A 104,498-nucleotide genomic window follows, 5' to 3' on the forward strand; every position below is an offset into this window, starting at 1 on the left:
AGTTTGGGGGTCGCTATGCTAATCGAGAAGCTTCTCTGGCTGGGATTGTTATAATTACAGTTGCTAGTGGCAACCCTCACATGTTATGTTTAGCAATTTACTTGCAGCACTTGATTTGCCTGCTGCTGTGTTGTGAGTTTTAAAAAGTTATCAAAATAACTTGCTAGCCCAAACTGCAGCTACACTTAGTTCCAAAGCAACAACCCTCCTGATCTTATACTCACTCATACGTGCAACGCTTTGTTGCACCCTTTATTTGATGCCAGCATCATTCCATCCCTTGTGTTCTCTTCTCTTCTGACTGTTTGCCCTGAGGCTAATGAGCGCCGCACATTAGTTTTAACAACATTTATTATTTATGGGTTTTCTTTTTATTTTTTTGCAGCTTGTTGTAGTGACAAGATTCGCTTTTCTCGCTGGTTTTGCTTTTGCAATTAAAATTTTCAATTAATTTAAGCGCTAAATTTTTGAATTTTGCGCCCCATTTTGAAAAAATGTGAATCAAGTTTCAACTTACAGCAATGCATTTAAAAAATGTAGCTTATTTTTTATATTTTCACGAATCTTTTTATGCAACGCTTACTCAAATTTCAACTGAAAAATATTTTTAAAAAATTTGTTGCTTTTTAAATTAATTTTCTATTTAAGCGCTAAACTTTTGTTCTTCAATTTCATGCGTCTTAATCAAGTTTCTATCTGAAAATATTAAAAATAAATGTATTATATTTCATAATATATTTTTTTTCAACCTCCATTTTCTCATTTGTTTACCAAAACGTGGCCCTCCACCCACTCTGAAATTAAGTGCATAAAAAGTATCTAAATGCATGTATAGAATTTTCCACTAGTTTGAACTTATTTGCACACATGTTCACATTCTGCACTCTATAGCCTTAATATATACTATATATATAGCATATTTACCTTAATAGCAATAACATATGCATATTGTTTGAGCTCTGAAAATATTTCGCCTACATTTGTTTGCCATATAAATAAAAACTACATTTATTTAGTTAATATTTATTCAGCACTTGTTTAGCATATTTATTATACAAATAAACGATAAGATAAATTTATTGCCTAAAAAACTATACAAATTATTTGAAATATATATATTTATATTGTAGGCATTACTTCGTGACTTTGATGATGACACACAACAAATGACTTGAGCTAATGTTTAAATACTTATAAGGTAAGTGCTTTGACTTTATACAGTTAGTTTTTATATAAAAACTTAAATTTAGTGTTTATAAAACTAATACATAGATCACGTGCATATATATAGTATGCTTATGCTTAATGCTACACTCAGAAAAAAAGGGGAAAACAAAGCTGGAACTTTTACAATTTATCAAAATATTTTGATTGCTACTTTTATATAAATAATAAAAAATTATTTGTTGGCAGGCAAGTTATGCAAATATACTGAAACTATTTTCTGAGTTTACGACTGTCGCTACTGCAAAGCCCCGCAATGCATCTGTACAGGTGAATCTCGTTTTAAGCACCAGCAGATGCAGCGAGGGCTTAAGTCTTTAACTTAATAATTTACTAGTTAGTATTGCAAGCAGCGCGGCTGTCTGGCTGTGCAGATTATCAGTTGCCGCTACAATGGTCCATAGATGGGCTCCGAGTAAAGCACAGCGGGCATCGAATAGCTATAGGAAGTGGGCGTATGCTCAGTGGGCGTGCGCAGACTAGCCTGCAAGCTGCGTTTGCTTTGGCGCTTGAATCTAAAAATTAATAGAAAATAAAATTGATTAAAAATTGCAAGCGCTTGATTTAAAAAGTAATAGCTGTTAAATAAATATTAGTAAAATTGATTGTGATAACAAATAATTAAACTATTTGTTTTGCAATTATTTGGATATTTTTTGCACATTTTTTAAAACAAATATTTTCAAAACAACAATAAGACTTCAATGGGATCATGAGACTATGAAAGTTTGAAAAATAATTAACAGCAATGATAAGAAATTATGCAAAAATTATGGAACTATTTTAAATTTCTTTTTCGGCCTGTGGTTATTCATATTTTAAATACCTTTAACTATTTAATGATTATTGAAATCACTTAGTCAAAGTGGATTTATAATCATTTCTATTATAATGCAAAAATTTATGGGCCTAGTTTTTTTATATTTTAAATACTTTAAACTATTTAATGATTATTTAAAATCATAATCACTTAGTCAAAGTGCATTTGTAATCATTTCTATTATTGTACTATATTTAATAATATAGTTGACTAGTTGACTGAACTATACTTAGAACTTACTTTTTCTTAAGGCAACAGGCAGTGCAGAGCGAGATCAACGCTGCCACGCCTATGAGGGCGGCTAGTATAACCAGCCAAGCGCCTGCAGACATCAGCAGATTGCCAAAGAGCGCCGCTGTGTGTGTGCGGCGCACTGAGCAGGACTCCAAATCGCTCACTCCATACATGGCATAGATATCGAGCAGCTCTTGTCGCAGCTGCTGCGAGTTCATTAATCTTTGCATTTCGCTCAGCGACAGCGCATTGCCGTTTCTAAACATTTGAAAGCAGCTGCTTGTGGCAGTGAAGTCCAAGCTCATGTCGGCGCGTGTAAACACCTGAGTGTCCAGCACATGCAGCTCCAGGCCCAGCGGCTTCAGCTTGGCCTGCAGCTGCTGCTGGAAAGGCAAAATATTATGCTGAATTTCATTGGGTGGACGTGCGAAAATAAATTTCAGCAGCGACTTGTCGCGTATGACAAAGATTTTGATGTGCGTATAGCTTTGACGCTTGAGCTGTTGGGAGTTGTTGGCGCACACGCGCATCAAGAAGTAGCCATCGACATAGTCAGCAAAGGAGCCGCCTGTGCGTAGCTCGCCAGTGCGATTGTTGAGCGTAAACAGACGCTGCAAGTTGCCTGTGGCAAGTGCTTTGCTGCGCTTATAAAACTGTGGCACGAATGTAACATTCTCAACAGTGAGTGCAATGGGCGCTGCCTCTGCATCCAAATCTGTGGCATGCAGCGTAGTAATGACTGTGTCTATGGGTACATTAATGCGTATGCCCACTGTAGCGTCGGGCTGCGCAAACTGCGGCAAATTGTCATCAATGTCGAGTATGCTAATGCTAATGCGCAGCTGTGAAGCATCCTGACGCTCATAGCTGTCGCCTACAAATTTGTAAGCAGGCTCGCCCAGCTTCAAACACTTGACAGTGAGCGTAAAGGACTCCACCAGCTCGCGATCAATGGGCGCTGTAGTCTTAAGTATAGCAACGCTATTGTTATCACGTTCGATGCTAAACAGCTGCTCATTGTTGCCTTCGATGATAACATAATCGATGGCAGCATTTTCGCCTGCGTCCTCATCCACAGCGCTAAAGTTGCCCACTATAGTGCCAGCGGGTTTGGCTTCCCAAACTGTAAGCGACAACGGTCCAGCGTCCTAAGTAAAAGAATTTGAGTTATATAAACTTGATTGGATTGTAAGCTGCTTACAATTTCGCGCACAAAGCGCGGCACATGATCATCCACATCCAGCACTTCAATCTTTAGTACTCTAGTCAACGTTTGCTTGGGTTGTCCATTGTCGCTGATTTCCAGCAAGACTTTGTACATGCTTTTGGTTTCACGATCCAGTTGCTGGCGTGTGGTAATGAGTCCTGTGTGCGCATCTATAGCAAAGGCCTCTGCATCTGCTGTATCCGGCAATATGCGATAGGTTAACGTGCCCGAGGGCGTATTTTCATCATCTGGATCGCTGGCTATAACTTGGAACACAGGCGCGCCTATGGCAGCGTTCTGAAAAGCAAATCTTTAGAGCAAGCTGTGGGTGCTGTTTATGACACTTACCTCTGTAACATTCGCGCGCTGACCCACGCGTGGCGCCACAAAGTAGGGCACACCATCATTAGCGCTCACATCGCCTATGAATATGCGCAGCTCCACATCTGTAGATAAGCTTGATTGCTTGGCCAGCTGTCCGCCATTATCCTGCGCACGCACTATTAACACATAAGGCTCAGCACGTCCTTTGCCTGTGAGATTGCGACGTGTGCTTAGCAGTCCGGACTCGGCATTTATTTGAAACAAGCCGTTGGCATCGCCTTCGTTAACAATATCGTAGCGTAGTTCACCGCCAGGACCCTCATCCGCATCGCTCGCTTCTAGCTGCAGCACTTGCTCCAAGGCACGCGCATTTTCGGGTATAACAGCGCTGTAGCTTTTCTGACTAAACACAGGCGCATTGTCGTTCACATCCAGCACATCGATGTGCAGCTCAGCTAAGCTTTGCTTAGCTTCTGTGGGTGCGCCTGGCGAATCCTCCGCTTTGATTTGCAGTTGTATGTGCGCTGTGCGCTCACGATCGATGCTTTGATTGCGTGCCACAACAATTTCACCTGTTGTATTGTTGATTTCGAATAGCAGCGCATGCTCGCCCTGCAGCGAGTAAATGATCTTATGATAACCCAAGCGCTCATCACGCGCATTCAGCGCGGCATCTTTGTCATGCGCACGCACCTGCAACACGCGCTCCGGATAACCTTTGTTCTCTATTATAGTTGCCTTGTATACACGCTGCTCAAAGCTTGGACTGTTGTCATTCACATTCTCCACAGTTATGTTAACTCTGCTTATGCTGCTGCGAGTGCGATCCGCGCTATTGGCGCGCACTTGCAGCTCAAACTCAGCGCTGCCTGCTGCTGCTAGCTGCTCATAGTCCAAACGTTTCTTTAGCAACAGCTCACCTGTGCCTGCAGCTAAATAAAAGTACTCCGACTGCTTAGGTTCTATAAGCTCAAAGCTGCTTATAGCTTGCTCCGTAACCGGATCCACTGCTTGCAGTATAAACAACGCGCTGTCTATGGGCATTTCCTCTTTGACTCTAATATGCAACACTGGATGTGAACTGCTCCAGCCTGCGTTTTTAAACACTGGATCTTTATCCTTAAACGACTGCACATAGATTGTCACTTCAGTGGTATCGATTTGCTGCTCTGGCTGCACTTCAGCATTCAAATCTTTAACCATTACCGTAAATATTATAATAGCTGCCACATCATGACGCAAGCTGCTGTTGACAAATATTTCACCGCTTTGGCTGTCAATGCGGAACGCTTGCTGCACTGGATAATTGCTGCGATTGGCAATGCTCACGCCTGCTTTAGTCGTTGCCTGCACCTCGCCCTGCATGCTGTACTCCAGTTTGGAGTTCAAATCCTTGTCTATGGCGCGCACACGCAGCACGCTCTCGCCTATGGCAGTGCGTTCGGACACATAAGCTGCATAGCTATGCTGCTCGAATTTGGGTTTCTCATCGTTTATGTCCTTCACATTCACATACACTGTGGTGGTGGCGGTTTCGGGTATGGGCGTGCCCGCATCCACAGCATTTACTATAATTTCAAAGCTGTTCATGTTCAGATCGCGATCAATGTGCGCTTGTGGTGAAACGGTAATCAAGCCGGAGCTGCAATAAAAAGCATTAGCTTGAACTTTAGAATATAAAATAGCAATACTTACAGCTCATTGATAAGGAAATTATCATTAGCGCCCACAATGCGATATCTAAGCAAACTATCGAGGCCATCAGGATCATGTGCAGAGACTGTGGTAACATTGTAGCCTGGCGCAGCATTCTCTGGTATTGAAACACGATAACTGGGTGGACCTACAACAGGCAGATTTTCAACGTTTGTAAAGTGTCCTTTGAAAATGGGACGCTGATTGCCGGAAATGCCAACGCGCACCAAAACGCGTGTGCTGTTGGACAAAGCAGGAGTGCCTGAGTAGTGAGGAGCAGATTAATTTAATATAGCATAACATAGTGTAGTTAAACCTACCAAAATCTGTAGCTGAAACGCTTAGTTCATATTCACCACGTTCTGTATCCATAGAGCGCGCAGCCTTTTGCAGCGTCAACTCACCCGTATGCGGCTCAATGCGGAAAACATTGCCCGCTATGCTGTTCTCCGATTCAATGGCATACTTAACTTTGCCATTGCCCTGAGTTGGACCATCTGCATCATGTGCGCGCACAAAGAATTGTGGCTCAAATATGGCTGCACCTTCGCGTATAGTGCGACTATATTCGGCGTGCTCAAAGTTAGGCGCATTATCGTTCACATCTATAACATCTATATACAGATTGGCAGTAGTTTCGCGCCCACCACCATCCACAGCTAACATAGTTAAGCTGTAAGCGCTTTGCTTTTCATAGTCCAGCGACTGTTGTAGGTAAATGCCGCCAGTTTGCGCATTTACCAAGAAGCTATGCGCACCAAAGCCCTTGAGTTTATACTGCACACGACCAAAGTCGCCAGAGTCTGCATCTGTAGCATTTACATAGCCTATTAAACTGTTGAGCGTTAAATTCTCTGGCACGCTAAAGCGATAAGTTTGCTGCGTAAACTGCGGCGCATTGTCATTGGCATCCAGTAAATGCACCAAAACACGCGCCTTGGCCTGCTGCACGCCTTGCGTGGAAGCTATTAAATCAAACTCAAAGCTACGCTGCGTGGGTGCATCATAGTCCAGTCTGGAGCTATTCAGCACTTTGATCACAACGGGCGTGCGTCCTTGCGCCTGCTGTGGTGCAACAGCAAACACGCCAGCGGCATTGCGCACATCTCTAAGCTGCAGCTCATAGCGACTATGCTCGCCCATATCCAAATCGTCCACGAATATAGCCAGTCCAGGCAGCGGCATGCCATTAGCTAAATTCTCTGCTATGCTCACATTAAATTCTGGCGCATTAAATGTGGGCTTATGATCATCCACATCGGTAACAACTATAGTTACTCTGGTTATGGCATGTTCAGCAGGCATAGCGCCATCTATGAGCTCAGTAGCGCGTATGCTAAACACATAGACGCCGCCATTTTGTAATATATCCGGATGCTCACGATCCAGCGGCACATTTGTAGTTTGCAGCGTTGCTTGACCCTCCAGCGCATTGCCAAACGGCACCAACTCAAAGTGCCCGAAAGGTTCATCCTCGAGCGACAAAAAGATTTCACGTGGTATGCCCACATCACCATCAATAGCTTTGACACTCAAAATGCTAACACCAGGTGGCGTATTCTCCGGCACTGTAGCCGAATAAGGCGCATTGGTAAACACTGGCAGCTGATCCTGCACATCGACGACATTAATAGAAATCGTAGCAAACGAGCTTAGACGATTTTCCAATGCGCTATCTGAAGCAACTATGGTCATTATATAGGACGGACGACTTTCAAAGTCCAACGGCTGTTTGAGCGCCACGCGTGCAGTGTAATTTCCATCGGCTAATTTAACAGCGCGTATGCCAAAGATGTCGCAAATATCATTTTCCTGCAATTAAATTAGTTTGAGCTAAGGCATTTTGCGCAGTGTATTCATAACTTACCGGCACACACTTGAGCTGCAGCTCCGCATTTATGCCCTCATCACGATCTGTAACAATTATGGCTGGAGCTATGGCCAGCTCTGCGCCCACAGGCAAACTCTCGCTAACGCTTGCGGTATAGGGACGTCCATGGAACGTGGGCTGATTATCATTATAATCCCGCACGGGTATTTCACGTCTTTGCGAGACTGTATTCGGTTCGCTGCCAAATACACCCTCGTCGGTTATGCTTATAATCACTTCGATGCTGTCTTGCGTTTCTCTGTCCAGCTCTTGACGCAGTCGCACTACGCCCGTCTCGCGATCCACTGAAAACACTGGCCCACTTATGCTGTACTTAAGTCGGCCACCCTCTGGATCGCTGCCTGTAGGAGAGACAAATTAGTTAGTTGACTTAGTTATTGTGGCGCTGTCTGCTAGTAAAAGCGGTTTGTTGTCGGCTCCACTTGTTTTGCTCGACACGCTCAACTGACTTAATTACGTATTTTAATACTACGTAAAGTTAGTAGACGTCATAGACTGACACTTTTGTTGAACTGTTGCCAGACAGACAATCGTTGGGTCGTTTCAGTTATGCTGAGGCGTGTGAAAAATGCTAATTAAGTTCCCACAACCTGCTTCAGTTTTCTAGTCTAATGCTTTGGCTGCTTAACTTGGGCGTGGAAATGATGCTAACTATGTAACTTTTGCTTGCTCGGTAGTTGGGTCAAAGCGTCTAAGTTGAAGCTGTGTGAGCTACACTTGCAGAAAATGGGAATGGAATGGGAGTAACTGGGATGAGCTCGGACTTAGCATAAACGAAATTCTATTTTCTATTTAAAAGTTTTTCAAGCAAGCAGCCCATTGACTTGGATGTTCACATTCACCATTTTTTAATATAATAAATATAATATTTAATTTAAGCTGCACTTGCAGAAAATGGGGGATGGAATGGGAGTAATTTAGCTGAGCATTAAGTTGCCCAAGGGTATTTTGCTTTTTAGTTCGTCCTAGCATAAACGAAATTCTATTTTCTAATTAAAAGTTTTTCAAGCAAGCAGCTCATTCATCTTTTTTTCATATAATAAATATAATATAGCTGCAACTTGAACGCCAAACTATTCAAATTAGCTAAAAATTGTATTTGTTAGCTCTTCTTAACATCTTTGCTAATTTCTTCAAGTGTAAGCCGAAACGGTTTCTCTTTCCCTTAAGCTACTAAGCATAAAAGCAGGAAACCTATTAGAGCCATGCTTCAAATTTTTTGTGTGTTGCAGCTCAGCTGGCGGGCATAACCCACAAACAAAAAAAAAACAAGCATTAGAAATTCTTTGAAACTAAGAAAAACAAATGCTCCCAGCAGCGGCGGCTTACAATAATAATCACAACAACAAAAACGCAGCTCAGTCTACTTTTGGCACAGACTTGTAACCAGACAGAGATGCCGAAACCAAAATTTCAAGTTTGCCTTAAACATTTGAGCAACGACAATTGCAGCTCGCGCTTGTTGCTGCCACAAAGCGGGAAGCAAACAACAACACGTTCTCCAAGACGCAGACGACGACGACGACGGTACACACACCCAGGTTAGTTTACTTGAATGCGGTCGCCAACCCAATTGCTTTTCCCACTTCCACTTTTCCCCTCCCTGCTCAACTGACATTGGCGCGTGAGTTGCTGTTTCCACTTTTTTATTTTTCTTTTAATGTACATAATCATTTTTTGTACTTTTTCTTTTTTTTTGTCTATTTTTTGGGGCTTACATGGCTCAAGCTCCATTGGAGCTGGCCAGTTGATTTACTTTTGGTCGACAATTGCTGTGGCTGCCACATACGGAGTTAGGTGTAAAAACAGTGGGAAAACTAGTTGAGCTTGTTAGCGGTTAAGCTCTTGAATTCTTTGGCTTAAACTCGTGTGTATCTGGCTCAATTGAAAATGTTAAGTGCAGTGCTCTCTATGGCTTTTTACATATTTCAAAGAGTTCACAAACAATGAGCAAGTTTTGTAAATATTTTACAAATAGAAACTGCTAAACAATTTATAAAATATTTTCTAAAGTTTTCAAAGATATTGCAAACAATTGCCTACGAATTAATAATAAATTGATTAATCAACACGCAATTTAAACTTATATATTGATATATTTATTAGTAAAATAGAAAAATGTTGTATATTTTATGTGTATTTTACTTCTAAAACGCTTCACATAAACTTAACAAATGTTTGTTAATTAACTTTCAGCTTTAATTGAAAACTGCTAAGCGAAAATATTTCTTTTCAATTTTTGTTTGTTTTTGTTGCCGTCGCCTAAAGTTATTAAAATTTATGCAGCTATTTATGCGCTATTGTTTTAAGCTAAAACTAGCAACAATTTTTTTTGCGAACGTTTCTACTTTTACTTTCTATTTAGCATCACGAGGGTGTAATTTGTGATTTCATGCTCTGCGAAGCGTATTTGTTAATATTTTGCTATTTATTACACATACGTGCAGTTGGAGAAGAAGAAGAAGAGAAATAGGCAAACACCCGCATTGTGTAAATGATTTTGTAAATGCGTGTAATTATAGCAGCCAGTGTAATTTACACACAGCAAACAATTAAGATTTTGATTTTTATGTAAAATGAAAATATTTAGTTATACAAAATAATATTTTTGCTACTCAAGCTGAGCTTTGGCGTATGTTGTAACTGTTTGATTGGCGAGCCAAGCAAATTGGCATAACAATTACTTCCTGGCTTACAGTTTAGTCAAAGCAATTTCAGCATTTTGCTGGCTTGGCTATTTTACAATTTGGCCAAAACGCAGTCATAAACTTGTTTTCTATCTCACGGATGCAGCTTGCAAAACCAGCCAAGCCAATTCAGCCCCAAAAAACATAAAATAAATAAACAAGAAGACAAACCACATGTGTGTGTGTGTGGCTAGTGATGAGTGGTGTCGCCTCTTGGAGTTATGAAGCTGCAGCACGCGCTCTTTGACTAACTGTAGTTGAATTTGCTTATGCTCTAGCCCAGGCATATCAATTGCATAACGCCTTAATAAAGTTATGAAGCAAGTTTGAAAGTTGTCAGTCTTCATCAGCAGCGCTCAAATTACAGTGCAGAGTCTATAAACTGGGGCGCTGTGTTAGGGTGTCAATGTTGCAACAATTGTGGGCGCAGCAGCAGCAGGTGCAACAACCAAAAGTAAAGCCGCCGCGTCTCGTGCTGCATTTTTTATTATATACTCATTATAGCTTGGCTGCATAATCAAGTGATTGTTGTTGCCCAGCAGCAACAATTGCTGCCTGATTGCAACATACAAGGTGTAAAGTTTTCATTTTTATCATTTAATTGACTGCATTAAAATCTATTAAAGTAAAAGTTGTGCATATAGAATGCATAAAAAAGTGAACGCTGTGGCAAGTCGCCAGTTGGCTGCTCAGCATAATTTGATTATCAATATCGATGTGCTACGCCTAGACGTGCGCAAATGCATTTCCGCATATTAACTGCAGACAGATAGACAGACTGCTAAACTAAAAGATACACATGTATCTTGCAGATATAAACATTGTATTGTTTGCAGGCAAATTGATTAGCAAACCTCGTTGCATTCTGCCAACATGCGACGCGCCACAAACACGCGACTGTGTAGATTGTAGAAAGAAATTACAAAAAAAAATTAAATTATCTATGCATACGAAAGCGAAATTTTAGATATGCTTTGGCTTATGTGACTTTAAGCGGTTTAGTTATCTAAACAGAGAAGTTTAAGGCAGTTTATAAAGAAAAAATATAGTAGAATTATTTCTTAATTTTGTAAGCCTAAAAATTATTTTGATAAAGAAAATTTTGTATATTTTGTATACTAATTTTACAATTTGCATAAATTTATTTGCTGCTGCATTAAAACAAAAGCAAGCGAAAATTTATTTAAATTTAATAATGAATTATTTTGAGCTACTGCATGACAGCTCAGCATGTGGTACTTACAACATAAATTAAGTAAGACATAAATTCAACAACTTTATGTAGATCAACATTGCTGAGCGCTAAACAAAAAACGTGCAGATACATTTATATATATATATAAATTCAATACGCGACCACAAGGTTAAACCAAAAGTAGGTGGCGAACCCAAAAGCGCTTGAAATTTCTGTTGTCTGTTGTTGGACTTAAAATTGCAATTAAATATATTTGTATGTGAGCAAAGTCACAAGCACAAAATGAAAGTCAGCATTGGCAATTTGAGACAAGCTTAAAGCCAAAAAAAAATTCCAGCTAGTCTAAGATTGAACCCAAAAGCAAAGCAACAAAATAATTTAGCTAAGAGCTGTGTGCTATATAATTAGACGACTTTTAAGCGCGGCTTGGAGGGGGGCGACAGCAATTTGAAAGCTTTTGTGGCTGCGACTTACCTTTAAGTTGATAAACTGGACTGCCAACTGGCGTATGCTCGCTTAGGCTAAAGCGTGACATATCTCCCGAGCCAGGCACAAATTGCGGCGGATGATTCAGCAGTTGCGCAGAGCTCCGCAGCGGCAGCAGCAGCAGCAACAGCAGCGACGGCAGCAACATGTTGCCGTTGCTAATTTTCGTAGTTTGCCGTTATATATCTGTAACTGCAGCCTGTAGGCTGTTTAACGGTTAATATTTGGGCTTATTATTTATACAACTATTTAACACAATTAACACTTGACCAGCGACACACTTTAATGCACTAAAATTAAAACAAAAAACATTTCTTTAGCTTAAGTTCAGTAGCAGCAGCTGCTTTCAATGTCTTAGACTGACGACCTTGTGGGTGGCGTTGGGGGCTGCTCGCTTGCAATTGCAAACTCAGCTAAAAATTGTGTTTAAACTGCAGCTCAAATGTTTCTAGCACCTTGAGGCTGTAGCTGAACTTGAAGCTAAAGAAATCTTTTATTTATTTGCTGTAGTAGTAGCTGTTGTTGTTGTTGTTGTTTGTATTTGTTGTTGGCAATTTCACTTTATGCGCATGTGAAAAGTAGCACATAATGATGAGGCGGCTGCTGCTGCTGCTGTGTTCCAATCATTGGGCGCATCTCTTGAGCACTAACGATTGGCAAATATACGATGTTGGCTTTCTTCAGCTGCCTTCAGCTTCTTCAGCTGACGGGCGCGAATGAGAAATGTGGCAAAGAAAGCCAAGACTGAAACCGAAAATGTGCAAAAAAGGCAACGCGCAAGTCAAGAACTGGTTGTTAGCACAGCGCCAAGATACAAAAGTATCTGCCAGCTACATTTAATGTGCGCAAAAAACAGCACAGCAGAGCATTTAATGTACTTAATGCAGCCGCCGCCGCCAAGTTCTATGTTTTATGTTTAGTTTAGATTTTATATTTAAACTCTAGCTTAGAGTTTTGTGCTGTCAACAGGCAAAAATTTCAGCGCCAAACTATGACGCCAGCCATTAAAAAACTTGATTCACATACCGAATTTTTTTTATGTGCTGTATTTGTTTTTGTTGTTTATCTTTTCTTCTTTTATTTGCTCACTACACAAAACACACACGAGAGAGAGACGCTTGAATTTTCGTTTAAGCCGCGGCAACGTCTTGACTACGCGACGCTCGTTCACCTTCTGTCTGTTGCCCGTTTTACCTGTTGCCGTTCTTAGCTCTAACCCAAAGACCACAGCGCACCAAACGAACCGCTGAGCGTTGCGTTTTTTTGCTCTCAGGTAAATACTGGTTTTTGCTTGTTGCCGGCTTTTTGTTTTGATAAACATTTCGCGCATGCGCAAAACGAGTGGTAATGAAATAAAAGCAAAAGACAAACAGTGTGTACACACCTAAATGGGCGAAATATGAAGCACGCTGGCCAAAAGTATGCAACGTTTAAGTTTAAGTTTGCTTTAAGACTTAATTTGCAATGCAAATTGTTTAATTTCAACAAATTTAAATTTTAAATCAGCTTCACATATAAAATAAATATGCAACAATTTATTTTACATTTTTTGGAATTTATTCATATATTAAAAATTTCATTCCACAAAATCAAACAACAAGCAAATTTGCTATTAACAAAGCTGAGCTTATTTATTTAAGTATTTTATATAGTATTTCTTTTGCTATGCATTGTAAAAATTCAAAATACTAAAGCTATACATAATATTTGGTTTAACGACTATAGCGCCAAGCAATTGCAAAGCTTAGAGCGCATCATCCACCTGAAATTGTATTAGATCTTCAACGGGAAAACGAAACAGCGAAGCTGTCTGCGCCTCAGCCGCCAGCTGATCAATATGCTTGGGATAGCGATAATGCTGCACTTCTGGTTGATAGTTGTAGCCAGTTAGTGCCGCAGGCTGTGGCAGCTGTGGCAGCTCCGCGGCTACAATGGGATGCTCAAAGTCAATAAGCGATAAATTATCGCTGCGTGAAATCGAACGTTGTGCAGCAGCAGCAGCAACAGTTTGATTTTGAACGGAAGCGGAGTTGCTAACTGTGTTGTTGTTGTTTGGCGGCGCCTGACGTGGTTCAATGGCTGCGGGGCTGGGCGGCTTGGGCAGCGTGGAGTCACTCTGACGTTGCTGATTGTTGTAGTTGTGATTGTAGAAGGGATTGGTGGTTGCACGCATTGCTGGTGTGGGCTTTTGTTTGGGGAAAACATTTAGATGCAACATAATTTGATTGGAGTGTTGATCTACAGCTAATTGATTGTTGTTGTTGTGATTGATGTTGCTGCTGCTTTGAGCAATTGCTTTAGGTTTGCTGCCATAGATGCAGTCCTCGGGATTGAAATGAGTTTGCATGGGAGGCGGCGGCGGCGGCTGCTGCTGCTGCTGCTGCTGCTGCTGTGAATGGGATTGATATATAGCTTGCTGTTGGCTATAGCGCGTAGCCTGATCGGGAAAGCTTAGGGGCAAATGACTGGGCGCTTGTGTGGGAAATTGAAAGGGAGTTTGGTAAACAGCCTCGGGTTGAAAAGGATTGCGCAGCACTGAAGTGGGACGCGAAGGTGGCAGCACTGGATAAATATCCAAATTGAGCTTGAAGGGTACACGCTTGTGTTGCAGCGCTGGAGCACGCGTAGCATTCAATGCCAGCAGCGCTGGATAGCTTTGCATAAAAGCATCGCTAACCAAATGTTGCTGCGTGCCATGCTCCAGCAACATGTTGTTGTAGTACTGTTGCTGCTGCTGCTGCTGCTGTTGCTGCTGCTTGTGTTTCTTTTTGTTGCTGACTGGCTTGGCTGACTGCTGATAGCCTGTGGCTAGCAAGTTAATGTCCTGCGGCGAGCGCGGCTTATAAGCATAAAGCTGTTCAATAGCCACACGCTGATGTGGTGCAGTGGCGCCATAATGTGGCATAGCCATGGGCAAACTTAGCGCTGGATACATGGGCAGGCTCATGGGCAAATTGAACTGCATTTGCTTCTTGTTACGCTTGCCCCGAAAGAAGTTGGCAATGCCGCTGGACTTGAGATTCTTATAGCTGCCAGCTATGTGCAGTCCAGTGGGCATCATGACCAGCTGCGGCAGCTTGCTGGGCGCAGCATTTAGATGCAGATTTTGTAGTATGTCCTGTATGTTGTTCAAGGCTGCTGCAGGCGGCCGCTCCTTGAACTGCTCGGGCAGCGGCCCATCGTAGGGAAAGTGAAACGGCTTGGGCTTGAAGTCTTCACGCAGCGCCAGTGAGCCTGGCGTTTCGGAATATTGACGACGCAGCAGCGCAGTGCCGGGACGCTGTGTTGTTAGGCGTGGTGGGCGTGGCAGTTGCTCACGCAGAGCTGCGTGCTCGGGTGTCATGGTGACGGTGCGCCTGGGCAGACGCTCGTACAGATGATTATCGTCCAAGTGGCTCGTCGTCGCTGTCGCTGTGGCGTGTTGCAGCTGCAACTGCGACTGGGGTCGTCTCGCTTTCGTGCGCCATGTGCCATAAATGGGCGCCACATCGTCGGCACGCTCCAATAAGTAGGCAGTTTCGCCAGCTACTGCATGCGTGCCCGCCTCTTGTGCATGCGCAGTCTCCACTTGGCGTTGCTGCTCCTCTTCTGCTTCTTCAGCATCCAGCGCATTTGCGTGCAACTGCAGCTGCATTTGCTGCATCAGCTGCTGTCTGCTTTGATATTGCTGCAACTGCTCGTGCTGCAATTGCTGTAATCTGGCACGCATCTTCTCGATGCTTACACGTTCCGCTGCTTGAGCTGCGCTCTCACTTGCGTTGTCACTTTCAGTTCTCACTGCCGTCGTCGTCGTCGTTGTCTCCAGCTCCCTTTGCTCTGCAATGTGATTAAGTAACTGTTCTGCTTGTGGTTGCTGCTGCTGTTGTTGTAGTTGTTGCTGTTGCTGCTGTTGATATAATGCTGTTGTGGCTGCGACCTTGACTACCATAAGAGACATCTGCAAGAAGCGTAGCTTCGGTTAGATCATAGGCTTATATTTGCATAATTCTTTTAAAGAACTTTAGTAAATAGAAAGTAAAGCTATATGAATAGAACAATCTAGCATAACCTGTTCTTAGAACATCTTAATCAACAGAATGGGATGTGAAAGTCATTTAGGCACACCCTAAAATTTATTTACTTTGTCCAGGAGAAAGTGAAAGTCTCTTAATAAACCAATTGTTATACGAAATGCCATTCTGTCTGCTATTCTTTGTTTAACGGTATAGCCTGTTTCATTTAAAGCTAATTGGATGAGACAAAGGTGGGCTTGGCAAGTCTTGTCAATGATTTTGAATAAGGCAGATTTCAATCACAGCTAGTGAAACAAGAATTGAAAGACTGAATTTAATTTGAGCCACAGTCCAAGTAGCCAATTCAGTTTGAGTTACAGCTCAAGCGAACAATGGACTTCAAAATAATAATTTAAATAGAATTATGCCAAAGAAATTAACTCAATGTTAAAACAATTCTTGCTGCAGGCTTTCCAATTTTCTAAACATAAATCTGTAGATTCCTGAATTGCTTATGAGTTTATTATTTCATCATTCTTTTACATCTCTGCCTTACAAATTCTGTCAAATCCTTTTAGTTATTCCTTCAGGCTACGTACTTACAATCGTATACACAAATAGCAAATCCATAATCCGTTGCCAGCGTCGACTTTGCGTCACACGAATGCCGCCAGGATCTATGCGTAGTTTCTGCAGTAACTCTGGCTCTAGTTTCACTCTTGGCTTAATATGCATTTTCTTTTCACTTATTGCTAACTATGTTGGATTGAAGCACCGGACGCGACTTCCTCATCGCGAATCGCAAAGACGACTGCTTGCAGTTTGGGCCTAGCAGCGCCTAAAAAAGTTGCAGCGTAGAGTGTGAGTGCAGCTAATTAGAAAGCTTAACATTTATGTATTGCTTCGAATGCGAAAGCAAAATGGACAAATAAATTAAATGCTTAAATGAATTCGTGATGCTAAAGTGTGCAAAACTGTGTGGAAAACTGTGGAAAACTATGTGCGCCTACAAGAGATATTTTTGATGGAAAACCAAAGACCATGAAAAATAACGCATACGCGCATAAAGGCAAGCAACTAAATTAGCAGTTAGTAAAGAAGACGCAATAGTAGCTGACAGCTACTAGGCTAATTAATTATAATGAGCTTTAAATCGAAACTATTGAAGAAGCATAAATAATTAGCAGCAAAACCTCTCTAATAAATTCTTCATTAGAGTTTATTCAAGTTAATACAAACCTTGCATTTTATTTCCCGTTAGTCGCATTAAGCTACGCATAGCTTAAAGTTTAATTAACTAACTAATAAGCTTAAGAATCTAATCTTCTTTAGACTCAAGAGTCACGTAAGCAAAATCAGCGAATTCCCTATTTGAATTCCGTTGTAGCTCACGCAATTCTCATCCGTTTGAGTTTTATTTCCCCGTTTTGCACTCGTATTTAAAATGCAATTAGACGAACATTTCAATAAACTTAATTTATTTTCATTGTTCGAGGCATAGAAATTTGTTTGTATAAAAGTTATGCATTTTTATTTTCATATTATAAAGAGCTACATATACATATATATAGTTGAAGGAAAGATAGAGACACAAACTGCTGAGGAGACATAATAAAGAGAGGGCACATAGATAAAGAGTGAGAGAGGGGAAAGCACTAAGTATAGCCTTTCAGTTTTACAGGGTTTTGTAGATACAGTTTACAGTGGTTCCCTAATTGTATGAGTATGTGGTTCAATAATTAATATAAACAAAAACAAACAATTTGCATTCTTTGTCCTTATGACGCTTCAATGATCGTATTCTTTCTTTTCTTTTGCTTTGATTGCTTCTTAAGAGCACCCGCTTGAAGCGCTGTAAAAATTATTTTTTAGACTGTATTGACTAGATGTATCTAGCCCTAGAAATATTGTTGGCATTGTATCGCTCGCTAGATAGTGTAAAGCATCAGTTACTGCATCCCCTCGGTAGACAATGACGATTTCAATTAAAAAGTAATTACAATTTACTTAAAAGTCAAAGGGAATGCTGGGCTTGGGGTAAGAGTAGCCCGTTGGCTTAGTGGGCGCTCTGGTGGTAGCTCTTGTCACTGGTGGCACATATTGGGTGGTTCTACGTGTCGTTGGCACCGTCACTGGTGGCACATAGGGAGTGGTTCTGCGAGTTGTGGGTCTCTGGGTGGTGGTGACGGGTGGCAGGTATGTTGGTGGTGGGGTTGGGGGGCGGGTGGTGCGCAGAGTAGCTCTGGTGGTAATCACAGGACGTGGGGTGGTGCGCACTGTGGCACGAGTGGTGCGGATGGTGGTAACTGGGGGCAGATATGTTGGTGGTGGGGGCTAGTGGTGGCCGAGTAGTGGCACAGTGGGTGGTTGTGGTGGTGGTGGTGGATCGACGAGTGGTTTGGCGGGTGGGTAGCACGAATGGTCACTGGAGGCGCTGGGTAGTTGGTGGGTGGCAAGTAGGTAGGTCCCGAGGTGGTTGGGCGACGGGTGGTTGTTGGTGGTGGTGGTGGACGAGTGGGTGGACGAGTGGTGAATGGAGTGGTGCGCAGAGTAGCTCTGGTGGTAATCACAGGACGTGGGGTGGTGCGCACTGTGGCACGAGTGGTGCGGATGGTGGTAACTGGGGGCAGATATGTTGGTGGTGGGGTTGGGGGCCTAGTGGTGGCACGGGTGGTGGCACGAGTGGTGGTTGGTGGTGGTGGTGGAGGACGACGAGTGGTTGGGCGGGTGGTGGTGGCGCGAGTGGTCACTGGAGGTGCTGGGTAGTTGGTGGGTGGCAAGTAGGTAGGACCCGAAGTGGTTGGGCGACGGGTGGTCGTTGGTGGTGGTGGTGGACGGGTGGGTGGACGAGTGGTGAATGGAGTGGTGCGCAGAGTAGCTCTGGTGGTAATCACAGGACGTGGGGTGGTGCGCACTGTAGCACGAGTGGTGCGGACGGTGGTAACTGGGGGCAGATATGTTGGTGGTGGGGTTGGTGGCCTAGTGGTGGCACGAGTAGTGGCACGAGTAGTGGTGGTTGCACGGGTGGTAGCACGAGTGGTAGCACGAGTTGTTGGACGAGTGGTAGCACGGGTGGTGGCACGGGTGGTCACTGGAGGCGCTGGGTAGTTGGTGGGTGGCAAGTAGGTAGGTCCCGAGGTGGTTGGGCGACGGGTGGTTGTTGGTGGTGGTGGTCGGGTGGGTGGACGAGTGGTGAATGGAGTGGTGCGCAGAGTAGCTCTGGTGGTAATCACAGGACGTGGGGTGGTGCGCACTGTAGCACGAGTGGTGCGGACGGTGGTAACAGGAGGCAGATATGTTGGTGGTGGAGTTGGTGGCCTAGTGGCACGAGTAGTGGCACGAGTCGTAGCGCGAGTGGTTGGTGGTGGTGGTGGTGGACGACGAGTGGTGGCACGGGTGGTCACTGGAGGCGCTGGGTAGTTGGTGGGTGGCAAGTAAGTAGGAGCTGGAGTGGTGCGCAGAGTAGCTCTGGTCGTAATAATTGGGCGCTGAGTGGTGCGAATGGTGGCACGAGTGGTGATACGCTGCGTGGTAGGGGGCAGGTATGTTGGTGGTGGGGTCTGAGGTGGACGTCTGGTAGTCACTGGCACGGGTGGCCTGTAGGTGGGTGGCAGAGTCGCGCGTGTGGGCAGCTCAAATGGAACATCTGGCACTGGATAGACGTAGCCGTCGGCGGCGCGTACCTTGCGCTGCAACAAAAACAAATCACAAAAAAACCAAATTGCGTTTTAGCTTGAAAGGGCTTAAGCCTTAGTCCAAATGCTTACCTCATGCGTATCGGCTGATGCGGTGGCCAGGGCCACGACGCAAAGCGTGAAGACAAAAAGTGCGGCTCTCTGTAGGCGAAAGAAAGATTTTTGAATAATTTGTTTAGTTGAGTCGAGCTGAGCTGTTAGTAATTACGCCCGATGTGTTGATTGGGGTTAATGCTAATCGCCCCAGCAAATTCTGAGCTAATGCTAATGCTAAACGGCTTTTTATTGCTTTAGGCCTACAATGCAAGGCGGCAAGGCGACGACGGCCTCAAACTCTCGCTTAAAGTTCAGACAATAAGTCGAGACATTTGCATAGCAGTTGCAATTACGCGCGATTGTTAACTCATGTAAATTTTTTGAAGACATTCAACTTTGACAACAGACTCTAGGTCACGGTGCCCAAATGAAAAATATACTTAATATATGATTTATTTTAATTTGATTGCCAGCATGTTATCCACGAGCTAAAATAAATTACTTTGGCGACAAGATCTCGCTTAGCTCGCTGAGCAGCTTGCGCTTGCGATTAACTTTATATCTGCGCTCGTCTTCCGCTTAACTAATGCAGCTTAACATTTTTTATTATTAACATTTCACGCGAATTGCCGTTTAAATTTTTCGACAAGGTCAGCCGGCTAGCAACAAAAAGCTGTCAACATTAACGAAAGTGGTAAATGGTATATTGTGGTGAATGGTAAATGGCTAATCGCAATTAATTTGCGGACATGCAAATATAAAAATAAGAATTCTTCTCTTTTGATAACTTATGTACGTACAATAAAAATAGCTAATTATGCAACAAGACATACAAAAGAAATAATAATAATAAAAAGAAGGAAAAAACCGGCTGACAAGTTTTTTGAGGCTCTTAGCATATTCTTATGGCCAACAAACCCGAAAGCTTATATAAGATTCGTTTGCTGGACTGGCATCTGTCATTAATAAAGTGAGAAAAACTAAAGTCGTCGCTATGCCAAAATTAGCATACGCACTAATCACTGAGAGCTGCTTTAGTCCCAGCGAATGATTCTAGCCTAAGCTCATGCATATGTATATATATTTAATATTAAATGTGTGTGTATGAATAAAAATTTATAACTTGGCAAATATAACAAATTTTGCATGTTAATAAGTTTAAGAATTTGTGAAGCGCTTAACACAGCAAACAGCGAAAGATCTTTTGAGATTATAAATTTATGGCAATAATTTTATAAATTTAAAAACATTTTTGTTCAGCTATATAATGCTAATTTCCAATAATTCTAACCAGTATGTATAAAATATAAATGATCTTGTGGCTATAGATTATTAATTTAAGGCATAAATATTTTGTATAATTCTTTTGCGTAGCTAACCAAAGCTTTTATGAAAGTAATTTATTTTTAGAATCCTCAAGCCAGTTTCATCACAAAAGATTGATTGATTTAAATTAATGACAGAGATCTATATTTTGACAAATTTATTTGCTTTGTCTAGACAATGCTAATTTTGAATGAATTAAAACCAGTTACTTTATAGAAAATAATTGATATTTTGGTGAAAGATGTTTTAAGATTATAAATTAGCAAGTAGCAAGTGTCAATATTTGTTTAATACTTCTATAATTTGAATATAAATTAAACCAGTTAGTTTATAAATGAGAGATTATAAATTTATAGCATGTGTCTATATTTTTTTAATAATTTCAAATTTATTGATATCATTAAAACGCTAATTTATATTTTGGGGAAAGATGTTTGCGGATTATTAAGTGAAGTCATAAGCATATATTTTTATTCTTTAGGTAGACAATGCTAATTTGGAAATATTTTATATTTAGAATTTTAAAGCGAGTTTCTTTAAGACAGATAAATGGTTTTTAAATGGCAAAGTTCTAGATTTTTAGCTTGACAATGTTAATTTTTATTTTTAGAATTCCCAACTTAAGCACGTTTTTTATGACTATTAATTAATTTAGCTAATTAAGTCCTCGCAGAGTATACAAAGTTCGTTTTGACTATTTTGCGCATTTACGTTTACTAATTAATCTTAAATCTAAAATTTATGTAGCTTCTTCTAACGTGTTTGATATCTAAAAAAAATTAATTCAAGAATTTCAGCGCGCTACAAATTCCAAACCGTTAGCAGCGCTTATTAGCACCTACGACAGCGAAAGTGAAAGGCTACGCTTTATATATAAAAAAATAAACGAAACACATGCGCATTTCTCAAATTTGAGAACCATTTGACAATCGCTTGAAGGTCAAACAAATTGTATGTGGATTAATGCGCTATTGTAGCTTGAAGTTTTCATCATTTTCATTCATAGTAATCTATTATGCTAATTTATGGCTAATTAATTAAAATCAACCTTGTGCATTTGGGTCAAGCTGCAATTTGATGTTTTGAAGCTTGAGTGTTACATTTTCATTCAATGGGTTTTCTAATTAATATGTAAACAAAAGTCTGCTCTGCATTTTCCTCGGGCTGCGCTATAATTATATGTAAATTTAACCTTGAGCAACTGCGAGCTGTACTGCGGACTATTCGCAACTTGACAAGCAAATCAAAAGACTTAGGCAACAAACTCAGCTCATTAGCGACCGCGACTGCGCGTGTTGTGCGCATTGTACATTGGAACAGCTTTTCAAGAACATAACTTGCGGCAACAATTTAATCTTCATTTGCCTAAATATGCCAATTCAAATGTCAATCCATTAAAATGCATGTAAAACTTGTAATAAAGCTACAGAAACAAGTTTAGCTGGCCTGGCCGGGCTAACGAAAAAAGCAGAAGACACTGAGGCGCCACAGACTGGGGCGTATACGCAATAAAGTCAGCGCACTTATTATTTTCTTGCTCTTATTTGTCAGTGCCCGTGTAACTATTTGCTCACTTTTACACTTGCACAATGGCACAATGACAACAAAAAATCGTAAATCGTAAATCGTTAACTAAAGCTCTGTTGCTGTTTAAATGTCACTTGGGTCTGCGGTCTGTGAGGCGCTGTCGCTCTCGTTGAATTTACAGATAATGCAAACAAGCGCTGCTTGCACTTCAATTTGTTTAACTTTGATTTTCAACACTTTTGGCTGCGGGCACTTTTTCAACACCAAAATTGTTTTGGAATTTTCTGATTGAGTTTGTTTTTCGGTTCGTTATTTGGTTTGAATTTGAATTTGAATTGGAAGTTTTTAAGTTTACCATGATTAGCACTTTGTAACTGCAATAAATGGCAGCACGTTTGGGTTTAGAATTAGTTGTGTTGTTGTTGTGTGTGTTGTGTATATAATCCTTTGTGATCCTTGTGCGCCGAATTATGTTTCGATCGTTTTCAAATTCAATATTTAATTGAATTTACGATCAGATCTGTGTCTGCTGCTTACACTTCTGGGTCAACACTGGGCTAGCAACTAAAGCATCAAATCTTGCAGATCTTCTACTTATATATACTTGGGGCGTCTGCCCAAACGCTGCCGCTGCCGCCCCCCCTCTGCCTGCTGCTGAGCTGAGCTTCTGCTTCTGCTTCAAGTTTTGGGCGACAGCTGTTAACACTCGCACCGCTTGAAGATGATGCTGCTGCTGCTGCTGCTGCTCAGGCTGATGCCAAACAAAACTGACCAAACCAAACCGGTGCCAGTGCCAGTGCCAGTCGCACTTAAAGATGAGCGCGTGATAAGCACAAAACACGAGGTAAGCAATTTTATAAATAAAACGACTTGCTCGAAAAATTTAAAGATAGATCTGAGGTGAAGCCAATTTTCTCACAAGTTGCGTATAAAATGATAATTGGGGTATTTTTAAAATTACAACTTGGCTGTTTTTTCAATTTGAATAGCGAAAGTGAAGCCTTTGTAATAAAATATATTACTTTTTTTAAATACAAACTAACTTTAAATTCAATTCATTCGCTGCTTTGATTAATATATTTATTTATATCAACGCACTTGCAATAAATTTCAACTCCTCCTCTTAATGTATGAAAGTATTTTATATTATTTATTTGACGAAATAATTGACATTTTGCCTAAAGTATCTCTTAAATAATTTTAAAAATATTCAAGTGCGCACTCAAGACTTGCAGCTCATCTTTAGTCTCAGTGTTAGTCGCAGTTGTTTAGCAGCTGCTGCGCAGTCGACGCAGCTGTTGAGTCGACTTAAGTGCCATTTGCTGTTGTTGTTGTTGTTGCTGCTTAACAGTCGCATAACATAATAAGTAAACGCATTAAATAAAAACATGTAGATTTTGTTCCGAAAAAAAACCAAGACGACCGCGCGCGTTTTAAAAGTGTTCCAAACAAACGCCAAAAAAATAAAATTGCCGCGTGCTGAGTTAGTTGACCACTGACTTTGCTGCTGTTGCTATTGTTGTTGGCACTACTAGTTAGCTGCTTTTATTTTGAGCAAATACATATATTAGTTGGCAGCTTGAGCTAGTGAGCGACACTTGTACAGCGAAAAAAATGTTGTTTTCATTTGTTTTTCTTTGGGCTTTATTTTTTTTGTTTCACAGCTTTGTGGGGCTGAGTGTTAAACATTTTGTCATGCAGAGTCTAATTTGTGAGATTGAGATTAACATTCAAGAGGCTGCAACGAAATGGAACTTGGAAGTTGAGCTGAACCCAAAGAGATGTTGTAATTTTGGCAATCATTTTCAAGGCTGCAATTCAATTCAAGCACACAGCTAAAATAAACACTTGTCTCCCATCGCTCTCCGGATAAACATGTTAAGAAACAAATTGTCAAGCTTAATCAGTCAAATTCCATATGGAAAGCACCGATTACAGCTGTTAAGTTGCCAAAGATTAGGCCTACACACACACACTCGGGTACATGCAGTTTGGATTGAAGACGAACCGGTTGAGCTTGGCGGTGCGTACATGCCGCTGAAGCTGATGCTGAAGCTGTGGCGGGTCAGTCGTGGCATCCAACTTTGGAATTAAGCTCTGAATGTTAAGGTAGGCGCACAGACTCGCAGCGGCGACTGCAGCCCCAATAACCAAATGACCTTTAAACGCAAAATGCGCTGTCAATAAAAAAGATTGAAAAAACAACAGCAAAGCCAACGCGAGCAGCTGTTAATGAATGAGTGAAGAGTAAATACACTAAAAAGGGTAATAATTAGTTTAAATATGCGTCGACATTTAGTTTAATTGCCGAAGTAGCAAGGCTTAGGCTTAGTTTATGCAAATTGTCAGGACATTTCTTTGTAGAATATTTCAAAAATAATAAAGCCAACTATAGATAAATTACGTATTAGTCTAAAGCATTTACTCAAACTTTTATATAAATTATGAGAACACTTCTATGCAGAATATTTTAAAAATATTTTAAATTTTATTACAATTTGTAATGAACTTTAAACCAGCTTTAGATAAATTCCGTATTAGAATAAAGCATTTGCTTCTCAAACTTTTATACAAATTCTGCTGGTATTTATTTAATAATTCTATATCAACTAATGATAGATTCCACTTCAGCTCCACAACGTTTTCTTACTAGCTGCGCAACTATTTTTTAACACTCTAATTACGCTAATAGCAAAATCAAACAAATATTCTGCATACTCTTGCTCTAGAAGCGCAGCAAGAAGCGCAACACACACGTTCAGCTAATCGCCCGTACACATTTTGATTATATTAAAAACAACAAACTAAAAAGCAGACGCTGCACCAAGTGCCAGTTGTAGATGCAGTTGAGATGCGCAGATGTTAAGATACCAAGCGGCTCACATGCCTTGCATTGGCATCATCATCATCAACAAGATTTTTGCGCATTGGTTAAGCCAAAGCAGAGAACAAGTTTTGTAATTTTGTATTTAAGGTACAGTCAATTGCTATATTTTAATTCAATACTGCATTTATTAAATTTGAACAAAACGCAAGTCGCAGTCACGTTCACAGCGGATTTTAATGCCCGCCCACGTAATTGAAACCCACTGATAGCCCCACAATTTACTGCTGGCTACCAATGTCTGTTGGCTGCTGCATTGAAGTGTTAAGAATCAAATACAAGATAATTTTGATGGCTATTCTAGAAGTTATAAAAGCAGAAATTGCCTAATAAAAGTTTTAAATAGCAAACAACTGTTAGCGCTAGACATGACTTTGCCATATTGTAATATATTTCTGCCTTGCTGCAGTTAAAATGCAGAGCTTGATTAACTATTTTACGCATCAGAACATATAAACAAAGTTACATCGTTATAATTGAGTTTGAAAATAAAAACAGAGTAAGGCAGCTTTGGTTTGCTTGCCGTAGCTTTATCAAAAGAATTTTTTCATTGCACAAATGAAACAGCAAATGTTTATTTAGACTCTCATGTGTCAAAATATGCGCAAAACTGCAGAATTGGAATTTTATGTATATGTAGAGAGTCTTAATAAACATTTTGTGTGTTTAAAAATAAAAACAAAAGCTAGTTTAGTAGGCTGCATTGATTTATTAGCGATAACTTTCTTCAAAATCATCAATTTCTTGAACTTGTTGCTGTGTTATGCTCGTATTGAAAATATCGAAAATATGAAATCGGATGCCATATTGCTGAGTTACAGCTTACCTTAGTCTTGTTTGTTTAGTCTTTTGTTCATAACTTTGCCAAATAATTTTTTAATATTTTATTTTTAAATGCAGTTTTGTTCAGATGTATCTCACAAGTCTAACAAAGCATTAAACTCTGAAATAGAATTTCATTTCGCTTAGTTACAGCCTCTCAAAACTTGAAAAATGCAACCTGTTGTTATTGATGTAACTTCCTTTTGTTGCTACAGCGTTTGCTGCTGTCTGCCTATGAGAAAATACTTACCTTACTTACTCTGTCTATCTTCACTACTTAGCTATGTCTATCATCCAGCTTACAGTTTTATTCAAATCAAATTGAACTGCTACAACAACTTGAACTTAGTTCATTTTATAATTCGATCTTAAGTTTATTTATATATTATTTATAGCATAGCTACAGAGTTGCAAAGCTTAAAAATAACAAATTAGTAATGGGGCAGCATAACTTTGTGACTAAAAAAATGTACATTAAGCTAATACAAAGTGTATGCTATGCAGCTTGAAAACGAAACCCACTGATTAGATACTTTGGCTTTAGGAAGTCACCTATCAAGAGACAAATTGCTGAAATGACCGCCACTGACCAACTGGCAGCAACTGGCAATTATCCATCCGCATATTAATTGTTCTTTTTTATGAGAAACCTCCACCCAGGCTGAGCTGAGCTGAGCTCAAGCCGTAGCTTAGCTGCTAATCTTTCGGGTCATAACTTGCTGTGCTCTGGGCTTTGCTCTGCTCTGTGCAGAGGCAATGACATCTCACACTGCTGACAACTGGCATTTTGCAATGCGTCACGTCATTGTGTTGAATTATTAGAAGAAGCGAAGTTTGGTTTTTTTGGGAAGATGAAAATTATTGTCGCAATAGCATGACTGCCTGGCTTGGAGTAGTGAATGATACAACTGTCATGTAAATATGCAAAAGCTAACAAAAGTACGAGCTGGGGGTTTTTTTTTTCTCTTCTTGTATTTGTTTGTTAAGTTTTTGCTTTTGGTTAGCATAAAATTGATTTAAAATTAATTACAAAAACTGGCTTGTCAAATTAACGCACCCGATGTCCATGACATGAGAGCCCAAAGCCAGTGCTTTGAAGATGTTTAACCAGATTCTAGACATCTTTTTACACATGACAACTATTTTTTTGTGATAGATCATAGAAATTAGCAACTAAGCTATGCTCAATGATGGATTTTGCGGAAATAGTTTTGGGAGAGCAACAAACTCATTTAATTACGACTAAATGCTTACATAAATCATTATCAATTTATTATACAATTTACATACATATAGCTTAGCATAGCATTGTAGTCTAAGCTATAGCGGAGGTGTTCGCTTAACAAATCGGGCGCCTATCTGATTCTCGTAATTAAAGATCTGCACGCACAAACTATTAAAATTAAAATTAGTGTCTGTCCATAGGCTTTGTATATATTTAGCTGTCAATATATATATATATATACATTATTATAATTTTGCGGATCTGCTAGTAACCATGTATATAAATTTGTGGCTTTGTTGCGTCAGCAAAGGCACAGAATACAATATGTCTGAACATATTTAATTATGCTTATGATTTATGCAAATTTATCCTTTATATAAACTCAAAGCTGAACGCAGAGCTATCTACATACTAGTCAAGGCAGAACGAAATTTTATTACTTGTCAAGCTTGCTTTAGATTTATATTTATGTAAATAAGCGCACCAGACAAAACTAGTTCGCCAAAAAACGCAAAACAACAACGAAAAAATCCCAAAAATAATCACAGACTTTTGCTTTTTCGATAGGAAGTTTTCGACTTCAAAACAAATTGTGTAAGCGTGAACTAGTTGCTAGCTAAATTCTATAAATATTATGAGTTAAAATATTAGTTAAATATTTAATGCTTTGTTTTGTAATGCGGAAGCAAAGTATACAAAGTTTTGTGCTATAGCCATAACTTACTAAATTCTTATCCACTTTGAAATCTACATACAACGCTTAAGCTACTTTAACCTTCTACGCGAATATTGATAAATTATATAAGCAACTTGTAAAACTAGTCTTGCGGCCAAAAATAAATAAATTTCATCAATTTATAAAATACATTGCAAAATTAGAAATGTTTAATACAGTTGCACGCTCTTACTTTGATCTCGTTCGGTATCAAACACACGCACACACACATACACTGATGTTTTGCGCTTGTTTAAGCTATTAGCAAAATCAATTTCGAGGGGATAATAAACAATTTGGCATAAATTTTGCTCAGCTGTCAAGTGCACAGGCTATTTTCATATTCTAGCCGTTATGCAAGTTTATAGATTGACGTACATATGAAATACGTATTTGTTTTTAATTGCGTCAACTAACGGCACTTTATGAATTATTTAAAATTAAATATATTAAGTAGCTGTGAAATGTCAAACCCAAAAATATGCACAAGCTTGACGTTAACCCAGAAAACGTGTTTGCCCCAAAATCGACCAAAAAACAATAAAAGCAACAAAATACATTTATTAAAGCCTTATCAAGGACACAATGTGCAACCAGTTTTTGGAATGGCAAAATTTATTGGCCCAATTGCAGGCCATTGGCATTGAAATCCTTGTGACTTTTGCGAGGGTCAAATCTTAAACAGTCTCTCAGACTTTGCGGAGCAGACCGCCGAATTCCATGAAAACCTGTTACTCAGAATCAATTTCGGGTGAGGAATTATGTAACAACAGCTTACAATAAAGCGAAAGTTAATGAAGTTTCGCAGCAGCAGCAGCTGGACAGAAGTCTTACATTAATCAAGCGCCGTTTTATTACAGATTTGTCATTGTCATCCAAATCGACAAACTCAAGCTCAAGTGCGTTGCGGGCCATTAAGGCGATTTAGCTAATTTTTAAAACAATAGGCTGTTCAAGAGCAAATTAAAAGTGGAGCTTGCTAAGCTGAGAGGAAGTTGAAATACCCTGCAAGGTAAATAACTAAAATAGCAAGAAGATATTTTACTTAAGTATGTATAAAGTTTAGTGCACAACTTAACTTATAGCGACAATTTTTAAATAATTTGTATATCAAAGTCAAGGCAAATGCTTAGATTTTTAACATGTATTGGTTTTATTTCTATGCTGCATACTCAACAATCTTAATCTTCGACTTTATGCTAACTCTAAGACTAAACTCAACTTTACATTTATTAAATATGCTAGGCTTAGTGTAAAAGCTTGTGCCTATTAACCTCAACTTTGACTCATACAATGGACTTTAAGTTGAACACTGACCAAGAACTTGAACAAGCTTTAATCAAAATATATACAAATACTTTGTGTGGAACAAACAAACGCGCAACGCACTTTATAATTCAAGTACAAGGTTGCAGTCTACACCTTTGTCTACATCCACTTTAAGATCAGGTTAACCTTACTGACTCATTTCAAATGCATCGAGGGTATACAAAAACGGAAGGTGCTTAAACTGTAGCAAACAATAAGAAAAAACAATAACAACAACAACAACAGAAAACAAACGGTTTTTGATTAATGAACTCGTGTGAGAGTTGCTGCTGCAGTTGGGGCGCCAGTCAAACTCCGAGGGCCTCCAAATTAGCTTATGTTATGGTTTTGTTTTAAAGAGTAGCATTAACAGATATTTGCGTGCAAATCAAGCAGCGCTGAAACAAAAATGAAATAAAAATTGGATCAACTGCGTTCACACGCGTCGACATCCACACAAGGCTGTTAAGTGAACTGTGGCCCAAGCGTCAAAACAAAAAACCAAATTAGAAACAGATAAGCTACATGCATATTAAATATACAAAGTTGTCTGCCTGCCTGCCTGTTTGTGTGTGTGTGTGTGTTAACACATACATATGCACAGCATATGGCTAAGTTCAAGTGACTGCTTAAAAATACATTCTACGTGAGCGTCTTGGCCAAATTCAGTGCGTTAAAATATAATTTAAAATATCATCTGTCTGTGTTCACACAGCAACGAACAAGTTATTTAATTTATAAAAAACAGGTTCGTTTGTTTTATATGTAAGAGCTAAGCTTACATTCTACGCCCTAAAATTTACAAGTTGGACATGCAAATAATCAAGTTTCGATTTTAAACCCAAAAAATAAGACGAACAAAAAATGCTAACAAACAAAAAAGTTAATTGAAGCTGGAAGCTCTTGCCACCTGACAACCTTGAGAGCCACCACAAGTGCACCAGATTCCTGGCATAAGTATGCTATATAAAACACGAAATCCTAGCACTATATGCGACGACTCCATTGTGTCTATGTTTTCATTGTCGAAGGTTGCTCACTTGAGCTTGAGTTCATTAAAATAAAATCGAAATGAAATTAAAACAAATAAATTAGGCAAATATAAAATAATTTTTAGGCAAAGGCTGCACCCATACAACAAAAACAAAAACAAAAAAAAAACGAGCGCCTAGCGTATTAGCTTTAATTTGAATTTCGTATAAAGCTGTGAACGAGAAAACTTGTCCAGCCGCTTCTGCTTAAGATGCTTCTACATATTTCAGAGTTAGATAAAAATAAAAACTAAAATCAAGTTCACCTCGACTGTATCAAATTTGTATAAAATTCATCAGTCAGCAAATACGTCAACTCGAAATACACAATAACCAATAAGCAATATTGTATGTATCTCTTGTGTATTATGCAAAGCAGAGGAAACACACACACACGCACACCACTTTGGTTTTATAACGCCAACTTCAAAGTTAGATAGAGACACGTATCATCGTCATCATAATGATCAGCTATGCTCATTGTTTGTGCATCGTTTAGCGTTTTAGTAGCCCCCATGCATTATTATGATCATCAACTATGTTATATTCATAATTCATACACTTGTTTATCAATTGGCTACGGCCCCGGCAATTTAATGTACCCAAAAGCAAAATATATGTTCATTGAATATTCGAGAATAAAATCAAGCATATAATAGCGCATAATAGCTGCAAATATAAGATGCTACGTTAATGAAGCCATGCTAAATGCCTCGAGAATTGCCAATTTGGTCAGTTTATTATTGTTGATCTCATGTTTGTTTCCAGTTTTTGCAGCTACTTGCGTGAGCGTACTCATTGTTTTATTTTTATTATTGATTTACCGTTGTCGTGTGGGTGTTGAGAATATTGTTGTTTGTTAAATACAAATCACCACTTAGTTTATGGCAATGAAACGCACATGCTTATCAGACATTCTAACAAGCATAATGCCTACAGTAAATCGAATTTAAAGTGTTATGTCCCTATTAATATTATGCAAAGATACATAATTTATCTCTTTGCAAAGAGAAATAAAACTTAACAAATTGCACATCAACTAATAACTATTAAAATAAAATACCAAAATCATATTATTTATTGTTATTTTCCGCATATAAATTACTAATACAAATTCTGCATGTCCTTAATTAATAGTTGTGATTTAATATCTTTTGCTTGCAGATAATTGAAGCTTAATCATCATAATCCTTTTAACTAATGAGAACCAAACAGTTGTATACGATGCATCATTAACCAGACTATATTCACACCAAATTACATTCTGATCCTGTAAAGCATGCGCGTGTTATACGTATGTATAGGTTTATTTAAAGTTGCGTGTTTCTCATCTACTGAAAGAATTTTTGTTCTTTCAGCTGTAGATCCTAAAAGATCACAATGAGCACTACCTGCAGCCTAAAGGACATTGGCATCATCTTTGTAGTTTCGGCGACACAAGCACTTTTGTGTGTACATAATTTAAGCTGTATCATGCCAATCCTTTGCTTAATCAGGCCCAAACTTTTATATACGGTGCATCATATTATAGTCTATCCTATGACCAAATCGTATCGTGATCCTGCAAAGGATGCGCGAGATATCGCTAACTATTTGTTTACTTAAACTTGTGTATTTGGTCGCTCCTGTAAGGATTTTGTCTTTAAGTCATAGATTCTTAAAGGTCCCTTGATGGAGCACTCCTTGCATTGCCAACGGAACTCATCCATCCTATAGTTTTCGGAGTGTATTCGCAGAAATGTACTTTTTGCATTGCGTTTTGTTTTTATATTTGATTTGTTATCCTTCGCAGCAAAAAATGACCTGCATATTCTTGCTCCTGGGCATCGACTCTATCGATCTGATTCAAGATTTCCGTATTGGGGCACAAAAAATTTCTGAAATAATCTTGCAGGGGGTCAGTCGCAAATGTCCCAAACACTTGTCCGTTTTTCTGCGGAACTACCAAGGCGATTTCGATGTCTTTCGGCATACAGGTAGTGCTTCATACTATTTCAGATTAATACTACTCAAAGGACGAAAAGTCGCTTGACAGGAGCCGGAGTAAAACAGCTTTTTTCGTATTCACAGAAAATACGCTATATCTCCCGTATCCTTGGCAGGATCAGGACGAAATTAGTGCCAAACGATGCTGTTTCAAGAGGACTATCGACTGACCAAAGGACATCCGGAAAGTCCTTGTGGTTGCGGAGATAACAAGGCTTTTATGTTTTTGGCCAATTTCTTAGCGCTCCTTGGCTGAAAATTTTCCAAGTGTTGGGATAATATAATGACCCCATAATCCTGGAATGCAGATCGATAGAGTTTCGTCCTGTGAGTTTCGCAAACCAAAAATTTTGGAAATGCGGTAGGATATGGCGGAGTTATGGCCAATTTTCTCTCCTGGATTGCCCCTGTGCGGCAGCTCAAAAACCGTTGCATACTTTCAAGATGAACTATGTAAATAAGAATGACTTAGGCAACGAACTTGATTTTGCCCAGCAAGTTCGTTGCCTAAGTCTTTTTGCAAGGCGGTCACCTTCTGCTGATTTCTGTTCGCCTGGTACTTCAAGCTGAATTTGGTACTGGGAAATGCAAATTTGGCCACCGCACTGCTCGCTGCAAAAACCATTGCATACCCGCGGGGTCCAAATGATAAATTCACCGGTTGGTGTCTTGACTAAATTCCACGTACAAACTGGTTGGTGTCTGTGCTAAAAATTGTACCTGCTAAGCGCTGAAAAACATTGCATACCAACAGGAGGTAATTGAAAAGTCAACTTGTTTTCTTTGTTTTTTGCATAATTTATTGATTTGCTTACAAATATATTGCTTACAGCTAGTTCGTTTTTCAAAATCGTTGTGCTTTTCATCTGACAATATTGTTATATGCTAGGCTAACTAACAGTTTACTTAGAACAATATTAAACTAAAATATGATACAGACATATATGGTATATATACGCGTACAGTTTAAACAGGCAGACAGTGACACAGACATTAACACATACATACAGACTTAGCTTAACTACTAATGTAATGACAACAGCGTTTGTTACAATAGGTAGTTTACTGTTAATTAAAAGCTAAAGGACTAATGCTAGACACATGTGTGCTATATATACAGTTGACAAGCTAGAAGTTACACTTTGCATATAATTATGGGCGTGGATAGTTCGTGAATCGCAGTTTACAGATACATGTGTTGTAGTCTCCGCCGATTCATACATTTATTTTGGATGCAACAAGTCTTATTGAATGTGAAGCCCTTGCTAGTTCACAACTCCGTCGAGTACTCCTCCGGATTAACGTTGAACTTGCGCCAACAGATGTGCTCGCCCGCATGCGTTGTTGAGGCTGGTGGCAGCTTTTGTGAGTTGACGCTCACCACAGAGCTGGCGGAGCGCTTGATGTGACTGCTGGGCGTATGCAGCGCCGGCGCTGGCGCCAAGCAGCCCGTGGAGCGACCCAACGGATTGCGGCTCATGGCCGTATTGGATTTGCCCAGCGGTTTGCCATTGCCATAGGTAATGGACTCGTTGGCGGGTGAAATCTCAATGCGTGTGGCATGTGTGCCGCTGCCGCCGTCCGAGAGGCGTCTGATGTAGACAACCTCGCGATCGCGATGCTGCTGCTGCTGCTCCACTGATCCCTGGTGGCGGCGGTGGTGGCATGCGTGTCTGTGGCTGTGCTGTCTGGTCGGATGCGCTGCGAGTAACGCAGAGGTTTGCCATCGCTGGCCTGGAATGGCACATACTGCTGGCTAATGCCTGGAAACTTGTCCACGCTGATGTCCTCCTCTATGGCCGAGTCACCGAACATGGAGCCGCTGTAGTTGGGCGAGCTGTTGCCAGGCGTGGAGCTCTTCCAGTGTGTTTGATGTGTATGCGTCTGTGACTGATTCACCTGCCCGTTGCTGGCGTACTTCTGAGCGCTGGAGTACTGGCCCTTCTTTATAGAATGCGTATAGTCCCGAGTGCCGCGTCGTCGCAGCGTAAAGTCGCGTCTGCCTGTATCCTGGCAAACCGAGCGCCACTGCTTCCAGGAGTGTCTGGCCAGCGGATCAGCTGGACCCCATTCCTTGGCGGGCTTCGAAGCCTCGCAGATCATGCCAAAGAAATTGTACTCCACCTGGCGGAATATCTGCACACAGGCTATAATCAGTATAATCGCCAGAGCAAACAGTATGGGCGCCCAACGTGGCAGATAACCCGCCAGCAGATCAAACTGATCATCATCGGCACACCACCAGACCAATATGCCTGTTAAAATGGCAGGACAGCTGCACCAGAGCCACATCCAGCCGCGAAAAATGGGACGACCAATGGAGAACTCCAGATCCGTATAGATATTCTTGGCGCCATAGATCCAAGTGATAGCTATAAGCTCAAAGACCAAAGCTGTGACCACCAGCGTGCCCACCAGTCGTGAGTCCAGCACGCGTGCAATGAGGAACTTGGGCGAGGCAAAGGACATGACAGCCACCACCAGCGCTATGAGGCAGATGACATAGTTAGGACGCCTAGGCACTAATCGTGTGGATGTATACACTGCTACTGTAATGGATACGAAGGCGGAGAGTATCACCAGCACAAAGATGAGCGAGGGTATGAGATGTCGTAGCAGCTCGCTGTCCATTTGCACGCCGTACTGCGCGCGATCGTAGATGGCAGTCAATGGCTTCAGTTCCTCCATTAGCTGATAGCCATTCGATGAGTAGTCGAACTGCACCATGAACAAGGTAACAGCAATGGCATTGATCAACAGATTGAAGCATAGATAGACCACAGAAGTGCGCACAGCGTCGCCTTTGTAAAGGAACTTGCCCGTTAGCATGGGCAGAGCGCCAAAGCCGCTGTTGACGCTGAACAAGACCTGCATCAACGCATTGAACCAGATGTTGCTCTCGCTCAGCAGCGTGCCATCAAAGAGCCACAGCTCTGGAAAGTAATGACGCGAAAAGGAATTGCGCACTTCCCAGCCGGTTAAAGCGCAGAGCAGCGTCAATCCTGCAAGGCCATAAACAAATAGACTGCGCCGCAATATTTTGCCATTGTGTGTGCTAGAAAACAAAAGAGCAGAAGTTAGAGCATGTCTTTTTATATAGCGCACGACTTACCACAACATAACCACTATCCAAATGCCTATAAGTCCCGCTGCCAGCAAACCAAAGTAAAGCGGATTACGCCAAAAGGGCGTTAGAAACGTTTGCTGCAAACACTCCTGTCCACTGTGGCCAGTTACCGTATAACCATTCTAAAATAAAAGCGTATTAAAGCGCGTTTTGGTGCACTCAGTTGTAGCTTACCATGCTCAGCTTGAGGTTACCCACACACTCGCTAAAGGGTATTGTATTGGAGGCAAACATGCCTATGTAGCCCAGGGCTAAAACAGCTTGCAGCGATACCCAAATGGCTGAAATCCAAGAGGCAAAGCGACTGATGATGCAGGCCCCTATGAAAAAGAAAGCAAGAATTTAATTAGTTAGTGCTATAAATTGAATTGAGTAAATAAATACATAACATAACTACTTCAATCAATTTATTGCAAGACTGTTTAAGTTTCAAGCTCATTTGCTGGTGGGTTTGACTTTGTTTTAAAAATATTTAGATGTTAAAATTCGAGGTGATTTGGTTTACAGAAAGAGAAAAGAGGAAATGACAACAGCCAACTCATAATGCTAACTTTGGCTTATGGCCAGCATACAAAAATCTTATAATAAATGTTATAAAGCTTTAAATGTTTTTCTTTTGCGGCTTACTCAATTTGTAGGGTGCGGACGGTTTCATTTTGTCACAGCTGCAATTAGAGCGCAGTCGCTATATTTGCCATGTCTTGCAAATTAGGCAAACCTTCGTAATTGAAACCTTTGTAACTAAATGCAACGCATAGAGCGTATTGCAATTGGAAATGAGTAAAGTGTGTAGCAAAAAGGGGCGATACAAACTGAGGCATTCCTAGGCAGCACCCAGCATTTTATGTGGTATTATACTGAGGTCTTTTTTCGAAGGTGTTGTGTCGTAATTTGCAGTGTTTTTTTTTCATTTTTTTGCGAAGTATTTTTGCCATTATTAGTATGTTGCTCATATTGCTTATTTAGTTTCTTTGAATTCGTTGTTGGAACTTGCGAGAGTTTCAATTGCTTTTGGTTACTTTTTAGTTTTAGTTTTGTTTCCTTTTTAGAATTTGCCGTAAACGTCTCTATGGGTTTTCTTTTTGAGGACGCCACCATGATGGGCCACAGGCGATTCCTGGCCACAACCACGCCGAGCGAGATGGAGAGCCGTTTGGTCAAACTGCAATGCGCAGCAGAGAGAATTTTATGAACCCGAGCCCGAAAGGTTTCTCTTTGTTGCGCGGAGAGAATTGTCCGGCCACAGTCTTGCGAGTTTGTAGCCGCTCACACACACATGCGACTTCTCGGGCGGCGTCAGCGATTTTCACGAACGGGACACACACACCAATGCATTTTGCTGATTTTTTAATTTTTTTTTTTAGGTTTTTTCTTGTTTTGTTTTTGTTTTGTCTCCTGATAACACGATGATGATATCTTTAAACTACTAAGTGTTTTTCACATTTAATTTAAACATTTAAGTGTTAGTTTCATTTTTTATGGTATTTTTATGTGTTTTATAAGTTTTTTTGTTTTGCATTGATATAACGTTTGGTCTGATAGATGGAAATTTTGTTCGACAGTTGGTTTTTCTCATCTTTTTGCGTTTCGTGAATTTTTCCTCTGGAGTTTTGTTGTTGTTGTTTTAGACTTTTGGGTTGCTCTTGCATATTTATATTTCATATATATTTTAGTTGTTTTTTTGTCGTTGTTGTTGCTCGTGCCGTTTAAGCATTTGCATCTCTTGAGAAGTTGGTTGTTTTTGCTTTTGCTTTTGCTTTCAGAAATGACCAAAGTGTTTTCGCAGCATTTTATTGCGCAAATCAATCAATCAATCATAATCGTAATCATATAACTCATATATATGCTTTTGATTTAGCGTCCAGAACACGGGATACACTCTTTTAACTAAATCAAAAGTGACACAATTTCAGAGTTTGGGGTTCGGACGGGGTGTGTCCAACCGCCGCTAACTGCTGAATGCACGACCGCCCCAACAGCATGCAACTGATTTCGGCTATTTATGTTGCACATTGCGGAATCGCAACTTGGGAATTCTAAGCCCCCAAAAAATTGCAGCAAACTGCAGTCGCAGTGCGCAGCTGTAGAGAGTAGAGAGTCCTGGCAAGCAAATAGTTGCCGCCTGATTCCAATTTTGGGGGCTGCTGCACTATTGCTGCAGACAGTTGCACCCTTAAGCAAAGGGGTTGTTTTTGGCCTAGAGATGCGCACAGGTCGCGTGCTCTTAATTGCAGCTACATGACTTCCGGTCAATAGGCGTACAAGTGTCTTTTAAATTCTACAATTTGTGAGGCTCTAAGAAAAGTTGTCTATATTACATATTCAATAGTGAAGACTAGAGATATTATAGGTTTACCATGTTAATATAAATGTTAACATAATGTTGACATAAACATTAAAAAATATATAGAAACTATGCTGCTAAGTTGGACTTACGATAGGCATGTTAATAGTATTTGATTATTCTGTTAACAACAGCTACATAAGCTTACGCTGTTAATTACATAAAAATGTTACTTGCCTACATGTTAAATTCACAGGCAATTGCAACATCTGTAGCTTTTTACAATTAGAAATGTGTACTATAAATTATTTTTAGAAAATAGTCAAGCTTAATTTCTTTGTTTTTAATAAAAATATTTGAATTCAAGCGCTAAGCAATCCTCAAATACTAATTCTTTAATTCTAATAAATATTCTTTGCCATTTCTAATTTTGCCTACTAATTTTTTATAGGCTCGACTTTCTCCTTTCGCCTTTAGACACATCGCTAAGCTGCCAATGCCCGCCCCTTTTGCTTTTTTGAGAGCAACCTGTTGCTATTGATAGTTGCCCTTGATTGCTTATTGCTTACCTTTGAATATAGGCGAGGCGCGCCAGGTGTGCGCCGCCCCTTGGCCAAGAAACTGGCCCACCGATATCTCCAGCAGTATCATGGGCAGTCCGACTAGAAAGAGCAGCACTAGATACGGCACCAGATAGGCCGATCCATAGCGGTCCAGCTCGCGTGGAAAGCGCACAACATTCGCAAAGCTCACATTTAGGCAAATGCAAAGCACAAGGCCGCGAAAGACGGAACATTTTGTCTGCAAATAGATAAAGATAAAGAGAAAGAGAGGAAATGTAAAACAAAATTGTTTAATGCTGAGTTTATATAAAAAGCGACATGTCCGAGTCCGAGTCCGACTGCAACTTCCGCTTGGCGACTTGGAGACAGCTTGTGTAATTATTAGTGCTCATTATTTATTTAAAAGCCATTGCATGTGTTGTTGTTTGCTTGGGTTCTGAATTATATTTGCTTTATGTGCTGCGTAATGAGCAGTCAAAAGAAAGTAATAGCGTCATTATTAAAAGCAAGAGATTTGAACTTGCCGACGAGACGAGACGCTTGGCAAAATGTGCGGCACCTAAGCCCATTAGATGCGGCCAAACAGCAACAGCAACAACAACAACAACAAAATATAATAATAATAAACAGCAAGCATAACTATAACAACAGCTTTGTAGATACTTTCAAAAAAAGCCACGAAATGGCGAAAAAGTTACAACAGCAAAAACAACAACAAAACATGTTGGCAGAAAATAAAATAAATAAAAACTGCGCTTGGCAGTGGAACGCATTTAAGTGAAATTCATTCAGCTAAAGTACAGTGGGGTTAAGTGTGCATTAAACTTCAAATTCGTACACCAAACTTGAAAAGCTGTTAACATTTAGTTGAGCTATTTTAAGAATTTCTAGCAAGCTAACAAATTAAAAGTTGTTCACAGGCCTAACCACTGTGCTCAGCTGTTGAGTGAGAGAGTGAGAGCGAACGTTGTTGTAAACGCAGTTAATAAAGCGAAAACGCGCTCAGTGAAAATGTAAACAAAAACGTCAAACACACGCCCCAAAACCTCAGAGAGGCGGCATTTGAATTTAATACGCGGCTCCCCCCACTGCTTAAAAAATCGACAGCAAGCACATATAGCTGCCATATCTATGGCATGCAGTAAGCCAAGCATAAATTGTTGTTAATACTTTGGTTACACATACACTCAAAAAAATGCTTAATGCCACTTACTTTGCGATAATATCTGAAGGGCACATCCTCATGCACAACATATAGATAATCGGCTAAATACTTAGTCGTTGGTATTTCCATCTTTGGACAGATTTTATAATGTTTATATGTGCAACAGAATTTGTCATTTTCTTGCATTTGTTTGTATCTCAATTTCACATGCAATTGCGCTTAAATATTTAAAACTTTAAACTGTAAACGAAACGTAGAAAAAAAAATGCACATGTGAGCACAAAACGAATTCTTGTTAAAATTAAATAAAACTCTTTTGTTGTTATGCAAATCGCTGCGACTTTTAGCATTTCGATTTAATTTTGTTTATATATATTTTATATTTCTCTGAAGAAGCTACAAAAGTTGAATGTGGAACAAGTTATCGAATTACGTTGAGGCGGGCGCTTTAAAATTTTATTAATTGGCAACACCTTCATTGCTACAGCCCTGAGCTGCTTTAATTTAATGTCTTTTTGGCCAAAACGCAGTCGCAGTCGTCATTGACAAAAGCAAACAGATCGAACTAAGTAGTTCCGTAAACAGAAACACACACACAAACACACACATGAACAGACGCACACGCGGCGTATGCGCTTTTTAGTTTGCACGCGTTACGAATTCGCAGTCGTCGGCACTTGAGCAGCGCCAAATTGCGACTGCGCCAAGGCAGCAGAAGAAAACATTTCGTTTTCGATTTGCTGGCAAATGCAACGAAACAAGTTTTCCCTCTGTGGCTCTGTGGATTTTCTTTATGCTGCACACACCTTCTCACTTTTTGGTATAAATTGAACGACGACGACCACACGTTGCGATTGCGAACCGAACTGCTCTCTCATTAATGCAGAACTGACTCGCACTGGGCGCCGCTTTGGAGTCCAAAGCGTGGCTTTCCATGCGCCGAAGCCGCCGCCGCCGAACACATAAAACGATCTAAAGCTGCCTTTGCTTAAAGAGCGAATGAGAGAGAGAGCGAGAGAGAGAGAGAGAGAGGCAGACAAGTGTGATATGCTATAACTCATGCCCCACTGATTTTTCTCTAACGCGCTGCCCCATTCAATTTTAGAGGTTCTGTTAACGTTTTTTATATTTTTATATACGCGTTGCGTTTTACACATTTTTGATGTTTTTATTGCTTTTATGTCTCTTACTTTTATGCCTGTGGGTGCTATCAGTTTTACTATTTCCATTTCGATGTTAATCAAGTCTAAGCAACTGCTTTTTAATTTTAATTTAAGCTTGCAGCAACTTCTTGTCTCTCTCGCTCTACTCAAACTCCCACTGGCAAAACCCTAAGCCAGTGGGCGTAGCTAACTGGCTCTACACGTAAAAGATTCTTAAGTTTGTTTCTTTTTCTCATATCGTGAGCATAATTAAGTCTTAGATAGCAGGAAGTGGGCAAACGGCAAAGAGAAAATTCAGAAAATCAACATTAGTCGTGGCCGTTGCGTCTGCGTCTTCACACAGTTAAATTAAATTTCATTTTAACACGTTCTAAGCAGCAGACACTAACACACACACACACACACACATACATAGACATGCGCACACTTATAATCTAGTTATAATTATTATGTAAGCATGCGAGCGAAACTGGCGCATCCACTCTAAAGTCTCGATCTCGAACTCCAACTGCAAGTTGAGATCTGTGCGCAGCTCATTGAGCGCTAATTGAAAATCTAAATATTATCACTAAGCGTCCGCTAGTTTTTTATTTAAATTTTAGGCATTACTCATGCGTTGGCATTCAAATCGTTAGTTTATAGCCCCACTTATTGAACGGGCTGGCTCCATAATAATATTAATAATAAACGCCGTCGTCTTTGCAACGGAAACGTCGAGCTCGCGTCTATTGAGCGCGCTCTTGATGGATTGAGCGAGCGACCGCGCAGCGCTTTGGGTCGAGCGTGACTTTGGCAATTCGAAAATACTCAAATATTGAAATATGTACGCGTATTTGATAAGACACTCCCCAAAAAAACAGACAACAAACAATTTACCCTGTAGTTGAATTAATAATGAAGCAGACTAGTTCAAGCTAAACTTATTTTTGTTGGGTTGGGTTAATTAATTTTAAGCTAAACTAATTAACGCAAAGAAAATTGCAATACATTTTTTATATGTAGCTGTGTACAGTTGAATTGCATAAGTATTGAGCATATTTTAGTGCCAAAAAATCTATTTAATAAATAAGTTTCATTACTAAAGTGATAAATTACACTTTGAGCTTTAAAAATATCTGCGATTTATACCAACTGCCATCAAATTTATAATTTGCTAATTTAATTTATTTTTTATGCCATAAATTGCATTTTGAGCTTTAAAAATATTTTCCACTTATAACAACTGCAATCAAATTTATAATTTATTTTTTATGCCACCTTTAGGGTATTTGCTAGTCGCTCAACTTGTGCGCACTTCGACTAAGCTTTAGAATTTTTTATATATTTTTGAATGTACGACCTTATGCTTAGCATTTATAATTGCTTGATTTTCATCAACATTTGGCCAAAGCGTTCGCTGTGCGGAATTTAAAACGCCGCACAAAGTGGCCGTTAAAATTTTGCTTCATATAAGGTAAAAGTCAATTAAGGCCAGAAAGTGGCCTATAAATATAAACTTAAAAAAAAGAACGCTTAGTAGTTCTGAATTGAATTTTTCAATTACAAGCGGGCAGACAATCAAAATTAAGTTATATACAACTTTGTGTGCTGTCTGTCAATTGTTGAAATTGGAGTGTGAAAATGTCTACAATGCTATGAAGTGAGCATCGCGTCGCTTTTGTTGCATGCAGATTGAATCAGTTACATTGTGTACAACAAGTGGACAATCTCTCCTCAGACAAAGAGCTGACAATATAAAGTGGGCAGGGGGCGTGGCGCGGCAGTCAGCCAAGCGCACTATGCACTGTTGGACAAGCTTAACTGTTTATTTCTTTACGAGATCTGCTGCTACTCGACTCTAATCAGCAAGTGAAAGGAGAGTCATGAAGCCATGCCAAGCTGACATATCGCTAACTAGCCAAAGTGAATTTTGATACACCAAGCACCCGGTAGCGCAGTCTAGTGTAACCATTTGAGCAATTGTCGTACAAGATGCTTCTGCTAGTCACTGTGGTCAACCTGTACTGGTTACCCACTGTACGTTCGCCCACTTTCACTGCTTTCAACAATTCGGCAACGCGCAGTTCGTCCGTCCATTGCAATTCTAATAGACCAGCAATTATCATATTGTGTGCCTACTAAATCAACCGCAAGCTAAGCCGGTTTCCAATCAATATTTCAATGCAACGTATACAACATACGATTGACGCTGACGTCATCGCTTATCGCCAACGCACCAAGTTTCGCTCACTGTCTGTCTGTCTATCATTCAACTTGTATTAAAGTCTTTCGGGCTGTGGCGTGGCCTGCGCCTGCGGCTGCTTTTAACGCACAAAACGTGCAACGGCGACGTCGCCGAATTTGCGCCGAAAGTAACTCGTGTCTGCGCTTTGCTGCTGAACTTGTTAATCAGCGAATTGGAAACAAAAAGCGGCATAAGAGATGAAGTAACTCTGACTGACAATCGCATGCAAACTGCTTTGGCAATTGCAAATGAGCAAATGCAAAGAATTTTTCGCTTGTGCATGATTTTTAAATATAAATTACCAAATGCTTCAGCAAAGTAAACAGTAAATGTTTTTTAACTAACTTATCATTGTTTATGAGCAAGCAGCAGTCATTAGTTGAGTTCGCTGCTTAACATTTACTTTCATCAAGTGTGTGTCACTGCAAATGAAAGACTTAAGCAACGAACGCTGCGCTGCGCCTGCTTTATATGCTGCGGTTTTTGTTTGCGTATGCAGCTTAGCCATAAATTTATAGCATAATTTTTGGGTTGTCAGTCTTTCGAACTCGAATTATGCGCGCTAAGTTTGAAAAATTTACATTTTGTAAGTGAAATTTGTTGTTGTGGGATATGTGCTATATGAAAAAATATATCAGCATTAATAAACAAATCATTATAGGCATAAAATCTGATTAAAAACAAAACTTTTGAGCATTCTAAACTTTGAAACTATGGCAACAATAATTTTTAGACTTCGAGATTTCTTATTTAAAACATTACACACTTTTATTAAATAAAAAGTAAATATAACAAAATTATAACTGAGTTATTAAAAGCAATGCTACTATTATTTCTGCTTAAATCAATTCAAATTTTTCAACACTAAATTTGTATGTCGAACTAACAAACTAAAACAAAATAATTGCCTACAATAATTGTTAAGCTGAGCAGTTAAACTTGGTGCATTTCATTTCATTTGCTTTAAGTTATTTCGTGAAAATATTCCAGAGGCATAACTAAGCGTCTAGTCTAATCATTGAGCAAATAAGCGTAATGCACACGCAATAGAAAGATAAAGATAAATAATTGAGCTTATCACATGTTCTATCTGATGTCTAGTCATGAATGAAAACAAAAAGCTGAAGCTCTTACTCAGCTGTGAATAATTGTCTAGAAATGCGTATTAAATCTCAGACGCTACGTGACCTCAGACTAGACATCGAAATATTTCACATAACTAATCGATTGAGCCAAGTGTTGAGTCTAACGCGTACATGTGATGTGGCCAAGCATTTAAACGTGGCTAGCCAACATTTTATTTTTATCAAGCGTTAATTTTTAGCGCATTGTATTTGTTTATACAGTTTATGTTTGTCTATTTGTTTATTATTATAATTTATGCCGCCGTTGACAAATCAAAAGTGTTTTCGGCTAGCGACAGATTTCTTTTAGTTTGTGAGCAGCAGCCTTGAGGAATTAGGAAAATATAGCACAACTCTATTGTTGACAGTCGTGACAGTCAAACAAACAGGCTGACGACCACTTTTTGTTTTTATATAGCTCATTTTTGAATTTAATGTCTCTTGGCTGGTTTATAGGGTTGCCGCCGCCAGCTCTCGAGCTCATCAAACTAGTTTCGGCATTAGTTAAAGCGCCGTTTTTTTTGTCTTTCTATTTGGGTTAGTGAGCCATTAGACTGGGCTGTGGAGCCCCTCCCAGCCCAACTATTTCTTTTATAACATTTGTCGCTGCTAGCGGCATTTGAGTAATTTAAGCTAATTGGCAAAAATGAGTGCAAAGTGCATTTGGGCCGCAGCAAGTGACGTTAATTGGTTTTTTAATTCCAGTTCAGGGGGGGTTAATATAGAATATGCAAATGCAGAGTTTGCTAAAATTAAAAACATGTTTTCGTTTCCGTTTAAAATTTGCCTAATTCATTAGCTGAGCACACACAACGGTTCATTATAATCAAACGTGTTTGGGATTTCGCATCTTCAATTGCAGTTCCCAATCCCCACTTACCTGTTTGTTCGCCTCGTCATCCGCAGCGGGCAGCAGCTTGGCATTGCTGGCTGTTGTTAAATTGTGGGCGGAGTGCGCAGAGGGCGTGACCGATACTGAGGAGTAGTTCTTGGAAACGCCATCGTGCAGATCATGCTCATGCTGATGATGATGATAGCCGCTCTGCATATCGCTGAGCGTGTTGTTGCTGCCGCTGAGCGTGATAATGCCGCTGGAGCTGATGCAGCCGGAGGTGGCAGTGGTGCGTCCGCCGCCGCTGTCCACCACACTTGAGACTGTGGAGATGCAGCTGCGTGTAGTCTGGGGCGAGGGGGTGACGACGGCGGGCAGCTCGGCATCCGCTTTGGCGCGTCGCATATTCAGCCAGGACATGCGCTGAGGCTGGCGGCGATCCAGCGTAGCGGATTGGGTGATGACCTCATCGCGCGCACTGGCGCCGCCAATGTAGACACAAGTGCGTGTGTTGCTCGAGTCGTGGTGGCGCAGGCGCTGCTCGTTGTCGGGGCGTGGCAGTGTCGCCATGCCGCCGCTTATTTGCTTGTAGCTGGGCGTGGCCGCAGGCGGCGGCGCCTTGCGCGGCAGTCTCAACTGCTCGGCCAAAGCCTCGTCGCTGCTGCGCTGCTTGTAGTTGCTGCTGCTGCTCATCGATTAGATCTGAGAAGAGGCAGGAGAAGAGACAAAGGCAAAGCTGAATCAGAGACATTTTTATTAATGAGTTACAATTCACACGAAATCTTGCTAAAATATCCGCTTTAACAATAAATTTCAAACAATATGAATCACATGCGTGTGTGATTTTTATTTTAGATTTGATTTGCATGCGAATTGATATTTGAAAATTTGCACAAATCTGAGCTATTACCGTTTAACGAAAGTAAAAACTGAACAATTTGCATGCTTTCACTTTCGTCTCAGGCTATTCTCAATGCTATAGCTTAGCTTTAGCTTTATGTTATGAAACTTGACTTTTATTAAGTTCTCTACGTATTTATAAAATACAAAAAACTGTAGCGAAATTTTACTACAAAGTTTATAAATAAAAAATGTGTTAGGCACAGTGAAAAGCTGAAAGTTGACGCGTTGTATTGAAACTTGAAACGCATAAACAAAAGGCACAACTGTTTAAATAATAACAAAGAACAGCGCAGCTCAGTTTACAAACAAATATGTGAATGATCTTGACGTCCTGACGCAGCTTTAACCCATTTTTGGTGTCATTTAATAAACTTTAAAATATAAAAGTTATTGCAGTTACTTTATTAAAGCCGAATAAGAACAGCTGTAGAAATTTGCAAAGAAAGTTGTCATAAAGTTTTAAAGTAAATGAATTTATGTGCTGAGTATTTGAACTAATTTTGAGCAATAAACACAAATTTCAGAACTAAAAAAGAAATCACAATAGCGCTTTAATGAGCTATCAAAGTATATAGAGCAGTTGGGCGTGTCAACAAATTAATAAATTCAAATGAGGCTGCAATATGTTTTGCTAGATTTCTTTTTCAATAAATATGTCACATTAGTATTAAATTTAAGTATTATTTTATTTATGCTTTGAAACGGCTTTAAATTTTTATAAATATTTTTGTTTTGTTATTTACACAGCTTGTAAAATACAAATTCAACTCAAGTCTGTTAATTAGTCTATTTGGCTTTTGAACACAATTTTGTTGTCTATTTAATGAACAATATTTAACTGTCATATCAAAGGTTAAACAAGAGACGCAAGTTGTGTCATTATATAAATGAAGCTGTTGCCTTGTTATCAGCCCAGGTTGACATACATTTTATCTGTTCGCTCTTATCACCAGCGAAGTTTAAAATGCACCTTTAAAAAATAAATACTAAAAAAAACACACAAAATTAAACGCAATCATAATTATGCACGCTTGCACAAAAGTCGAAAATGTTTGTAACCATAACAACAACAACAACAACAATAATAAACGACGGTCAACAGCTTTTATCATGAGTTCGTTGCCACTGTTGCTGAGCATTAAAACAGGCCAACAACAACAGCAGCAAGTGAAGCAACTGAAGCAAAAACACCCTCTTTTCATCTTTATTTTTACACTGCAATCGACTAAATTCGAAGCAACAATATTTATGAGCTGACGTTGGCGCTCTTGAGGCAAATTAAGGCAACTTAAGAGTGGACGTCGTTGGCTACGGCTGTTTATTATTGAATTTGTGCAAAAAGAAATGCGACGCGGTTTGCTGGCGCCGCCGCCGCTGCTGCGACCAAAAGCGAAGCGATTTGCATTTAGCGTAAACACGCCAAAGATACAGATACAGCTAAAGATACATATATGCAGCATGGCCAGATACTGATATGTGTGTAGTTTACGGACCGCTGCAGCTTGGGTCAGCGTCTGGAACCAAAGCACACCTCGAGGAGGGAATTGCCGACTGTGGCGACTTTGGGCATCGAGTTACAATACAATTATTAACAGGTACAACTACAACTGCAACAAACTGTGGCAAGTGACTGCAAACCCATCATTATGACTCTTGACTCTGGAGTGGTGTGGCCCATTGTATCTGCCTTTTCTTTATGCAGTCAATTCGAACGGCGACAACTCTACAGGTCCCAAACCTAACTATACGCCAAGCATGACAATGTGTCTGCATTATATAGCAGCTGATAAAGGTTCTACCAGTGGCACCACCAACGCGTAATCAGCCGCGCGTAACCGCAACTTAAACTTAACTTGGCTTTAACAGTTGCTACGGCCACTGCCAAGTTGAACATTATGTGTTACTTTATTTTTGCAGTTGAGCCAAGCTATTGCCATACCCTTTAAAATGCCCTGTAGGCTATTCCAACCCTAAGCAGCGTCTATAGTGGCATTAGTTTGTTCAAAACTTAAGCAATTTGCATCAAATTTGCACTGGCTCGCAATTATGTAATTCATTTTTATAACCTACATAACTCAAACTCATATATACCATTTTTATATAAATTTTATAAATCGCACTTTACTTTGAACCTCGCATTGTATAAAATCTTTATATATATTGATGCCACTTTTTCGTATTTTATGTTTATTTTTAATCAACACTCATTTATTTTAATTACATTTTTTTATTACACTTGCGTAAATATTTATTATCAGCAGCATTTATTTTATATTTTCTAGCTATTTTTATTCTAGTGTTAATTTTGTTATGCATTAGCATTCATTAATTTTATGAGTAGTAACTCCCTAGTTCATCATTATTTTACTTTCAACACTTTTACTAGCCATAAATATTTCTTCCTGCTTATTTGCCAACCCATATGAACTTTTTAGCTCAACTGATTCTACGAATGGGGGGCGCAAAGTTCTCTAGAAAAAAAGTAAAAATCAGCAGCGTGTAGCGGCGACAACATTAAATCAAGTTAGTTAAACAAATTAAAAATATGCAAAAGTTTTCTCGCTCTTTTGTATAGAAGCAACGCTATCAACAACAATAAAAACGTTATAAAATGAAATTCCGCATAAATTGATATGTTTTGACAAAGTTTCTAATGCGAACAATGCGAGCGAGCGAGTCGCGTTAGCGGCTTAGACTTTGACTCAAACATTTTTCTAAGAATGCGCTGCGGGTTAAGCTGATTAGAAGTAAATCGCTTGACCTTTTTGATGGGATGGGGGTTAAGAACCTGAACTCTGAGCTTTAACAAAGGTCAGCCGAGCTGAGCTTATAAATTAACTGCTAGTTTTAATTATAAAAAATTAAATGCCCGAACTTTGCGCTGTTTGTTTCTCGTTTGAAATGTATGACTTTGAATTTGTAGCTGTAGCTTGTCGCTTTTAATTGAAAGTCGACGCTACGCTTGGCAAGGAAAGGAAAGTAAAATTGCAAGCACCAAACAAGATGAGATTTGTATTGTTGTTTGGATTTGCTGATGATGAATGAAAGTAAAAACAACAAAGTGGACAACAAGGCAGCAGCAGCAGTTAATAGGCGCAAAATATCAAACTGGGCGGCAGCAACCGGCCACTGTCAATCCAAATAGAGTTATAGATAGATAGACAATTGTTTAGAGTTGACTAGACGAGGTTTCCACAGTCGACTTGACACAGTTTTCGCCTTAGATTATGTAAAATGCTCTAATGAAACTGCAAATTGTATGAGCGAGTGAGTAAAAGTTCAAGAGAGCGAGAGAGGGAGACAAAGCGTTGATTGCTTTTTATTGATTGTTCAATCGAATGTAATTAAACGTTTTGCTTGCCGTTGCGGTAGCTGCTGCGAAAATCTCTTGCCCCACTGTCTCTGTACGCCACGCCCACTTTGCAGGCAAAGCAACGCTTCATTGATTTCCATTCAATTTACAAAGTGAATATCGTTTGTGTGTTTTGCATTTGTCAGTCAGGCCGTATATTTAGCAACAATTGGGGATGGCTTATTGTTGCCAAATTGGCACATGACTTCACTTGTAGTGTAAGTCAACTGCTCCAGTTAAATGTGGCACACAGAGCAAATACCAAATACCAAAACATGTACGGCAGGCAATTAAGCCAATGTGCATTAAGCACAAGCCAATTATAAAGATCCAAGCCAGATTAATATAGAGTCCAACCAGTTTTCTTTAAGCAAATTGCGTTAATACTATAAACTGGCCCATTGAAGTGTCGCTGTCTCGCTCTCGCTCTCTGTCTCTCTTTACTTTTGTCACCTGCCAGTGGGTCAAGAGCATCCAGCACTCTGCCTAGACCATAATTATAGTCTTAAAGCCACAAATGCCTTAAAGCCTTTAGTTCCAAGTTGCTAACGTTTCAATCTATTGCAATTGAAGTGCCTGCAATGATTTGCATAAAACTAACGCGTGACGCATGACCCCTCCCCTCAATTTTAGTATTGCCCCTACACCTGTTGTTTGTTCGATGCTTTAACTTAAGGCTAAACAATGCGCAGCTCTCTCGCTAAACGACGCGAACTTGACTTGGGACATTCGCACAATGGCAATTATCGAAATCATTAGCTACAAAATGATATAATGAAAAAAAAACAAAGCGCTAGGTTTAGCGCATTGAACAAACAAATACCGCAAAATTGTAAAACTAATAGTAATAATAATGACTGCCTGCCCTCAACGCGCGAGGTTAAGCTCAACAGTCAAAAGGTTTGAAGAGCAAACATTAAAAAATACATGAAAACTAGAATAATTGAATTTAATTCCTTTAGTTAGCTAACACTAGAATCTGTTTTGAGCTGTTGTTAGCTAAATATAAAAAATATTAACATTGATAAACTAAAAATGTACTGATATTTTTCAACTTTTAAATTACCATTTATGTTTTTTTATAGCTCTTCATGCATTATCCAATTTTCTGGCTTAATCCAATTTATTATTTATTTTGATTAGAAATTCCACAAATCTCATCAATCACCAACACTCTCTAGGTGTTGTCAATATAATAGGTTAACTGTTGCTCTAACTGTTTACACTGCACACATGAAAACTGGTAAGTGGAGTCGGAGTCGGTACGGGAGTCGATGCGATGCTCCAATAAAAAAAACTCACACTAGTTTGCTTCTGGGAAGCCAAAGTGTCATTTCATTTACATACAAGTCGAGTACGACGAGCTGGTTCTCATTACTTGATTCTGTTTTATTTTCATTCACACACTCAATGTCCGAAAATCAATTTGAATTCAATTGCGAAATTCCTGGAAATTACGCTGTAGCCGTTGAAACTGATTTTATTCTGGGGTTTTTTACGCTTATTCTCAGCAATTCAATTCAGTTGTGCAGGAAGCACATTAAAAACCCAATTTTAACACAATGCCCGCGAAATGTTAATGGCGATTGAATTCATAAGACGCGACGACATCAACTGGTTCGGCAAGACTGAAGCGAGCGCAACTGAGCGGCAGCGAATGAAGTTAAGCTGAGCTAACTAAGCGCGCTACCTGTCCAGGTACCGAACGACCGTCCGACCAACCAACCGAGCGGGCGGGCGTGCATTCGACACATGTAACAGGCACTAGCCTCAGCCTCAGTCTCAGCCTCAAGTGCAACTGACAGATACACATGTGTTTTTATAGTATCTTCGATCGGTAGGTAATTGCCGTAATATCAGTAAAACACGCAAATGCTGTAAACACAACTCGCACACACAATTCACATCCTCGCTCGGCACTATCTACGAATTCGAATTCGAAAGGAATAACTGTGGGCCTTCCCCATTCGAGTAGAGGAAAACCTTCAACGAAAATAAAAAGTGCGTCGTAGTTGCCCTCGCTGCTTCTGCTGCTTGCCCTTTTTCATCAACCTTATCGAATATTGTTCCCAGGAAGCCCCGCACACAAACAAGAACGCAGAACATTGAACAAAACTACACACGAAACGAAACGCAACGCAGTTTGTATAAACAGGAAATTAATCATTCATGTGTATATGAGATGCCTTGCCCAAACCAATACACTGCACAAAAATGTATTAAATAAAAATATGTAAAAAAGTGCAAGTTAAAAAAATTTCTAATCTTTTGCAATAAATTTCACAAGCAAAGCACCACAACAATTCACAGATATGGCTGAAATTTGCGCATGTCCTTGTTTGGCCTCACTCGTTAAATACGCAAAAAGTTGCAATAACTGCAACAACCGAAGCAGCTGAGTGGTTAGAGCGACAGCTCCAGAAGTTAGAGTGCGTGGGTTCAACCCCATGTCGCTCCTGTTGACTTTATTGTGGCAATAAATACTAAAGACTCAACCAACTCATCATATTCTACTCGATGGCCAACTGGAGTCGCTAAATATACTGAACCTACTTAAACAATCGAAGTACAGCACCCACATGCTGTCTTCGATTGTTCAAGTAGGTTCAGTATATTTAGCAAAAAATATATACACCAAACCTACGCCCACAAATTTCAGCCAAATCGGTGACCCCCAACGTTTTGCTGTTCTGCTTGTAAGTTAAATTAAATTAGATTTCAACCATATGCAGTAGAGTTATTCCTCTTTATATGCAAATTATTTATTATGAAAGAAAAATGTAAAATTTCCTATACTCAAATTAAAGTCAGATTTAAACAATTTACAGAGTTAAAGTGTTAAAGATGGAACTGTATATTATTTGAGCATTAAAATAACCCTCCTAAGCTTAAAATAATGCAGATAATTATAAGCACAAGTATTTTAGTATAATAAAATATTTAAATCAAATTTGGTTTCTTTTATTTAATATATAATTTTGTTGTTTTGCTAATTTATTTTAGAAAAACAGTCTAGCAATGAATATTTGTTGTATAGAAAAATTATTTGCAGTGTACATTTATAAGTTATTCTGTACCTGAGCCTGAGCTCATGCGTTTCACAAAATCCCCATAGCCCTAAGGCCTAAGGTGGACAGGCGATTCGGCAAACATGAGAACCTTCGCAGTAAGCAAACGCTGGGCACAACCCTAAGCCGGGCCGGAGACTTCATTAAGATTTTCTAAAGGTAAAGGTAACAGTTTACACGTAGTTGGCAAAAATATTCAAGGTCGCGACGACGACGACGACAAACGTTTTTACAACTTCATTTACGTTTCGGGTTTCGCTCGCTCTCTCTCTCTTTCGCTCAGTCGCTAGCGTGTAATTGAATTCTTGTTTATTTTGACTTTTCGATTTTTCACACAGCGCACACAACACACGAAACTCAAAGCAACAATGCAAATTGCTAGAGGTAACAATAAAGTAACTGCTGCTGTATACAGGTAATACTAATGAGTTTCCTAGTTTATTATAAATAGTTTATGATGATTCAATGTCGCCGCAAAGCCAAAGATGCGAGATGCTATTAAAGATGCGCCTTCAATATAATGTCGGGGTGTTGATGCTGCTGAAGTTTCTGGTTTCCGGCTCATTTCTAAATTTAAACAGACAGACTCAACTCAACAATTATTCTTAATAACAATTCAAGCAGCACTCTAAGCGCCGACGCCGCCGCCGACGCCGCCGTCAGCTCGTGTGTTAGAACCTTTTTTAATTTATTATTTTTTTATTTTACCATAATTGATGATATGCTCAACAAATTTTGATAGCACAAAGCCAAAGCGCAAGCTTAACAGTTTTCGTTTTTATTGCCTGTTTGAAGTTGCGCAAAAGTAAAGATCACGAACTTAAGTGACTTGTGTTAGAAATTTCATAGAGGCAAATTAGCTGTAAGCAGCGTTGAAAGCTGTCTATGAGAAATATTTCTCAAGTCGTAAAAATAGAACCTGACTTATAAAAATATTGTAAACTGGTCTATATAATGCAAGACACACGATGTTTGTGTTTCGGGGAGCTTGCGGCATGATCAGCTGGCACGTTTTTCTTTCTTTCAGTAAATGGTGAAAAGCAACCAAACCAGAAAAAAAAGAGGGGTAGCTAGATGGGTTCTAATGTAGGTTTGAAGACTTGACGAAGATTGGATATGCTCAAAAGTTAATGTAAAGTAAAAATTTTAAAAGCTAAAATTAATTTTAGTAGCAGATATGCAAATAGAATATCCTAGAATTATGATTGATAAAAGAATATAAAAACTCAAAAATAATTATTTGGTGCTGTATATGAGCTTTGCTGCTTATTATGTTAATTTCTTTGTAATTTACAATTTGTATAATTGAATTTTCTGCCTCAATTTAGAGCTAACAGTATATGTAGATAAATTTTCCAGCTGTGCTGCTGATCTAGACGTATGCAGCTTAATAACAAAAGTTGCCAGTTCTTGACATATAAAGAACACCCCAAGTGCATACGAAAATTGTAAAGTCAAAAGTCCGCAACGACTTTGAAAGCGGGCACACACACACAGACAAAGAATTGAAATGACGACGACTTGGCTTCGTGTCTGGTTGCTCTGGCTTAAGCTTGGGCTGACTGGCTGGCTGGCTGGCTGGCTTGGTTCCTCTTGTGGGCACCGCCTGTCAGTTACCAAATTGAGTGCAACGCCATTTTGCCGCCACATGCTTTTTACTCTTGTTGTTTACGTTTTGCCTTTTTGGCCACTTTCTAGCTAACGTTGTCGATGTCGTTGTCGTTCTCGTTGTCTGGCCTGGCCATGGCAAAGAACTTTAGACCCAAAGAGAACCCGGCAAAACAACAATTGCAGCACTTACAGGGCGAAGCGAACTCAGTTCGGTAGTCTGAGCATTATCACGATCATTACTAGCTGCAGTGTAGCTTACTGACACCATAAATGGCTAACAAACAACTCTACTCTACTCTACTCTCTATTGTGTGTGTGTGTGTGTTGCCCTAAAGTTACTTGCGTGCTAGTTTAATACGAGTTAGTAGTCGTAGTCGTAGTGCCGAGTTTTTTAGGGGCCTAATGATTAATGCACTTGGTGGTGGTGCCTGTTGTCACTCTTCGCTCGGTTCACATGAGACGAGGAGGAGAACAGCTTTATAACAATAAGATTCACTGCCCCAGACGCAGACGCTGCTGTTGATGTTATGTCTATAGTATCTTTAGTTAGTTAGCACTTTCCGTAACTTTTTTTATGTATTTTATTTTTTATTTTTTGAGTGTGTGACTTCATTTTCTCAGCTGGGACTGACATGCAAGCCGCTTTATTTCTATTATCGCGTATAGCGCCCATTGTTTATAACAATTGTGCATTGCGCTTGTTCACTGCATAATATATAATGAATATATATATATATAATACTATATGCATATATTTAAAGTCGTCTATATGGCACACTTTGTTTGGCGTCGACTCTTGATTACCAAATCCAAAATATGTTAACCGCTTAAGCGTCACGTACTTATTCACATTGCATACAAACTGAGCTAAAATAAATATAAACTGAAATGAATTCGCTCAGCTGCAGCGTATTTTTATAAAAATTTGAAACTTGTCAGCAATTAGAGCTGCTGACAACAACTTTATTTTGTTGTCTAGTATTTTTTTTTTTTTTAATAACAAACGCATAGCGGTCATTTTTTAGACTGAAACGCAATTAAAGAAAAAAGAACAGAAAATGTGCAACCCACAGCAGTTGCTTGGGCCCCAATGGGAGTGGAAATTACGCCCGCCCAGCAAAAGAAGTTGTATTGCGAAAGGCAAAAAAAATAACAACAAAATATTATAAAGAACAAGCAAACCGAAGTCTTTATACGCTTTAGGCTTAAGCTCTATTTAACTATTTAATTTTTTAAATTATGCTGTCAATGTTTTCCACCTTTTTTCATATGCCAAGCTGCTTGCAATTTAATATAATTTTTTTTTTACATTTTATGGCACGCAAACATTTTTAATAGAGTTAATAAACTCATCTGTTTTAAATGCAATTTTCGAGAGCAAAAACCCCAAGAAATAAACTGCTACAATTTAAGTTCTACAATAACCTCAAGTAAACTTCGCAGCAATTGGCATAGAGCACAACACAACAGGCAACAGAGAAGTAAAAACCAAAACAAAAGGCTAAAAGAAAATAGCAGAACGCTTGCGCTCATGACTCAGTTAAGAGCTAAGGCTGCTAATGGCCCCCTAGAAGAAACCCCAAGAGCTTTGCTAGCTCCAATGGCAAATCAGCTCTCGACGTTGAGCAGTCGAAGTTGCAGTTAGGTCAAATCGAGACGACTCCGCTTCCACTCAAGTGCCTTTGCTAAGGTCTGGCGTCGTGTCTATTCTTGGCAATGTAATAACCGCAACTGGCGATAAGAAAATGCATTTAACATGCATATATAAGATATTTGCATGACACTGCATTGCGAGAATTCACAGCGGATATTGTTATATTTCAACATAAGCAAATATTAACCTTTTATAGATATCTTGTATAGCAAAGACAAACAAATTAAATGCAAGTTGTACAAAAGTTGCAATGTAAAGCAAATAAAATAAATATTTAAATTGTTTTGCTTACCTTGTATTTCCTTTGTAATTCGTCTCTACGCCTTTGCTCCGCTTACGCCGTCATTTAATGCCAATTTTTCACACGTCTTTAGCTTTGCACACACAATTAAAATTTGATTAGGCTTAGCGTATAGTAAATACTTCTTTTAAATTAAGCATAACCTTAGAGCTGTTTAATTTGTATACAAAAACAGTTGTAAGCACTTGTATTTTACTGCAATTCGCTTTAGTTTTATTTTCTTACACACTATTGAACTGTCCGCTTAAAGCGGAAGAGACGAAAATGCATTTGCAATCGCATTGAACTTGAACTGACATGAGAAAAGTTTGCCTGTCTCGCTCGCACAATTGCCTAAACACAGTGGCTTATCAAGGTGTGCAAGCTTTTGAGCAAAGCTTAAAGTACAGCTACAACAGCGACAGCGACAGCGCAGCTGCAGCGGCATAGAAATTACCGAAAGGAAACGAAATAGTATAACAATGATGACAGCCGCGCTGTTTTTGCTCTGTCTACGTGCAGTTTGTATGCAAACGAAAAAAAAATTAAAGAACACGTTACGAAGCACACAAAAATAAATAAAATGCAGAAAGAAAAAAGAATAGCATGTGTGCATAAAAAATGCAAAAACAAAAACTTGTCGAACTGGTCAACAACAAGACAAAAGGATCGTTGGACTGTAGGGCAAAGCCAAAGGAAGTAGCAGGCACACTTTTAATAACTTGCACTCTGTTGTTGTGACTCACGTAAAGTTATTTGTTTAATTATATATGCATTTTAGAATTGCGTTGCGGCATTTTCAACTCCAATAAATTACCATTTGCATGCACAGCGTATTTAAAATAGTCAAACACACACAAACTAAAAATTTTAATATTCTTCACACACGCAAGCGACGCGCAGCAAAACGAACTACACACTTCAAAGACCGAAACGTAACTAAAAAGCTTCGCTCAGCTTCGCCTGCCAAGAACCAACTCAGATCAGCACACTGAGCGGAGAGAGGGACTAACCGTAGTGAACGTTTTAAGCGCGAGCGCTCTCTCACATGTGTGTGCGCTGGCGCTCTAAGCATTGTCAGCTGATTTAAATATGTGCGCGTATATTTTCTTCTTCTTCTTCTCTCTCAATACCAATAAAAAAGCAACAAACGCGTTAAATACTATTGCACTTAAAAGTAAATATGTGTCTCTCCAGGCATCACTCTCACAATCAGTGAGAGCGCGCAATGTCTGAGAAAAAGGCGAGTATGTCTTGTATATTAAACTCGAGATTAATCATGGCGCCGGCATAACATTTCTGTATACGCTCCTCTAGGTAATTGTACTGGGCTATGAACTCCTCCTGCATGGCATGCCAAACAACCTGCAGCAGATTCTCTTCCTCGCTCAGATGCTTGTCCACTTTCTTGTAGAGATTCTCGAGACCCTTCTTAACCTCACGCGCTGGATACTGGCTGATGACCTTGCGCAGCTCCTGCTTGGAGAAAGCCATTTGATAGCTAATCTCGGTTTCCTTGACGCCCTGCGCCACCTTCTGCTGCACGCCCTCAAAGAATTGCTGTAGGGCAGTAAAACTATAGTTACACTGCTGGCTAAAATATTAGTCATGCTTACATTGAGTTTCTCGAGCGGGCGACCAAAATATTGCGTCACATAGGCTTTGAGCGCATCGTTGTAACGTGTCTTGGCCTCCTTTTTGAGCGCATCCAAACCTGGCACTTTGAGCTGTGCCAAGAGCGCATACATATGATGATAGTTCTCCATGCGCACCACCTGCGATGGCGTCTTTGGATGCTCCTGCGAGTGCAAGGTAACGCCCTCAAAAATGGCATTCACCAGCTGCAAATACCACTTCTCCATATCCGTGCGTCTATCCGACTTGCGAAATATGCCTTCGGCTGTTTGCGCAAAGTGCTCAAAGTTCTCCACATAGGGCAGTATGGCCTTGGAGCGCTTATGCAGCTTGGCCTCCTTGATGGACTGCAGCTGCTGTTGCATAAAGCGATCAAAGTTGCGCTTAACCTGCACCAAGGCCGAGGCAAAGGTCATGCTGAGAAAGGAATGTGTATCCTGCGCGGACATAACGTGCTGCGTCAGACGCACCAGCACATAGAGTGAGTAACTGTAAGCAGAACACATTAGAATAAATTCCCATTTCAAGCTTTACTACACTCACAAGCTATCCACACGCTCAAAGCTTTGGATGAAGCTCACCAGCTCCGGCTCCAGGCAGCCAAAGAGTCCCATCATCAGCTTGCGCACCTCCTCATTTATCTGCCGATCGATGCGCTTTTGTGGCTCGCTGCTGGGCGAACCCATGGAAGCATTAAAAGACTGCGTCATATCCACAGGCTTATCCTTATCCACTTCTAGTGTAGTTTGTGTATTTTTCGTTGTGGGACTCAGCACATCCATTTGAAAGAAATTTATGCAGAACAACTGTTCCTGTAAGGCAATGGGTTCCAGCTCCGCCAGCACTTTCTCCAGCAAGGCGTCAAACCGCAAGCGATCAGCGGCATCTACACCAGCGCCCCACTGATCACGATTGATGCCTAGCGTGCCATAGGGAATGCTGGAAACAGCAGACTTGCGTGACGATGTAGACATGTCCAGATCTTCACGTGAGCTGCGCAGCTTCTCAGAAACTTGCAGCTTGGCCTGTAAAAAAAGCAAGTTTAATAAAATATACAGGATTGAAGTGTCCACTGGCCTTACTAGATTGAAAAAGTTTTTAACATCACGCTCATAGATCTTGCTGAGCGATGCGGTATAGACACGCATAAGTCCATCGTAGGTCTTGCGATCCATGGCCTTAGCCCAGTGCATTAGCTCCGTATATGGCGTCAGCTCACGATGCACGTTTGAATGATTCGGCAGCGCTAGTTCCATGCTAGTGGGCTGGTCGCCAATCTCATTGCCCAGATGTATAAATAGATTGTTCATAAAGCGACTCACAGTCGCGGAGAACTTTTGTTTCCATTTTTCAAAGCGCTTGCGCTGATCCTGCACAGCCTCCAGACGCAACAGCGCTGGATCTATGTCGCTATTCATAGCCTGCTGCAGGCATTGAGCTGCTGCAATGGCTGCCTTGCGGCCTTGCGATGTCTTGAGATCCGGATCGTCAAGCGCTTGCTGCTGGCTATGCGGCAAGTCCAGTTGGCTCTGCAAGATATTAACAGATTAATAATTGTTTAATTGTATTTTGTCGTTTGTCCTACTATAACTTTGTTCAGCTCCTTCATTAGCTGTATATTATTATTGTTGGCAATTTCAATCATGGCATTCTTTCCGCCAATCTTTTCCATTGTTTCCTTCACATGACCCAAAATATCCTCATAGCTATCCAGACGCGTTTCAAACTTGTCTGCCTCGCTAATGGCCTTGTCTATATGCTCCATCATTTTAAGCACCTGCTGTTCCGAAGTTAAAACGCTTTGCATATTGGCCTGCAAAGGAATATGGTTAGCAAAAGTAATGGAGATCAGGTGCTACTCTACTCACGCCATCTAGATCGTGCAATTCCCTGGACAACTGCTCTATAAACTGCTCTGCATCTTTGATGGCAAAATCACACGTAGAGAACAGCTTGCCCAGCTCGTTGGCCTCCTTATCGGTTAGTGCAGTAAACTCCTGCGCTTCTTCTTCATCATCCTCATCATCTGTTTGTGCTGCCTTTGCCGCCAGCTGTCCCGCACCTGCACGCGTTGCCATAACCTTCTCCGGCGACTTCTCTGTTAGCCAAGCGCTAGGTACATTACGAAACTCTGCACGCTGCCCTCGCACATACTTTTGTATTTGTCTATTGAGCACCGCCAGGAAGTTCTGACGCTCATGCAGATTAAGCGCATACCACTTGTATAGTTTTTCCAGCTGTATATCAAATTCGTGCGTTTCGAACTGCTCATTGCGTCCATCCACCCACTTGATCTCGTCCAGCTGCCAGCTGCGTTTACGCTTGTACTCACTGTCTCTCTGCTCCGATTGCTTCACCAGGCACAGCGTCACCATAGGCACGGGCGGCTCTGTGGTCACCACACAGAGGTAGCAAGCTCGCTTATCTTTCTTTTTAAAAGTCTTCGTCACCGTCACCACTGAGAGCAACCGTTCGCCGCTGCTGGTCCCATTGAAGAGCTCTTTCTGCAGTATGTGCTTAATATTCGCCAAGGTGCCAATGGTTAGCATGGCTAAGGAATGTTGGCAGTAAACAGCTAAATTATTAAATTATAAATATTTGCAGAACTAAAAAGAACGCCTTCGCCAAAAACAGCTGTTCCACAAACTTTTCAAGTATCGATAAATTTTCGATACTCTTAGTCATAGCAGCAGTATTTATGCGTTTTAAACATTCGGTCACACTGTAACTTTGGGTAAGCATAATAATTGGCGAAATTATTGGAAAAAATAAAATAAATAAGAATATTTCAACTTGTAGCAAAATCTAAGCAAACATGTTGGTCAAACACATCGTCAAGCAGGGACTCTTGTTGAAAAATGGTATGTAGCAATGGTTTAAATGGGATTTAGAGGCTTTTGCGTTAACCTTAAAAATTACATAATGTGGTGCACTTGGAGGACTAAGAGCACAAGTTTAAAAATTGTTTAAACTTTTAAATAATTAATGTTTCACTTTAATTGCAGCTGGTGCCATGTCGCGCGCCGCTTATCACGCTGGCGGACACCACAAGCACTCCACCATGAACGATATGCCCAGACCAGCTGGTGATTGGAACGAGCAGCACAGCCGGAACAACACCAAGTACAATGCCACCCTCATTGCTGGTGTTTTGATTCTTGCTGGAACCATTGGCTTCGTAAGTTTCACATTTCTTTGTTCTAATATATGCACTTTTGACCAATTTTTCAACTGTTGCAGGTGAAAACCTCTGGCGTGGTGCACTTCAACTACAGCGCTCCAAGCAGCTTGGATTAAATTAAACACACAAGTAGTGTCTATTAACTTACATTGCATCTAAATATGTGTTAAATAAGCTTAAAGTGGCGATTATAGTAAATCACTCCAACTGTGTTTAAGCGCATTTGTTTATTCTTGAACTTTAGTAAACGGGACCATCATCCAAATTATCGTCCTCTTCATTGTAGGCTTCGCCGTTGTCAAAGTAATCATTAGCATAGTCATTCTCTTCATCCATTTCATCGTCCAACGCTGCATCTGGATCTTCGGCTTCATCCTCACGCTCTGAGTCGCTGTCTGCCTTTGCTTCATCGTTTTCATTGACACCGCCGCTCTTGAGTTCTTTTTGCTCCAGCTGTTTCAGTCTATCCTCAATGTTAGTCTTCTTAGCAAGCAGCTTAGGTCTAGGTTCTGTGGTGGGTCGCTTGCGACTGCCGGAACTCAGCTCTCTGGGCATGGCTTTGTAGTTGAATTCGGGTTGAGCTTTTTGTTTCATGCGCTGCAGCGCTTTCTGTCGAAAGAGTAACAAGATGAAGTCCACTACAAATATCTCGTCGCAATTAGGCTTACCTCTCGCCAGTCCTTCACATCTGTATTGGGTTTTTCTTGACTAGCTATGCTTATATAGTAGGGCGAGTCGCGCAGGCGATTGAGAAAATCTTCCTTCCATAGCAGCTGATAATTCTGTGAGGCGGTGGTCTACATAACAGATAATGGATTAGTTTTCATACATCTGCAAGTATAATTGGCTTACCTCCAATGTTGTGGGCTTGTTGAGCACCGGTGGAAACGTTGGCGGCGGTGCTGATTGCACTTGTGGCATATCCTTGCCCATGCAGCCCAACATCTGCATTTGCTCCGCTGTTAGCGTTCCTGTTTTACCACCACGCCCACGTCCAGCCATCTTTAAACTTTATTCTTTTCAGCGATTTAGAAATGTAAGCACTTTTGTTTATACTTTTGAATAAGCACACGCGTTTGCTAAATCAGCTGTTTTACCAGGGCTGTAGTAATCGTTTACATAGAGCTGTCTACATTTTTCAGCAGCTGTTATCGATCCACTGTAAAGTTTAACAGACATGTCCCACATAGCCCGCCAATTGTTACTTTTAAATAGTTACTATACATTTAATTACAGAGATTTGCACTTTTCACTTAAACAATGAACACTTAACAAATACAATTTGGGCATGCATGTGCTAATATCAATTTTAAATTCTTTATATTCGATTGGTTTCTTGCTGCTCTTCCGGCTCATCTTCCGTCGGCGTCAAGCCCACTTTCTGCATCAACTCCGTAAGCTTCTGTGCTTTACGATCCTCATTGTGAGCTATAACGGTGCACAAGTGTTCTGTCAGTAGCTCCTTCTTCTCAGCAGCATTATGCAGATCAATTTTAGCTTTTAGAAATTGAGCCTCAATTTTAATGTAGTTTTTCCTGCACATAAGTTAAAGATTTAGTAATGTTTCTCTTATTAGATTGTGGCTCAACTTACTCTACAGTGGCAAAGTGTATGCAGGCAGAGTCAATTTGCTTGCGCAGCATTGCTACATCCACGGCAAGATCGCTTTCCAACTTGGACAACTCATGACGAATTTCCTCAATTTTCTTGCATTCTTGTGCGGTCTTCTGTGTATGCTGCTCTATAGCTTTATATAACATTTGTTTCTTTTGCTTGTTTTGCTCCTCGATTAACTTGCGATGCTGCTCAAAGTCCTTAAGCGAGATGCCCTTAAAGGGCGAGTCCGTGTTGAGAGTCTCAGCATTCGAAGAATCCTTTGTGCTCGGCAGTGTGCTGACATCATCATCTGTTCCGTTAAGTTTGAGTATGGAACTATCATCTGAACTAATCGTCGCATACGTGGCAGCATCAGCTTTGGAGGCAGCTCGCGATTCTACCACAGCGCCACAGTAAAGCGCTTCAACTAGCGAGTCAGATAAGCCGCGTTCCAAGTTCAACGACTCTTCTTCTTCTTTCTTGTCATCAGTTGGCGTGGGAGTGGGCGTAGCTATTTCCGTAGGCGTGGCTGATCTAGATTTTGTAGCATTGCCTTTTGCCACCTGTTGTGGCTGCTTTTGTTGTTGTTGTTGCTGCTGCTTTCTTAACTGATCTGCTTGACGGAACATCTTATCCGGCATTCGTTTTATGCCGGGAAGGTTTCTCAATGCTTGCTTAGCTACAAGTGTAAAAGGCACGCACACACACACGCGTATTAGCATTTGTTTTGTTTAAGACACACACACACACGTGTATATATTTATAAACACAGCTATTTTTATGCAAATTAACACACATTTACCTGTTTCTACATTTTGCTTTGAGCGCTGCTTGTGACCCGTTATTTTGAGTATTTCATCGTGACTAAAACCATCAAATTTTCCAGCCATAATATTAAATTTATAAATAATTGCCCATCACAACAAATACACATCAGCAAACAAAATGAGCAAAGTTGCCAACATGCGCAAAGCCACGATCACTAAAGTTATCGAATGATATCGCGTTTTTAATTTAAAAGCTATCGTGTTTGAAAAACGAATAAAATTTATTGCAATAACTTAATGCCTAATTCAGCGCGCAAGTCATGCACGTTTTGCTCCCAGCGCTGCTCCCAGTAAACTGGCATGAGAGGCTTGACATGCTTGCCATTTTCTATGGCCCAGGGCAGGTAGCGCTTCAAGTAAGCGCGACGATGTCTAATAAGAGATATATGTACTTTAGCTGTTAATTATAGCTGGGCTTACTAAACTATTGCTTACTTGGGACGCAAGCGCGCTGCACCAAAGATAGCGCCGCCATAGCACATGGGTAGACCAGTATTTAGCGCCTCCACCCACTTGACGGCCACCTCACTCAGCATATTGGTGGGCATGCCCAGCACAGTGTGCAGCAGATCATGGCACTCGCGATAGCGTGTCATCAAATAGGCCAAGAGCGGATCCTCCAGAAACCGCACTGGCATGCGGCTATCTGGTGTAACTTGCTGTAGAACAATGAGCAGTTTTTAAAGTAATTAGCAGCGTACAAATGTTTAAACAATTACGTTATCTTTGAGAAACTTGGCATATGTAGCGCCAAAACTATCAGCCGGCAGCGCTTCCAAGCGTTTAAAGTCTATGGTAGTGGTATTGATGCGTGGCTTCTCCGCCAAGATGCGACGACCCTCCTCGCTGGCCTGCATGCTATCCAGAATATTTAACAAGGCCTCCTCGCCTGTGGTCTCTCCCAAGCAGGCAATCATGTCGTGTCTTCTGGGATCCAGCAGTGCGGCTACGGATGAGCCTGCTCCAAGCAGCAGCCGCTGAAAGGGCGTAATATGTATGCGCTGCTGCATATGCTCACGCTCAAAGGCATCCATGGGCTGCTCCGCTGGCAACTCCATGCTCAGGTTACGTCTAGCTATGGTAATAGCCAGTGGCATTGATCTGCGCCAGCTGCGCTGCATCATTTGCTGTAAATGACATATGACGTGTTTACTCAGGCACTTTACCTACTAACTAATTGTGCATGTATGACGCGTCAAAAGCAACGACCCCAAGCTCCCCATACTTAAGGTAAACAATTTGTCTATGCCCAAGGTAAAAGATTCATAAGTAAATACACACAGTTAGCGTCCGTTTGGGCATGAGAATCATAAGAAAAATAAAAATCTCTGGAACCGGTTTGCGGCTGCCAACGCTATTGTTTATAAACGCAATTGAACCTTCGAAAATATATACTTATGCTTGAACTCCAAGCTCCAAGCGCCTCCAAGTGGTAAACCGGCAAATGCTGTGCTTGCTACTTAAAATTATTTTTTAATTACAGTACAATCTCGTTAGCTTGGTCGAGCTACTAAAGCGGCACACCGAGTTGCTTATAGTGCGATTTAAAGAGATTGTACTGTATCTTTAATTGTGTTGACAAGTAAAAAACCAAATCTTTCCACTAACACGCTGCACTTGCCTAATACAACTTATATTTACTATAGCTTATCTAACGCAGGTTTAGATAAGAACAATTTAAGAAAATTGTACTTAGCTATTTTTTTACTGCAGTGAACGAGATTATGCGGAAACACTTCCGTCTACAGCCGATGAGTAATACGTAGATAAACGAGAGGTAAAAGGAATACATTAATTTTTCCACAGGTTGAAAGCTAATTGACAGTTGTACTACTTATTGATTTACAACAATACAAGATAAGCTACTGTTTTCCTATACAACAAGTAGAGAAACTAAGATAAAAAATGTGCCTATTGCAATTAAAATAACTTCAAGAGTATTTTAATTATAATATACAGCTAAAAAATATTATTTCCTAATTATAACGAAAATATATAGATACAGATCGATAGCAACAACTGAGCAAACTTTAATGGTCGACTTATCTAAATTGCCGTCAAGCCTTATCAAATGGCACAATTTTGTTGGAAGACCTTTCTCATTTAACAAACACGCTGACAAACTCAATTCTAATGCTCAGATACACTATGGAGCATAAGTATACAGACAAAAAGAGATAAAGCAATTTATCAAAATATTTGTGTTCATTCATTAAGAATTTCAATTGATTAATACGAATTATCCAACTATTATACTCTGACAATGGACTTATGCTCACTAGTGTAGATAATGGGAGAGTTATAACGCTGTTTTGTTAAGAAATTAACATTTTATATTTGTTTAGCTTATGACACATGCACATATTATAAGTAGTTTATAATTTGTGCATTTTAATTTACAAGAGCAATTTAGTTAAAATTACATTAATTAATTTAATACATAACTACATATGTACATAGTACGCGTTATTGTTTACTTCCGCTCTCTCTCTCGCTCTCTTACTCTCTCACTGTCTCTCGATTCACTAGTGGAACATAAAACATTTATGGCTTTGGTGATGTCTCTCATACTCTATTTTCTAGCTAAGGCGCATTACACGTTCTCGCCGCGTGTGTTAGGCAAATGGGTTTGCTTATCAGGCGCCTGCTTCCGCCGGAATGTAACATATGTGTAGAGCAGACTGGCCAGCACGCTGATGTTGATGCCGATGCAGTTGAGCCAGGAGAAGACATAGTCGCCGCCAATGAACATGCCCAAGTAGGTGACACATATGTTCTTAAGGCAACCCACAATGGTGGTGGTCAGCGCCGAGTTGAACTGCGTGCACAGTATGGTGCTATAGGAGAGTATGAAGCCCATGACGCAGCTAAGCAGGAACTGCACCACAAACGAGGGATTATTCCAGCTTTCAAAGTTGAGCGCCGCATCCAGATCACCCGTCACATAGTTGAGCAGCAGCGCGGGCAAAAACATAAACAACGAATTATAGAACATAAGTCCATATTTGCCAATCTCTGATGTGTCCAGTTTTTTCTTCACAAACACACCATTGGAGGCGGTTAAGGCATTAGTGATCATCACATAAGTATATCCCTGCATATTGAAGCTTAGATCATCCGATGCAGCTATCAAAGCGCCACCAATCATGGCATACACGCTTATCTGCACAGCTGTAGTGGGACGGACACCAAGGATCTTCAGCTCCAGCAGCATAGTCATTAGTATAGAGAAGCGACGCAGCGCTGCAAACATGGGCAGACTTAAGGCTTTGGTGCCGCCCAGTCCAAATATCATATTGAAGCCAAATATCAACGGCAACGGAAATATTTTCGCAAATGTACTCCGCTGCAGCGGAGGATAGCTGACTAGCTTAAGCCGCTTGCCGGCACCCAGCACCACTATGCTGGCCGTCAGCTGGCCCAGGCTGAGGAACAAAAAGGATGGAAAGTGATAAGACGTGAGCACCGTCTTGTTCACCACTGTTATCATAAACGATGAGATGCCATAGAACAGCGCGCTGCCCACTTTCTTAACAAACACAGCCGCTTCCGCCTCTTCGCGTTGACTGCGCAGCTCCTTGGAGCTTCCACTGGATGTTTTGCCATTGGCCTTTGAATTACTCTCACTGTCGCTCTGTTCATCACTGTTGTTCCCATCAAGCAGCGGCGCCAAGTCTAGCGCCGTACTGCCGCCGCCGCCACCTCCAGCGCCGCGCGTATTATTCATTCTAATTGCTTTGTGCTGTGATTTATTTTCGTCGCAACGTCAAGTTATGCATGCAGCTGGCTTTAATTTCACTACTCTTACGTATTTATGTAGCATTGGTTTGTTTACTAACTTATCTCCACATCGTATTAAATTTCAAACACTATATTGCACAAAAACTTTAATAAATCACGACCCTTCTCGCGGTGTCTGCTTTTTGATATGCCTCAAAAAAAAAAACAATTTCTTCTTAGCGATATTAACAGTGTTGGATATCACAGCTTAAAATAGCTGAATGGCTAGAAATAGCCAAAACCAACAAACTTTATGCTAACGGAAACTTCTAGTGTTAATTTACTTACTGATTAATGAACTTAATTACGAAATTTACGCATCTGTGATACGTTTTTCTATTTATTTAATATATAAATAAAAATTTTAAATAGCTTATAACTATTCTAGCTATAAAAATGGTAAAACTGCAAAATTGCATATAAGCAGTGCTGTGCGATTTCGAGTTAGCACTATTGACCAGGACTGCCAGAGTACAATAGAAAAAATGGATGAGGCAACACTGTGCGCCAAAATATATAAGTGCATATAAATACTTTTGCCGGCAATTAACTAGGATTTCAGTTATCTTAACATGCACTAGCTTAATCTAATAACTACTTACTGCTTGCATTTGAATTTAATGTACACACTGTTTAATTTTATAGCAATTTTAAGAAAAACCAAAACACAACCGAGTTGCACGCACAGCTGTTACTCAAGCACTAAAGAGTATCGATACTTTTGGTATCGCTTATGCACAGCTGTTTGAAAATTTGAGCAAACGTAAATAAAAACCAAATTGAATTGGGAAAAAAGATATAAACATGAATAACGCTAAGAAAAAGAGTAAAAGTGATCAAATACCCAAGCCTATGAGTATTAAAAAGGAAAAAACCGAGGAGGACCGCACATTGCAGCCAATAAGTCATTATATTGATGATCGCCTGGAGTTGGTGAAACAAATCTTTGGCACACTGAAGCCAAAGACTATAATGAATCTAGCGCCGGAGTTTTTAAAGGTAAGCAAGTAAAGCAACAACTGCAACGATACTAACTTTTGCTCTAACAGCAAAGCAGCCTGGATGAGATAGAGGAGATGTGCCTCAATGAGCTGCTGTGCGTTTCCACAAAACGCTTAAAATCTATAATTGAGGATACACGCTGCCCTACAGATACAGAAAGCTCAGATGACTCGGATGTGGAGCACAAGGAAGGTGAGTGTGATATACTCTATAGAAAATATATAGTATGCTTAAATATTCAATATCATTGCAGAGCACATTTCGCTGGAGGAGATCTCCTCTGATAGCGACATCGGTGGCAGTGAGACACGTCGTGGTGCGTATTACATACATTCTTACATTTAATTTAATTTTGTTGATATCTGTACAACTGCACGTCGGAGGTTAATACTGATCTATGTGCCGTATTTGAATTTTTCGCAATTGAATACCGGAGCCACGTAGAAGGCGCGCAATATGCAGACGTCCTCACCCACGCCGAGTACAACGTTGTCGTCCTGCTCCTTGCCAACCTCCAGAGTGACCACAAAGTCGCCTACCTCAACGCAGCCCTTGCGACGCATATAATCCACACCAAACTCAATGGGACTATAGCTGCATTCGTTCAGCTCGGGCGTATAGAGCACGGGATGCGTATTGCGACGTAAATGCAACGTGCGTGCTAAATCATACTTGCACTTGACGGTATTCTCATCATCATCTGAAACCAGCGGCAGCATCATATAAACCGGACAGTAGATCTCGGAGCGCGCCAAGGCAACGCTAGCGTTTTCGCATTTGGTAAACACAAAGATAGCCTGGCACTCAATGGTGGCTATGGTGCGTATGATAAAGTTCACAATTGTCTGATAGGAGGTGAGAATGCTCTTCAGCTGCTGCTGCGTCTGCACGACGCCCACATGGAAATCTCGAATGGGCATAAGTTTCTTGACAATAAGCGGATATTTGTTGCACCAAGGACTCTTCTGTATGTGTATGGCATCAATTTTCCAGAGAAACTCGTGCAGCTCAAAGCGCTTAAAGTCATTGCAACGCTCCAGCGGCACAGTGCCTATGACAGGCGTGCGCTGGCAATAAGCTATGGGCAGAGCATCCTCCATAATGTAATTGTAGACACAACAATTGACGCTAAACATGTCGGGTATCCAAATGTAGTCGAGCAGCTTGATAATGCCCAGCAGATCGAGCATGTTGCTGCGCACATATTCAAAGTCAATGCAGCCAATGAGCTTAAAGTTGTACTGATCCTTGATAGCCATGCGCACGGCGCGTAGAAAGTTCTTGCAGCGTATTTTGGGCAAGATAACATAGTTGGCACGACGTGCCGCTGCGGCTTGCAGATCAGCGTTAAATAGCTCGGGATAGACCTCTGGCGCCAAGGCATGACATTGACGCGGCAGCTCAATGAAGTCATAGGAGCTCAGCAGCCCCGCATCGATAATAAGCACGGCCAGCGCCTCGTTGAGCGTCTTGACTACACGGCCGCGCACCTCCTTGCCTATGAGTAGCACATCGTTCAGCCTGATGGAGGCCAGATACGCATACAGATTGATGACATAAAGAATCTCCTTAAAGCCCGCATAGCGATAGGCGATGTCTGTGGTGAGCGTCACCACCGAGCCACGCGCCAGCATCGTGCTGCAATTGTTACGCAAACGTCCCACGCGACAGCAGTCACCATTGATCTCCAGCGCCAGTCCCGTAGCTGTGCGCAGCTCGCGCTCATCCGCATGCGCCGAGATGGCAATGTTCAGTGTTTCCAGCATTACATCCAGCTCCTGCGGCTTGTAGGCCACCATATCCACATGAAACGTATAGGTGCCATGCTCCAGCATGCGACGCAGCTCCTCGTGTGTTGTATCCATCACCACCTTGGCCACCAGACCCATGTGGTAGTAGCGTCGCCTGCGTCGCACCTTGGTGTGTTTCTCATGCGCATCGCAGGCATCCTTGAACTCACGCAGTCTGGCCTCCAGGTCCTCTTGGCCATTGAGGCGTATGGTGAACTTGTCTGGATCATGATCACTCTCCGGCTCGACCTCCTCCTCCTCCATTGAGTCAGTTAGCTCCAGCTTATCCGCCATGACGTGCAGTTGCGTTTAATTTTTATATACTAACCACGTTTACTTTATACGATATTAATTTGTCTATTTTCGTTACTAATTGCAGCTAAGAAAGTGCGTAAATCCAGCGCTAAAAGAGCCAACGATAAAACCAATGAAACTAAGGAACGTAAGTGTTGATGATTTACTAACTAAAGCACATGACGATTGACTATGAACAGCTTGGCTACTATAACTAAACATATGTATTTTCAGCCGAGGGACAGATCAGCGTGCTGGAGCTATTGGAACTGCAGGCCAGAGCACGTGCAATACGCTCTCAATTGGCCATGGAGCCCATAACCAAAATTGAGGTCAAGTCCGATGACGATAGCGAAGAAGAGCAAGAGAAGCAGCGCAAAGAAAAGTCTAAAGAGAAACGCAGTCACAAGAGCGACAAACGCAAGTCCAGCGAGCAGCAAGCCACAACTAATGGCACTCAGCGGCAGCAGCAGGAAGCGGCGCCACAGAAGCGCATAAAGCTTAAGCGCAACTATCGCAAGACAGCTGAAGAGCAAGCTGAGCCAGTTAAGCAGCCTCCACAGGAGCCGCAGCGCAAATCAGTTAGCAAATCGCGCTCAGCTTCGCCAGATTGTGTGCCCATAACAGCGGAGACAGAGACTTTGCTTATAAGCGACAGCACAGATGAAGATGAAGCCAAGCAGCAGCAGCAAAAAGAGCAGCCCAAGCAACCAGCAGCTGTGGAGCTGCCGTTGCCAGCGCCAGAGCCAGCTGAAGAAAGCGAACCAGAGGAAGGCGAAGTGCGGGATGAACCAGAGATTAGCAGCACAACTGAAGCGCCAGCAACAATTGAAGCTCTGCCTGCCGAGCCAGAGACAACCGCAGAGCCAGAGACTGCAGTAGAACAGCAGACTATGCCGGAAGAGCCGCCTGCTGAAAGCGAATTGCCCAAGCAATTGGAAGTAGCTGCAGCAGAAGCAAATGTAATCTCATCTGTTATTGATGATGAAGATCAAAATGATGATGTCATTTCCATAGGCGGTGATCTGGAGCATGAAATGATTGAAGAAATGTCAAAAGCAACAGAGGAACCAACACCCAAAGTTAAAAGCGAAACTCAGCCGCCGCCGCAGGAGGAGGAAGACAATGATGTCATTTCACTCAACACCAGCGAGGATGAAAGCGACAAACTGCAAGCAGAAAACTCAGAGGTTAACTACACGTTTGGCATAAGCTAAAAATATTATTTACTTATTTATGTCTGTTATAAATTTTAGTCGTGGCGCACGCGTTACCTCAAAAGCTCCAAGGTTAGTCAGGTCTTGGCCACCTCGCGTCTGGGCAAGCGTGTGCGTGATAAGTTACGCAAATCCAAGCGCTCCCAGAAGCACAGCGAGAGCAAAGAAGCTGCCGAGCAGGCTGAGCAGGCGCAACAACTCAGCTCGCAACATGAGGATGGCTCAATGGAACAGTATCTGGAGCTAAAGCAGCAAAGACTGCGCAAGAGTTCCAACAGCAGCAAGGGCGACAAATAGGACAATAACCAAAACAAATAATTTATATAAAACGCAGCATATAAAAGAAAAGAACAACAGCAACTCAATAAACTAGGGATTCTAACAACTTGAACAGTAAAATTTGAATATATCGTGTTAAACGCATATTTGATTCCTCTTTTGTATTTTTATGATAGTTTTGTATTAATATTTGGTGCGTGTTGATATCCTACAAAAATTGTTGGAACAGCAAAGTAAATGCAAATTTTAAAAGTAAACTTTCTAACTTAAAAGGCATAAACAAATTTCCAAGCAAGCTTTGAATATAATATTAATAATTTTAAGATTTAAATAAGCAATTATATTTAGTTCTCATTAAACAATTTAGTAGTTTAGTTGAACTACAATAAAATCTATAGAGTTTCTATGCTGTCTTCTAGGGTATTTACCAATCGTTACTAAGCCGCATTATTTATTTTATGCTCATTATTCCGTTGCGTATTTTTAGTTTTATTTTGTTTTGTTTTGTAGTTTAAAAGAAATGCGAAAACTATGCCTTGTCATTTCCGGTGTACATATATTTTGTTGCCGGCATATTATAGGCGGAGTAGGAGTTGTTAGGGGGGAACTAAAACTAGCGCGTGGCACACGCTACGCATTCAAAAATCATTACACAAATTCGATAGTTCTTGGGTTTTGGTTTTGCATTTGGAAGTTAACCCAGTTTAGGACTTGAGGACAGAGGACTTGAACTCAAATTCAAATCACGCGCTTAACGAGAGCAACCACCAATGGCAAAGTATTGGCTGGGAATGCGTTGGGGAGGGGGGCAAGCAATATCTCAATTATGATTTGCGCGCGCTCTCTTTCTCTTGCTGTCTTGCTCTAACGGTTACGCTTGTTGTGCGTGTTACAAACATAAACGATGATTGTTTTATCAGAGACTACTATAGCTTGTTGATAAAGTGTATTAAAACTGGCATGTGGGGATAGCTGAGGGTAAGACGAAGATTAAATGCGCTTTAAAGAGGAATTTCGAAAAACAATGGGAGTCTGTAATATCGGTTTTAAAAGAGTTATATATATTTATAGTTTAGCATTGAATTCTATACAAATTTAAATGCATTCATTAGGAAAGATTAGCAAAGGTTCATAGCATTGCGTTCAATATTGTTGACTTGATTACATTTTCTATGTTGTAGCTAATCCATAAGCAAATAGTTATGCCCTAACTAGAAGAGCATTAAAAAATATTGCATGAGCGGCGCGCGCTCTTTAATCTAGAGCGCATGTCCTGTCGCTCTATAGAGGGTGTCTTTACTTTGGACTCCCTGCTATATTTACACATGTGTATAGGCATAATAATGTGTGTGTGTTTTTTTTAGCGTATATCATACTAAGTGGCCTATATAACACACAAACAAGCACTAGAAAATTTAGAGAAATGCAAACAAACTTGGCAAGGATGTTAGCTCAAAAAGTAGCAAACAAAAAATAGAAAATATTTTTTTTTTTAAACTTGCTGTTTATTGAATCTTCTCATAAATTGAGACTAACAATAAGTATATGTCAAATCTTATACTAAACATTATCTAAACAGTTTCTCTAAACGTTTAGGATGCACTTCTAATCTAAGTCTGCTGTGGTAGGTCGTTACGGACACGCAAACGGTACGGCTCACAGCCTTGTAGGCCCGCGAGAGGGATATAGGATGCGAAGAAAACTTGCTGTAGTATTTTACCTTTTGTTTCAGCAATTACACATCTCTGACTGGTTGAATTTTTATATAATTCTGTATGTTCTTTCGAAACTACCACGGTACCCCCGGTGAAGTCAAGATTTTGACTGGACTCGTCTGGACAATATCAATGTTTCTATTGCTCGTTCCTACCATATTGGAGCCAAGCCAGAATGGTTAAGTACTGGAATTTAAGCCAGACCTATATTCAAGCGAAGGAAGACCGGACGGGATAACCATGGAGCTATCTTTAGGTTAGTTTCGTTCCCTGCTCGGGGGAGTGCCTCACGCAAGTGAAGTCTGTCGAAGGGTAGCCCAAGATACGTCACTTCGGTGCCTTCGGATGCGAATTGTAGTGACGAGGGGGTGACATTTGCCTGGGGGGAGGGGTTTTTGTTAAAGGTAAACGAACTTCATTGCTTGTTCGTACTTATTCGCCATCAAGAGACATTCTGGGGGGGTCTCACTTCGGCCATATGAATATTCCAGTTGCGCACTCCTTGCATAGGCACTCTCGTATACGCGAAATAGCTTATCGTCAACTAAAGTGGATTGTAGTCCTCTGTTGAATATCTGCATTGTAAAACATTATAGTGTTGGCCCAAGTACTCCTTGTGGGAACTCCAGCTCTATGCACAGTATATCGTCAACATAGCGAGATGCAGTGCTCACTGCTATATGGTCCTCATATAGACGACGCTAATAAATTTTGTGTAATTATTAGGGAATCGTGTCTATCTTAATGCGTATCCTTCTATGCCAACTCTGTCTGAATCTTGGTACAGTCTAGAAATATGCAGTCAATATTCTCGGTTCGAATGCCGGGTGGGGCTATTTAGGAGTATTCGATTAACACGCTACGATAGCCGGGTGTTTCACAAACTCCAAATGAGTAGAGGGGAGAGTTTTTTAGGAGCTAGATAGGAAGTAATCCGAGTCAGCAAGCATTTTTCCAAAAGAGGGAAAGGCATAATTATGCTTATGTCTAGACTTGATTTGTGATCTGCCTGCGGTAGGCAGTAGATTATGACTTTTTCCTCTCTCTGGGGAAAACAAGCTTGTGAGGGCATGAAGAGTGCGCGAGGGTGTGCAAACGCACAAGTAGGGGGACCGATATATCGATTTTTGGGGTATTGGTCGAACCTATATTTCGGTCAACTGATTTGATGATTTCAATGTCGTGGGGCTAATCCATTGCCTTGGGATCGAGCACTTTTTATATTATTTTTGTTTAAAATTGCAATGCTGAAAACAATTTTCAAGGTTCCTGCAAATTTGCCTCTTCGTCTATGCGCCCAGCCCGCAACTAAGTGTGGGCTATGAGGCTCGACAGGTTTGCGGGGGCGGCAAGAGTGAGACTTCACACGTGAAAAGTTTTCGTAGAAAGGAATGATATTGCTGATTACGATGTATATTGCTTCTGTTGTTTTAACCTTTGTAACTTGCGGTGGCGTCTTAATCCTTTGACTGCAATATGGCGACCTGTAGACCTGCCATTCTCGCTAAGCGCGCTTTCTAGAACAGTGCTCGGAATTTCTGATTGTCTTCTTTTGAGTTAAGGCCTGTCTTTGGGAGATCAATGCCGGCTGCTGACAAAAGGACCTAGTGTTAATAAGGCTGGTCGGATATCAATCTAACGTGGATAACAGATTACGGTAAATGTGGAGCTTAATATACTTTTTCCCCCCTTAATATAAAGCCAAAAATCCATCTGGTTTTTGTATAATCTAAGCGGTTGATCATTTCATACTTGAGACTAGTAAAATAATTTAAACGGTGTATGGTCATATAGAATCTGAGAGCTTCGGCACTGATCAAGTTTCGAGGTATAGGTTGTGTAGATGGGCGGAGTGCTGAGGAGGCAGGGCAGGTTGAGTTTGCTGTCCAGTATGTGTGCTACCGGGACAGCGGGGTCGAGGTTTGCTGGCTTTTAGTAGCATTGCGAGTTATAAGTCTCTTCGCTTGATCACAAGCGAGATCCCCATGTGTGGCTTTGCATTGTATCTTGCTGCCTTATAATATTGCTCGGTAATGAGTCCAGAGAAGCTGGCAGAACTCTCCTTCACTTATGGTGATAGCGAGAGGGCAATATACGGCCGGCTAAGAGTTGTTTACCACTATCCATTTTCATTCTATTGCGTTGGCTTGTAAATATTTCTGCTAGCTCCTTTAACGGTGATGCTTTGCATATCTGTTTCTATCATATTTATCCATTCCCACCTATTGTCCTTTCCATCTGATGTTTTTGCATAGAAGGTAGCCTCTTAATAAGTTATATTTTTGGTCATATTGTTTTCGACACATAGCAATTACTCCAATGGTTGTCAGCAGGGATTGAGATAACTCATTTATGCTGTGAAACGCCATTACCATTCCACGTGGATATACGTAGAGGAGCCATTGATTATTTGGTCTGGTGTGATACTAACATTTGTATCAAGAGATTCTGATTACGTATTAAATCTGCATAGTTGTTCCATGAAGGACATGAAATCCATAATTCTTTGTTCAGGCTAGAACGTGCCCAAGGGTATTTGTTGGTGTTCACAGCTGATTAAAATGTTTGCCATAATTATCTCGAGTTATGCTTTCGGTGCATAATTTGCTAGTGGGCCCATCCTGATTAAAAGTCGCCTGCAAAGTCACATTTTCCTATTGAGATCGGGGGATCAGCGACGACCATCGGTTCCGACGAATAACGAAGAGCTGGTGGATTAATGGTTTAGCCCGGTACCATTTGCGGATCGCGCGGTACTCGCTGTGATTCAGACTTTTAACTCCTTAATATTGCAACCCTCGTGATTGGCTGTTGATTACCAACCGGGCAGTTCTGCATCCTTGTACTATATCCGTCTGCTTGCTAGCATGTGCGATTCTTGAAGCGTCACAAAACCGCCACACTCGGGGCGGAGTTCATAATGACTCGTGTAATGCACATTAATGCTGAACATGTCAGGTCAGTTTGTATGCAGGCGTTTGCGTTTATGTGTCTTTTCTGAAAGTTGATTGCGATGCATTTAAAACGAAGTGTTGTGAGTATTAATGTGGCAAGTGCGTTTAAAGAAGTGATGTGCTGCTGCCAATCAACCTGTTGAAGCGGGGTGGGCTTCCTATCCTGTTTAAGATTTTTAAATGACTATTTGGCGTAAAAAGCTTATCTAACTGATTATTTCCTGCAGTTTTACATCTGATTCTATGCCTTTTAAGACCACCTGTAAGCCCTTACTGCTTTTAATTGGATACGTTAAAAATTATTAAGTTCGCTTAATCTTGGATAAGTATTCTATTAAGCTTCTTCTGACTTCCGTTTGAACGTTTTGTTCACGAAATACCGGGGGTGGTTTTGGGGGGTTGTGGGTGTGTGTGGGTGTCGTACATAGGAAATATGTGATATTTTCTGTCCAATAGCTCTTTATTAGTATTTTTTCTCATCGATTAGGCATTTGGTAACTTTTCTCTTTCGTATATATTATTTTCTTTTAGTGCTGCTTTCTTACATTTTATTTCTCTTCTTTCTTTCTTCTATATATCTGATTCTATATATATATATCTATGTGGGGTTAATTTTTCTGTTCTTTTGATATTTCTTTTTTTCAGTATGTTCTTTGGCTTGCTATTCTGCTTTTTTGTCATATTTTGCTTTATTTTCGTTTATATTTTTTTAATGTTATCTATCTTTTCTCTCCTTTTCTATCTAGTCTTGGTTCTATCTCTTTTTTTTTCAATTTTTTGTATATTGTTTTTTTGGTTTCTTTTTTTTTTATCAATTATTGTTTTGTTTTTTCTGCCTGTCCGAACATCATATTATTTTCGTAGTTGTTTCCCTAACGGATGGTTCTTGTTATCTGTCTTTCTATATTTTCTTCTTTTTATTCTTTTTTTTTATTTTATTTTTCTTAATTTTTATATATATACTTTTTTTCTATATTGCTGCGCATGTATTCTATGCTATTCTATTCTATTCTTTCTTTCTATTCTTCTGAATTTCGTTAAATATTCATACATATTCATCTTATTCTTTTATAGCAAGAACTTATCTATCTCTATATCTTTTTATATATATTTCTTTATAAAATTAAATTGTTTGTTAACTCTACTTTTCTATATATATTTACTTTTGGGTGCGCATATATTTTGTTTCTGTGTCTGTGTATGTGTGTGGATATTCTTCTTATATTTTCTTTGGACGCCGCTTCTGCCCGGCGCGTCTTTGCTACGTATTTCGTATCTTCATCTTTTTAGTTTTGCTATTATGATTTAAATATTAATTAATTAATCATTTATAATAATAATCAATAAACTAAATAAAAATATTTATCGTTTTCACCATGCACACTACGTCTTCGCCGGTTTACACAGTTATACACCGTCACGCACTCTAACGGGTTATAATTTTTTTCCGGAGTTCTATTAAAACACGTCTGCATGCGACGACGACTTAATTGTATTAATATACATTGAAACTTAATATAAAATATTTAATATTAATATTAATTAATTTATATTAATATTTAATAAATCTTTTCATTTGACTTGCGCTAGCTTCATGCTAGCAGCTTAGAACGTAAACAAAATAGCAACAGAGCGTTGTAATAAATTTGTTGTATTTGTTGTTGTTGTAATTGGTGGTGAGTTTGACGCTCTCTCGTGCACTGACTGCTGCTCTCTCGCTGTCGCTGTCGCTCTCTCTCGCTCTCTGTGTGTGTGGGAGTGCATCCTTTAGGGCGCACACACCGAGCACAGACTGTTCAAAATGGAAAAGCTGAAAAACTTGTAAAATCAGTCTACAGAAAACGCGTACGTGGTGCAGAAGTAGCCGCGCGTGGCCACCACAACGGCGTGCTAGGACTTGTCGGTATGATAAATAAGTGAAACGCCCTGTACAAGTTCTGTAAGTTTCAACAACAACAACTAACACCAAAATCTGTAACAACAACAACCAAGTCAATGTGACAAATTTCTATCTCTATATGTGTCTATATGTGTGTGTGTGTCTATCTGTGTCTATCTCAGCTCTAAAAAATTCAAAGTGTCTTTAATGTTTATAGCCAATACAAGACTTTGGCCAACAGTGTTACAACAACAACAACAAACTAAAAGTTAGCAGCTTGCCAATATAAATATAAACATGCCGTGGCTAAAACAGTTTCAAGTTAACAATATGCTGCGCGTTTATTTTCATAATCTATGTTTACACTTAGGATTAAAATGCGCTCTCTGACTAGAGACACTGTGAGTCCCAAATCCAAAGCCAACAAAACCACAAACTAAACAACAATATACTATAAATAATCCAAATCAAAATTGCTTGCTCAAAATTCAAAAAAGAAAACAATTGAAACTGCTGCAGAATTGGCTATAAAAATTGGCATAGTTTATGAACTGTAAACTTCTTGAGTTCGTTAGAGCAAAGTGCTGTGAATTCGCTTATGAAAATTGGTGTATAATTTAGATTGGAGAATTATGGAAATTTATGCACTGCCTTGCGTAGCTTATGCTTTGTAGACAGCATATATAATAAATATGCTAAGAGTAGCTATAAACTATAGCCTGTTAAACTATATAATATAATTGCATGCAATCTGAACTTAAACTAAAAGTTTAATTTAAATTACAGCCTCTATATGGGTATGGAATATGAATAATATGTTTATATATTTATAAATATCTACCATTGACCAATATTTATTATAATAATATTAAACTAGCTTAACTCCAACTCAGCTTAGCAGCATTGAAATTAATATGCCAATTCCTTTACCAACAAGCGTATCTGAACTTCGTTCAGCACCCATCTACATTAAATGCAATATATTGTTTTTATTTTTATGATTTTCATTTTGTTTTAATTTTTTTTTTTGCTATCTGCTTTTAGGGGCGCTGTTGCACACAACGCACTTTGACGTTGTTCATGACGCACACACTCACACTCAATTCCGCACACAGACACATGCGAACTTATGAAATTTAATTGAACTAATAAATTTTGTGTGCTCTGGCCTTTTTGTTTTTATTAAACAACACACACACACACACATACACACAAACAAAGAGAGACAGACGTAACTGATACTATGCTCGTCATAAACTTTTATTAATAATGAAAATTGTACTAAAAATGTTGGGGGCAATTTATTAAAAAGTCTCATTAGCTGAGCTGTGTCGCAAACACCAACACACACACACGAACAGCGTTTTATCGCGCATTACGCATACGCCCTGATGGCTCTACGGGTGCTAATAACGTAAAAATAATAATAATAACGGGGCACACGCTAAAAACAAAACACAAAGCAGCTAAAGCGGCCACACCAGAGTGTGGTGGGGGCGGCAAGAAAATTGCGATAAAGTAAAAATTTTCGATATGAACATGATTAAAATGCGCCAAAGCTGCCTTGCACCCTCGTTAGCGGCATCTCGCTCGCACTCGCTCTCTCTCTCTGTCTAGGAGATTAAGTATTTTTAATGCAGGGCTAGCCATAAAAATATAAAAATTTCAACGATAACGTTGGCGATAAGCTTCGAAATCAATTGCAGCATATGAGCACATTTTATATTAAAGCTGCAGATATATATAAATTATATATATTTTATATATAGCTGACATATACTATAGTATATGCAAAAGCTAATAGACAGCTGTGCCATGTGTTGTTTGGCAACTTGCTTTATTTTTTTCATTTTTATTTATTCTGCGCGCCTCATTTTCTGCTCTACTCAAAATCAATAAATTTTCCACAATTTTCTTGTTGTATATGTAGTTTTTGTTTTTTCCCTCATTTTCTTTTAGTTCGGTTTTGGTGTGTGTGCGCTCATTATTAATATTTTTACATTTTGTTTGGCTTTTGATATTTCGCATAGCATACAAACCAACCAACCAACCAACCAACCACCCACCCACCCAAGCTAGGGCGACCAGCAGACGACTGCTTAAGTGTTTTTCTATTATGGCTCTGCCCCTTTTCCCATTTGCCTAGTTTCGTCCTCCTCTTTTATGCCCACCAATATTATATTTGCTTTTAAATATTTTGATATACAGCACTGTGGAGGCTTATAACTTGGCTTACAGACATATACAAAGAGACAGAGGCGACCGAGTTGAGTGACCCAGCGGGAACTATAAAAATATTAAGTAGCTAACAATTATTAGTGCAGCTATAAAAATGTTTTTGACATACAACAGAGTTGCGTTTATAATTTATTCCTCAACTAGTTATATAAATGTTGCTACAGAAAGTCACAAAATTAATTTAACACAATTAAGTTATATCTATATACAAATCTTTTTAAATTTGTGTACAAATTATTGTTAAGTTGTGCCAAATTTATTTATAGTGCTAACAAAACTTTGTACCAGCTTTGCGCTTACTAAGTAATGCTCTAAGCACTAACTTTTCATGCCTATGCTTGCAACTGGGTTACTCAAGCCTATTCAGATACTCTGGCGGGAGCAGCAGCAGCAACAGCAAAAGCTGGCAGGCATTTTCTCATAAAAATTTCGTACTCGAATAAGACGAAGTAGCTACACACACACAGACAAATTCACACACACACACACTCATACACACATTGATAGAGCAAGGCAAAAAGTAACCCGCAGGCATTTGGATGATATTGAGTTTTTTTTTGTGGGTTGAGGGCGTTGGGATGTTGGCATGAAATTTGTGGGTGTTGCTGGGCGCTATGCCAAACTTTGGCAGCAGCAGCAGCAGCAGCCTGGCCAGCAAATATAATGTAAAAGGATGTGCGCCATGGCGACCAAAGACGTAGACGTAGTCAAGACAAAGAGAGCGGTGCGGGGCAGAGCGGGGGCAACAGACGCTGAGCGTAACTGGAAAATAATATTTTTTTCGCCTCTTGCCAACTACTTAGACGCTCTAGTGTGTGTGTGTGTGTGTGTGTGTGTGTGTAATTCCCTTTTTCCATTTCCACTTTTACTTTGGCTGCTTCCTTGGCATTTTCTTTTGAGTGTCAGAAATGGAAAAGAAAATAATTTGATGGTTTCATAAAGTCGCTGCATGAATGGGGCGGCGCTGCTAGCGGGTGGTGGGGGCATGTAATATGTAACTGTATGTGTGCAAAAATTGCAAACTTCCCCTGTGTGTGTGTGTGTGTGGAAAATGAGCACGAAAGCGTAACTGACAAAACAAAAAATTTATGGAATTTTTTTTTTCATAGTTTTTGTAGAAAATGTTTTGCTGCCATAGATTTTTCTGCAACTTTTTGGTTGAAAGTTGCTGCATACTTTTTGGAGTGGGGGGTGCTGTGTGTGTCTGTCCAAGATAACAATGATGATGACGATCAGCACACTCTGACCGCGCGCGCTCTCTCTCTCTCTCTATCTCGCTCTCTTATTTCACATACACTTGCATTATTATAAAAATGATTATTATTTTTGTCTCCACCCACACACACACACACACACATACAACTTGCTTGGCTTATATATGCACACCCTGTGATATGTAACGTTGTATGTGTGTATGAGTGTGTATTTCATTATTAATTTTTCTTGTATTTTTTTTTCATATTTTTATTTTATCATGCGTTCACACACACACACACACACAAATTGACGTAGCTATGCGCTTAGGGGGATGTTACACACACACACACACACATATAGATTTTGAGTTGAGTTTATTGTACAAATAACATTTGATAGAAAACCCAAAAAAAGAAGAAAAATTTAGCGTGCGAGCGAAATGGAAATAGTTTTGCTTCATTGGCTTTCCATTTTGATTCGTTGGGTAAATTAATTTTTCACCAGCTACATGAAAGTGAAAATGAGAAACAAAATATGTGCGTATGTGTGTGTAAACAAAATTTAACTGTATATTAGGCTAAAGTTAAATCGTAAATGATTGCGCTTGTTATAATGCCTTAATGTATGACCCTCTCTTTCTCCCTCTCCCTCTCGCTCTCGCTCTCTCTTTCTAGCTGGGAGTGTGTGCAGCACACGTTCATTAGTTTCTAATGAGATTTCTTACTAATGAGCAGCCTGTGAGGAAATAATTTGCGCTAGCAAGTCAACTGTAAAGGTAACAAGCAATAGCATGAAGGATTTTAAGGGTGCTCTCCCTAATAGTTTGTGTCAACTAGTTTAGCAGTCCCCAGAGACAGACAAGTTGCTCTAGTGCTTAAGATTAAAGCAACACAACTGAGAGAGATAATTTAAAACTTGAAATTTTGTACACTTTGCAATTTCACTTATTGCGCTTCAGAATTAAACATAAGATTTAAATTCTCTATTATATTTTTTAACAATTGCAGCATCAAAGCTCAACTATTATTTAGAAATTGGCATCAAGTATAAATTGCTATTAAGTTTCATAAAAAATAAAATAAATACTAAAAGAGTATACAAGAATTTAATTCTATATTTCATATTCTATATTTAATACTATATTCCTAACAAGTTCAGTTCACTCCTTAAATTTCTACTTGCAACGAAAGCGACTTAAGCTACACTCAACTATTTATCAAATTATTGAATTTACATTGGAAATGGTTAAAAATTCAACAATTTTCCTTATTAGTTGAATAATAATTAATAAATTTTAATAATTTAAAAACTCTACAGACGTTTGTAAATTTTATTATGAGGAATTGCCAACTGCCGCTTAATTATAAATTGAATAATGGTTTTAAAATAACTAACCACACAGTGTTAGCTAAAATTATATGCCCACTCATATTGTAAGCATGTTCATTAATCATCAAACCAAATCTTAATGCAACGAGAACCCTAAACCAACAATTACGAATACCCACAATCAGTTTTACTCTAAAATTTCAATTTGTCCCACATAAAAGGCAAACACACATGGTCTCAAAAACATGTCCGGGTGCATTAACCACTGGCACACCCCCGCAGTGGGTTACACTTTAGAGTCGCCTACACACACTCGATTAGGGGTTGGCTCTTTGGCTGGTGTGTGTGTGTGTGTGTGTGTGGCATAATTTCAAATTGATTTTCAACGAAAAATATTTAATTGCATGCGCAGCTGAAAAGAAAAGTGCGGCATATGTGGCCTACGAACATATCAATCATGCACACTGTGACAACAGTATGTCAAATAAGTAGACGCCAAGTTGTAATTGTTGGGGCGTGCACCAGGCGCGCGAGAGGTGCCGAGTTGCTGCTTTGCATGTTCATTGAGCGCGAGTTTTAAACTAAATAATGAGCGCTTGACACTACGCCACAGTTCATAATTATAGTGAAAGCTATAGTCAGATATCGTGCCGTGCCGTGCCGTGCCGTTGGCCTTTTGTTTACGTTTGTTGGCAAACACACACGTGTGTCCACAATTGGGGGCAGCAACAGCAACAGCAACAGACATGCGCCTACCACACACACGCACGCACACATACAGACGTAGCTTGACCCAATAGCATGCCACACACACACACACATGTGTGTGTTGCAAGTAGAAAGTGAAAGTGCCGGCATCGGCAGCAAAGCGCGTTTCGGCAGCCGAGTGGACATGTGAAAAGTGAAAGTCAATAGCAAACCTTGACCACTAGACAACGGCGACCGCGCCACTTGCCACTTGCCACCCACCAAGCCACCAGCCCCACACCACACGCCGCACTGACCAATGAATATCCAATGCTGTTGCTGCTGCTGCTGCTGCTGTCGCTGTTGTTGTTGTTGAGCAATTTTGTTTGCCTGGTTCGTTCAACCGGCGATTTAGACTTTCACACACATGTGTGTGTATGCGTGTGTGTGTGTGTGTGTGACATTCAGCCGGCTTGAGCAACTGAGAGCGCTAGAGACTGCGCATGTCTCTCGCATTCAATTCAAAGCCAAAAGCAAGCACAGTGCGTATTGCTTGAGACGCACAGGATAACAGCAGCTCACCAGGACTAACTCTCAGTGGCTTGAGTGTGCAGCCACTTTCACTCCAAGCTGCCACACAGCCCAAGGGATGTCGTAGGCATTTACGTGTCTTCTAAAGTCAAAATCAATCTATCAATGCGTAAGCAAATCACAAATATTACGTGGCTTCCCCAGAGAGTAGAAGATACTACAGTTGAGTAGCTATATATAGAGATTTATAGCTTACTAGCATATAGAGTATGATAGCTGTGCTTAACTCATTGCGCATCAAATCAAATAATTCGATTAATATTTCAATTTATGTTAAAATAACTTTGAGCGCGCGCTTATATTTAAAATATTTAGTGCAACTTACCTGCAAAAACTTTGAAGTTGCTTTATATTAAAAGCTAAAAAGATATAAGAAAAATATAAGTTTAAATAAAAAAAACGTATTAGATTTACTGATTTCAAATGACTTTGAATCAATATATAGAGATACCAATTATAATTAGAATTAACTTATTTCAAATAACTTTGAAGCAATATATAAAGAGCTAAGATTTACTTATAAAGAGCAAAACAATTTGTTGCTATAATTTTAGTTTATTTTAAACCTTTTTTTGGTTTTAAATATTTCCTTTGCCAAATAGTCAACGAATTTAAAGTTCAATAGACCCCACGCCCAAACATTTTGACCTTCTTTCGTTCATTTCCCAAAGGTTACATAAATTGATTTTTGGCGCACAATCATATATCAAAGCAATAGCTTTGCTTTAATTACCAACCTGTCAACACAAGATAGCGTTGAAGTAACTATGACAATTGCTCAGCATCTTAGGGGATGCAGCATCTCAACAAGCGTAAAAAGCGGCACAATGCACGGCAATCAGTTCAGCTTATTAGCAACACCCAAAACGCAAAGACTTAAACATTATAAGGGCTCAAGGCGTAGCTCAAAACGACTTTACAAAAGTCGCAACAAAGTCAACAACAATATGTATGGAATACATTAAAATAACAAAAAGAGAGAGAGAGAGAGAGCGCGCGTATGTGTAAGCGAGCGCACAGTAGATGGAAAAACAAATTGAAAAACTATCGAACAATGATAAATTGGCACGAGCAACGAATAAGTCGAAAGTCGTGGCGGCGCATAGCGTTCGTTTATGCATGTGTGTGTGTGTGTGTGTTTGCTTGTGTGTGTGTATGGTGGTTACTAAAAATTTCAAAAAAAGCAACATAAAGGGGCGGAGCAATTGGTTTTCCGTGCAGCGCGCTGTTCAGTTGTCGCGTTATAGTTTTTTTTTTAAGGGAAATTATTTGATTTTTGATATTTTGGGGTGTTTTATTGAGGTTTTTTTTGGGAAAAAAAGTACAAACTGTGCGCCTGTCTGTGTGTGTAAACTATTAACTGCGCTGCGGGGTGTGTGTGTGTGTGTATTGGTGATTTAAGTATCAATGTTATTGCTGTTTTGATTTTGCGCTTGTAGCTTCGATATTTGACAGTTTTTGTTGCGTTTTTTTTTTGGTGTTTTGTGCTGCGTCATGCGGCAGTTGACAACGAACTTGCCACTTGGCAGGACACGCGCAGCAGCAACAAGCTACGAAAACAGCAGCAACGAAATTTTAAAGCGCATGCGCGTACAACTTTAAAAACGCACGCGACACAAATTAAAAAGTGAAACTCGAATGTGAAAATTGCAAATATTTTTAAAGCCACTTAAAAATATACGCAAGCATAAAGAATTAATGTGTATGTGTTGCAAAGATTAATTAATATTTTTTAAAATAATTATGCATTTTAAATGCTCTTAAGTTTAGCTGCTATAAAAGTTTAAGTGAATGTTTTAAATTAAATTGTAGTATTTTGTTATTTAAACAAATATTTTGTATGCTAGTCCAACTAGCTTTCTGCTTGCTCTCTTCCCCCTCCCTCTGCTCTACAAATTTAAGCAGCTGGGGCCGCATGACTGGGCCACAAGCTTTGGCAAACTCAACGCAAAATCAAATAAAATAACATCAAACTACCTTAGGCTTTATAAAAATCCCAGCCACACACACACACACACACAGATACCAGCGCACATGCTGCTTAACTGCTCAAAGTACCCACAAGCTTTGGGGTGGGGATGGGGGGAGGCGAACTACAACCTCTTGCTGAAATTGTATAAAAGCAAAGTCAACAACAACAACAAGCTAAGCAAAAATAAAAGAGAAGAAAAAGAAAAATCTACGTTCTTTCGAACCAATTTCCAAGCATGGAAAACTTAATTTATGTCTGCAGCATAGTTGAGAATATTTTTCTTCTCTGCTGTGTGTGTGTGTGTGTGCCAAAGGGGGTGGGGTACAGAAATTTCCTTTATTTTTTTTTTTTTTTGTATATTTCTTCTACTTACTTTCGACATTTTTGCCTGCTTACCGCCCACACACGCTTGTTGCCTGGCAGCCAACTTGCCATCCCCATCCCCAACCGCCCCCCTCTATGCTGTTCCAGTTACAACAGCCCGTCTTCGTGTTGTTGTCGGCTTGCGTTTGCTTGCTTGAGAATCAAATTTATTTTACCAAGTCATGTTGAAGAAAATTTTTATAAGTTTTATGCGCAGTTCAAGTGAAGGTGAAGCAAAGTGAGCGGAGCGGGGATGCGGTCGAGCTGCTGCTGCTGCTGCTTGGCAAATATTACATGAGGCGTCGTTTGGGTGGGTGGGCTGAGCTGAGCTAGAAAAAAAAAAGTTTCTCTCTGTGTGTGTGTGTGGAGCACACAAAATAAGCAAAATTTGTATTCCTTAAATCGGATGACTTTGTATAAATTTTCGTGTGCGCCTCACCAATGGGGTTGCCTTTGTATATATGTGTGTGGGTGGCTGGCTGTGTATGTGTGTGTGTGTGTGGGTGGCACAAAACTTTTGCTATATGTGTGTGGGCCTGTAAGTACGTATTTATATCTCTGCATCTGTGTGTGTGTGTGTGTGTAAGCTTTGCGCATGTATTTGTATACATAATGGAAAAATTTTTCATAGAATTTGCACAAAAATGAAAAAGTGCCAAGAGGAAGAAACAGTAAGACGACGAGCAAAAAAAATTACCAAAAGCAGCAAAAGAAATGAAATTAAGCGCATAAGGAAATGAGACACACAACATGTTCAAACTAGAGATGACACATTAGAGAGAGAACCTAATATCGTCTGAATATAGAAATCTTATTGTTGAAATTTAGTTAACTACATTATTAGCTTTGTATATAGCATTATAATAATCATAATCAGATTTGCTAAGTTCTGCTCTATATTTTAAATATATAAAATAAACATGTGAATATGTTTAATGCAATTTATATATATTGTCGCATTTGCGCGAAAGTATCGTATGTCACCTTTTATTGAAATTGAGATTAAGTTGCAAAGTTGTTCTGGAGTTAGTCACTTATTTGCTGGTTAAATATTATAATGATAAAGTTGTAGAGATAAAACCAATTAAATATTTAATTTTGTTTAGCGCGATACCAGCAATAAATCAGCAATACACAATCTACTGTAAAATTGGATTTTTTCGCATACTATATACAAGTTTATTAAACTCTTAAGTAAATAAAATAGTTCAGTTACGCTTTAAGTTCAATCAAACTTAAGCCATATATATCAAAAACGTTAAATGAACAACTTAGTTTTATACAAATTTGTTAAATCTATTTTAAAGCTGTTTCATATTGTATTTTTCTACAAGTTTTAATTATAAATTTGTATTTGGCTATGGTGATAAAATTTCCATTTATTTTGCTGCTCTTGCTTTAAATGCTGTTGATATTTTTGTCATCAACGCAAAACTATCTTAAAGAATTTGCACATCTCTAGTTAACTTTTGCAACTAGTATACGTGTGCTTTTATTTTGAATGTGGGTGTGTGGTGTGGGTTCGGGGTGTGGGTTGAGTAGGCGCAACATTTTTTGGACAGCATATTTTTGTGTACAGCTGAAATAAAATTGAATGGAAGTTTTGTACATAGGCAGGGAGCGGGGGGTGGCCAGAAGTTCGTTTGTGTGCGAGCCTAAGACGATTTAAGCTTCAAGCCATTCTAACTGGACAACTTGCACATGTGCGGGACACACACACACATCACACATCACATATATAGAAATAGACACACAATCAGTTATATTAGTTGATGTAGCCACAACCACAAAACTAAAACCTAAAATAAAGAAGAAAAAAAATCCCTTTTCAACGCTCTGGCATGCTTAAGCTTTTACCCCGCCCACCCAACGCCCCCGCAACTTTAGAGATGCCCAATTAGTTTTAGGGGCTTCTTTAATTAAAGCGTTGAATATGTTTGCTCATTTCGCTGCTCGCTTTTCTTCTTTACAGTAATAACAAGCAAAATGGCCGCATCCATCTATGCCACACCACCGCCCGATCTGAGCAGCGAGGATACGGCGCTCTCCGATGTCTCCAATTCATCCAGCAGCAATACCAATCGCAATGCCAACAACCTCAACAACAACAACATATTGGAAGCCACAGCAGCAGCAGCAGCAGCAGCTGCAGCAGCAACCACAACAGCAACAACATCCACAACAGACTGCAAGCTGCCGCTGGGAAGCAACAAAAATGTGGCAGACAGTGAAGCAGCAGCGGATACAACAACAGCAGCAACAACGGGAGCAGCAGCAACAGACGAAGCAGTGGGCGGCGGCGAGGAGCAAACAGCAATGGCTGCCATGGCTGCCAGCATGCAGTTGCAGCTGCTGGAAGCGCTCAGCGATGCAGCCAAAAAGCGACGCAAGCAACACAATCCAAGTCGCCACGAAGCGCTGAATCTAAGCTCAGGCCCAGAGCAAAGCGAACAGCAGCAGCAACAGCAACAGTCGAGCGTAGACTACGAAGAGAAGCTTTCAAAAATGCTGCTGCCCAAGTCCATAGAGCAGCTGAAGGAAACATTTGAGCTGTTGCAGCAGCAGCAGCAGCAACAGTTGCAGTCAGCCAGCGACAACAACATATCAGCAACAGCAGCGGACCAAATGATGAATCCCTATCACACTTATTGCAAGCAGTGCGGTGAGAATTTTGAAAACGAATTCAAGCTTAGCCTGCATATGCTGCAGGATCATCAGCAAACACCAGAGCAGCAGCAGCAGCAGCAGCAACTGGAGCAATCCGATGAGGCTTACGAGCTGCTGTCCTCGATCAAAGTAAAGCTGGAGCGCGCAGACAGTCCCAATGGCGCCGAGCAGCAGCAACAGCAACAGCAGCAGCTGCTGGACATGCACAATGGACACGGCAGCAACAGCGCCGAGCAACATGAGCTTTGGCTGCAGGCAATGGCACAGCAGCAGCAACAGCAACAGCAGCAGCAGCAACACAACGGCCTGCCTGGCATGCCGCCTGCTTTTGCTTTTGGTCCCGAGGCAGCAGCACTGGGTTGGCCGCTTGGGTTGGGGTTGCCTGGACTGGAAGGACTCAATCGCCCGCCGCTGCGCATTTTCAATCCCGAAGCTTATTGCGAGCTATGCAACAAAGAATTCTGCAACAAATATTTTCTCAAAACGCACAAGGCCAACAAACATGGCATATTCGATCCTGTAAGCGACCAGGCGCGCCAACAACAACAACAACAACATAGCATAAACAACAACAATAGCAGCAACAGCAACATGCAGCAAGGCAGCAGCACAAACAACAACAACAGCGGCAGCAACAGCAATCATGCCACACTCTATGCCACACTGCCACGTGAGCCGCCAGCAGCAAAGCCAGAGCCACAATTGACACCGCCCGCGCCAGCAGCGCCCGCTGCTGTGCACTGCGACATTTGCGCCAAACGCTTCACCAACATTTTTGCCATGCGTCGCCATCGCGCCAAGCAACACGAGTCAGCCACGCCCAGCAGCAGCAGCAACAGCAACAACAGCAGCAGCAGCGAGTTGCCCACAGCACAACAAGAGTTAACTGTCGATTCAGAGCTCAAGCCGTTTAACAACAAGCGGTGAGTGTTTAAAATTTGATAATTCAGTCGATTAAAATTAAGCGCATCGAAAACTCAATCAAAATCAAACGTCAATCGCTCAAACGAAAAGTTTAGAGCAGCAACATGAGGCAGCAACTTTAACAGCTATTGATATTAATGTCAGTTTATGAGAATTAATTAGCTGCTCTTGCATTTGCTTTCAACTGTCAAAATATTTCACACAAATTTCCAATCATAGAAAATACTTCTTAGAGCTTTCCGCCATTTTGGTTTCATTTTATGTGACTAGAAACTTTGAAGACTTTATCATAATAATAAGAAGACAACAATAAAGCACAGCCCGAAAGTTAAGACAATTAAAATTAAGCGCATCGAAAAGTATGTGAGACAAGTTCAATCGTCAATCGAGCAATTTAAAAGTTCTGAGCAGCAACATGAGGCAGAAACTTAAGCAGCTTTTAATATTAATATAGTAAGCAATTTGCATTTTATTAGATTTTTGTATACTCTATTGAATGCTTTTTCAACTGTCAAACAGTCTAGACGCGTCTAAGTCGCGTATACGTCATTTAACTTTGACTAGCAACTCTCAATACTTTAACTTAATAAATATGCAGACAACAATCAAGCTAAAAGTTAAAAGTCTCCATCAATAAACTGTCGCTCATTTAAATATTTGTTTACTTATATACTTTGATTCGCCTTTTAGTGCACACCCAGAGTTGGAGTCAGAGCTGAAGCCGTATCAGCTGCCCGAAGGTTTTCGCGAGGACTTTACGCTCGAGCAGGAGGAGCTGCCATTTGCGCCGCCGCCGCGCAAGTTGCCGTCGCAGCTGCAGCAGCAGGCCAGAGATTGCCTCAGCTCCACTGAGAAGTTGCGTCGTCTGGGCATACAGCAGCCCGAGGCTTATTGCGAGCTGTGCGGCAAGGAATATGCGAATCGCTACTTGCTGCGCACACACAAGTGGAAGCGACATGGCGTGTTTGTGCCGCCAGCGCCAGAGCAGCAACAGTTGCTGCCAGGCAAAGAGGAAGCAGCAGCAGCAGCAGCTATGCCGCCTGGCTGGCCATTTATGCCGCTGAATTTGATGCTGGCCAAGGCAGCAGCTGAGCAGGAGCAGCAGCAGCAGCTGCCGCAATACAGCAGCTGGAGGAGGATGCAGGCGTGCCCAGCAAGCGCATTAAGCTGGAGCCGGGTGAGCAGTCGCCGCCAACAGAGAAGCTAGAGCCAAGCGCTGCCATGGGCTTGGAGAATCTACAGAAGCTGCAGTCGATGCTGCAGCAGCTCAACGACTTCAATGGCAAGCGACCGCTGCCCTGTCATCTGTGTGGACGCGAGCTGGAGCATCAATATGCGCTGCGTGCGCATTTGCTAAGCGAGCATGCGGCGCAGTTGCTGCCCGAGACGCAGTATCAACAGCAACAGCCACCACAGCAACAGTTGCCGCTGAAGCTGTCGCCTGGCGGTTCGCCCACTGCGCTGACCACGCCCACGCGCACTTTGACGCCCAGCGAGCTGCGCTGCCTGCAGTGCGAGCGCGAGTTTGTCAGCCCACAGGAATACAAGCAACATATCGCCGAGGTGCATCCCGGCTACTATACGCCGGAGCGTCCCATTGTGCCGCCCGTGGTTGGTGGCGCTGGCGCCTCAGCGGCGCAGCGTGCCGCCTACACCATCACGCCCACCTCGAGCTACTGCGAGATCTGCAACAAGGAGCTGTGCAACAAGTATTTCATGAAGACGCACATGCAACGCATGCACGGCATTGAGATCGAGAATGGCGCGCAGATTGGCGGCGTCGTGTGCAACATTTGCAACAAGGAGCTGTGCAGCAAATATTTTCTACGCGTGCACAAGCACAATACGCATGGAATTATAGAAGAAGGTTCGCCACTGCCGCAGCCACGTGGTCAAAATGGCATCAAACTTGAAGCGCAGCAGCAGCAGCAGCAGCAACAACAGCAGCAGCAGCAACAGTTGTCAGAGCCTGAGCCCGATGCTGAGCTTTGTCCGCTGTGCGCGCGTCCTTGCCGCAGCTTCAAGTATTTGCGCAATCATTTGTTGCAAGAACACGGCGCTGCTGGCGTTGAAAAGCTGCGCGAACTCGAGCAACACTGCCGCAGCAGCAATCCACAAGCAACAACAACAGCAAGCCCAACAGTCCAACGCTCAAAATACCCAACGGCAATGCCACCGCCAACAATCTGGCCCAGCTCTTTGCCAAGAACATGCCGCCAGCTCTCAACCTGCCGCTGCCCAACATGTTCGAGCAGCAGCCACGCTTCAAGGAATACCAGTGCAGCTTGTGCCCCTTCAGCACGCCCTACTACGCATTTCTGTTCATACACGAGCGTTCGCATGCGCTGCTCAATGGCGAGACGCCAGCAGCAGCAGCAGAGCCGGACAACAAGAGCAGCAGCAGCAACAAGCAGCGACGCAGCGAGCAGCAGCAGCAGCTGCCCACCAAGACACGCACGCCCACGCCCACGAGCACGCCCTCGCCGCTTGCTGTTGCGCCACCAGCAGTGCACACGCCACCACAGCAACTGCAACACTCGCCCACAACAGCAGCAGCCACAGCCACAACAGCAGCCAAGCCCGGCACGCCCAACGGCAACCAGCAACGCTCCGCCGCCACCTCGCCCTTCGCCTCCATCAGCGAGCTGGCCAATGGCAGCGGCAAGCCCGCCAGCTACGCTCAACCCGACCAGGCCGAGCAGTCCTATCAGCTCCAAGCCTTTCATCTAACGCCCGCCGATGCGGATGCGGAGCAGCGCTTTGCCCCCGCCCTGGTCTATCTGCCAGTGCGGCAACGCGCCACAGAGTCCAGCACGCTTAGCTTTAGGCTAACGCCAGCCTAAGCAACAGGTATATACAATATTAATCAACAGCAACAACAACAACACGCCAGTGTTGCCAGCGTATGTAAGTTTAAACTCTAAAGTTTTATTTGGCTAAAACATTTACCACAAAAAGGTCCAAAGAGCGCAATGACAGCAGCAAAATTAATCCAAAAGGCATAGCCCAATCCGTTGAGAAAAATGAAATTTAATTGCATTTAATTTGGCTTAATATGACGAACTACATGAAAAAAGCTGTCAACAAACTAAAACAAATCATTTTTGTTTAAATTCAGTTTACTGGAATTAATCTATAACAGTTTTAAATGCAAAATTAATCACAAAGCATTAAGCCTAAACCAAAACAACAAAATGGCAATTTTAATGCATTTTATTTGCATTAATATGAGCAGAACTAATGCAAAAAGTTTCATTCAAGTGCTTACAACAAACTAAAGCAAATAATTGTTGCTTAAATTATTTTCAATTGCATTAATTAGCAATTTAAGTTTTAAATGCAAAAATTATAATCAAAAGAGATTTAGTATATTTTTTTAACTTTGAATAACTTATATTAATGGACTTTAAGCAAAATTACTCAAAAAAGGTATATGCCGTGTGTTATTGTAAAAGAAAAGAAAGTAATTTAACATAGATTAATGCAAGAAAGAATATTTATTTGGATTAATCTTGGCTAATATTTGAAATATTCGAATTATATGTTTAGCAGATAATGCCATAAAGTTAGCTTGCTGGATTATTCCAACCAATTGTCATTGCGCTCTCGACGAAATCCTCTGCTTAGCAGCATTGGACCAATCCCACTACCCAAAGCTCCCCCCGAATAACAAAAAACCCAAAAAAAACAAAGAAAAGAAAATCAAACCCGTTAAAGAAGATAAAAAGACAAAATAGTGGAACTACAAAAGACTGAGTGCGCATATTAGTTGAGCTCATTATTAAAAACTTTATATACAAGCGAAAAAAAAAACCAAATAATAATAATAATAAAATGCTATAGGCCCCAAGATCGAGGCTTATGGCTTAGGTGAATGCGTTTTGTGTTTAACATGAAACCCCCCAGCAAAGAAAGCAAACTAAACAAATAAAACTATAAACTATAAACTATGAGAAAAACAATGAATCAAAAGAAAACCAAGTCCGTTTCAGCTGGCAACACAGTGTACTAAAAATATCAAAACATATTTTTATAAACAAAAAAAAATAACAACAGCTAACAATTAAAAGATATAAACGACATAACTAACTAACTAACAAGTATAGCGCTATATACTATATACACACACACACATATATATATTATATATCTAGTGATTAATATCAAAAGTTCCTATGCGTAATAGTAATTTTAAGGCCATTAACGGGGCTGGCAGGCAAAAAACAGTTAAGGGAGTTCAAGTGGGTTAGCTGGAAATTGAAATACGTACATAGCTTGCTAAGGTCAGCAGTGGGTACCAATAAAAAACAGGCTTAGAGAACTTATATACAATACATACATACAATACATACATAGAATATCGTAGTAGCAGCAGCTTAACTTACATTAGTTATAACTATGAATGGCTGGCTGGCTGGCATTGCATTTAGTTAATGAAAGAAAATGCACAAAACTTTGCTCAAAGATGAACACAACTGTAGTTTAGTTACAGTTAACAACAATAGTTACACACACACACAATAACTGTAGTTAACTATGAGCATTTATATAACTCTTAACTTAATAACAATAACAATAGTTTTCATACGTAGTAGAGTCTATGCCAAAAATCTTATCAAATGTACAGACATAAGCGAAGCTAGAGCAAGCGCGCGCTGCTTGAGAAGCGCATAGAGAGGCAGATTTTTTAATTTTCAAAAAACAGTACAGCAACAACTCAGGGCAAAAAGTACAATGAACATTTAGTACTTGTTATATATACTAAACGTAAAAAACATTAATTAAAATTAATATATAAACTATATATATTTATATATAAAATGCTACCTCAGACGGACTTGAAAACAATAATTTAATAAATGAATTTATATAATGCAAATTTATTAAAAAAAATAACAACAGTTATGCTTACAATTTAAAAACGTGCAGCAGTAAATCAAATTTTTTAGTAAATTTACTACAATTTACACACACACACACATACACACATTTTTTATACAATAAGTTTCAATTTAAATTATAATTTCACATATATAACAATTTAAGCCGCATAACATTCCATTCAAAACTAAAGCTAGTCAAACAGCCAAACACAAACGCATTCTAGTCAAAAAGTAAACGCGCGCTGCTAAAAAGAGGCGTGGCCCAACCCCCCCAAACAGCGCCTTACATATAAATAAGACACATTGCTGCAAAACTTTTTAAAATGCATATAAACATTTTGTATAAATTTTTAAGCTGTTGTTCAACAAAAACAGTTTATATGCAACTGAAACAACGAGTTTAAGCAATAGTTTAAATATTAAAAAAAAAAAGAAAATAGCGTTGCTTGCATTTGCTATTTATAATTTTATTTTTTAAAAACGTGTGTGTTTTTAAAATGCTGCGTGCCTTTTAGCAAATTGCAACGCTGTTTTTCAACAGCAAAACAAAAACATACAAAAAATAAAATATATACAATTTATAGTTTAAGTTTAATTTTAATAATTTACACACACATTTTAATTTGTATATACTTAATAAAAAAACACACACAATTATTTATATCGTTTCGTTTGTTTTGCTTTTTACTTATTTAATTTTATAATTAAAAACAAGCCATAAAAGCGGAAGTCAATCAATTTGTCACTGATTGCGCTCAATTGAGTCTCAAATGTAATTGTAAATGTTTTTTTGATTTTTTTAAATGTCATGGGGGTCAACTTTATGCCGGTTGAACGCCTTGTCTATTAAATGTTTCTTAAATTGCTTTTTGATAACTTGCAACTGCAATTTGTCAACAATAGTGAAGCGTCGCTGTAGTTTTGAGTTTTCTTTTCAGTTTTTCACATGTTAATGAGTTTTTAGCAGCAGCTGTTATGACATTTTATTATCAACGGGACACCCTCATAATATAAAAAAAAAAGAAAATTCTATGTGCGACTTTGTTTCCGCTTTGCTCAACCCCCACGCTGATTAGTTTGTTTGCTTTAAAAAAAATGCATACCCTCAAAAAAAATGCGATAAAAATAGAAAATTCAAATGCAGCCGCTGTGTGGGTCAAGCTGGTCAGGAAAAATTCAAATTGCGCAGCTGCTGGTAGCTCAAAAAAAAAAAAAAAGACAAATGCATTGTGCACGCATAAATGATTAAAAATGTGCATACACTGAGCGAAAAGCACCCTTATATTTATTTAAAAATGTTAGCAGCAAGTGCGATTGCATTTTTCTCAGTGCATAGCACTTGGTGTGCTGTTTACCACCCCCTGAGCTATGCAATATCTTATGAACTTTTCCCGTTAATTATTTGTCACGTGTACCCCATGCAAATTTCAATTCCATTGATTACAATAAGCAATGAGGACATTCGATACTTTCGCACTGCAATTAGAGCGGCTGCCAAGCAACCAACCCTGGTTTCGAAACAGCAGCCCTCGCTTAAGATTGTGCAGCCTGCCATGCAAATTTTGCTTTTTTCGCTACCCGCCTTTTATTTGTGATTTTTGTATATTTTTTGCAACAATTTCTATTGAATTTTTATGGCAATTTATAATAGCCAAAGCAATTGTCTGGCAGTTATTTTTGAGGGTTGGATATGCAATTTGCATGTTTAAAACTTGCACACAATAAAATATTTGGAAATGCTATTGACTGCAGTTTTTGGGTGTCTAAGGGTGTCGCCCTAGCCACCCCACAAGCAGTTGCTATCTCTTTCTCTCTCTCTTTTAGTTTTAGCTGCATGCAAATTTAAGCGTTGCAAGCATTAAATGAAATGACATTATTACAATCAATATCGATTTTTCTTTGCTTTCTTTTTGGCTTGTATTTTAATTTACACACACACACACACAAGAGCGCACAAATCAAAATTTGCTTACAGCAAAACGTACACGAACAACATACAAATTATTATATATACGTATATATAAATAAATTTTACAATATTTAAAGAACAAAGCATGTACCTTTAACAAAGAGCAAAAATCAAAATTTTTTGGCTACCAAAAAAAGTCAAAGAGCAAAATCAAAATGAAAAATCCTTTTTATTAGTGCTTAAGCTAAAAACCTTTCCCCCAAAAATCGAAACTAAATCGAACAAAAAACTTTTAAAATTCTATATAGCATTTAGTTTACAACCAAAAAAAAGAAATTGCATACAATTTATTATTAAAATATATATATATATATTTAAAAACGATGTTGACTTAAGTTAGTGACGAGCATGAAATCAAAATTTTCAAAAATGCAAAACAAACAAAAACTGCCTACGAGCAAAAAATCAAAATTTATAAAACAAAAAATATATTATATAAACAATTTATTTGGCAATTGGCAAATATACAAAAAACATATACATATATATTATAAAACAAATATACTTTGCAAAAATCAAAAAAAAAAATTAAAACTTTGTTAACTTTATGTGAATTAAATTGTAGAGCGTAAAATCAAAAGCAACAACAACAAAATCCTTTAGTAGAATCCTAGAAGTTTCCCCACCACCCACGCGCCCCCCAACATTTTTGTCATTTTGTAATGTAAGCGAGCATTTATCAAAAAGAAAAAAGCAAAACTTTTATGTGTTTTAATTAATTATAAAATATGAATTATATATACAAAAGCATACACATATATATACATATATATTGTATTGAATTTAAGCCATTAAATAAAAACAAAAAACAACAACAACAAAAACACAAACTGTATTCAATGTAAAAACAAGAAGAAGAAAAATAAAACTGTGTTTATCTGTACTTATGACAACTTTTAAGCAGCTTTCATTTTTGCTAGGGCAAAACAACTTTTGGCAGCACTGTGACATTTGCTGTGGGCCCAAAAATTGATTTTCCACCACCAGCAGCAGCAGCAACAAACTGAAGCGTTGCCCCAGCCTAAATCAGCGTGTGTCAATATTTGTATTACATGTGAGCGAGTGTGCGTCCTGAGCCTGCAAACAGGATGTCTTATCAATAATTTTATGTCGAATTTCTTTTCACAGTCGCCGCTGCATTAAACAATTTTTGGGGTGCGTTCGGTCCTGTGTGTCCTGTGGCAAGCGCGTGTCGCTGACAGTTGTGTCTTGAAGATTTTTGTTGTTCGTCCTTGTTGAAGCAGCAACAAGCACTTGGAACTTGCAGCGTTGGTTTGTTTGCCTAGCACATATCGCTGTCCCTTTCTCACACGAAACGAAAATTAGTTTTTAATCGATTTTAACAAACACACGCATAAATTATATAGCAGCCTACGCTATAATTTGTGCTCACATTTAAATTGTTCAGGCGGCGCGACCTTAACACCAACAACAATCAACAGCAACAATCAACAGCAACAACAACAACACATTAAATTTTGTTGCCATATGCTACGCTTACTCCACATATACCGCAAAGCAAACGCCTACCGAAAAAGAAAGTGTATTTAGCTGTTGGCAACTGCGTCACACACGACAGCGAAAACTTTCATAATTTAACTGATTGTTGTTTGGAAAATGTTTTTCGCCTGGCGCGCGTTTAACAATTTTCTGTTTTGGGGGTTGAAAATTTTAGTTTTTCCTCAAATTTCGGTTGCTATGCATTAGTTTTTAATGCTAATTAAACTAATTTATGCGTTTGCTTTAAAAAGAACTTTATGCTTTAAGCATTTCAACAATTTTTAGAAAATATAAAACTCAAATTCTTTAAAATAAAGTTAAATTGCTATAAACTTTATATGAACAATCATTGTATGAGCCATTTACTTATCAATTTTTTTTTATTTTATTAGCCACCTCTTATATAATCGCAACTATTACACTAAAATAATTATAAAATTGGTCAAAGAGAATTTTACTCGCTGAAATTAGGCATAAATTCTAGCCCAAAAGTAGCTCAGCCTGAAAATATCCTCTGAATTTTCAGATTCCGGATGGAAAATAGAGTAACGAATTATAAATTTATCCTAGAACATTTCAGCATTCTACATCTTACAGTTTTAGCTTTTATTTTTTTCATGCTTAAAGCTGCTTTAGCGTATAGCAAAGTCGACTTGACATTCTCTTGTTGTCCTTGTATAATAATCCCAGGCAAATGCACATTAGCAGCCCCTCCCCCATTCAAAGGCAATTTAAATAAATGACGCACGCACTAAAAAACAAAAAGCGGCAGCTAATGACTTTTAAAAACGCAACGCTAAAAACAAAAACTAAACTATAATATAAATATAAATAACCAGAAAAAAAGAAAATACGCTTCAGGGTGGATACAACAATTGGCGCAGCAGTTCACGATTGATGTGCAGTTTTTTATCAGTGTAGCCAGCGCGGCGCAGCTCCAGCTCCTCCTCGGGCAGCACAAAGAACTGCGACTCGGTGTGTGCCGAGCTCAGCTGCTGGTAAAGCAATTGGCAAGCGTCGCGTCGAAAGAGAGCAACAGCATAGTAAGCTGCCTCTTGTGTGGCAGCAAGTTGTTGCAACAGCAGCGGACTCTGCAGCAGCTTCAGCTGCAGCTCCAGCTCCTGGCCGCAGGCGGGCAGCCCAAGCAGCGCTCGATCCAGCTGCATGCACAAGCGTCTGACAATGAAGCTGCAGAACTTGCGCTCGCGTCGCTCCTGCAAAAGACTTTGCATCAGTTCCTGCAACAGCGACATGCCGCCACGCACGCGTCGCTGCAGCAGCAGCAGCAAGCAGCAGCAGCCCGCAACGAGCATCAGCGTGAAGAGCAGCAGCATTGGCTGCTGGCTTATGTCAAGGCACAACTGCCGCCAGTAGAGCAGATCGCGACCACAGAGCACATAGTTGAGCTCCAGAAAATAAACACACAGCATCAGCAGTACAGTGAACGCTGCCAGCATGCGATGCTGCTGCTGCATAAAGCGCTGCAGCTGATTCAAGCTATACATGTCCGGGAACTTTACAAGAATTTCGAATACGCACAAGCTAATCAGAAATTTTGGTTAAGCCTTTGGCACTTGTAGTGAAAGAAAAACAATTTGGAATAGAGCAACAGCAAAGTTGTTAATTAGGCAAAGAATTAATTTAAAACAAGCTTGAAGCAAGTTCAAACGCTTGCTTGGGTTTAAGCAGAGAGCGGAAATTGGTTGAGTAAAAAGTATTAAAGCAAAGCTAGTAAATGTTTAAGAAATTTAAATTAATTCAGGGGAAAATAAGCATTCAAGTTGAATTTCAAAATAATTCCTTAAACAGATTGGAAAAAAATTAATGCATTCAAAGATATTCTAATTCAAGATGAATTAAATTCAAAAATGATTTGAATCTTTTACATCTCTGGTTTAGGTCAAGCAATAAGTTGTTTAGGAATCAATCAGTTGAATGTCTTAAGAGTTTTGTTTATCCTTTCACATCTTGAACTTAAAGCAAGATTTAATTCCATTCTATTATATATTTGTATTTCAAATATGTAAACTAAAAATCGCATGAATTAATAATAAATGCTGAAGCTGAGCAAAAGTATAAACTCCATTTTATATATAACGAAACTCAAAATTGTTTAACCAAACATTCAGTTATAATGTCAATTGATGAAATGAAGTGAGCGCTAAGGCTTCAATCTGAAACTTAATGCTAAACTTTATGCACTTCGACGCATTTAAATTCAAATATGAATTTCAAATACAATAATTATGAAGTGAACAGAGACCGTAACGATAATAATTTGTATTAAAAATAATACTTATTGTATTTTATTTTTTGCGGTCAATTCAAGTGACGCTTTCAATTGAAAGAGAATTTGATTGTCATTAAAAATAATGACAAAATAAGCATTTGAATTGAATTTTTTTAAATTTCAAAATAATTCTTTCAGAATGATTCTGCGCGTAATTTTAATTCAAAAATATTAAAAATACTTCAAGATGAATTTAGTGCTTTTTTTTTACTTTCACTGATTTCTAAATTGAATGCAAATGATGAACTTACAAACATTTAATGCTACCAGCTTTAGTTAGTAACTTAAAGATCTCAAAATCGCGCTGCTCAGCATTTTTTGCTTTTTGTACTGCATAAATTTCAATCTCACCTCACACACAGCTGGCAAATCTATTGGTTAGCCCAACGAAGCAAAAGCTATCAAACTAAAACTGGGATTTAGCCACAGTTAGTTGCGTTTTGAGATTTTTGCCTGTGTATTACACTTTTACTTTCAATACAATACACACATACATGCATACACATGTGTGTTTAGCTATAGCAGCGTTGATGAGTTGAGGGCAACAGCAAACAGCCTCAAGGCGCATACATAAGCTTGCGTAGCAACTAACACACACGCACACACATGTGTGTTAGTGTTAGTCTGTGTGGGGATGAACAGGAAACAAGCAACAAGAAGCAACACACACACAATCACACAAACATTTTGCAGCACAAAAGTTGAGAGCACAGAGAAAAAAATTGTAATTTTCATCAAAATAACCAAAAAAAAAAAGCAGCAAGAGAATAAATAAGGCAAGTTGCTTAGGCAATGCTGCACTGCTAGATACGCTGCAAAATTAATAAAATTAATTAAACATTTTGTGCATTTTTAGAGACTTGCTTACGTTTAATAAAAATGCAATTAGTTTGGTATGCTGAACTGGTCAACTACCCTACAGAGTCGCATACAGCGACTATAATGAGTTGCTTGTGTGCGTTGGCGTGTGTATGTGTGTGTGTGTGTGAGTAATATGGTGTTGGCTATCGAAAAATTCCAAAATAAAAAGAAAAATTTAACGCAAAGGCAAAAGGCAAAGTTTCGCTTGCTTTCTTTTCTTCAAAGCATGACGGAGCGAGGGGTGCGGGGGTGAACATGAACTGAAGTGCAAGCATATATTCAAGGATGCTGTCTCTGTATGTGTGTGTGTGTGTGTTTGGCTTCTCCAATTTCAGTTGCTCGCCCGCCCTTACGCAGTCGAGAGGGTGAACTTGCTCCCAACTGCGCTGCTTCCTCTTCTCTCCTCTCCTCTTGCTGCTGTTGTTGTTGCTATTTTGGGTGCGTGTGTTTCGTATTATGCTGCGACGGATGCTAAAGTGAAAAGTAGTAAATTGAACTTTTTTTTTTGTATTTTGTATTTGGATTTGGGGTTTGGTCAAGCGTCGTGGGCTTGGGTGGCTGTTGCTTGTTTCCTTTTGCGTTCGGGCGCTTTCTATTTGGGCTTTTATATATATTTTGTGGGCAATTTGTACTTTTCTGCGTTCAGCACTTTTTGCGCCGGCTTCCGCTACTTTCTTTTTCACTTTCATTTTATGGCTGTGCGTACACACACATACATATGCGTGTGTGTGCTTTATTGAGTTTTGCTTGGCTTATTTATCGTTTTTCAAATTAAAGTTGAGCGGCAGCGCAGCTCATTTATTTATAACAATAAATATAGCTACATGTATGTGCAGTTAATTAAAACGCACAACTAGCGATTATAGACGCTATAGCGTATAATAAATTGAAAAAGCATAACTGGTGCTCATAAAAATAGGCAACAAATATAACACATGCTTAGTATGTGTGTGTGTGCTTGTGTGTGTGTGAAGTCAAGCCTAAGTGCCAAAAATATAAATGGCATATACATATGTAAGCATGAGCGTTGTGGGCGTTGTGGGCGTGTGTGTGTGTGCGTTAAGTTTGCTTGTGCTGCGCTGCAAAGCATGCTACAGTTTTTTATTTATTAAGTTTCACTCTTGAATTCAACTTAAATTACTTTCGTTATCTCCTACTCAATCTATCAATGACATCAATAAAATTTCAATAGCACAGAAAAAAAAATCATCAAATCTTAGCTCCCCCCACTAGTGCTCGCTCTGTCTCTTTCTCTCACTACAGCACAAAAACAAAATTAATTAATTTATGTGTCCACCAATGCCAGTTGGAATTTTCCATGGCAATACACACACACACACACATGCCACAATCTAAGCTACAATTTTTTTGTGTTGTTTCCAATTTCAACGAACATTTGCGTTCTAATTTTCGTCAACGCTTTTGTTGTTGTCGTTGCGGCAACAAGAACTCATTACAACAAACATAATAACAAAATAAATATTGAAAGAAAATGGCATAAAATTATAAAAGCCTAAGCGTAGAAAGTAGAAACGAAAAGCAAAGAAAAAAACTTTTGCACTTTTTTCTCATGCATAAGCATACTTAGCATATAAGTCCTAACTGTATGGCATGCCCAATGCGCAATTAAAATTTTCTGCACTATAACACACAACACACATAAGTAGAGCCGCTGTGGGTGTGTGTGTGTGTGTGTGGGTGTGTATTTGTGGTCAGCATTTGTGTTGAGTTTATACTAAACAAGTAAAAAAATAAAATAAAAATAAAATGGAAATGGAAATGGCAATGGCAATGGACGTTCTATCAAACTGTAACAGCCCTCTGCTTGCTCTAGGCTTTCACTTTCACTTTCACTCTTATTTTTATCTCTCTTATGTCCTAGCTGACAACAGCAGCAGCAGCAGCAGTGAGAGCAATACATCAATAACTGTAAGCAATATCCATTGACTTGTAGCTAGACAAGATATAGGTTTACATATCTAGGCTTTCTAGCTATACAGTTGCTGCTATAATTATGCTTATTAGCTTAAGCATGATTGTTACTTTGCTTAGCTAGCAGCAGTAAATTGAAAGTTACTTATAACACAAAATAGTTGCGGGCTCAAGCAGTTTAACATTAGAAGAAATTATTTACACAAGTGCTTGGGCTCAAAGGTTAAACAGCCAGAAATTCACACAAAAGCAACTATAAGTAACTAAAGTGTAAGTTTTGAAATGTTTTTAATCAGACAATATAAGTTATATACAAGTTTAACAATAGTTAATACAAAGTTTTAGTTTCTTTTTAAGTTTAAACAGTTTCAGCTTTTGGTCTTTGCTTTATTTTCAATAAAATAAATAAATCAAGCAAGCATATAGCTTATATATGGCTATAGTATTAGTTCAGCTAGATATTTTACTATTTGCTGTGCTATCTTTCTCTCTCTCTCTCATCATTATCTATGTCAATACTTTGACCTTTCGCTATTAGTTCACACACTTCTGTCCGAGCTCTGGCACCCGCTTGTTTACTGCTATTTCGTCTAGCTAATCATGTTTTACCCCCACCCCACCCCCGGCACGTGTCTTGCTTTAAAAGAACTATTACACCCTAAAATATAAAAAATATAAGTAAAAAGTGTCAATTTTTACACCAAAAAAACAACACAGCACGTATAACGGCAAATGTTTTTTTATTTCTTATCTTGTTTTATGGGCAACCCCTAGAGCCAACCACGAAGCGCCTAAAACCTACAGCAAACAGCAATGAGCGGCGGCACACACGCCAATAATATCGAAATCGAATAAGTAAACATAAACACATAAAAAATATAAGATACACACACACACACACATGTATATGTAGCCATGTGTGTAGCCTTTGTGTTTTTAAACTCTACCCCATACCCAACTCGGGGCAGCTGCTGGCTTCAAATTGAAATTGAAACGCGTGCGAATCGTGCGTCTGTCACAAGCTCCAACAAAAGAACTGGCCAAAGTGTCTAACGGCTCAAAGGGTTAGCGACCTAAGTTAACAATTAGAGACGCAGTCTGTTGCAACTGTAAATCTTTCCATATGGGGGTTGCACACAAAAGTATTTCCCAATTTTTCACTTCAAATGTGTAAAATTTGCAACCAAAAATCAATTTCGAAAAAAGGGTTAAGGGTTGAAATTTTCCATGCGAAAATTTTATAGAAAATGCATTTTTTTTTTTTTTTGGCAAGTTCAGGGGCTAAA

The 104,498-nt window shown here is 39.9% G+C and overlaps 13 protein-coding genes across 14 annotated transcripts; 3 read left to right on the forward strand and 10 right to left on the reverse strand.

Annotated features, from left to right (window-relative positions):
- Positions 1-1,413: 1,413 nt before the first annotated feature.
- LOC108601085 (cadherin-23) lies at positions 1,414-11,950 on the reverse strand. The gene is made up of 8 exons (XM_017988991.1): positions 11,752-11,950; positions 7,372-7,736; positions 5,825-7,316; positions 5,505-5,766; positions 3,834-5,451; positions 3,480-3,782; positions 2,285-3,426; positions 1,414-1,739 (listed from the first exon to the last, which is right to left on the reverse strand). The coding sequence occupies exons 1-8, from the start codon at positions 11,909-11,911 to the stop codon at positions 1,613-1,615; spliced, it is 5,469 nt and encodes a 1,822-aa protein (XP_017844480.1). The 5' UTR covers positions 11,912-11,950; the 3' UTR covers positions 1,414-1,612.
- A 1,557-nt stretch (positions 11,951-13,507) lies between these two features.
- On the reverse strand, positions 13,508-16,490 carry LOC108598288 (transcription factor SPT20 homolog). Its single transcript, XM_033293475.1, has 3 exons — positions 16,359-16,490; positions 15,374-15,700; positions 13,508-15,307 (listed from the first exon to the last, which is right to left on the reverse strand). Exons 1-3 carry the CDS (start codon positions 16,488-16,490, stop codon positions 13,508-13,510), a joined length of 2,259 nt encoding a protein of 752 aa, XP_033149366.1.
- An 809-nt stretch (positions 16,491-17,299) lies between these two features.
- On the reverse strand, positions 17,300-22,905 carry LOC108598585 (mucin-2). 2 transcript variants are annotated; one of them, XM_033293493.1, is made up of 4 exons: positions 22,695-22,833; positions 19,523-19,591; positions 18,297-19,444; positions 17,300-17,982 (listed from the first exon to the last, which is right to left on the reverse strand). In XM_033293493.1, exons 1-4 carry the CDS (start codon positions 22,695-22,697, stop codon positions 17,763-17,765), a joined length of 1,440 nt encoding a protein of 479 aa, XP_033149384.1. In that variant the 5' UTR covers positions 22,698-22,833; the 3' UTR covers positions 17,300-17,762. The 2 variants fall into 2 exon arrangements, with proteins under 2 accessions (XP_033149384.1, XP_033149383.1); XM_033293492.1 differs by having other exon boundaries at positions 17,307-18,075; positions 18,390-19,444; positions 22,695-22,905.
- A 10,173-nt stretch (positions 22,906-33,078) lies between these two features.
- LOC108599586 (sodium- and chloride-dependent neutral and basic amino acid transporter B(0+)) lies at positions 33,079-56,558 on the reverse strand. Its single transcript, XM_017986529.2, is given in 9 exon segments — positions 33,079-33,958; positions 33,960-34,001; positions 34,003-35,365; positions 35,423-35,559; positions 35,612-35,757; positions 38,291-38,522; positions 44,841-45,494; positions 55,673-55,754; positions 56,478-56,558. Coding segments are annotated over 7 exon segments (2,943 nt in total). The 5' UTR covers positions 45,486-45,494; positions 55,673-55,754; positions 56,478-56,558; the 3' UTR covers positions 33,079-33,580.
- Positions 56,559-56,756: 198 nt separating this feature from the next.
- On the reverse strand, positions 56,757-59,930 carry LOC108599587 (exocyst complex component 1). The gene is made up of 6 exons (XM_017986532.1): positions 59,164-59,930; positions 58,881-59,108; positions 58,378-58,824; positions 57,839-58,320; positions 57,277-57,784; positions 56,757-57,220 (listed from the first exon to the last, which is right to left on the reverse strand). Exons 1-6 carry the CDS (start codon positions 59,842-59,844, stop codon positions 56,873-56,875), a joined length of 2,694 nt encoding a protein of 897 aa, XP_017842021.1. The 5' UTR covers positions 59,845-59,930; the 3' UTR covers positions 56,757-56,872.
- Positions 59,931-59,995: 65 nt separating this feature from the next.
- On the forward strand, positions 59,996-60,690 carry LOC108599594. The gene is made up of 4 exons (XM_017986540.1): positions 59,996-60,029; positions 60,095-60,156; positions 60,301-60,473; positions 60,536-60,690. Exons 2-4 carry the CDS (start codon positions 60,111-60,113, stop codon positions 60,590-60,592), a joined length of 276 nt encoding a protein of 91 aa, XP_017842029.1. The 5' UTR covers positions 59,996-60,029; positions 60,095-60,110; the 3' UTR covers positions 60,593-60,690.
- Position 60,691: 1 nt separating this feature from the next.
- On the reverse strand, positions 60,692-61,581 carry LOC108599593 (DNA-directed RNA polymerase III subunit RPC7). The gene is made up of 3 exons (XM_017986539.1): positions 61,329-61,581; positions 61,145-61,273; positions 60,692-61,085 (listed from the first exon to the last, which is right to left on the reverse strand). Exons 1-3 carry the CDS (start codon positions 61,476-61,478, stop codon positions 60,717-60,719), a joined length of 648 nt encoding a protein of 215 aa, XP_017842028.1. The 5' UTR covers positions 61,479-61,581; the 3' UTR covers positions 60,692-60,716.
- Positions 61,582-61,695: 114 nt separating this feature from the next.
- On the reverse strand, positions 61,696-63,078 carry LOC108599591 (RAB6-interacting golgin). The gene is made up of 3 exons (XM_017986537.1): positions 62,875-63,078; positions 62,070-62,751; positions 61,696-62,011 (listed from the first exon to the last, which is right to left on the reverse strand). The coding sequence occupies exons 1-3, from the start codon at positions 62,960-62,962 to the stop codon at positions 61,795-61,797; spliced, it is 987 nt and encodes a 328-aa protein (XP_017842026.1). The 5' UTR covers positions 62,963-63,078; the 3' UTR covers positions 61,696-61,794.
- Positions 63,035-67,369, reverse strand: LOC108599592 (ubiquinone biosynthesis protein COQ4 homolog, mitochondrial). The gene is made up of 4 exons (XM_017986538.2): positions 67,282-67,369; positions 63,619-64,026; positions 63,335-63,558; positions 63,035-63,271 (listed from the first exon to the last, which is right to left on the reverse strand). The coding sequence occupies exons 1-4, from the start codon at positions 67,288-67,290 to the stop codon at positions 63,121-63,123; spliced, it is 792 nt and encodes a 263-aa protein (XP_017842027.1). The 5' UTR covers positions 67,291-67,369; the 3' UTR covers positions 63,035-63,120.
- On the reverse strand, positions 65,371-66,829 carry LOC108599590 (UDP-sugar transporter UST74c). Its single transcript, XM_017986536.1, has one exon. It carries the CDS (start codon positions 66,624-66,626, stop codon positions 65,493-65,495), a length of 1,134 nt encoding a protein of 377 aa, XP_017842025.1. The 5' UTR covers positions 66,627-66,829; the 3' UTR covers positions 65,371-65,492.
- A 59-nt stretch (positions 67,370-67,428) lies between the features above and the next one.
- Positions 67,429-71,284, forward strand: LOC108599589 (cilia- and flagella-associated protein 251). The gene is made up of 6 exons (XM_017986534.2): positions 67,429-67,678; positions 67,729-67,873; positions 67,935-67,997; positions 69,851-69,913; positions 70,000-70,955; positions 71,022-71,284. The coding sequence occupies exons 1-6, from the start codon at positions 67,484-67,486 to the stop codon at positions 71,277-71,279; spliced, it is 1,680 nt and encodes a 559-aa protein (XP_017842023.2). The 5' UTR covers positions 67,429-67,483; the 3' UTR covers positions 71,280-71,284.
- On the reverse strand, positions 68,004-69,937 carry LOC108599588. The gene has a single exon (XM_017986533.2). It carries the CDS (start codon positions 69,763-69,765, stop codon positions 68,077-68,079), a length of 1,689 nt encoding a protein of 562 aa, XP_017842022.2. The 5' UTR covers positions 69,766-69,937; the 3' UTR covers positions 68,004-68,076.
- Positions 71,285-88,172: 16,888 nt separating the features above from the next.
- On the forward strand, positions 88,173-92,830 carry LOC108598289 (mediator of RNA polymerase II transcription subunit 12). The gene is given in 4 exon segments (XM_033293479.1): positions 88,173-89,741; positions 90,481-90,894; positions 90,897-91,868; positions 91,871-92,830. Coding segments are annotated over 4 exon segments (3,705 nt in total). The 3' UTR covers positions 92,621-92,830.
- The last annotated feature ends 11,668 nt before the right edge of the window (positions 92,831-104,498 follow it).

This window comes from Drosophila busckii, chromosome 3L (genome assembly GCF_011750605.1).
Source record: "Drosophila busckii strain San Diego stock center, stock number 13000-0081.31 chromosome 3L, ASM1175060v1, whole genome shotgun sequence".
NCBI classification, from domain to species: Eukaryota; Metazoa; Arthropoda; class Insecta; order Diptera; family Drosophilidae; genus Drosophila; species Drosophila busckii.

Bases quoted from the DNA above. Each gene is read 5' to 3' on its own strand.
- LOC108599594 (XM_017986540.1), top strand. From the start codon at position 60,111: ATGTTGGTCAAACACATCGTCAAGCAGGGACTCTTGTTGAAAAATG. The intron at 60,157-60,300 runs GTATGTAGCAAT...CTTTAATTGCAG, and splicing joins GGGACTCTTGTTGAAAAATG to CTGGTGCCATGTCGCGCGCC. The intron at 60,474-60,535 runs GTAAGTTTCACA...CAACTGTTGCAG, and splicing joins TTGCTGGAACCATTGGCTTC to GTGAAAACCTCTGGCGTGGT.
- LOC108598585 (XM_033293493.1), bottom strand. The intron at 19,445-19,522 runs GTAAGCATTTGG...TTTTTGTTGCAG, and splicing joins CATCAGCCGATACGCATGAG to CGCAAGGTACGCGCCGCCGA. The intron at 17,983-18,296 runs CACTCCATTCAC...TACTCTGCGCAC, and splicing joins ACCAGAGCTACTCTGCGCAC to CACCCGCCCCCCAACCCCAC.
- LOC108599587 (XM_017986532.1), bottom strand. From the start codon at position 59,844: ATGCTAACCATTGGCACCTTGGCGAATATTAAGCACATACTGCAGAAA. The intron at 58,825-58,880 runs GTAGGACAAACG...AATATCTTGCAG, and splicing joins AGGAGCTGAACAAAGTTATA to AGCCAACTGGACTTGCCGCA. The intron at 57,221-57,276 runs GTAAGCATGACT...ACTGCCCTACAG, and splicing joins GCCCGCTCGAGAAACTCAAT to CAATTCTTTGAGGGCGTGCA.
- LOC108599591 (XM_017986537.1), bottom strand. From the start codon at position 62,962: ATGGCTGGAAAATTTGATGGTTTTAGTCACGATGAAATACTCAAAATA. The intron at 62,752-62,874 runs GTAAATGTGTGT...TTACACTTGTAG, and splicing joins AAAGCAAAATGTAGAAACAG to CTAAGCAAGCATTGAGAAAC. The intron at 62,012-62,069 runs GTAAGTTGAGCC...ACTTATGTGCAG, and splicing joins ATACACTTTGCCACTGTAGA to GAAAAACTACATTAAAATTG.
- LOC108598288 (XM_033293475.1), bottom strand. From the start codon at position 16,490: ATGCATATTAAGCCAAGAGTGAAACTAGAGCCAGAGTTACTGCAGAAA. The intron at 15,701-16,358 runs GTAAGTACGTAG...CGCTTCTTGCAG, and splicing joins TGCTATTTGTGTATACGATT to ATGTCTCTTATGGTAGTCAA. The intron at 15,308-15,373 runs GCGCTGGATGCT...CATGCACAAGAG, and splicing joins AGCTGCAGTTGCACGCAAAT to GCGGGCACGCATGCAGTAGC.
- LOC108599588 (XM_017986533.2), bottom strand. From the start codon at position 69,765: ATGGCGGATAAGCTGGAGCTAACTGACTCAATGGAGGAGGAGGAGGTC.
- LOC108601085 (XM_017988991.1), bottom strand. From the start codon at position 11,911: ATGTTGCTGCCGTCGCTGCTGTTGCTGCTGCTGCTGCCGCTGCGGAGC. The intron at 7,737-11,751 runs GTAAGTCGCAGC...TCTCTCCTACAG, and splicing joins TCCAGTTTATCAACTTAAAG to GCAGCGATCCAGAGGGTGGC. The intron at 3,427-3,479 runs GTAAGCAGCTTA...TCTTTTACTTAG, and splicing joins CGCGCTTTGTGCGCGAAATT to GACGCTGGACCGTTGTCGCT.
- LOC108599592 (XM_017986538.2), bottom strand. The intron at 63,559-63,618 runs GTAATTGTTTAA...ATTGTTCTACAG, and splicing joins CCAAGTTTCTCAAAGATAAC to CAAGTTACACCAGATAGCCG. The intron at 63,272-63,334 runs GTAAGCAATAGT...ATCTCTTATTAG, and splicing joins GCAGCGCGCTTGCGTCCCAA to ACATCGTCGCGCTTACTTGA.
- LOC108599593 (XM_017986539.1), bottom strand. From the start codon at position 61,478: ATGGCTGGACGTGGGCGTGGTGGTAAAACAGGAACGCTAACAGCGGAG. The intron at 61,274-61,328 runs GTAAGCCAATTA...TCTGTTATGTAG, and splicing joins ACAAGCCCACAACATTGGAG to ACCACCGCCTCACAGAATTA. The intron at 61,086-61,144 runs GTAAGCCTAATT...CTCTTTCGACAG, and splicing joins ATGTGAAGGACTGGCGAGAG to AAAGCGCTGCAGCGCATGAA.
- LOC108599589 (XM_017986534.2), top strand. From the start codon at position 67,484: ATGAATAACGCTAAGAAAAAGAGTAAAAGTGATCAAATACCCAAGCCT. The intron at 67,874-67,934 runs GTGAGTGTGATA...ATATCATTGCAG, and splicing joins GGATGTGGAGCACAAGGAAG to AGCACATTTCGCTGGAGGAG. The intron at 69,914-69,999 runs GTAAGTGTTGAT...ATGTATTTTCAG, and splicing joins AACCAATGAAACTAAGGAAC to CCGAGGGACAGATCAGCGTG.
- LOC108599590 (XM_017986536.1), bottom strand. From the start codon at position 66,626: ATGAATAATACGCGCGGCGCTGGAGGTGGCGGCGGCGGCAGTACGGCG.